At 40.5% G+C, this 128188-nt stretch overlaps 1 protein-coding gene and 1 pseudogene across 1 annotated transcript; both read right to left on the minus strand.

Moving 5' to 3' along the window:
- Positions 1 to 5723: 5723 nt before the first annotated feature.
- Positions 5724 to 106943, minus strand: SNCAIP (synuclein alpha interacting protein). The gene is made up of 11 exons (XM_067569363.1): positions 106500 to 106943; positions 66942 to 67044; positions 52456 to 52528; positions 42370 to 43235; positions 41079 to 41258; positions 38290 to 38403; positions 29844 to 29969; positions 27258 to 27427; positions 15101 to 15193; positions 13343 to 14414; positions 5724 to 6491 (listed from the first exon to the last, which is right to left on the minus strand). Exons 2-11 carry the CDS (start codon positions 66996 to 66998, stop codon positions 6486 to 6488), a joined length of 2757 nt encoding a protein of 918 aa, XP_067425464.1. The 5' UTR covers positions 66999 to 67044; positions 106500 to 106943; the 3' UTR covers positions 5724 to 6485.
- LOC137166785 (uncharacterized) lies at positions 75882 to 76621 on the minus strand (annotated as a pseudogene).
- Positions 106944 to 128188: the final 21245 nt, after the last annotated feature.

Genomic DNA, 128188 nt, shown 5'->3' on the forward strand with positions numbered 1-128188 from the left:
TACCCTGAGTTCCAACAAATTGATATGGCGACTGATTTCTTGAGATGACCATCTGCCTTGAGGTGAGAGTGTGTTGAGGTGCACTCCCCACCCTAACAATGATGTGCACATTGTCACAGTTATTGTTGAAACTGGGTGGATGAAAGGGACGCCCCAGCAGACATTGTGTTGATCTTTCCACCAATCCAGAGAGACCTTCGTATGCAGGGGAATTGTAATATGTTTGTCCAAGCTATCCCTGGTTGAGGAATAGGTCCTCCTGAACCAGCCCCGAAAGCAGCAGAGGAGGAATTTTGCATGCTCGGTCACAAAAGTGCAAGCTGCCCTATAACCCAGGAGCAGCAAATGGTTCCTTACTGGAGTAGGGGGCTTCTTTGAATTGTCCCAATCAGATTCGAAAAAATTATGAATCTGTCTATGGAAAGGAAGGCCCTGGCTGCCAGTAAATCTAAATATGCTCCAGTGAATTGTGTTCTTTTTACAGGGGCCAACTTGGACTTCTTTATGTTTAACTGGAGACCGAAGAAGAAGGGGGGAGCTGTCTGGGTGGAAGTTGTTATTTCTTTGTAAGATTGACTGGCTAGTCAAGGCTTACTGAGATACAAGAAGACTAAAATTCCTCTTGCTAAAGGTAAGCCAACACTACTGCTAAAGCCTTCGAGAACACCCATGGGGCCGAAGAGAGGCTGAAGGGAAGTACTTGGTATTGAAAATGATCCTGGCCCATGATGAAGCACAGGTATTTCCTGTGTGCAGGATGTATGCTATATGGAAATAGGCATCCTGTCAAGGGCCAAAAACCAATATCCTGCATTCAGAGAAGGGATTATAGCTGCCAGAATCACCATCTGAAACTTCTGAGACTTAACAAATTTGTTCAGTTGTCTGAGATCTAAGATCTGTCTCCACTCTCTGTCCTTCTTTGGCATGAGAAAATACTCTGAGTAAAAACCCTTCCCCTTGTGAGAGGATGGGACCAGTTATATTGCTCCTAAACAAAGGAGAGAGTGTACTTCTTGACTCACTAAAGTCTTGTGAGAGGGTCCCTAAAGAGGGATGGGGAAGAAGGGTGGAGGGAGGGATTTAAAGTGGATGGTGTAGCCCAATGTTACCACTTCCTTGACCCACTTGTTGTTGTATTATGCCTGTTGGAAATGGGAAAGGTGCTCTCCAAAGTGTGGAGGAAAGCAAAAGGTTGCAACTGGCAAACTAGAGGTGAGGAAGAAGTTGAGGCCTTGACCAATCCATCAGAATTGTTGTTTTGATGCCTGGATATTAGCTGAAGGAGGGTGGCTCTTTTCCTCTGGAATCTGTCTTTTTCTAGTTGGTTTGATGGTTCTGTGAAAACCAGGGAACTGAGCTAGGCGTGATCAGGGCTGGGCAGTCTGAGACCTGCTAAATGTCCTCTTGTTCATAGATGTATATATACCCAGGGACCTCAGTGCAGTCCTGGAGTCCTTCATCCTAACAACTGGAGCCACGATGACCTGTTCATGAAAACGGCTGTGGGGATGGATATAGCAGCAGTGTCTGCACCATCCAAGGTATGGGTGCCTGTAATGATGTAGATGAAAACACCGCATTGATAAGGAGACAACTGATTGAATGTCTCCATCCTCCTTGATGTCTTCCAGTGGGGGTCCAATAGAAAAGGATGGAGAATCACGCAGTACCGGGAAGCATTAGTAATCTGGAGACTGGGGTCTCAGCACCAAGAGTTGTTCAGTACCCATAAGCGGTGCGGTCTCCAGGTCAGTAAGAACTTTCTTGACCCTGTGGTTCTGGAAACCAAAGAGGCCATTCTGTCTGCGGCTTTAGCACCCAGACGGGCCAACTTTATGGGTGAATGATGTAGATGGGACGGGAGGGGAGGATGGATAGTTGAAAACCAGACCATCAGTTCCCTTCCTTTCTGGCCCCATTACTGATGTATGATGGGGTCGGGTAAATTGTTTCCTCCTTCTCCAACCCTTCTGCCAGCTAGGAAGACAGAAATGACTTGCGAGATGTAGAGCTTGCATAGGATCAAAAGGATGGGGCTGCTTTGTGTAAGCTTAATGGTGACTCAGCTTACTGATTTCTGGCAGCTACACGATGCCAAGTGAGGCACTGTATGGTAGCCCTGTTACTCCAACCCATGCCACGCATAGCAGATCAGCTATTTGTTCGCATAACGTCCCCAATAATGGGCAGGCTCATCCACGACTGAGTGAATGTCAGTCTGTTAGGGAAGTATCTGAAAGAATCTGTAGCCTGAAGTAGCTGTGCCTGCATGATTCCTCTGTTTCAAAAAGTTCAAACGATGATGGGGCAGTCTGCTCTGATCCGCTTCTGCCTGCTCCACCCCAAGGTGACATTTGTAGGGGGAACCTCTCAAAACATATCCAGCTGCAGGCAAGAGAGCCTCACTTAGCAGATTGGCAACCAAGGCCAAACCTACATGCTTTGCAGAATCCTAATAACTGGAAGCAGAGGGGGCACAAACTCTATCTCTGCTATCTTGGATAACTATATTAAACACTGATGCTTGATCATTCAGAGGCCTGGCTTGGATCCAGGCCACCTATCCAAAGGGACTTATCTGGAGAATGATATACCACACAAATGAGTTATGGTGCCTAGAGAAGGATACAAAAATGGTAACAGTCTGCTATTCGCAGGCTACATTTCAGCTAACTGGAGGTCACAGAACCAGTGCATTTCTCCACTGAGGACAACATAAGATAGTTACCATCTGCAGGCTCCGGAGCCCTGGGTAGGAAACTGTAAATGACTTCTACTCATCCCTGAGTGCCCTCTTGGCTGGGTACTTTATAGTTACCACCCCACTTCCTCTCTTGGTCCCTAAAGACTCTATGACAGACTCTTGCCTCAATAATACTCTCCTTGGGATGAGTTTGGTACAAAAACATAGTGCACCTAGCCATAATAAAAGTCCCAAGCCACAATCCATTCCTCACTCCCAGTGCATATAGCCCTTACACACTCACACCGAGGCCATGGACATAGTGCATACCACACTCTGACCTCTTCCATCAGACACACATGCTTCTTCAGGCCTGTCCTCTCTTTCTGCCAGGAAAGTCACCCACACCTTTTCAGCTGGAATGCAACCCCACACTTCCCAGCAGGAATCCCCACAGCATCTGCTGGGAGTGTCCACCATTCTCCCTCTCAGTTAACCTCTCATCTCAGACGGGCCAGTGGATGAACCCCTCCATTGCTCCCCTACCTTCAGTCCTCTCCAGCTTGGATGTCAGCAGGAAACTCCCACTGCTGCCTTCAGCCCACTCCAGCAATAGTTCAGGGAGGTCAACTGGCAAACCCTCTTCAGCCTTCCCCCAGGGAACTCCTCTCTCTGATTCTCTTGGCTCATTAGCCCCAGGTGTTGCCTCACCTTCTTAATTAGCCAAACTGTACCCACTAAGGGGTCGCTGGACTTGCTTCATTTAAAGGGGACAGCCACACTGTGACGGAGACCAATTGCTCTGAGACTTGGGTATAGTGGCATGAGAAACTTATTTACATGAGCTCACTTCCCCCAGATGTAAAGCCTTGCAAGGGATTTTTTTTGATGTTTATAGCAGGCTGTCCTTTTGGCAGGATTACCCTGCCAGAGCCAGTATCCATGGCTTTCCACAGCTGAAGATCATCAGCACGTTGTGACTGGCTTGCTGCATTATAGTTTGGACAGATACTGTACAAGATGAGTTAGGAACATGGAATAACATGTATCATGCATGTGTGAGGGTGTCAACCACAACATCCAGCTCTTTCCTACCATGCTCTATAATCCAATTATCTCAGAGACTTTTTAGACTCAACTTCAGCCAGAACTATCCATAGAACCCCGTTAATCATAAATCCTGAACATTTTCTCAAATCCCAGTCCTATGTAATTTAGCAATCTCACGTGGTTTTATAGTGCTTGGATAATTCAATTAACCATGTGCTGCACCTCCTTTCTCTAAGATATGGAAAGCAAATACCCTCAGCATAAACTGGAAGCTAATTGACAGTAGGTGTCCTCTACAGCCATAGTGTCCAGAATATGTAATTCCCTTCTTCAGAACCCGACAATATTTACACCTTAATCTACTACAATTCCTTCACCAAGGCTGTTTGTCTCCTGCTGCCACAAAGATGTTATAGATAGCTGCAGTCTCCTTCACATGCATCAAATCAGTCAAGGGAGTTGTACACATTTTAATCACTTTGTGGACTCAGTGTCCCATAGGGCTCAAACTGTCCTTCAGATCTCTGTCCATCACATACTCACGCAAGGCATTCTGCCTCTAGAATTTCAGACCTATCATCTTTAAGTGGTGCAGCCATTGTTGAGGGCTAAACATTTTTAACATACTGCATGATGAATTTTTTTCTGAATAGATTGTCCACTTATCCTTCATAAATCATGTTATATTTGTGTGCTTTTTCACATTCACAAGATTGTTCACACACTTCACGCTCTCACAACCACAAATCTTAAAGTTGTCTCAAGAAATCCATGCATCAGACATGGGAACTTTGCTTACCCTCTTACTCTGACAGTGTCTTTCATCACTCAGACAACTGGCACGCATGTGTTTCTTTTCTCTTTGCATTTTTATTTCTCATGGACACATGGAGGATGGAGGCCCAGTTAGAGGTATTGCTGTTCCTGGCTCTCAGATATTTTGGAGGTTTTGTTGTTTTCTTAAAAATCACAGTTCAGGTCAGCTGCAGTGCTAAGTTTGTTACTTCTATTGGAAAACCAAGGCATTGCCAAGTGGAAGATAAGAACTAGCGATGTTGACACAAAATCGGAATTTCACTTCTAAGTGTGCTTGCCTTTTATTATTTCAGTTTTATTTTTCTGATCTCTTCAGCAGCTACCTTTTAATTGATAGAATTGCTGTGTAAAGCCTGTAAGCAATGCACAATGGGTTTTGCCACATATCTCCTCTGAAGTCAGTAAAAGTTGCACAGTTAAACACATTCAGAAAACTGACCCAAAGTGACTCCATTAAGCCACATCCTGATCTCTCACATTATCTTATCTGTAAATCACATAATAGCTAGGAAGTTAGTTTGTGTAATTTCAGTGTTGTAGCTCATCTTCTTTGAAATGCAAAATGCCACAAGTAAACTTGCTATTGACTAATGCTCTCTTTATTTTATTATGCTGTTTGGAAGCCTATTGTCATAGTAGGATCAGTCTGACCACGTCCATGTAGCGCAGTTGATGAGAAATGGGGAAGAAATGCATCATTTAATAATTGCCTGTTATTCTGCTTTAGAACTATATACTGTAGGGAGTGCCAAATGGAATGTTTTGACTATAAGAAATCTAGAAGAGAATTGAATGAGGAATTAAAAACTCACTTATTCCATGCGGCTGCAAAACACTAACCCGCTAAAAAAAGCCACTATATACGAGGCAGAGAGATTAAAACAACATTATTTTCTGGATCTCCCCGTATGTCTTGTATTACTAATGTTTGTCTTTCAAAGCCTGAACTAGCTTTCACCGAATTTAATGGAAAGTTTGTGCGCTTCAAAGGGATATGAACTGGGCCTTAATAGACTGTAGGGTCCTCAGAGAAGGGACTCTGCGGCTAGCACAGCACCAAGCATGTTGCCTCTTCTTGACAAACATAACAAAAAATGTTCATTCTGAAACTTATTTATGGGTTTCCTGATCTCTTTGCATTTTCTTTAAAGCTAGAAAAGTGCATTTAAAATTTCAAAGCAATTTTTAATACAACTGACTTTGCACATTTGACCCTTTGTGAGGAAGTCTAGGTGGCTGTTAACTGCATCAATACTTCACCATTCAATACTTAAATCATTCTAAAAACTAAAAAGCCACTAAACGTCAGAAAGCAAAAACAGTGAAATGAAAGGTATCTGGGCACACTCAGATGGCATATTGTTATTAACACTGTTTTTATTTCCTTTATACAAAAAATAGAAATAACAGACAAAACATACTTGACAAAAAACAATGCTATTGCCTTGGTCTCATTGAGGAGCTGAGCAGGCAGAGTCCTGGCTGAAATTTTTACAGTATATGTCACCGAGAAAGGGAAATACAGACATAATACAGTATATCCATGCAATAGATGAAATACAAAACGTGTTCAGTGGCCAGATGAACATTCTGGAGGTTGCCTGCGTCACTGCAATTTCCAAACCAATACTTTTGCTCACCCATGCCTTTGAACAGCATATCTTACAAACAAGTTACAGACACACATATAGCATAAAAACATTTTGTATATGGTCTAACTGCTACAAATTTAAGGCATCCTAACAGTCTTGTTTTGCTGGTGAGAGTTATGTCTCATATTAGTGTTTTTAAAAGAAGGTATTTCAGGCATTTCAAACCATGTTTGAAGGCAGATGACACACCGTGAGATGTGAATTAGAGGAAGAATTTCTGCAGCTCTGGCTCTTCAATATTTTTTTGGCTGTAAAATTTCGGATTTTTCCTATTGATGTCATTATGCCTGGGGAGAAGAAGAAGAAAATTATCCATGACCATACTAATGACACAGAGTATTTGGTCTTGTGCTTGTTGTTTTATTGAGAATGCAAGTTTTGGTTGATGAATGCAACTTTATCTATAAGCTTGATTTTCCAAACATTGACTACTGAATGGAAGGCTGAATACTGCATGTAGTCCCACCAACTTCCCTATGGCTCTTATCCAGGTATCAGATTCGCATGGGCAGATACCCAAGGCCAACTGTAGAACTGGGGCCTTTGTTTGTAAATCAGTGTAAATTAAGGCATTATTAATATGTTTAATGATAATGGGCAGAATTTTCAAAAATTCCTAAGTCCCATGGGGCATCTCACGGGGACAGAGATGCTTTTAAAAATTTTATCCCAATCACACTTTCAGAAAATCATTGTCAGCAGACACAAATTCAAACAGAAAGTAAACAAAAGGATGGCAATAATTATATGGTAAGCTCATTATGGCAAAGACCATAGCTTATTTGTAGAGCACCAAATATATTGTAGCTTTTACAATTCTTCCAGTTTTATTAATTAAGATATTATAAACATTGGTAAGTATCTCTTCTCGATAATATATATATTTTAAACTCCAGAATGCCCCCATTCAAATAGTTTTTTAAAGGGGTGTACTACGTGCTCAGACTGTTATCCTTTCAACTAAAAGCAGGGAAACGAGAAAGAAAAACATTTAAGACTACAAACTATTCTATAAAATATAAATTCAATTCAGAACACTCCAATTCTTTTGATTTACCTGTGGTCTGAATCACCCAAGAGCATAATGTGATCCCAGTGCTATTCTTATTCTCTTCAATGAAATTTTTAAATTTGGGGGTGGGATTTTTAAAAGTGCCTAAGGAAGCTAGGCATCCAAATTTTCCCATTTTCACGGTGACTTTCTGACAGACACTCTTAAAATTCCCACCTTCCATTATTTGTCCTTAGCTGTAATACTCCTACAGTTGTAATCACAATATAACTTGGTCCTTATAAGGGCCCGATTCTAGTGTGTTGTTAAACTTCACAGAGCACAGGTCAGTGATGCGTGTCTGAAAAGGTGGCTTCAAGCTCATCTTTGCACAGTCCTGGATCTGCTGCAGCTCTGTGCAAGCCAGACAGCTGCTTTAATTTATCCCAGGCTACAGTGGCCACAAAGGGTTGAATAAATGCAGAGTCAGGCATCAGCTTGGTGCAGGGGTATTTTAGCCACACTCTCCTTGTGGTAGGTTTCATTGTCACCTGGAGTTTATGGAAGGTGCCAGCTGAAGATGATGGGAACAGGGTATCAAAGGTTTTTCTATTTTAAAAGCCTCTTCCTCCCCTGCTTGAATGCTGCTGGCCAGTTCCTCCTCATTCCCATGCTGGCTGCACCAGACATATCAACAGAAAAATACAGTCTAAATAGGCAAAACAGGAGACATCTGTCTGCTGCAGACTGTCCTTCAGTTTCTTCTCCCAGCACCTATCAAGCGTCACTGACATCAACAGTTTGCACGGTGTTCATAGAGTGCATCATAAATATGAATGAAGACATTCTGGATGATTTACTACTCCGTTATTCCAGTTTAATGAAGTTTGGCGCCCCTGAAATCCACTGCTGGGTGAATCCCTCATCCTTCCTCATGTGGAAGGCCATGCAGAGCTCAAAACAAGACACAGGACTCGAGCACCCTCCATGTGGCAGCTCTACAATGGCTCCATGGTCTGTGGGAGTAATGCAGCTTTCCTAGGGGAACATGTCATTTAGAGAAGCTGATCCTTGACGCCATCAGGGAAACACCATAAGGCTAGTGGCAAAACACTGCTCATCACTACCTCTCCTCAGCATGCTACCCAATGCGGCATTTTCTCTGTTTTTGTAATCCTCCATGCTGAGCTATAGGAGGGAGTGGGTGGGATCTTATTGCACTGTTTTTACACTGTTCCCAGTTCCCGCCAGCTTGAGGGAGAAGATTTTCATACCAGGTTTCTAACTTGGGTCTCCTGTTTTGTAGTGAAGATGCCTGGACCAGTGCACCATAGAGTCCCCTTACACAGAAGGCAGTGATGGCTGACTATAACTGTATATAATCTGTTATGCACTCACTTGCACTCAGGAAATACAACTCTCAGTGATATCAGTTACTGGGTACTAAACTCACATTGATAATGTCTATTGCCTTAATAGGCATTTATAATCATAAAAGGGTATACTATTTATTAACTACCTGGGGGCACTATGATGGTGGATTCCCCTAATGCACTAGTACATCCAAACAAAGAGAGCACTTCTAATTGCTGATGACTAGCGGCTAATACAGAGCTTCTTACTGATAAAGATTAATCAGCGTTCACTTTAATGTATTACAGATTTCAAATGAAAAACCGTAGGAACTGAACATTTCATTGGCCTCTAAGACACAAGTAATTGCAAACATTTGTTTGGACTTGTAATAAATAAAAAGCTAACCAGTCCTTTCAAAAAGAAAAAAATCACCCTCCACGATGAAATCTTTTCTCCGATGTTCAGAGAAATAGAGTGAATCTAATTTTACAAGGGCCCTGGAAATTTTAATAATTTATTCGCTATCAAGCTCTGATCAACTAGGAAAAGTAAATAACAAGCTGAACCCCTGCTTCAGATGAGATTTTTAAATTAAAAAAAATAGTTGGGATTGGAGGGGATGTTGGTTGATTCCAGATTGAGCTCAAGAAATTCCATATGTAAAGTAAAGGTTAGAGTAGAATGAGTTTGAGGCTGTCCAGATAGATAACCCGCAAGCCTAAGCACCTGCAAAAAAGGATATAACTGCAAAGGGTGCACCCTATTTGAAGCAGAAACTTCTTTTTTTGGAAGCAGCTGGGTAATGTTTTAATCAGAATTACAGTCTTCCAACCCATTCCAGGGGAAAAGTCAGACTGCCCAGAATGATTGGTAATGGAACTGATGCTGATACTTTGCCTAACATATTAAGCTGCACAGGGGTTGAGAGTGAATGGAGAAATGACAGGTAGGTGGAGTCTTGCAAACCCTGAATGTTCCAAAATCAAGAGACAGACCAAAAAAAATAAAAGTTTGGCTTAAACATGAGAGCCTTAAAAAAACCACAAAAAACCCACTACTTTTTAGTCTGTTTTCTGACTCGTAGGGAGAACTGCCCCTTTTTGTATTCAGGAAACATCCTCAGTGCACAAAAACTACACACGCCAACTGGGGGATCTCCTCTCTTTAACTCATGGGTGACAGAGGGACATTTCCCCAAAACCATCCCTTCCCCAAGCACCTACCAAAGATCCCTCCTCTGTGCCGTACCCTCTACAGCCTCCTCCCTTAAAACAGACACCATCATCCACCTCACTCTATCTACGTCGGCTGGGCCCTGCCTCTGTCCAGCTCCCATCCCTGGATACTCTCCCCTGCTCTGCTCTTTCTCCCCTTCTCTGGATGCTGCCCCGTGTGAACGTTCTGGGAGAGTGCAGCCAAGCTGGGGCTGGCTCCCGGCAGGCTGGAGAGGAAGGGGGAAACACCTACCCACACTCTCCTTGGATCCTTTTTCTACTGTCACACACCCCTCACCTTTGCTTCTCTCACCCCTACTCAATGCTGGAAGGAAGGAGGGGATAGTTTAAACTGTCCGTAAACTGGTTCTCTGTTTCTCTATCTGCCCTGTGGCCCAGGAAGCATGGCCCCGGGATCAGATTCATTGTGCGGGACACAGCAAGGAGAGCACCAGCCTCTGGGGTGACTTGAATTGCAGTCCAAAGTTTGCAGCTCATGCTCCCAGCAGAAGCCTGTATAGGTGCAGTCAGAACTAGAGCATCTGCTACATCTCCAACAGAAACCCTGTGCTGCCAGGAACTTTTCATGAAAGGCCAATTTTAATGATGCAAAATTGTGGCACTTGTGAAAATACGGCGAGGGTTGGCTGCCCTGTGAGATAGTTCTAGCGTAGGGGGATGATTAGTGGCCTAGTATGTCACCATACTCCAGGGTCTGGGATATTTTGGTTGGAGAGCGTCCAATGACATTGCAAGAGACTGTTAATACTACAGGCATTTTTTCCTATCTTAAAATAGGTCAGAAGCAAATCTCTCCAATATTCTCCAGGGAAGAGGAAAACCTTTATAAGCTAGAGCTGTGTCCTGGTGCTGATTTCACTGCCACCGATGTAAGTGAGATCATAGTCAGACTCCTGTTTGTCTGAACTATTAATATCAAGTTAGGTATATGTGAGAAGGGTCTGGATGGTGAGGGACAGACACCTTCCCCCCAGCCCTACATTTAAAAAAACTCTTGAACTACTAAAATTGCTAGTCATTCCAACCTCCTAAACTGCTAAAAGATTAATTTCAATAACAAAGTTGCTAGCACTGAGTCAAAATAACAGGGCCGTTTAAGGAATATTTTCTTTTAAAACAAACATACATCTTACCAAATGCTGCACCCTGCAGCATACATTTATAGCTACTGAGAGACTGATCTGTCTGCCTGACAATCTCATAACACAATGTATTTAAATTAGACAGATTAAACAAATGGTCAAAATCATGAGACTTTGTTTTAACATATTTAATTTCTTCTGAAGTCCAAGGCCAGGTGAGAAGAACACAAAAGGGAGAACACTGTACTTTCTGGTCAGATTAGGATTGGAAGTTGTTTTGCCCTACTCATGAGAGGTAATTTAATTTCCATTCTCATCTGGTACTTGACTTTCATTCAACAGAGACTGAGTGCTATGCCAAACAGAACTAAACTATATGGTGGATTTATGAGTATGACTGCTTTAATACATGCTCAGAGCTGAAGCTTTCACCTGTGACATTAGTAGAAGTCCCTCACAAGTGTGGGGTTTTTTTTGTTTTTTTTGTTTTTTTGCTTAAGGAAATCAAATATTAGTCCTGTTTTTATCTCTGGCATCAATCATTTAATTGATCTCAGCTGTGAGTGATTTTAACAAGCACATGCAATTAGGAAAAAATAGCAACAACAGTGAAGCCAAACATTTCACTCTGCATCAGCACATATCATGCATAGTTACACAGACGTTCTTCAGTCAGCATGCTAGAGGAAAGATCGGTGTAGCTGGAGTAAGGCCCCTGGGGAAGTGCAATATATAAGTCAGTTGAAAACATGCAATGAGCTGATCACATGCACAATACACACAGAATACTTTTTAAAGTAATTGTGCAGTAGGAAGGCTAGAGGAGCATTTTTAAGAGTGAAAACTTTAAAAAAGTTATTTAAAAACATAATTCATCTGTTATTTTTCTTTGAGGTAAGGAAATCCCATTGCTGTGAGGTATCTCTGAGCAGCTGTGAAACAACAATATTCCCCAGTGAATTTGGCATTTGACAAAGATGACGTCAAATTTGGCACCTTGACATTTAACAAGCATTTCATATAGAGCGAGTGTCAATACCGCAAGCAATGACTGATAGCGCCAGAATTTCCTCTCCAACTGTTTAATCTTCCTGAGTGAGTTACATAAACTATTTATGACATTCTTTTCAGTTTGCAGTGTTTTAGCTGTCTTGGTCCCAGGATATTGGAAAGACGAGGTGAGTGAGGTAATATCTTTTATTGGAGCAACTTCTGTTGGTGAAAGAGAAGAGCTATGTGTAAGATCAAAAGCTTGTCTCTTTCACCAGTCGGTCCAGTAAAAGATATTACCTCACCCACACCCTCATTTTCTGCCAGAACATGTGTGAAAACAGTCAGTTTTCACTCTCTCTCTCTCAAATATTTGAATCCATCTTTTTGAAAAATTTCACTCTTACAGTCTCAAGTTACTTCTGTATTTCAATGACATTTCAGCTAAACAATTTTGAGCTATTAAAACTATTTTGAGCTATTTTACGGCCCAAATCTGTAACCCTTAGTCTGGCTATGTAATTTTATGTAAATATTAAGTGTAGCTTTTTCTGTCCATCTAAGCTACCCCAACGACTTTACATTTTTAATTTTCATTTAATGTTTTGGCATTATATGGTGTATTAATAATACAGTAAAATGTAATCCATCTTTTATGAGATTGCTCTTCTGTTTGCCTTTTTTCTTTCATTCATTCACTTCTTCTTTTCTCTGGCTGAAAATTTGGATGGTACCTTTTCTTCCTCTTTTTCCATTTAACACTAAATCATTTTTTTCTTTAGTACTTAATTCCTCCATTTCTCTCTCCTTTAGTCTGTTTTCTGTTCTTTTGGTGTCTCTCCTTCCTTTCCTTGTCATCTATTCATATCTCCCCTCTTGTCCATCTCACTCCAAGATACCAGGATTTGTCAGTCACATTCAATGCTCCCCCACATCCTGTCAGTCACACTCATGGGGAGCACTAGCTGGGATGGTGGCAGAGAGGGGCAGCAGCAGAAGGAAGAGGGTATGTTTACATTATTTTCTGCCACCCACTCAATTCTGCCACTCTAGGTGACCAGGTCAATAGGATAAGGGTGGCCCTGAATTTATTTATTCCTTAGAAAGCCAAAGGTTTTAAAATTAATGTTCTCTCTATGAAATTCATTCTAGGTGAAATTCCCCCCTGTGCAAAACACAGAGCCAATGCATCAATTAAGGGCACTTGTGGACTTAAGTGGTTCCTGGCTTTTGTATTGACTCTCTGCACAGGGGGGAATTTTACCCCTCAGTGATGCCCCCTCCTTCCATAAATCTTCAAATAAAAGCAAAATATGACCTGCAGTCTATGGTTTTACCAGTCAAGCAGAGCATATTGTTTTTTTTGTGAGTGCATGGTTATGGGAAGGGAAGAACTGAGGTTGTCATTCTTAATCAGAAACAAACTGGTCATTACTTAAAAAGGAAAAGAAATGAGAAGAAAAAAAAAGACTTCCTCCCCTCACCTTGAGAGCACTCACTGTCTTATTTTTTCCTTTAGCTGGAGCAGCTGGATTTCCCTTGCTATCTGCAGCCTTTCTTCCTAATGAGGTAAAGGGCAATGTTGATGAGGGTTTCATCAGGTTTGCTGTTTGACAGTTGTTGTTGTTGTTCTGATTCCCGCTCAAAGTCTCCATTATGGATCTAAATGTTCCAAATGGCCGTTTCAGCTGATCCCCAGATTCAGTGCTGGCTGGAGCCCGCTGAGGTGCTTTGCCCCGGTCTTTGTCCTTTTCCTCATTTAGTTCCATCTCTGTTTGCTCCACCTGCACCACGGGCTCCTCAAAGGTTACTCTGAGTTTTAAATTCTGGGAGGTTCTGCGCTTTGAAGATGGAGACTTGAGGGCGCTTTTAGGACTCGTAGCAACCTTTTGAACAGTGGCACTGTCAGTGTTGGACTGAGAGGTATCTCCAGAAACCTGGCTCTGAGATGCAGTCCCAGACTGATACTGGGACTCGTTATCAGGATCGCTGCTCTCTGAAGAAGGAGATGGGCTGTGGCCATCCACAGATTTGGAAGCTCTAATGCCAAAAGGAAACCGGCGCCCTGCTGCCAAAGTGTGTTTCTTAATCATCAGGTGCAAACTCTCAGTGCTTTCAACACTTTCTACTATGGGTTGTGGCCTTGGTTTGTCAGTTCTTTTCACAGGAGTATTCTTCAGATCCTCAGAATTATTTGAGTCTGTATCAGACTCGCTGAGGGATCTCTGCATAAGCTGCCTCAGTCTGGCTAACTTCAGCTCCCTTTTCTCTGGTAGAATCTTCTTCACATTCTTGGAGGAAGCATGGGCATCCTGAAATTCCAATGTCAGCTTCTCTTGCATATAGACGTTCTCAGAGATTTCTTTCCCCAACAATTGGCGCAGGATTTTATCTGAGTCCTCATCTTTAGTCTTGGACTGAGTACGGCTGGAGGTTCCCATGCTGCCAAGAATCTGAATCCCATCTTGGGTGTTCAATTTACTTTTTGGTAGAGACAAATCATCTGCATCAGATGATTTCCACTGGGGTTTGCCAGAAGCAGGAGACAATGGTGAACTTAAAGGAAAAAAAACACAAGAGAAAAGGTTTTCAGTACAGGATACCGTGGTCAAATATGTACAAATATAAAATTCAGTGCTTCCATTTCCAGTGCACAAGTCTGTCTAAGCATACTGCTACTCTTATCCCCTTGACCTTTGTCCACATAGAATGTATTATTATGGAGACACTGTAGTGACTCCACCATGAAGGCCATCATTCAGTTTCCATTCTAAACTAGATTTTGATTCTCTTTCTCTTCCAACTTTCACAAAGAAAACCCTCTTTACAGCCTGAAATAGTGTATGGCTACTTGAATACCAAACAAGAGTTTTAGAGGAAAATTTAAAAGAAACAGCTGTTTTTTCAGTTATAAGCCTTACACATTTTTCAAAAAGGTAAAAAGCCACTCCTTTTTCTAACTATTTTTGTCCACTCGTTCTACAAAGGTAGCTTGGCCTAATTACCACAAATATGCCTTATGCTAGAATGTCCAATATTTACACATCATTATAAACTGACAATTTAAAAGATGTGAACTTCAAATCAGCAGTGAAAAAGAAATGTACTGAGTTTTAGCAGATGTTTTACTATTTTTAATAGTAAATTATTAGATAGTCCATGATCTCTCCTGAGAATAGTTATATAATAAAAAGGCTCCGAGTTACACTACTTTAGAATTCCACTCCTGTAAACTCTGTTACCTTGGGGATGTTGGCAGCGATTTGCCCTCTGATCGCTGGGCTTCTAAAAGCTGCTGGAGTTGGTTCTGTAATGTCACACGTTCTACTGTTTGCCTGTAAAGAAATATTAAACTGTTAAACCCATTATTAAACAGCTATCAGCCTTACTGTACAAGAGGATAAATGATGCCACTCATTCAATGTCGCTTTCAGAAGAAAGGCTCTCGTCATCTATAATTGAAGATGCAAGTGTAGAGTATACAAATATTAACATGCACAAAGAGGGTTTGTACTCCTGTAAATTGCCTCTAATCCCTGTGGAAATCCTGTAATCATTGTATAGCACCTTCCAAAAGCTGCCTAGTTAATATAAATTATTTATTACGGGCAGTGACTTTGGTGTAAGTTGCAAGTTTAGAATTGTAAGCAGCAGTTTGCTGGAGCTGAATGGTGCACAAAGACTAATCCATCTGTAGAGCCCGGCAAATCAGCAGATATCTGCTTTATATCCGCAGAGCATTTTTGCGGATCGTGGCTCGCATACAAATTTTGTATCTGAGCAGGGCTCGGCAGCACACACTCACCTGAATGGAGCAGCTGTCACTCAGCCGTCAAGCTCCAGCTCGGCTCGGCTCTCTGAATCACGCAGCAGTGGACTGCAATACGTGGCAATAGCCCGCTGGGCATTCTGGGAGTTGTACTGCCCAGCTTGCTTGGACAGAGGAGGTAAACTACAGCTCCCAGAAGGGAGCGTGCCCGTGTGCTCCTGCGCAATGAGCCAAATGCCATTTTGAAAGAGGTGTCTTTACTTTAAACTAGTGGGCAGCAACGATGGGCCATGTGAGCAGAGCAGTTGTCACCGCTGTCTCTCCTGGCCATGTCTGTGTGCATTAGAGCCACTAGACTGCGGAGGGGTGACCGAGCCCCCCTGGGGAGGGGGCCATTGCACTCGAGGGCCCAGGATGTAGCCTTTCTGCTTGGGGCAGGAAAGGAGGTACGGTGGGGGGCAGAGCAATCGGCAGGACAGAAGGTCTCTGGGGAGAAGTGAAGAGTGGTTGGGAATCAGGGGCTTGGCACAGCCCTGAGTCACTGGTGCGTGGTGACCTGCGGAGCCCTTCAAATGGGTGGAATCTGCAGATCGTGGATATCTGTGGACAAATTTTGTGGATCGCGGATTGGATGCAGAGACAAATTTTGTATCTGCACAAGGCTCTATCCATCTGATGCCAACTTAAGACCCCAAAACGTCAAGTCAAAGCAAACTTTAGGTCAGATCACGATGGCTCTTGCTCAACTGTGCATTGGAAGGGAGAAGGGAAGGGATGCCCCTTGCAGGAGGCCCTCAGTCTGGGGAGTACAGGTATTGTACACTCCTATACCCTCTGCAGAACAAACCACAGGAAGGTCAAGAGGAGGGGGCAACGCCATTGTCACAGAACAGGACCAGTGCATAGGCAGAGCACTACTTCGTCCTGAAGGACTGAGTAGACTGTGTCCCTGCTGTGTGGCAAGAGCAGTATGGGCTAGACTGTGTCTGTCTGAGACACCATCTCTCCAGTGCTCCTGTTGGCACTCTGCAGCACTCCCACACAGGACAGTGGTGAATACACCCACAGAATACACAACTGTAGCCCAGACACAGCCTCTGCATTTTCTGTTCTACTCTGTATGTGCTTTGTAAATAGGGTGCACACACATCCAGAGTTTAGGAGAAGCACAATTAAATAAACATACAGTATCACAGGGGTCTGGGAAAATCCCCCGCCTAGAGCCTCATCCCGAGGCCACCCCTGCCTCTCCTATAGGTCCTCATCTGGGCTAAACATCCAGTATTTCTATCTGGGACCAGTGAATGTAGATGTGCACCCTCTGTCAGCAGCAAGGCAAATGGCTAGGGCTTAAGTGGCAGAAGAATCCTAACATGGATCAATGGCCATCAAGCCACAGACACCTGGCCGAGTTAGTAGGCACTGCAGGGCAGACACAGCACCCTCCAGCCATTAAGTCTCGGCTCCCAGAGTAAAGGTGTCCCAGAGCATGCATCCTGCTACTATTCACTGCAGGGTGCACATTAAACTATTCTGCATGTACCATCTACTGGTACCAACAGTTTCCACCCTCCCAGTACCTTACCATTATCATTCATCAACCTCTTACCAAAAGACTTGTGGTGTGAGTTTCCTAGGTGGTGCTGACAGGCCTGAGAACATGGAAGCTGGTAGCCAACAATCTCCACATGAGAGGCATAGGTGTGAGGGTCACATGATTCTTGCTTGGCTACGGGAACACAATGTCCGACTTAGGCGACCAAGTGGCCCTATTCAGGTAGGCCCTGCCTGCCTCAATCTGAGGAGGCCCCTATAAAAGTTGGGGTAAAAAAGGCTCGCCTTTCATTGACTCCTGGCTGGTTTCCCACGACCAGTGGGATCTCCATTTCAGTGGGAGAAACAATCACAAAAATGGACAGAAACTGACAATTGGATGCTGGAATGTTCCCACACTACTTGACTCAAAGGAAAATCGAGCATGTAGAAGAACTATGTTGGTAGCGAAAGAGCTAAACAGGCATCAAATAGATATCGCTGCCTTATCCAAGACTAGACTACATGACAATGGTGCACTTAGAGAAAAAGAATACACTTTCTATTGGTCAAGCTACAAGACAGATCAAAACATCAGCCTACACAAGGTAGGTCTCGGCAGCAAACTCCATCACTAATAAACTACCACAGCAACCTGTGTCAATATCCAAGCATGTAATGACACTGCAGATACTACTATCCTACAACAACTTTGTGACAATAAACAACATCTATGCCTCAACACTACTTCCTCTCGAAGAAATGAAGACTCATTTCTATAGCCAGTTGAGTGACATTCTAAGAAACATACCCAGTAATGACAAAATCTTATTACTGGGTGACTTCGATGCTCGCACTGGAGATGTTGGAACTTGGAACAGAGTCATGGGGAAATTCGGATGTGGGTTGCTAAACACAAATGGAAAACTACTCCTAGCACTCTTCACAGAGTTTGACCTTGCTGTTATCAACACCTTTTTCAGCATGCCTGAGCAGTGGTTCTATTCTTGGCAGCGCTCTCAGTCAAAACAATGGCACCTTCTAGACTACATCATTACTTGTCCTAATGACCTAAGGGATGTTTACATTAACAGGGCTATGTGAAGTGCAGAATGCTTTACCGATCACCTGCTTATCCATACTAACGGAACATCAGGATTCACAGTCCTAGATTGAAAACTGCCCTAAAACCGAACCAACGTGTCGATGTCTCGAAACTTTGCACAGAAGAGGGGAGAACCCAGTTTGCAACTTCCATTCATGATGCAACATTAAATGGTGCCAATGAAAGAGTAAGTGGAAATGTCGACAAAAGGTGGGGTGCCTTTCGAACTGCAGTCCTTAGTGTCCCAACTTGACAAAATGTGAACTGGTTTGATGCAAATGACCGAAATTCAAGTACTCCTTATGGCCCATTGAACCATGCACCAAGCTAAATTAAAAAACTCCTTCTCTCCCGTGGCTGCACAAGCCTTCAGGAAATCAAAATCTGAAGTGCAGAAAAGACTGCGGGAGACGGAGGACACTTAGTGGAGAAATATAGCAATAGCACTACAAGTTCTTGCTGATACTAATAACACCTGAGGTTTTTTTCAAGGATTAAAATCCATTTATGGACCATGAAGAGTCAATAACTGTCCAATTCTGTCCACTGATGGCATTACTCTCTTGCCTAAGAACAATATGATACCAGAAAGATGGAAAGAACATTTTGTGACTCCCCTCAATTGTGAGCCGAGCGCAAATGGTCAAATAGTAGACTCAATCGAGCAAAGACCAGTTAGATTTGAACTTGAAGATCCACCAACTTTGGAGGAGACTAAGAACACACTTATGGAAATGACAAATGGAAAGGCAGCTAGAGCTGATGAAATTCCAGCTGAAGTGCTGAAACACAGTGGTCCTATACTTCACAAAGCTTTATTAGATCTATTTACTTTCTGCTGGGAAATCAAGGTTTTACCCCGGGATTTCAAAGATGCCAAAATAGTTACAATCTACTAGCGTAAAAGTGACAGACATGATGGCTGCAATTATCATGGTATTTCACTCCTCTCCATCACTGGTAAGATCCTTAGTAGGCTGTTGCTGAAAGGGCTTCAAGTTATTGCAGCTGATGTCCTCCCTGAATCCCAGTGTGGTTTTTGTTTATCACGCAGCACTGCCAACATGGTATTTACTCTATGCCTGGTACAGGAGAAAGCTGCTAAACAACAAATGCCCCTGTACATAGCCTTTGTCGAACTTAGTAAGGCATTCGACTCCGTTGGATGCCCTGCTCTCTGATGCCTTCTTGCAAAGTTTGGCTGCCTAATTGACCTTATATAAGCTTTCGTGACAACATGCAGGCCCATTTATCAGTGGATGTCGACTCATCTGATCCCTTTCCTGTAGTCCATGGGGTTAAACAGGGCTGTGTGCTTGCCCCTATATTATTTACTTTGTTCCTGGCTGGAGTGCTAGAAGTCTCCGCATATATTACCACTACAGGCGTCACTTTAACAACACGATTCGACGGCAGACTTCTAAACCTCCACCAATTCAAGGCTAAAAGTAAATCCCAGCAAAGTGAAATAAAGGATCTACTATATGCCAACAACTCAGCGTTTGTAGCCATTTCCGAGAATGATCTGCAACCCTTGTTGAATTCCTTTGCCTATGCTGCATTCCTTTTTGGCCTTTGTATTAATATAAAGAAAACAGAAATTCTGTATCAACCCTATCTCCTGGCAGAAACCTATTTCCACCACCACCAGAAATAAAATTGAATAGCTGCCAATTAAACAATGTCAAGTCCTTCTTCTACCTAGATAGCACAGTTTCCAATGATACCAGCATTGATAAAGAACTTTCAGCACACTTAAAAGTCAGCTACCTCAGTTTTCGGTCATCTACAAAAAAGACTTCAGACAAGACGGGGGTGTATGTGGGTAAAAGTGTCCACAAAATGCAAGTTTACAGTGCTCTTGTGCTTCCTTGTCTTTTATACTTGTTAGAGACCTGCCCCCTTTATTGTTGCCATATCCAAAAACTTAACTTGCCTGCAACGCAGCATAATGGGAATCAAACGGTCTGACAAAATCACCAGCAATGAAGTACAACGGCTGGCAGCCATGCTAAGCATGGAAACCATGCCAGCGCAGAGGCAAATGACCTGGGTCGGCCGTGTCATATGTATGGATCAGCTGCCTAAGAAGGTTCTGTACAGTGAATTTAAAAAAGGTAGTAGGAAGACTGGCTGTCCCAAACTCCACTACATGGATTGCATCAAGCGGCACATACAGTCTGCCGGACTGGACTTAATGACCTAGGACAGTGTTTCTCAACCTTTTAAGTAGCAAGTATCCCCTAACTTCTGAAAATTTTAATAAGTACCCCAACACTCAATTTTCCATGGGATTTTATATTTACAGATAAATGGGAGCCATATGTTGGAAGAAGGGCTGAATATATAAGGCTGTGATACGACAGGTGTCAGATCTAGTGTGGGTAGGATTACCACCTTTACATCAGGGGCGCGCAACTCAAGTATGTACCTGGGCTAGAGGTGATGTTGGCCAAAGCTAGGAGGCTTCAAACGGCATGCCAATGCTGGGGAATATAAAGCACCGCACCAAATTTTATGCCATAGATTTGAGAGGAGGAAGGGGTGAGAGAGAGAAAGGGAAGGAGGGTGAGAGAGAGAGAGAGAGAGAAAGACAGGAAAAGAGGCAATTGGTGAAATCTGGGGCTGTCATAGTTGTCAGTTTCACAGCTCAGCTAGAGTCGTGAAATTGACAAGTTTTCTGGGCACTGGGCTTTGAGCCAGGGCCGGGGGCTGCCACCTGGACAAGTTGCAGGTGGCTGCTGCCTGGTTGCCAGCCCAGGAGGTGGGCGACTGCCACCCAATCTGAGCTGGGGCAGAGGAGGCTTCTGTGCCGGCTGGGACCCAGGGATGTGGGCAGGTGGCTGCTGCCCGTCTTCAAGCCGGGGCGCTGGAGGCTGTCCCTTGGTTTGGAGCCAGGGCACGGGTGGCTGCCACTCAGCTGCGAAGCCAGCTCGCGAGATGCAGTGGCAGCCACCGGGCTCCCACCTGGGAGCTGGGACCCAGTGGGAAGTGGGGGGCTGCTGCCCGCCTTCCCCAGAAGCTAGCGGCTGCTGCCTGCCTCCCAGCTGGGAGCTGTGACCGGGTGGGAAGTGGGGGGCTGCTGCTCGCTTCCCATCTGGGAGCTGTGACAGGGTGGGAAGCGGGGAGCTGCCGCCCGCCTCCCCTTCACTCTGCATTTCCCCGAGTACCTCCTGACTGTGTCTCGCGTAGCCCCAGGGGTACACGTACCATAGATTGAGAAACTATGACCTAGGAGGATACGTGCCATGATGGATGAACTTGGCATTATGCTACGAATGAAGCAGAACATGCAACAGAATACTGTCACACCACCTTGGCCAACAGTAGGAGGGAATGTAGACACCAATGTGCCCAGTCACATCTCCTGAATCCTACACGTGGAAACTGATTGCCAGTCGCAGTCATACTTGAATACGAGTGGGAGTGACAGTCATATATATTTTGCATGTATATATGCATATATGAACACATGCATTCATTACAGGTACAGAGAGCTCTATATAAACAAAATTATGAAAATGATATCCATATAATAAATTGCATTTATCTGGTACCTCAGAGAACCTCCTCACATCTCTTCTCACCTAGCTATCTCCATAGGATTCAATCTAAAACTGTAAACTTCTCCGACACTTCAAACAGCTACATTAAAAGTAAAATCACCTTGCCAAAAAAATACTTCCTTCTTTCCCTTAAGGTTTCCAATCTCCACCACCAAAATATTACTTTAGCTTGTGGCTTAAGACAGACAACATTTAGTCTTGTACCAGTGACAGATTTAAATTCCAGTATCTCAAAATTTTGCAGAGCTAGAAATTGAGGCTTCATAACTATAGGAAAAGAGAGACTCCCAGCTTTCCAATAGCAGACATAGCACTTCCTTCTGCCCTGATACGTTCCCAAGTACAACATTTTACCGGCATGATGTTTTTATGTATACGTAAGGGTTTTAAGGCTTTTTTAAGTGGTGTTTTAAGTTTAATAGTTTTAATTTTTCCCTCCTTCCACAGTTTGTACAGTTGGACTCATGGTAACTAAGACAAAGGTAGAACACTATAAACACTAATCCCAATACGTTTTTTTTTAAATTCGCTAAAAGATTTCCAGAATAGCTTTTCTGTAAAATGTGTCAAAGAATACATAGTGGGGTGAGGTGGTATAACAGGTTTTACTGCACATATCCTTTTAAAAAGTTTTCAAATGTACGTGCAGAAGTTGTGTCAACCAAAATGCATACACAAATGTTGCTTGTATGTGTGTGTCTTTCTGGGAATCTACTTTGCGTGCTCACATGTGACATTTTCCCCGGAAACATTTTATTACTTCATTTAAAAAAAAGAAAACTCTCTAGAACAGGAGTATATGAAGTTTGTGCCCAACTGAAGCCTTCACTGACACTGCTAGGAAGCTTGACACTATTTGATTCAGCAATGTTGGCCACAAAGGTTATGTGTACAGTGCAATGAAAAACCCATGGTTGGCCTGTGCCAGCTGACTCAGGCTCACGTGTAGGGTTGACAATTTTGGTTGGACATATGCAAGCGCGCACACAGCCTTGTGAATTACAGGAGCATAGATTCCTGAGCAGTACTTTCATCACGACATAATCTTTAATGAAAGATTAATCTCTAATTTCTGGAGACTCCAGAACAGTCCTGGAAGGTTGGCAATCCTCTTGTGGCTTCCTGATTCAGGGCTAGCCAACCTGGGTGCAAATTAGGGCATCATAGGAGCAGTCCAAATTTAACGCTAGCGTAGGATTAGGTGTAGCCGAACTCTGCTCTATTGTGTTCCTTCCTCTCCTTCCCCTTATGCTGAGAGGTGGGGATGGTTAGTGAGGCAGCTGGCTCAGGAGGAGGTGGAGTTACTTCTGCCAGCTTTCTGCTGGCTGGAAGTTCTTCTTGCTCATGAGGACTTCACCACCGGCTCTTCCAGGCTGGTTACATGGCACAAAGTGGCCCTAAGCAGACTGCAGACCTAAGTTTCCTGGGATGCAAGCTTTGACTCTATCTATTCACAAGGCTATCCCCTGACATGGCCATGAATACACTAAATTAGGGTACCATGTTAACTAAAATACCCATATTTGTGGGTCTTGCTATTTCAACTAGCGCAGATAAGCTTCACATAAAACAAAAAACTAGAAAGATTTAATTAAAAATGTGCAAGACAGGTGGTGTAAAGTCCTGTTTACCTGAAATGCTATCAGCACATTTGATTTTATTTCCTAGCCCTTTGAGTATTGGTATTTATATATGAAAAGTGAGGCTCTCGTTAGAAAAGTGAGCATGCACAAACAGCACCTTTTTATCTGCTTTATGTTTTGGTCTTATCTGTTTCCTTTACTGAAATAGAAATATAATTTTAGTATTTTAGTATTTTTTTAATCTTGTTAGTTATGCAGAACTAACACAGCTCTGTGGAATGAGCTGGATTATTTCCTAGCTCAAATACCATCAACAGAATAGTTAACTAAGTTCAAAATACAGCGAGCCTTTACAGTTGGAAATGTCAGAGCCAGAAAGAATCCAGATGACTTCTCAGATCACAGGTTGTATTTACAGGACTGACGGAAAATAAATGTTTTTTCTTCTAAAGTACCAAGTGGATCTGGAAGCACTAAAGAAGGGATCCCAACATGCCATTTTACAGTTACTTCTCAGAGCATAACCACACTAATTTATATATATCTTCTCTTCCTTTAATTTCACCTCTTCCTTCCCTTCGCCTACATAGTTCTGTGTACTATTTTAAAATCACTCCCTCCATCTGTCAACACTGGCTTACACTGTAAACTCCCAAGACACTCTCTTGAAGGGTTAGGCAAATTGTTTTTGTTTGCGATTACTCTCTGATATCTATATATCTATTTCATTCACCTCTTGCCCTTTTTTCAACTTCCATTTAAACTATTTATTAAAATAAGAAACATAAATCACATACAGTGAGAACTAATCTGAAAGAATACAAACTGTTTCATAGGTGTAACTAAAAATGTAATATACTTGTAACTCTTCTTACAGTTACTCCTGCCCAACTTCAGTTATTTTTTGAAAGGCATTATACAAAAAAAAATTAGTTCTATTTATAGATATTATACTAAAAACTATTAAAGCTTACTCCATTCCCATATTTTCTTCATTTTATTACATAATAAATATTATGCAATAGACACACTTACATCCCACTATCCCTGCACATGTGTGCACACACAGATAGCCTTTTGAATTACAGGATCATAAATTCTTGAGCAGTACTTTGTAATGCAACATCATGAGCTTTACTATTAAAATATATAATTACAGATCACCCTGACTGCTTTGTGTATAGTTTTAATTTACTTCTAAACATCTAAAGGCCAAATACTGAGGTTCTTACTCAGCTTTTACTTAGTCAAAATTCCCACTAAAGTCACTGAAAATTTTTCCTGTGTAAGAAATGAATAAGGCCCTCAAGGTCCTAACCCAATGTCCCTAACCATGGGCCCTACCTTGGTCCTAATCAAGTTACAGAGTTTAGTCACTGATGACAGTGAGAACAAGCTAAGGCCCCAGACTATCAAAATATTTCAATGTATCCAGATCTATTGTTTTATTTAAAAAACCCAGACAATTTATACAGTAGAAAATAAAACACATAAGTAAGTAAATGATGGATAATTATTTTAAAGTTTATACTAGATATCTGAATATACTTTTATACTTTATAACATAGTGCCACACACAAAACCAACAGAACGTACTACAAGGCTTCATTTTATCCTATAATCATTTTCATTTGTTTGGCTTCAACTGCACAAAATTCCAGCTAAATCATAGAGTTTTGTCTGCAGAATGTAGAAGAACAAGGATAACAAAAGGACAGACTGCTTTTTGATGCCACTAACACGAGGGTCTTTTTGTCTGTATCTTTGTATTCTAGGGTTGCTTTATTATTGCTTTGACAAAGAGCTTGCCCCTAGAGTATTTCAAGGAGGCTTGGCTTGGGTCTATGATTCTCACCCCCCAGCTCCACCAATGTCATCTAGCGACAGTATTATGTGCAGTACATCTTGCTGCAAACCCGAGGGAGTCCACAGAGGAGTCTGCCATGGAAGGATTCTGTCAAAGAGATCTTGGGGAGGGGCTGATTTTATGTCTTTGGGCCTGACAGAACTGTTCAGGCCAAGATAGCTCAAGCAACATTTAGGTCAAGCATGCTAATGCCATTTGATTCTCAAACTGCAGCACGCTTGCAGCCCAATCAGCACAGAGCTGCGGCACATGTGATTTCCTCAGGGTCCATACAGGTAGTATATATATTGTGTGCATTCGCCCACATAACACATAGAGAGCTGCACATGAGCTTATAATGGTAAATAGGTTGAGAACCACTGCATTAGAGGGTCAAAAGTTGACTCAGGTCTGTTCTACACTGGCGACGGAGGTCGACGTAACGTCACTTATGTTTTTACGTCTCTGAAAGCCTGCGTCTACACTGGCACGGCAGTTCCATCGACTTAACACGCGGCAAAAGTCGACGTAATAAAACCACCTCCACAAGTGGCGTAGCACCTAATTCGATTTTATTGGTTTGATTTTGCGTCAGTGTAGACAGAGCGTAATGTAATTCGATGTTCATGGCCTCTGGGAGGTATCCCACAATGCCTTGTTGTGACTGTTCTGGACGTTCGCCCTCTGCTGTTACGTGGTCACGCTCACCGGAAATGACCCCTCCCTTCGTGCTCCAGGAAAATTTCAATGTTCATTTCCTGTCCGGCCAGCGTGGAGGGAGCTTGTAGCTGAACTCCTCATGGCTACTGCAAGGCCCAAACGTGCTCCAGCATGGAGTCGGCCAGAAGTCTTAGATCTCATCAGTCTTTGGGGTAAGGAGTCCGTTATGGCTCAGCTCAGAGCCAGCAAAAGAGATTTGGACATTTATGGGAAGATATCCCAGGGTATGTTGGAGAAGGGGCAGAACAGGGACGCACAGCAGTGCCGCGTGAAGATCAAGGAACTACAGTAGGCATATCAAAAGGCCAGGGAAGCCAACAGCCATTCTGGCTCCTCACCCAAAAAACGCTGCTTCTATGAGGAGCTGCATGCCATTCTCAGTGGGGACCCCACCATGGTGCCGCCACACAGCATCGCTACCTCTGCTCCATCCCATTCCAGGGACAATGAAGAGGACTCCGTGGATGAGGAGAGCCGGGTGCAGGAGAGTGGGGTGTCCCTTCTCCCAGACAGTCAGGACCTATTCCTGAGCCCAGAGGAGTACAGCAGCACGCAGGACAGCACTAATGATCCCGGGGAAGGAACATCTGGTGAGGTTTTTTTTTCTTCTTAGCAGTTAAGTTCTTCTTTAAGAGTGGGTGGGGGGAAGGAAAGGGGATTTCAAGGGTTTGGCGTACTGTCTTGGGTGGCTACTCCCAGAACAGATTATTTATGTGCTCCGAGTGTGGCTTGGTCATATACAGAAAAAAATAGAACACAGAGCATTTCCAAAGTAGCTGCTATGGATGTTGAGAGTCTTCCAAGACTCAAAGATTTTCCAACTACTATTTTTCCATTGTTCCTCACAAAATCAACACCTAATATTGTAATTGCAAATAACCATTTTAATGCATCTAAATGCATGCTAAGTGAATAGAAAAATAAGATTAGCAATCATGTCCTAAGTCCTAAGGCTTTTAAGGGGACAAGCGTAAGCTGATTATTTACATACGTTTAAATACACAGGTATTGCCACACATACCCACACATATACAAAAACAGCAAACTCTGACCAAGAGTAGTTGAAGAGCTAAGCAACTAAAGATGAAGAAGCAACTTGATTAGAGTTTGAAAGGGTATGGTGGTGAATGGAGAAAGAAGGGGAAAGTATTAATTCACTAATGTTAATGTACAGGAAGCAGAGGGACCTAGTTAATAAACTGAAAACCAGGGACAGACTTGTTTTGAGAATAATCCCCGTGTAGCGACTATCCCACTCTTATGAATTAGACACTTACTCCTTTAGTTGTTTAGTTAACTTCACAACCTGAGATGCCAATGACATGCATGTCTCCACAACCACTAAGTAACGGGAACACATAGTGTGCCCATGTCGCTCAGCACTCTGTGAAGGTTTCTCTCCAGCACGGTTTTGCATAGTGACGTTTGCTCCGTATTCAACCAAAGTCTGCAAAGATGTAGAAAGAACGTGAGTAGCTGAAAGTGTCTTCAAAACCTCTACTATAATCTAAGGCCAAGTCAAGTCAGTGGGAACTGCTGGGTGCTCAGCACCATTGAAAGTATGGCCAATTATTTAGGTTCCTAAAACTGAATTTAGAAGCCTGATTTTAGGCACTCACTTTTGAAAACTTTGATCTAAATCATTTTTAAGACTCAGCCACACTAATAACTCTGCAGTAAGTCAGAGCTCCTAACTTGACTTCAAAGTTAACAATGGGGAAAAGGAGTAATTTAGAAAACTTTTTGATGATTATAAAGACCAGATGATGTATTTCCCCCTTTTGTTTTTCTTGTCCAGTTGTTAACTTGATTTTACACTTTTTGTTACTTCATTTGTGTAATGTAATTTTGATAACGGGTTTTAAACCTACAGTATACACTGGGGTTGGGACTAGTGAATGAAAAGAGAGAGCTTACATTTAGAGACTTGCCAAATGTTGCTTGTGACAATACAATAAGCCTCTTTCAGATGCACTTGTATAAAGTCTGTTCTTTTCTGTGAATGACCAACTACCCGGATTTTAAGAATGCTTTACTATGAAATTATTGATCCCCTTCCCACCTCAGCTGGGTTTTCCCTGGCACAGGGAATCCCTGAGCATAGTAAGATCAGCATAGCCAGCTCTATATCCTGGTCTCCGGGCATAGAGGCAGGTTGGGGATGGAAGGTGTGACAGACTCAGAGGGTGACAGAGACACACGAAGAACTATAGTAGATGGGATTGGCACAACTTTCCTTTACAGAAGCTGTTTTTTTAAAAAAAATAATCTATTTAATTATTATTTCAATCAGTTTTCCTGGTACTGAAATAAAGCTTACTGGTCTGTAATTGCCAGGTTTTCCCCTACTGGTTTATCTATCAAAGAAAAAATATTTTAAAAAATTCATGACAATTTATTCAAGTTAATTCTTCAGAAGGGAAACAGGACTAGTCTTGCTCCCATTTCAATTTATTTACCAGAATAGACTGGAATTGTTGCCCTTCCATTCAAAGTCATTTGCTAATCACTGCTCTTTCGCAATTTATCGTGCAGCTCTAAGGGACACTGTCAAAGTTGGCATCCTTAAACATTGACCTACCATGACAGTGCTCCCATCTGGTAGGTCCTACACCTTTCGCATTCCTTCCATCTATTTCTTTTCCAACTGATCGTTGCAACTATCTGAAAAATAACAACAGAAACACTAAGATAGGGATTGCGCATGTGCGCTGATTCGTTTAATGTGACTCTCACAATAAACTTTGCAGGGTCCACTCCTGATGTCTTTCAAAGCAGGACAGCATCTCACTAAAAAGAAAATTTAGGGCTCAAAGTTTTGTAATGGTCATGTCTCCAAATTTGTTTGATTGATTTCTTACCTCAAGGTCTGCTTGTCAATTTTCCCCCATTCCCTTCTTACAAATGCCTGAAATGACTCTCCTGAAATTAACACTCCTTGTCTATGACTCACCAAAAATACTACTACTGGTCAGATACATTTTTTTCTGTCTCTCTCTTCCTCTTGTCCCTGTATCTTTTTTTCCCCCCATCTTGGCTTCTGGCTTCTTGTCTTCCATCCATGTAGTGGATCCTCTCTTTTCCTTGTCTCTCTATTCTCCTTCCTTTCTGACCAATATCTTTTCTCAGATACTCTTCTTTTCGGCACAACAACTTTGCCATCCATTTAGACTAATTCTTTCCCCCTTCATTATTCTTCCTGTAAACTATTTTGGCAGCCTAACACAAGAAGTGCTAACAGCATTGAACACTAGAAACTATTCTTGTGCACAATGCTCCCAGTGATCCCCAGGAATTAAGACGGTGCAATGTTGGACTGGGCGGCTTGCTCAGCATGCAGTCTTTCAACATAGTGCACCCTGGCTGTTTAGGGCTTTTCTCCCCGTCTAGACAGTTGCAGTAGTTTGCTTGAAAGAGAAATAGATGGCAAGCACAGAAAGGTAAGCGCGTTCAGAGGAGGTCACTGCCAGAGTATGCCTATCAATCCTGACAGAGTCCCTTTTCAGCTCTTTCGAAGTTCATTAACTAATTAAGGGGTGGTCTCATCATAATTCACCTGGAGTCATGTTATCTTTCTATGTAACATTTTTTTAAAAACCCTATATGAATTCAGGCCTTAATTCTTGTCTCATTATAACAGAATTACTTTGGATTTACACAGAAGTAACAGAATGGAATTTAGCATGTAAGGTACATAGGTTTTTAGAAGTTTCACTTTAAGGCTTTTTTATGGTTTTAGGGTTTTTTATTGTAAGGATTTATTTCTTACCTATAAGATTTTCCATTTTGACACTAAAGGCTTTTAATCTGCAGATTTTTAAATGTAAAGTAGCTCTCTGACATAAATGCAGTTAGTACTCTACCTGTATACATCCTAAATAGCCATGTTGGGCAGCTATGTGTACTGCACTGTTACCATCCTGGTCAAGTTCATCCAAAGAAATCCCTTGTTCTTGCATAAACTGGAGAAGCCACAGAAGTATTTTCTCCTAGGGAAAAAAATTAAGGAAGAAAATAAAGCAAAATGTATTGGAGACAGAGCTGGTAGCATAGTCTATTATTAAAGTTACTTGACATGTCTCATAAGATCCTGTTTTCAGTTCATGTATCCCCTTTAAAATTCTTCCTCTGAACAATCTCGGGGGAAGCCTGTGGCATTGGCCAACAATGGTCAAGGACTATCCTTCTACTGTGTAGTGCCCATAGGTTTTAATGATCAGAAAATGAAAGCACAATAAGTATTTTAGACAGATGCTATATATAGGATTAAAATCAACTATAGTTTAGAAATGTTTTTATATAAACATATATATATAAATTAACTGAATGTTTGAGTAATAAAGATGAAAAATGAATTCTTGAACATGAAAAGGCTGTTTCAGTGCCCAAGAAATTATTTAGTGTATTTTGAAGATGAAGATTCTTGGAAATACACAAAAGGAGTATTCTTCAACTAAATTCATTGAAAGAAAATGAAGGATGATAACAGGCAAAATCTAGTTATAAGATTTGGATATCGTAAAATGATCATAAATGTGATTCACATCTGTAACAGACCACAGATATTGATCAGTTATAGCTGATGTTTTCAAGGCTTATGACTATCATCCACTTGCAACTGTTATTAAGGTTAACCTATGCTTGTAGAGTACTAGAACTAATTGCTTAAAAAAACAATAATAAAAGTTCCCCAAAACAAAAAGTCTTAAGCAGATGTCAGTCATGATACACATCCTTCCATGACATGTGAGGCTGCAGATTTGGTCTCAGACAGCTAATCTTTCGAGCAGAAAGGATGCCTGACCACCTAGTAGAGGTTAGCAGTGTTGTTATAACTGTGTCATCAGAGGATATTAGAGAGAAAAGGTGGGTGAGATAATAGCTTTTAGTGGACCAATTTCTGTTGGTGAAAGATTCAAGCTTTCGAGCGTCTGTCTTTGTCCAATAAAAGCTACTACCTCACACACTTTGCCCACTTAGGAGAGGAAAATTTTTATTACTAATTGGATTAGAAATCGAAAGATTCACAGTGTTGTGAAGCTTTCAGTTTGCATCTCTACTTGACTCCGTTACTCAGTACTGACTAATTTGACTGTCTTGCCCAGTTTCTGTTCAAGGTGGATACTGGATTTCCCACCTTGGAGTGGGGGAACAGGACACAGTCTATATAATACCTTAGAATGCTGTAAGAGTGACCCAGAAACTTTGACGTAAATGGACTAATTATTGCATTGACCAGCAAAATAAGCAATATTTATTGAAGAAACATCCTGCAAACAGCTGCAGCAAACAGGAGAGTTTTGTGAGGGAGTTCTCCAGGTGGAGGAACAACTACATGATTGTTGGGGTAAGCTTACAGTCTCTCAGTTTGTTTGTTGTGTGCCTGCTTGATTGAAGTTTATAGTGTGATCTGTTTTGGGGGCTATGTGCTAGGCCTAGCAGCCTGCTAGGCAAGGCTGAGAGCTTCCTAATGAGGTTCTGGCCTGCTATCCTTTGATCCATAATCCCTTTAGAATCCCTTGGCAAGGGGGCAGGCTAACTCAGTGAGAACAGGGAGTCTAAAAAGCCTAAGTGACCAGAGAAACTAGTGAATAAGAGCGTTTTGTGAGGGAGATCAGAGTGGGAGCATGATAGACAAATATAACTAATAAACATACTGTAAATTTAGGCCAATAAACTCCCCTCAAAAACAAAGAACAAACAAACAAAAAGAGTAGAAATAAAGCAGGCAGAAGTCCAGCAATAGAGTGGGGGCTATCCAGTTTATTGGACTGAATGCAGCATGTATCTCAGGGGCAGGTGATGTATATGTGCATTAGGTGCAAGTAACTCATGACCACAGAGACCAAATACAGGCTCTTGAGACCAGAATGGCTGAAATGGAGGAACTAAGGCAGACAGAGAGACACAAAAGACAAGACTTTCAGGGACACTGTAGATCGATCTCATTCTCCAGTCTGACAGCCTCGGTGCTGTTGAGGAGGATGAAAGTCTTATGAAGGAGAACATCAAGTTGGAGTGGAGGGAAACTATCCCATAGTTGGGACTCTCCTTCCAGATGATGTCATGGTATCCTCTTGCACTGAGGATTCCCCTCCAGGATAGAGGACCTCTGTTATAGGAGGACACAGGTAACAGTAATGGAGGATTAGATTATTAGAAATATAGATAGTTTGGTTTCTAATGATCGAGAGAACTGCATGGTGAATTGCCTGCAGTGCAAAGGTTGCAGACCTCTTGAGACATCTAGATAGACTTATGTGCAGTGCTGAGCAGGATCTAGTGGTTGTGGTATATGTAGGTACCGATGACAAGGAAAAGTAGGAGAAAGGTCCTGAAGGATAAATTTAAGCTGCTAGGAAATAGATTGAAGTCCAGGACCTCCATGGTCGCATTCTCTGAAATGCTTCCAGTTCCACACACAGGGCCACTTAGACAGGCAGAAATGCAGTGTCTCAATGCGTGGATGAGATGATGGTGTTCAGAAAATGGATTAAACTTGATTAGGAACTGGGGAACTTTTTGGGAAAGGAGGCACCTATACAAGAAATATGAGCTCCACCTAAACCAAAATAGAACCAGATTTACTGGCATGTAAAATTAAAAAGGTCATACAGTAAACTAATGGGGGGGAAAGCTGAAAGTTGCAGAGTTTCATACCGTTCAGACAGAGATATCCCTAACTAAAAAGAAAAAGTCAAACAAAAAAGAGTCCCATTCCAATACATCACATGAAGGCAGACAACTAAATATTGACACATTTTATAGGTGTTGTATACAAATGCTAATTTAATACAAATAGTATTAAATGAGGATATTGAATTAATAGGCACCATAGAAACTTGGTGAAACGATGACAATCAATGGGACAGAGTAATACCAGGGTACAAAATATGTAGGAATGACAGAGTACGTCTCAATGGTGGGTGAGTGGCATTATATGTGAAAGAAAGCATAACGTCAAATATAGTAAAATTCTTAAATCAAATCATACTCTATCATAAAATCTCTATGTATAGAAATTCCATGCTTGAATAATATAGCAGTAGAAATATACTACTGACCACCTGACCAAGATGGTGATGGTGACTGTGAAATGGTCAGGAAGATTGGAGAAGCTACCAAAAACCCCCCAGAAAAACACAATAATAATGAGGGATTTTAACTATTCCCATACTGACTGGGTACATGTTACCTCAGAATGGGATACAGAGATAAAATTTCTAGACATTATAAATGACTACTTCTTGAAGTAGTAACTTCTGTAGTAACGACCCTAATATATTAAATTTAACATCTCTGTAGCGGGGAAAACACTAAAAACAAACAAACAAACAAACAAAAAAACAACAACCCACCACAGTGGGATTTAACTTCAAAAAGGGGGACCACATAAAAATGAGAAGCTAGTTAAACAGAAATTAAAAGGAACAGTCACATCAGTGAAATGCCTGCAAGCTGCATGGAAACTATTTAAAAATACCATAACAGAGGTTCAAACTACTTGTATACTCCAAATAAAAAAAAAAAGAAAGAGGATCAAGAAAATACCACCATGGCTAAACAATATAGTAAAAGAGGCAGGGAAAGGCAAAAAGGTATCCTTTAAAAACTGGAAGTCAAATCCTACTGAGGAAAACAGAAAGGAGCAGAAACTCTGGCAAGTCAAATCTAAAAGTAAAATCAGGTAGGCCAAACAAGAATTTGAAGAACAACTACCTAAAGACAGAAAAGCTAACAGCAAAAATATTTTTAAGTACATCAGAAGAAAGAAACCTGCCAAACAACCAATGGGGCCCCTGGACAATTGACATGCTAAAGGAGCACTCAAGGAAGACAAAGCTGTTGCGAAGAAGTTAAATGAATTCTTTGCATCATTCTTCACTATAGAGGCTGTGAGGGAGATTCCTACACCTGAGCCATTCCTTTTAGGTGACACATCTGAGGAACTGTCAGTAGAGGAGGTTTCAGAAAAAAACTGATAAATTAAACAGTATAAGTCACCAGGATCACATTGTTCTCACCCAAGAGTTCTGAAGGAATTCACATATGAAATTGCAAACCATGAACAGTGGTATGTAACTGTAGTAAGGTGGAGCACCCTCCCACGGAGCCAGAGGGGGAGAAACCACTCTGCTCCGTGGTGGGCGGAGCCAGACCAGGCCCACCCCTCATGCCAGAAGCTGAGAGGCAGGACAGGCAGTATAAGAGGCAGGGCTTTCGGTTAAGATGGGCCAGAGCCAGGGAAGGAGACAGATGTCTCTAGCCTGCTACAGGCTTCTGGCTCTGCTACCGAGGTGGGTAGTGCCTTGACCCTAGAAGATTGTGGAGAGGAACTGCTGGGATTGCCTGCTGCTGAATACCCCGAGGAAATAGAGGACCCTTGGACTTCAGAGCCTGATCCCCACACTGTGATAGGAAGTAGCCTAGTAAACCAGATTTGAATTAGGTTTTGCTGTCAGAGTATGAGTCACCATGTCTTGGTGGGATTCCCGCTGACCCAATGGCAGAGCCCTCCGCCACTATCAGGGCTAGGGGCTGGGACCCGGTGGAATAGGGTGGGCCTTTCCCCTTCTTCCAAACCCACCCCTGAAGTGGCAGCTTTCCCACCTGAGACCAAATGGCTTGTGTTTGCCTGCGGTCTGCCCTGCCCAGAGGGCCAGCACTCCATGGACTGCTTATTGGTCTGCTGGGCCAGAGCCCCCTAAAACTGTGCAGGTCCCTCACTCCAAGCCGTGGGTGGGGGGGATGACCACCAACCTACTACAGTACCCTATAGCTTAAATCAGCCTATGTACCAGATGAGTGGAAAGTAGCTAATATAATGCCTATTTATAAAAAGACTCCAGAGGCAATCCTGCCAATTACACAGGCAAATTGGCTGAAATGTCTGTGAATAACAGAATTATCAGACACACAGAAAAACACAATATGTGGGGGAAGAGGTAACATGGCTTTCATAAAGGGAAATCATGCCTCACCAATCTATTAGAATTCTTTGAGGGAGTCAACAAGAAACTAGTTACCAGGACCAAATGGTATTCAGCCAAGAGTTCTGAAGGGACATGTGGACAAAAAGGTGATCCCGTTTACATAATGTATCTGGACTTTCAGAAAGCCTTTGAAAAGGTTCTTCACCAAAAGCACGTAAGCAAAGTAAGCAATCATGGGATAAGAGGGAAGGTCCTCATCGATCAGTAACTGGTTAAAAGACAGGAAAGAAAATGGAGGAATAAATGGTCATTTTTCACAATGAAGGGAGGTAAATAGTGGGGTCCTCCCAAGGATCTGTACTGTGACCTGTGCTGCTCCACATATTCATAAATGATCTGGAAAAAGGGTGAACAGTGAGGTGGCAAAATTTGCAGATGATACAAAATTACTCAAGATAATTAAGTCCAAAGCTGCCTATGAAGAGTTATAAAGTAATCTCACAAAACTGAATAACAGGGCAATAAAATGGCAGGTGAAATTCAATATTGATAAGTGCAAAGTAATGCATATTAGAAAAAATAATCCCAACTATACATACACAATGAGGGGGTTTAAATTAACTATTACCACTCAAGAAAAAGATCTTGAAGTCATCGTGGTTAGTTCTCTGAAAACATCCACTCAATGTGCAGCAGTCATCAAAAAAGCTAACATATAGTTAGGAACCAATAGAAAAGGGACAGATAATATGACAGAAAATATCTTAATACCACTGTATCAAACCATGGTATGCCTACACCCCGAATACTGCATGCAGTTATGGTCACCTCATCTCAAAGAAGACATCTTAGAACTGGAAAAGGTACAGAGAAGGGCAATGAAAATGATTAGGGAATGGAACAGCTTCCACATGAGAAGAGATTAAAAAGATTGGGACTATTCAGTTTAGAAAAGAGAAGACTAGAGAGGGATATGACAGAGGTCTATAAAATCATGAATGGCATGGAGAAAGTGAATAGTGAAGTGTTATTTACCCCTTCACGTAACACAAGAGCTATGGGTCACCCAATGAAATTAATGGACAACATGTTTAAAAAAAACAAACATAAGGAAGTACTCCTTCACATACTGAAGCACTCCTTCTTGTTATCATAAGAATAGCCACATTGGGTCAGACCAATGGTCCACTAAGCATATAGTATCCTGTCTTCTGACAGTGGCCCATGCCAGATGCTTCACAGGGAATGAACAGAACAGGACAATTTATGGAGTGATCCATCCACCAGATCCAGTCCCAGATTCCACCAGCCAGAGTTTTAGGGATACCCAGAGCATGGGGTTTCATCCCTGACCATTCTGATTGATGGACCTATCCTCCATGAACTACTCTAATTCTTTTTTGAACTAAGTTATATTTTTGGCCTTCACAGCATCCTCTGGCAACAAAGTTCCACAGGTGGATGGTGCATTGCATGAAGAAGTTCTTCCTTATGTTTGTTTTAAACCTGCTGCCTATTAATTTCATTCCTGTGTTACATGAAGGGATAAATAGCACTTCCTTATTTACTTTCTCCACACCATGATTTTACAGATCTCTATCATATCTCCTCTTAGCTATCTCTTTTCTAAGATGACTAGTCCCAGTCTTTTTAATCTTTCCTCATATAAGTTGTTACATCCTCCTAATAATTTTTGTTGTCCTTCTCAATATATTCCTACAGCTATACTCTTATTATTCAAGCATGGAATTTCTATCCATAGCGATTTTATAGTATTGTTCAATTCATGTAATACTTTTACTTTATTTGAGTCTGCTTTCCTTCATATTTGGTGCCACTTCCCAACCAGCACGATCTACTCTGATATTCCTATATATTTTGCACCCTGGTATTACTTTATCCTATTGATCATCCTCATTCTACCAAGTTTTCAATATCCTCATTTAGTGCCAGGAAGTCTAGTTCACCCATCTTAGTATTTAGACTTCTAGCATTTGTATATAAGCACTTGTATATTTTGTCTATATTCACTTGGTTGCCTTCATGTGTTATTTTTAAATGAGACTCTTTTACATTAGACTGTTCTTCACTAGCTCATATTTTTGTTATCCTTCCTATCTTCTGTACTAGGAGAGTTCACCCCAGGAGGTATAGTGTGAGAGGATGCCATGACATCATCTGGAAAGAGGGTCCTAACTATGGGATTGTTTCCTTCCACTCTAGTTTGATGTTCTCCTTCCTCAAGACTTTCATTCTCCTGAATAGCACTCAGGCTTTCAGACTGTGGGTGAGACTGTTCTTTCAGGGTGCCCCTGAAAGTCTCCTCCATGTACTTCTCTGTCTTTGCTTCTCCAGTTCAATCACTCTGATTGAGGAGGAATGAGTCATTTTCTCAGAAGCAGTCACTTCCTTTTTTGTGTTGTCTCTCAGCCAATGAGAGAAAAGAAAGCAGTGGTGGCCAAATCAGTAACTGGTTCTATGCTGTTCCCTGTTATATGAGGTAAGATGAGGGCGGCTTGTGCACTTCCCTGTGAAGGCCATCAGGCTTTGAATGGCCCCTGAAGAAACTAGGGGGAAAACAGCTTATCCACCAGAGAGGCCGGAGAGAAATAGCATATTTGTTCTTTCCCACAGGAGACACTGCAGAGCTAGTGGGTGTTGGGAGTCCTTTGGGGAGGGTTCACTGAAGGGCTTATTTGGGGAAAGGGACCGTATAGTCACAGAGGGCCATGTAACCTAGCGGTGTATGTTCCCCCAAACCCCTTACAGATCAGTATAACTGGCATAAGCATCTAAACACTAAACCTTTTAAGGTTACCCATCACTAGATTTATATGTAGATTAGGTGCAGTATAAGGTTCATTTACAACATGCTTTTAGATAAAGCTCAATAAAAATGGCCAGAGCTAGGCAGATGCTGTTCAAGTTTCCCCACATCTTGCATCACTGCCAATGGATCTAATTCCTAAATTGTCACACTTCTGCAGATTATTTCAGGCTTGTTGTCTCCTGGAAAGAGCATGTAAACAGTGGTTTCCTGATATAGCCAAAAGTCCATTAGGACTATGATGAGATGACTACTCTCTTCTACCAGAGGTTATGTGTCACTTAACCCTACCTACAACCAATAATTTATACCTTGATGGGCGGAACTAGGAAGAGAAATCATTTAAAAACACAATTAAAATGTGCAGTTTTATGGGGACTTGTTAACATTCTAACTAATTAAGAATGTTTGTATTTAATAACGGAGAGATTGCATTTAACAGTGAACGTAAGTTCCATTACAAAACATTTGACTTGAAGAACAGTATAAAAGGGTACTTTAGTGCAAACACTGAATCAGTTTCTTTTAAAAAGTAAAATTGAACCATACCTGACCATAGCAACCTGCATAGTGAATAAGGCTTGGGTGATCTTTTGAGCAACTTAATTCAGCAATTGCTTCTGTTTCGCTCACCATCCACCGTACACACTCCAGTTGACCATTCTAAATAGAGAAAGAGTAGGATTTAAAAGTTACAGCTGTTTCAGATTCCAAACCACATCTACTACATAGGGAAATGTTTAACAGAATCATATATGCATTCTGATGTTCACATAAATCATCCTAATTTGTTTGCAAGGTTGTGTTTATATCTACTGATAACATATGTGTTAACCCAGATGCCCTACTATAATTATAATATGGCTACTGGTAATATGTTGCCTACTTATTTTCACCCTGGATAATTATTCCTCCCTTTCCCTTCTAAACGCCTGTTGTACAGAGTTGTTGACATAGAGTGGCTGCTGAATGCACCACAGATGCAGCTGCATTTCAAGAGTGAGTGAAGTGATACTTAAATATACAAGCTGTACAATATTTTGGGATCTTTCAGAATGGAACCCTGCTTGTGTTACTCACAAGTCTAGACCCCAATGATTTAGAAGTCAAATCAATGGGACTACTACTTGTGTGAATAGAGAGAGTATGATTTGGCCATATATATTAATCTTTTGCTGTCAAACAGTTAAATGAATACTCTCTAGGTTAAGAGATATGAAATGTGACCTGCCTTTACCTGCCATTTCTTATTTATCTTTTTGTAAAACCCTTGAAATTCTTTATCTAAAATGTTTCAAGTTACTCACTCTCTTATATTTCTCTCAATTTATTTAAAATAATTAAAGCTGTGAAAAATATTTGAATGTATACTTTTAAATCAGTCCTTTAAAAGAAATCATATATCTCAGATTTTGGCTCTAATGCAGCCAAACATAACTATCTTGACAAAACAGTATCCCTTTCACTACCCCTAAACTACCCCACTAAACTCTTCTATTCTGAGACTTTTAAAATCAAGTAATGGATTAATAAAGGATAGTGCTTGCTCAACTACTAAAGTCATCAAAGAAACCCTTTGTAATTTGCAGGGGGTTTTTACACAAGTTAAAACAAACTATCTATATGGCAGTGTGACTTGTCTGATACAGCACTTACTCCAGTTCCACTCTCCAGCTCATAAAAGAATCAGAATGAAGTCCTAGATTACATGGCTTGGTTGAAATTAACTCGGTCCTTAATGGAAAATGATGTGCATCACACAAACATTTTCTTCTAAAGTATGTGGTACTGGTCATTGTCAGAGATGAGACACTGAGCCATTAGAATGATCTGGTATGGGACTTCCTGCTCCTATACACAGACATTGGGTCTGTACACTGGTATAAATCAGGATTAACTCCATTGGAGTTACACTGGTGTAAAACAAGTGCAAGCAGAATAAAGCCTATTATAAATTATATCAATGCCTATAGAGTTGCACGGATAGGGACTGAAGACTGTAAAATTTAGTTATGCCAGAACAATTTTACAACTGAAGGACAACATAAGCACAACATAGTATCATTAATGGAACTTGTGCCTGAGTCTCCTCCAAGATGCAGTACCCATGTTTTCATTATATTCATCAACCACTGAAAAACAGCCACCTACTCTGGGAAGGAAGACAACAGATGTTAACAGAGTACAGCAACACTATCTGACAGGTTAGGATAAGAAGTGAAGAATACTATACCCACCTTAAACTGTACAAGGATTTTAGGTAGACAAAATGTAGCTACCCAGATTTAAATTTGGCCAGAACTGTGAATCTAAAATCCCTACATCTCTGAAAAGCAATTCACTTGCCAAGACTATTTAGACATTGATTTAATTCTTTATTTGAAATACAATGATTTTCTAATGTTATATCGGGGCACTAATTCACTAGAAAGACTTTTCGCCCACTGAATCCTTAAAATCAGTCCTGAAGTACAGAATTGGCCAAGCCTGAATCAATTTCCAAACCTTTTCCAGGAAGAAAATAAAAAATTTGAAGAACCAGAAACTCTTGTATTACATTTCCCTTTTCCTTGTTTCTTATTGCAGTACTTAGCAAAAGAGTGACTGAATTTAACCCTATTTGCTGAAGACGCTGAGAGCAGTTTAGTTTAACTGTCAAACTTCCTGCACACCACTGTATTTTACTACAGCACAACAGTACTATAAAGTTTCATGTTTTCCTGTATAGTAGATTTTTCCCGTAAGCTTTAACTGTTTCCCAGATGACATTAATTTTTGTAGTTTCTGACAGGCTACATACTGTGCTCTGCAAGAAGTAAATTTTAACTTTGGTCTGATATTCCAAACTGCTCTTGATATCTAAGAAGTTTCAGCTTCAGATGTGGCACCATTGAAAAAAAGCAGCATTAGAAACCACCAAAAGTGCTGTCATGCTTTACGAACGCACATTTCCCATACTTGTCTTTAATGCTATATTCATCTGAGTGAAAAACAAGACAGTTATAGCCAGTAAAGGAATATTAATCTGAATTTATGATGAATAAAAGTTCCTTGAAATATAAAACAAATGATTCTTATTAATACCAGCTAACTGATTTAAAGTTAGGTTAATGTATATGTGAAAAAACCAGCAACAACCCATTAAATGACACCGTGGTTTATGGCTAACATTAACTCTTTAAAAGAAACACATTTTTATTTGCTTATGTGACATCAATCAACCACAGAAATATCTTTTCCACACCCCCTTTTTGCCCCAATTTAGCAAAAAAGGTTGAAAATAACATCTTGGTATAAGCATTATTTATAGCCATCACAGATCATTAAGACCAAGTCACCTTTATTGCTAACCCAGCTGGAGTTAGTTGTTCACTGTTCCGCTCATTCAAACAGTCTTCTCCCATTAAAGAAGTGAGATGTTGCAAGCACTCTGCATGTCCCTGTGATGCTGCTATGTGCAAGAGATTGTTCTCACTTTCATCATGAATTTTGTCCAGATTGTCTGCTGCTAGGTGTGGCTGTGCAAAAAGGAACAGTGGAAAAATCAGTATATCACTTATGCAATTTAGGATAAAAATTTAAACAGGATATCAAGTCTCATGGCTCAGGATATAAGTCAAACACTTAATAACATGGGGCTACAAAGAATCATTCTCCATGTGCATGTTATTGTCTATTTCTCCATAATTTGTCCACTTTCCTCTAAAACATCTAGTGCTGGTGTAGTCAAGGCCTATTGATCTGATTCAGCAGTTTCTAATAGAATTCCAATACACAGGGAAAGGTTACGTTGTGTGGTCTGGACTCACTGTATTTGTCTGTCAGATAAAGCAAGCAGCAACACAATCATATTCTACAATATGACTTTTTAAAAAAAGATTTGACCCTTTTCTTCTTTGCCACTATCTCCAGGAGTAATGTGGCATCATAAAGTGTCCATGATTCCCCTTAGCAAATTTGCCAATGCTCTGTGCAAAATAGTACATGCACTGCTGCTCTGACAGCCTTTCTGAGTCTTGCTTTCTCTGCATCATGTTGTTAATTTGCAACTAGTTACTTTGGAAACACCTATTCACGGTTTCTGATCAAAGAACTGGAACTAACCAAAACTTCATATGGGTCAGAGGGCAATCAAGCTTTAGTGTGAGCACCCATCTGTGAATGCTGCTGCAACAAACTGGCATAAACACTCCTGAATAATAATCAGAATACAACAGAAGCCTCTCTGTTCCCATGGTCAGCATCTGAGTAGAAAGTGATGTAATCCATAAATAACTGAACAAAGTGAATTGCAAACATTTTGCAAGGCAGAACTTCATAACTAAATAAATTTTAATTTAGTATACAAGTGGATTTTAAGATGAAAAGTATCTGCATTTTATATTATTTCAATTTATTACATAAATTACTAAGCTTGTCCATCATGACTACCTAAGATTAATATTATAGTTTAGAATATTGTAAATAAATTCCACAAGTTTCATTTGGAAACCCATGCATTCAGTTTCTAATTAAAGAGGATCAAATGGAGTTGCAATGTATGATATGAATCTAATCAACTGTTGACTTAAGGTATTGTCTTACAGATTTATTTTATTATAAATGCCTTATGAAAAGGATTACACTTACCAGTAGTGATATCTGCCCTTCTTTCACAATGTTTAAGATGCTTTTAATTTTTTTCACGTCTTCACCCTTTTCTTCTGGGCCTCCTGAGCCGCTCCAGTTCATATTACTGTTCAGTACATCAAGTTTGTTTTCTGTGACTGCTGTCTGCAGAGGAAAAGTCCTCTGTTGGCAGTTTGGCATTGTCTTCTCAGTTTTATGAGCTTGGAGATCGGCAACTGCCCTGTTGAGGAAGCACTTGCTCTGGGCTTCAGTTTCATGGACTGAGCTACATTTAACTAGAGGCTGGGAAAGCTCTAATTCTTCAGCTAAATGCTTGTGCTCATTAAGGACAATGGACTGCGCTTTTCTCATCTGAGAGCTTTTCACAGGGGACAGAACACAAAACTGTGTTGTGCTGGCTGACAAGTTCTCACTGTTTCCTGCAGAGCAGGTCTTGCCACTAAGACCATTCACTGTTGAATATACACCCAAAATCCTTTTCTCTGGAGCCGCCTTGGTAAAAGAAGCAAGTTGCTGGCTTGATTTAATGTAAGGCACATCCAAAATTTCATCCATGTCCAGGTCATAGTGCTCCAGCTCCCCAAGTAAAACCCCAGACTCAATACTTTTACTTTTAAGGCCCTCTCCATCTCCTGGACACTGATCAACATTCTGAGATGCAGGATGAGAATCACTACCTTTCTGATACTCCACCTTCTGGTTCTTTTGGTCATCACTTTCATTGTTCTCCGAGCTCTCTGGCTGGTGCTTTAGTGGGGAAACCCTCTTCACTGGTCTGAACTTACTGTACATGTCTGCAATTCCTGTTGGTTTTTGTGCATTTCCAATAAGAGTTGAAACTCCACAGCTCCAGCTAGTGCTGGAAACTACAGAAACAAAGGAATGAAGAACAGAATATTAGTATCGGGTGTGTACATTTATCATGTTGTATACTTTGAAGATGTGATATTTCAGACCAAGCACAAGGATCAGAAATTTACCTGAAAACATGTTCCATTCACACCTAAGAAGATTTGCAGTTAACCATACTTCTGCTACAGTAACACCAACATTTAACAGTCTGCAAAGAAACTTCTTTCAAATCAGACATATATCCTGAACCAACAGAACTGAACCAAATTTAATGAGAAAAATATAAATCCCAACTACATGATGCATGTAACATCATCAGTTGGTAAAGGCCCATTGGCATCCATATTAATCCTGTCATAAAACCATGCTAAGCTATGCTCTGCCATTTTTATCTCATTGAGCTTCATTGGAGGAGTGGGATATTCTTCTGGGTGTTCAGCAGTAGGACTGTTTGGAAATTTCCCATCATAACTGGTTTCCACTGAAAATTTGGTTTTTTGACTAAAAGCTTTTCACAAAAACTGTTTTCTGCAGAAAAATTTTATTCTTCATCAAAGAACTGAAAGTTCTTGGGCTCTGGCTGAAAATGATATATATATCTATTTGGATATGCCACCATGGTGCCTCCAGGGAGTTGTGATTCAGTGCCTCATGACTCCATTCATCTCTATGGGCTTGACTTTATGCTCCATAATACATTGCAAACAGGGGACTGCCAGGATGCACCACCTCCTCTCACCAAGAGGGAAGACTGTGACACATGGGAAACATACTCTGACTAGGCAGCTTGACTTGGAGAGGAGGGTAGGAGCATAAGGCACCTGTATTGCAACTCCCATGAGGCACTATGCCAGAATTTCCCAATCTCAATATCTGGCTTTTTGGTGGAAATATTTCAGTTCTCTATTTTTCATGGAAAATTTCAAGAGACTATTAGTTTTCTTCCCATTTTGACTGAAATTTTGTGCAACCTCTCCCTCCGATTTTTCAACCAGTTCTAATCAGTAGAAAAATCTTCCACCCTTCCATAGCTACAAAAAGTACAGTCCCAATTAATAATATCCACAGTGCCCTGAATCAGTGGAACCCCAGAACAAAGCTTCCTTTATATTATTAGTTTTAGTAGGGGGACTGGGGACTCACCAAATTTCTTTCACTAAACCAACTTTGATGTTTTCCTTTTAAAGTGACCTTTAATGTATATAAAGAACTAGCACACTCTAAAGTTCAAGAGGCACATTTTAAACATGGTAGATTTATTACACATCCTAACTGTAGTGTATCAGTGAGGTCTAGTCTGTGATCACTTACATAATCTGTAACAAACAACTTTCTTAAGAAGCAATAACATACAATTTTCAATACATTACTGAAGGTCTGAATGAAAAGGATAGAACTGCTCAGTAACTGGAGTTGTCTGACTATCACCTTGATATCTTTGGAAACTCTTGTGAATATACATCACAGGAAATAATAAAAATAATAATAAAGAGGCAAGTAATTTAGTGGGCCAATACACAGAATGCATTGTACTGATTTATTTATGCATTATATAAGATTCTAGGTTCAAAGGGCTACACTTTTATGTTGGTTTTATTTACATGTGAAATTTTTTCCAAGTGATACAGGGAAATGGATACCATATGTTTTCCAGCTGTTTTGTTCTGACAGGAGCCGTTAAGGACTTTGAATGGAAATGAATTCTGCCTGAGTCTTATGAAAACATTTCTTTCAACAGAAGGGTCTAGACAGAGAAAATGGCATAAACTTTTTGTTTGTCTTCACTTTCCTTATGCTTAGATCCATTATTCTGTTGCTAGGCTGAAACGAGTTACCTCTTTGCCACTTTCTAATCTCAAAAATTGCAATCTACACAGAACTGTGACAGTAAAATTTTAAACCTGATGTTAAGAGAAAGCAAAAGCTGATTTCTGCAGATCTTCCTCGATTCACCACATGTTCATTTAATTCTCTTTTCCTGCATTACATTCACAGTAAAAGTTTTCTCATCACTCATTTCTCCTTCTCTTTTGTCCACTACATAAGTGGGACATTTCTTTATTCTTACTACTACAGAAAAGCAGACTTAAAACAGAAAACAATTATCTATGTTTTCTCCAACTCATGGATATACTACTTATTTAAACAGAAAGATGGATTTACATTGCACATAATAAAGGGATAGATTGTGGCATTTAGCCACAGGTCCCCATCAAGGGTGGTGCTGATCAGATAGTCAGGCACAATCTCTCCAGATGCTGCTTCCTGTGCAGAGGGGTTGCATATTTTGCACGAGCCATTACACTGACAGAGCGCTGCTCCCCATGCACACTGGCCCCATTCTACAGACCAGTGCAGAGGGGAGCAGAACCATGACCATGTCTCCTTCCCACCCCTGGTCAAGGACTTCTTCCCTGAGAGATCAGATGTGAGTAGGTGCTGTGATTTCCAGAGTGCTGAGGGCTCAGGGATTGCTACTGTGAGTAGCCTTTACACAGTTGCTCTAGTGGGAGAAGGCTCTTGCTCATCCCTCCACTCTCATGAGGTCATGCAGAAGCCACTGACAATCCAGGTAAAATAAATGCTATTTGCTTTACTCCTCTATAAACCATGTCACAGGCACTGAACTGGAACTCAGGAGATCTTATTCAATTCCGAGATCTGCCACACACTTGTGTAACCTTCGATATGTCACTTATGCTGCGTGTCTCAGTTTCCCAACTATGACAAGGAGATCATTCTTCTCTACTTCACAGGGTTGATATAAGAATACACTCATTAAAGATTTGACCAGTGTTAGACTCACTGGGGCCCAGGGCAGAAATTAAGACGTGCCCACGAAAGGTGCATGCGACGGTCTCTGGGACCAGAGCCAGCCATTAACGCTAACCCACAGGCTGAGATGACACTCAGTGGCTGGAGGTGGCACTCCCTCTCCGAGTCCTGTTGCCCGGGGCTGACAGCCTGTAATTTAGCTTTGCAGGGCCCCCCTGTGGCATGGGGCTCCGGGCAATTGCCTTGGTTGCCATCCCCTAACGCTGCCCCTGAATACGGATCATGAGGTGCTCAGGCACAACAGCAGTGGATGCCACGTTAGTACAAAAAGAGAGGGACAGGATAAACCATTTCATTGACATAAATTAAGTATGATGCCGTTTGATATGTCAAAGTTGTAAAACCATTTCCTGGATATTTGAAGTGAAATTTAAACTGTTAGCACCAAATTTGCAGAAGTAATTGCTGACCATAAGTTGTGCCCAAAAAACATGTGCACTCTTGAACAGGTAATATATTGACTTTCAGGCCATTCTGCAAGTCTCATCTATTTACCCAAAGTGTTGAGGAGGGAGGGGTATGGTAAGGGCTGGTACATGTTGTAAAGGGGTATTTTATTTGTATTTTGACCAGACCTCTGAGAAGCAGCTGTTTCCTGCACAGATGAACTTCATTCTTGTGGTGGACAGTTCTATTGTACGTGGACAGTGGAACTGTCTACCAGGTTTCTCACTCCAGAGCTTTAGTAATCTCTCAAATACTCCGCACCAAGGTCATTGAGTACCATGAAGATAAGCACTGAGACTTTTAATTTTACTTAGTATTTGACAGGAAACCAGCAGAGAGCAGAGGATAGGTTTGATGTGCTTGCAGGATCCCATGTTGCTGAGGAGATGTGCTGCAGCGTTCTGAACTAGCTGGAGTTTCCTAAGCTTAATGCTCAGGTACATCAAAATGTTGTAGTCCAGATGGAAGATGATAAAGCCTTGTACATCCGAGGCCATGTCACCTCAGCCAAAATGGGATGAACTTTCTTCAACCAGAGCCAACCGAGATGGAAGAAAGTATTACTTGTGGATGCTTCTCTCGGGACAGTGCTCTCCTTTAATGAACATTTCATGGTTTGTAAATGAGCACACCATCTATGTTAGGTTGGTTTTAGTTGGCTCTCATTTCTATTGTCAGACGAATGAATTCAGATTACTTTGTCTTACCTGAGACACCTCTTCTCTGCCCCTGCAAGACTTGAAAACAGGTTCGAATTTCATATTATCTACAAATTCCCTTATTGTGGTGTTTACTCCCTTTCCATGATCAGTAATGAAGACTTGGCCTAGAACTGTTATCTGCGGTACCCCACTAGAAACCTGCACAACATTTTTAAAAAAATCTCTCTCTTGGTTTTAAAGTTAGCATTTATATACTGTATAACCACTGGAGAGACAAGAGTAAATATATGGATGATTTTACATTTGGAATTCTACTGCCATCTGAAAGAAATGCCTTACCTTTCCTCTTGTGGTTCGTTACTTCATCAGAGCCCCTTGAATGAATTAAGACTTGTATTCATTCCAGGTCCATTTACAATATTCTGTCTCTGACTTTGTATACAGACATTGAGGCGCTGTCTACACTAAGGAATTTTTAGAAAATTCCTCACAGTTGTTAACACTGATTCATCTCCACCAGTGTTAGCAAAGCTGGGGCTTGAAGAGACAAAGGGATGCTATATATAACAATGGGATAATAAGAACCAGTTCTGAATGTATTTCTATTTACGTATTAATTAACAACATCAGTGAAATATATTAAAAATTTTAACTGAAGGTGGTGCTGTTTTACAGTTTTAATATACTGACAGCTTCAAAGAGCACAATTTGTGCTCTGGCATGAGAAACTTGATTTGTGAATGACCCTATGTGTGTGAGGGTGAGTGTTCTCAATTTCCTATTTCAGTTCCACTTATCCACTCTGACAGGGCAAGGTTTGGGGTTAGGATATGGCAGAAACAGGCCTTAATATTAGCCCATTCTACATCTCTTTCTAGATGATCCATACAGCAATAACCTCAGTAAAGGAGTCACTTGTCTTATCTTGGCTAGAGGAAGAGCATTGCAAATGCTGTCAACTATAATGGATAGGATATAGAGGAGGGAGGAAAGGAGAAGGTAATTCTCCAAATGAATTGGGATCTTCCAGACCCTGTCTGGACTGATTGTAGGATGTGACCAGATGATGTGAGTGAAAATCCACACTCAGATGTCTGGAAGGGAATTACAGGATTAGTGCTGATACAAAATATGTAAGGGGGAAATGAAGTAAGAAGAACAGATTTTAGACTGAATAGCTATCACAAGTATAACTGAATTACTATAGACAATTAGAATAATGGGTGTATCTGAACAGAATCTTGTATCTCTCACAATGCTAACCCTTTTTTCAGGGTCTGACATTATCCAAACAATCATTTTTTCTAGTAGTTTCAAACATATTTAGTTGCGGCACACTTACGAAGCATGATAAACACCAGAACTTATAAATACAACTGCCACTAAATCACAATTTTAATTTAATACAAGTCACATATTGGTAAACTACCAAATAGCTTCCTTCATAAATCGTGTGGTGCACCAAATCTCGAGGAATAGAAAATGTCAGTCTTTACGGATAATTTCCCCAATCGGACAGCAATCCCCTGGATATTCTTGTGAACCATGCTAAATTTAGTTCATTTAGAGGGTTACTGAGCTAGCTTTTCACTTCTGGGGACCAGAGGTCAATTGGCTTACATCAGTAAGTGAATAAAGATCTCAAAGTAAGATGCCGTTCTCATTCCAGGTACCAATTTAATGACATCAAAGTCATCTTAGCTAACAGAATACATCTTAGAGCAATCAGCTAGCTCGGTGAAGCTGGTTGAGAACAGATGTCATGAATGGTTAGCTCCAACGGCCTTATGAAACCTAACTGTCTCCCCAGTGTTTGCTTATTATGAGAAAAAAAGCTACTAATTTCATACTTAAAGGCAAGAAGAGCCGATTTCTGCTCAGGTAAATCATTTTTGCTTAGAAAAACAGCGGAAATCAAGTTACCTACTGGCTAGCAACACCATGTCAGAAAGTGGGCTAGCTGGAATCACATTTAAACTGATTTCTTTAACTCTGGTTGGCCCCTGCATAGATAGGGCCATAAAGGTCTTTGGGCCTAATTAAGGCCACAAACAGGACAGACAACCCTCACAGGATATGTCTATACTGCAGCTGGCAGCGAGCCTCCCACCTTGGGTAGGCAGACTCGTGCTAGCTCAAGCTGAGCTACCGCACTAAAATTGTGTTGTGAACATTGCAGCTTTGGTGGAGACTCCTACTAGCCACTGGAGCCCAAGCCCACCCAAGCCACAATATCCACCCCGCTATTTTTAGCAATCTAGTTTGAGCCCCGCTAGCATGAGATTGTCTACTCATGCTGGGAAGCTCACACTCAGTAGCAGTATAGACATACCGATAGTTTTACCTGAATCATTTTGTATTGTAAAGGGGAGTTGGATGGGCCAGAAATTGCCTCGAAGCCTTTCCCCCGAAATGGGATGTGGTTTCCCTCTTAAAACCAGCGGGCACCAAAGGATCTGGGGCCCCTGACTGACTGTGGGGCCCCTGCAGCTTTAGTTGACTCCACAGTCCCAGTGATGTGCTTAAATGGTAACTTCCTGCTGCTAAGAGGGTCACAGAATAGATAATACCCTCACTTTACATTAACTCTGTTAATTTGTGCAGGGTGTGGGAGAAGGTGAGAGATTGAAGAATGCATTTCCCCTTAGGCACAGATTCTTGACCTTTGGAAAACAACAGGGAAAGAAGTTGCCATGGAAGTGACTGACCAACCCTTTCACACGAGAGGGAAGATCCACTAGGAGGGGCTTCTTCTCTCAGATCCTCAGGCCCCTTGTTGACCAAAAGAATGGCCAGTGAGGAAAAAAAGATGCATATTGGATTTTTGAAAATAAGTGAAATCCAGTTGACCCTGGATCCTAAAGGAGCAACAGTGAGACAGGAAAGTTAAACAAAATCTGTTGAAAAGTTTGGATGGCAGAAAGCATGCTGATTGCCGAATACTGTTATGTTTTTATAGGATTAAAGGTATTTAGATCAATTTAAAACCATTATAACCAAACACTTTCTTGTATTACCACCACGTTGTTCAAACATTTAGATCAGTGTTTCTTAACCTGGGGGTTTAGAGAGGTCGCAAGTGCAGATCTGGTATTGGGGGTGGCAAGAAAGGCAATTGCCTGGAGCCGCAGGGGCGCCATGAAACTAAGTTATATGCCTCAGCCCCGTGGGGGTGGGACTCAGGCTTCAGGGGTACAGTAGTTTGGAAAGGTTAAGAACCACTGATTTAGATGAACTGGGTGAAGAAAATGGTATTGACTAAACCCCACTCTTACAGATTAGCGATGATGTAATACGAGATTTTAGTCTCATCAAGAGGTTCTGGTGATACAGTTCAATTCAGATTGTCTTGTAGTGACATTGTTACACACATTTTTGTTTTTTTTTTTAAATACAGAATAAAAATGTATTTATATTTTTCTGGATTCATGACCCCTTGGATTCAGCTTGCTAAACTAAAATAGAAAAGAAAAAAACAACCAAAAACCTGATTCAAACCCAGAGCTGGTGGTAAAAAAAGTAGCAACTTGTTTTTCTACGGTACACCAACTCCAGAGCAACAATACCAAGGTAGAGGAAAAGTCTGGAATGCAAAGTGGCTATTATTTTGCTAGCCTAGTAAAGCCTCCACATTTAGAGTCCTATTATTTGGATATGTTTCACTTTTAGTTCATTCAGAAAACAATTCTGGGCAACATTGGAAGACAACTGACAGCAAAAGGGACCCTACAAATGGAATTCAGTTAACAATTCAGCTACATAGCAGGCTGTGAGTATCCCAGGATTTCTAAGAAGAATCAGGCATAACTAATATTTCAGCCTTGTTATTGGTTTATGTAAGTTTACATTTGCAAGGCTCTCTCTGCAAATAAAAATAAATATTATTTCTTAAAAGAGAGCTGAGCAGACCATTCTGGCTGGGAGGCTTCCGAGAGCAGACTAGAGAATGAATTCTGACTTTAGTTGCAATTCCTGTCCTGCTCTCTCTTGCTTTATCCTTTTTTGTGGAGCGGTTTATGTAGCTATATGTTTATGTAAGATTATAATTTAGAGACACTCCCTCATAAGGGACAGTATTATGAATATAGGAGTTTAGAGAGATGCCCTGGAAGCTGGGATTGAGAACACAGTGTAGCTATGTATAGCAGTTCATCATAGAAGCTCTCTAGTTTGTTTTATTAAAAGTTTTATTCCTTTCTCATTTATTGGTTTGTTGTTTAATGAACCCCAAGATCATTACAGTTTACATCTCATTCCCTGCCCCTTCCCCACCCACTTGCTTGCAGCAGGAAGTATTGTCTGAGTAGCCCCTGCCCTCCCCTCTGCAGACAGCCACAATCTGAGCAGAGAAATAAGCAAGGCTTTACCTCTCTTTATTTTCAAGCCCAGCTGCGTAAGGGCTGTGACAATCTAGCCCTTAATGATTCTGGCAGGAAAAGAAGCTATTAGAAAGCTTTAATTTATCTACAAAGCTTGATAATTTACAACTATGTGAAGGAAATACAGAAATAAGGGTCGCCAAAGTCTGGCATAATCTATCTTCCCATGAATTTCAGGTCTCAGGTTTCTGCTGTAAAAGTTTTAGATTCAACAGTATTAATGAAAGCACAATTAAAACATCAGATGAAAGCACAGAAAACTTTTCATAGCTCCATACTAAAGTATTACACTCATCAATTCATTTTTGTCCATCACAAAAAGAAAAACAAAAGAGGCTTAATCTGATTTAGAAAGTGAAAAACAACACCGCATGCACTTTTTGTCAGTGGGGGGAAAAGGTCTCCAGCTGGTTCTCATCTATATGCCATGATTCTTCATTTAGTTTACACTATTAAACTCAAAAACTCTGCTTTAATCTTAACTGTTACAGTATGTCTTAGAGTAGAATATATCTTGTAGCATCCCTGATAGGATTTCAGACCCTGGCAAAATATCATTCCTCAAACTGGTCATGTCAGAGGGGTAGTAAATGCATCCAACATTCTTTCATTGGCGCCGACATCATTATGTCTTGTCACCAATGGCTTCTTCGGTTTTCAAGTAAATTGTTGCATATATTGTGGTTTGGAGCTGCTCAAATGAAGCCTTACGTTTATACAGCCAAATCCTTTTTTGAAACTTTTTTTTTTGCTAATGACCTAACATCTGTTGAAAAAAATCCATGTTTCCAGAAAGCAGTACAAAAACAACAGAAAACAAGAACACTGCCAAGAAGCAAAGGCTGTCAAGTCCTGCACTTTAAAAAGCAGTCTAAAAGAGGATGGGAGAACAAAAGTAGGCAGCAGCATACCTGATCTGTCTTCATTTTGTGAATCACACCTTCTACATAATTCTGGGATGGTCTTCAGAGAAGTTACAGAATACTGAAATAGAGAGAGGGAAAAAATGCACATAAAATAAAAATTTGTTCATTCCCAAAACTGTATAAAAGAAAATCACATTAGTAGTCACGACTCTCTCATTCCAAGTGTCCTATGTAGCGGAGTCCTGTGGGCAATCTCAGGGCTTCCCCAAATCTGTACAAAATAGAGCAGCTGGCAGCTGCTTAATAAAGCAACTGTATCCCAGCATCCAATGCACCATCAGATATCAAGCTACAGCATTTCCTGCTGGGACTTGTCATCCTTGTGGAGCAGAGCTACTTGGGTCAGGATGACATATCACATATATTCATCATTTCCACAATTTGCACCTGTGAAAAATTGAACCCAACTGGAAGGGGATTTAAAAACCCAGGAGCTACTTTGGTCACCTGTGCTATATATTAGCGATTGATTTTGCAAGAAACAGCATACCTCTCTTTAACAGAATTTGCTTTATAACGGGTAAAATTCAGATTTCCACAATGCTATATGAAAAAATATGCTAGCATACCAGAGATCTAATCTCAGATCTAGATCTCCACCTGCAACACACACATGCAAACAAGAACATAAAAGTCTACTTATCCAAGAATAGATTTTATTAAAACAAACATGTATTAGCACTTTGATGTGAAGGGATACACCTGATGTTGATCAGCAAGTTATTCTTTGGATTCAACTTTAAAAGGAGAAAAAAAGTAAGGATGACATATGCATCGGACTAAGCTGCAATGGTTTCCTTATAATCTTGTGGAATGCCTTCAATCAGCCATATGATCCAACACCATAAAAATACAATTTCCCACAAACAGAAATCTAGTTACTCAGTATCAAGACACCCTTAATCTAATGCTAGAGTGTCACAAGAGTTTCCTTTCAAACCAACATGTATCTGAAAATCATTATGTCTTTGAAAAATATCAATGGCTTTTGCACAGTTAAAAGAACTAATAAAAACAGTTAAAAGTAAAGTAAAGAAGTATTTAGGATTAATTTAGCACAAAATTTTGAGGAATGTATAATAACCATATGTTCTTAAAGGAAAGCATATTTTTAGCTAGTCTGGTATTGACAGATGAAACGGAACAACAACATACAAAAACATGGCAACTTTCCACACAAAACAGGAACTGTCATACCAGTTTTGTTTTTTTGTTGACAGTTTGACAGCTGCATGTTACAAGCAAATTAAAGTTCAAGTGACAGTATGCCTCTGAATGATACAAAGTAAATCTCAGTGACCAATTACAGAAATAACTAATTCATCTCTCTCAAGTGAACTCAACTAAAACTGTCACTCCATGGATTGTGACTACTTCATTACCACCTTCCATACTTTACTTTTCTCCTTTAGGGCCTGAGAGATATTGAGCACCTACAACTACGGCTATAGGAACTGCAGATGCTAAGCATTCTCAGGATCAGAACTTTAAATTTATTAATATTTATACTGTAGTGCTACTCAAAGTACCCAACTAGGAGAGAAGTTCTATTATACTAAAGGGCAGTACAAACACATACAAACACTTGGTCCCTGCTCACAATCTAAGGGTATTTCTACACTGCAATTAGACACCAGCAGCTGGCCTGTGCCAGCAAAGTGCAGCTTGCAGGGCTTGGGCTAAGGGGATGTTTAACTGTGGTGTAGATATTTGGGCACAGGGACCCTTCCTCCACACTGAGCTCTGGGACCCTTCCTCCACACTGTATTTGGGCATTTTTATTTTATTTTGCTGTTGCTGTTGTTTAATGAAAAGTCAATCATTGATCTATACATTTTGGCATTTTACCATCCAGATACAAAAGATAATGTTGAACTGGCATAGTAGGATTCTTAAGAGAAGCATATTGTCTCCAAGAAATATGGTAGCTCTGTAAAACCAGCTGGTGCAGGTTAAATTATTACACAGTCTGTAATTCAATTAGAATTAGGATTTTTGTTCTCCATTGTTATGTGTTTTGTCAGGCATCCTCAAAATTGGAGACCCCATTCCTTCTCTGTCTTTTTTCTCCACTCCTGGAAGTAAAACTTTCTTGTCAGTTCTACATTGTATTAAAAGCTATTCAGTTACCAACAAAAAAGTCAATTAAATGTTATTATTCTGATGATGATGTTTAACAATATATGCTTGATTTCATTAACAGATTTCCTCCCACCTTCCTCTGTTCTCAGAAATTCTTCTGCACTTTTACATTTCTGCTATCTGCATTTGTGGTAAATACAGAAAAGTGGCTTTCCGTTGAGAAACTGCAGGGCTGCCAGGAGGTAATAGTGCTTGCTCTCTGTAGCAGACCTTTCCCAGCCATACAAGCATAAACCACTGCCAGCTCCTCCCTCTGCAACTTCTTTCTCTCATTCTCTAACTCCAATCCTGGTCCACCAATGGTGGCTAACCTTTCTTCCAGACAAAATTTCAAAGTTATTCAATGGATCAAACTGTGAAGCTAATAGACATGGGGCTCCCATTCTTTATCCAGAATGCCATGTTTCCTATATATAATTCAGTGATGTTATTTTCCACTTTTCATTCAAGGACCTTAAAATGCTTTACACACATTAATTAAGCCTCACTGCACCTCTGTAAAATAAGTGTTATTAAGCCCCATCAAAGAAAGAGAAACTGAGGCAAGAAGCAGTTAAGTGATATGCCCCTGGGCACAAAGTGAGTAATAGAGGATTTTCCTTCTTTAAACATCAGACACACTCTATCCTGATCTTCACCAACTCAGAAGAGGAGTTCCCTTGTGGCTTACTCTAACGTCCAGTTGCAAAACCAAAGCATGTTACAAGGCTAGAGTGTTTTGTAGTATTCTTTTTTATTTCAACCCTGATACCCAGAGATGACCCAGATACTCAGAAGTGCTGAGTGCCCTCAAGCCCCACTGAAAAAGATGGCATTCAGCAAATCACATGATCAGGTCCATAATCTGCAATCTTTATCTCTCTATTGTGGAAAAAAATGGCACTACTAACGAGCAGGACATTAATAACAGCAGGCAAGAGATTTCTAAGAATTCAATGGGAATTCAGACAAGCTCAGTTTTTCTGCTGGTAGAAGCTGTAAATCTGCAGACACACATGACTGAAAATGAACATGGCTAGTTAAATAATCAGTCATTATTCAAACAGCAATGGACCCCAAAATCTTAAGGAATAAAAATTCTGAAGTCTTTGCACATAACCTTGTTTTAAAGTTTTAATACAATGCCTTTTAAATATACACACCCACAAAAAGGAAAAGGCAAACCTTCAGAGTATCTAGCAGGGACATTCTATGCAGTATCATTCAAGCTCAAAAATCATTCACTTCCAGTCCAACAATAATAGAAAGAAAATTAATGGAAGAAAAATTAAATGTAGCAGCACAGAGATAGAGAAACAGTTTTAAAAATAAAATTAAGTGAAATGTATAGTAGCAGTAATGGCTATTTGTTAATCTTTCACTTGTCTTATGGAGCACCCTTAACTTTCCACTACAGTGGAATTGAGATGCTCAGCACTTTCCAAGAGACACTCGGCAGGCACCTCAATGGCGACATTGAAAACCTCATAGTATCAGTTCCATAGTGACCTCTAAAAAGCATCAATAATCTTGTCCTGCTCCCAGAGAAGTCAATGGCAAAATTGTCACTGATTTCACTGGCACCAGATCAGGTCTCCAGTGCCTTTGTCTTGATCTTAAACTTCTAACCCCTCTGTTTTTAGCTACATGATAAAGACAGCTTCCTGTCAACCTTACAATTAAGTTTTTTCCAGTTGTTATTAACATTGTAAAACTCTTTCTAGAACAAACCGTTATTGTTTAAATTCTATTCTGGAAAATGCAGCAATTCAGCAGTCTTCCATTCAGATCAAATCAACAAAGGAAAACTAAATTTTAGTTCCAAATTCTGACTACCATTCAAAATTCTAGACTGATATTAAATTCTTCAACTGGAATATTGGATTATAACTCTGGATAATAAACACCTCTCAAAAAGATTCGAGTTAACTACCAGAGTTAAGATTACAGTTGTGTCATTATATTAATAAGTTTAAAAATTTTAAGTAAATTATAAAACATTTTTAAATTCACTACTTCATGATTTAAAACTGTGCAGTACAGTCCTCTTTCATGACACTTTTCAAGGATTGCTACTTAGACAGAACTAGTAAAGCAATATACAAAAAGCATCACCACATACAGCGCTTCTGTAGAAAAATAAAAAGCACTAGATTTTCCCCTCTAGAGACAAGACTACAAACCCTAGCTCAGGCTGCAACTGAAAATGAGTAAGGCGGTCAACTCTTAATTATTCCCTACATGATTTTTGTGTGCCTTACAGAAATTACACAAAATTCAGCAAATTCACAATCTGTGTCCAGGACACATTGTGGGTGCTGCGGATCAGGAACAAGATTCTGAATTAGTAGAGCAGCCTTACAACATATTTTATTAATTCATTTGTTTATATAGCATCTGTGATCCAAATGGCTTCATAAGCATAACAGATGAATACTTATTGACTTTAAAAATGCAAACAAAAAGCTTACACAAAAACTTTGTGTACACTATGTCAGTGCTCTCGATCTCTTCCTTTAATGAATACAAAATTCACTTATCTAAACATTAAACAACAAAACACAAAGAATAGCATCCATAACTGAAAAGAAAATAAAAGACTGGTGGTTTGACTATAAGAAAATCATCTACTTCCCAAGAGGATAAACTTCAGACCCACTGGTTATGATTAACACATTAACAACACTATTCTGATTCTTTATGCTTATGTATACTGTCTGCACCATTTGATATACACGTACACTCTGTATTTTATTCGTCACTTTTAACAACAGGACTTGTCTTTCTATTGACTTTATATATTATAAGCGATACAACTCTTTTGTTTGAATCCAAAAAAGTTTGTAAAGTCTTCTGCCTTTTGTCTCATTGTGTAAAAATTAGAGAATGATAATTGGTTCTGCCTACCGTGCAAGATGTCAGTCAATCAATGTATGGGAGGACAGCCAATTTTATTAACAAAAGACAAAAGGCTTTCAAATTATTTCAAATTCATCATGGAGTGCAATAGCTAATTTATGTAACTATAAAATCTTATTACTATATTTAATTACCCCTTACTCTTAGTTAAGCTCACAGGTAGCATCTTCTTTCAAATTATGCTCCAGCACTGGCACTATGTAGGCAGATCCCTGTACCCACTCACAGCTCTTTGGGGAACATACTGTCTTCCTGTGTGCCTGTACAATACCTAACACATTGTGGCCCCTATCCGAACTGGGGTATTTGGTACTACTGCTGTATTGCAACAGTAAGTAGTAATAATAATTTTAAAATGCATGACATGAGAGTGAAGTAAACAGCCTGTATTTTAATTAAAGTACTAAGAAACCATAAAGTCCCACTAGAATGGTATACAACTTACTAACAGGGCTAATTTTATCTGTCCCCATAGGAGTGACTGGGAAAGGGAGGAATGTTAAACTTGTGCAAAATGACTTTTTAAAGGTATATCTGAGATAAAATGCAACTTGCAAGTTACATATTGGTCCCCCTTTTATTTATTTCCTGCTCTTCTTGTGGACTATAAGCCCATTTCACTTGCTCTTTCATAATAATAATAAGTGAATAAGTGCTAGTTGGCGACCTAATGTCATTTTGCACAAAATTATATTTCTGTATAATGTAAACAAGAGTCACATTACCCTACTCTCTTAAATAAACTACACCCAAATAAATCTGATTTGTGTCAGAAATGATGATAGCGTAAAAGTCTCAAAAATGGGCATCTTATAGGCGAGAAAGTTATAGTTTCTCTTTACTCAGACACGCATGTAACATGAAGACTTACAAAAATATTTATTTTGTATTTAAAACAGCGCTAGTGTTCCAAAGGTAGACTCTGTGGCCATTCAGATCTGGATCTCTTGGCCAAGATGACTTAAAGGAGCTCAGCTGGGATCTTGGATTTCTGGTGTGGACACCTCCACGCTAAGAAATAGATTGAGACCATTATATCACTTCACATAAGCCACAGAACAGCCATTGATTGTAACAATTTCCAGTCACTACTTATCTGCTTTGGATCCGAACAGGAAGTCTAGCAGGAAAGATGAAAACAGTTAACAAAAGTGCTCCAGAGCTGCTTTCTCCACAGCAGCATGAAGGTGAAATCTGAAGTTTCAGAAAGGCAAGAGAAGTTTGGTGGTGGCTGGTGAGCCCAACCCAGAGGAATTAGCTACTGCTGGTCACATGCACATGAGTAACTAGGGATTAGAGGGGCAGCAGTATTAGTGATCTGTGTATTGACAAAAAAGAGAATTCTGCCCCCCGTCCTCATTCCTGCACATATTCCTTGTGCAAAGCCTGTTTATTCATGCATTTGACTACACAAGAGATGAGCAGAGTAATAGGAAAGCCAATACCTCTCAAGTTAATCTTGCCTCTGACATAAACCCCTTCAGTCTCCTACCTGGGGATGGAGATAATATTTCTAGTTCTATAATCTGTGCCATTAGCTCAAAGGTTCAGCAGGAGGTCAGAGTACTTCCTACTAACATGGGCAATCTAAGCTGTATGACAGTGAAACTGATAGTTAAATCCACCATTCAATAGCATTAGGCACAACGGGGAAGGCAAGAAGAGAGGCTATTCTGCTTTATGTTTTTGTAAAACTGGCTTAGAAATAGACTACAAGACATAATCTAACATGGAACAACGATAACAAGACAGTTCCTCAAAATAAACTATCCTCTCAAGATTGAATCATTGTCTTGTAATGTCTCAGCACCTGCTCTACCACCCTTTAAATAAAAGTCAATGTAAAAATAGATAAAAATCAAATCCATTTTAAAAGGAAGCTGCATGTGAGTATAACATCTGGAGCTTTTTTAAAAGGAACCATCTTCCCAATGCTAGTAGGAAAATAAAATCCTTTGCAAGAGTTTATAATGTTGTCTGACAAAAGAGTTTAGGGACTGCACTTTCTCTATGATAGTAAAGGTGACCTGCAATCAAATTAATAAATTCCACTTACAACAGAAATATTTGTGTGTTAAAGCACCCTCACTAACCAGACAGTCAGCATATAAACAATTTTTCTTTGCTATTCATAAAAGAGAAATATTTGTAGCAGAAATATGATTAGGGAGAGAGAAATGATCTGCATTAGTGCTTCCTGTAAGAACTGCAAAGTGTGTACTTTATAAGAACAGTTTTTTTGCTTACAATAATTACAGCTGCAATTATTTCAAGAACAACACCTGGACTGAGAAATTTCTTACCTGATCATTTCCTTTATGTTAGCAGCTTCTCAGAATTCATTACTCATGCATTAATGCCCCACTCCCCATGGAATTCGGAAATTCGGAATCAGTCCACTGAGTTGCTGGATGGTCCAGGATTAAGCTCCGCCTTTCAGCTCAGGCCACCAGAAAAGTTATTCCACAAGTGTAGAAACATTCCAGCAACCAGTTATTAGCATGAAGACAACCTTATATAAAATGTATTAAATTAACCCTAAAACAATATATATGTCTAAGGGCCTGTCTCCACAAACAATTAAACTGTGGAAAGCTGGGGTGTGAACCTACCCTGTACTAGCATGTCACAGTCTACCTGTCTATGTGGATCCTGCTCCCATGGGTTAGCAATTCATTAGAGCTAGTCCTGTTTCAAAGAGGTCTAGATCAAAGTGCGCTAATGAATGGTTAATGTGCATCAGTACGGTCCACATGGAACAATTAGACTGCAGAAGGCTAGTGCAGGGTGGATTCAGACCACATCTTGCATAGTCTACTCTAATTGTTGTTGTAGACAAGCCCATAGCCTCCCTTTAAAGAAAAAATTAAATTTATATTTTGGTCATTTACGAGACTACGAGGGTGGATTGAATTAAAAGAGAAGCTGCTAACACAAAGAAAATTATCAGATAAGAAATTTCTCATTCAGTTTTACAACCTCTCTCCTCACTCATTACCCATGGGAAGAAGCAAGCAGTGAATCCCAGAAGGAGGGAGGGATAAGCAGAGTTTATTACAGTAGAATAACACGCAGGAATGGACGTCCCCCATACAAAACAACAACTTTATAAACTAACAAGTTATGTGGGAACCAACCCAGTAGCACCTTCCTACCAAAGAATGCCTCTGCAGAGGAATGGAAACTAACTTTGCAAACCTTCTTCAATGAGACCCATACACTTTTTCCCCAGTGCCTCTAAGGACTTCTGTGACTAGTTTCCTGTATACCTAGCATGCCAACTGGTGCAGAATTTTTGTGTCTTGTCTGCAGCAGCTTTGAGGCAATAAGGCCTTTGCATTTTGGATGGAATGAGATGAATAGGTACAACGGGTGTATGTATACTATACGCTTGAGATACGTGTTTGGCACTTTATGCAAGTCCATATATGCCACAACCTTTCAAGGATTACAACAAAGTGATAGTAGGACTTCCCAAGAATTGTGAAAAGAGGAACTTTCCTTGAACAGAAAGAGTTTCTGAAACTGTAACACATGACAACAGCAGCGTGGTTTTTGTATGGATACCGGAACTCATTCCAAAACTTGCCTTTCAATGGCAACTAGAAAGGCTAGCCACAAGCTTGTCTAGTTTGTCACTGAGATTAAATGTGGTGTCTGATATTCAAATGGAGGATCCCATATGCCTGGCTGCAAAATGCTGCTAAGTCTAGTACCCATGTTTTTAAGGTGCTTGGTTGTAGGGCTCCAACCAAATCTCATGGAGAAACTCTAGTGTATCTGAGATCAGTAGAACTTTGGGATTATTATACTATTTGTACCACAATAGCATCTAGGGGTCAGTGCCCCTTTGTGCCCCTGGGCACTGCACAAAGAGGCAGCCCCTGCCTCAAAGAGCTTTGCCCTCACACCTGAAATATAGATTTGACCAGATCAATGAATGAAACATCCTGGTTGAGTTCTGTCTGTACACCAAACTTTATCAGAGGTTTATGGAGAATCCATGATCAACTACACTTCTCTTCCAACACTCAGGGTGTTAATTATATGTGTTCCCAGTCTGAATGAAGGAATCACTGCATCAAGTGCATGGTTCTGTGTCTCAGAAGAAATTTCTGCAGATACATTTTGATAAATCTACTCGGGATGAAGCTGATGCATGGAACCAGCACTCCTAGACACTGGAGATAACTGGATACTGATAGCTTCTCAAGAAATGACTGATGCAATGAAGTTTTGGATTTTTTGCAAATCTTTGCCATTATGGTAACATTACAGCCAGAGCAATTGTTTATCTGACCTCTAGGTGTGCAATTGTCTGCACTGGGGTAAAAAGCTCTTCCTGATTTTGAAGGATTGATAGCTATGAATCCTTTCCAACTGCTCTCCAGTTATGAATGGTTCTGTTTCTCCATGTTGTCTATGCATTTGTATAAGTGCGTAATGTCTACCAGTCACTTAAGACTCTGGGTGCAGAGGGTTGATCAGAAAGAAGAGTCCTGTGCAGAAATTATAAGCACTTGTACACAAATGCTCTTTTGTCTTTGTCATGCTGAGAATTTTGTTTTATTTTTTTTTGTGATGCATGAATGGTACTTCTTCCCCTAGCTGTTTACTGGTGGGAGGTAGAACACTCTCCATCCTGGCATGGTGACCGCACAATAGAGGAGGAGTACTGGTACACATACCTTGACTCTGGAAGTAGCTTTCTAGAGGTATGCCTACACTGCACTGTAAACCTGGGCTCAGACCTAAGTCTGAGCGCAATCCCACCTAGCATCCACACATAATTCTTTCTGATTCAGGTTAGCAAACCTCAGGACTCAGGTCCTAGAAGCCACATGGACCTGGGAGTATGGGTGGCTCTGAGCCCACCATTGGGACTTGGGTCCAAGCCCTGTCATTTTGCAGTGTGGACACAGCTCAAACCTGTGTTCCCTGGCTCATGTGATTCCACCAATGCTATTTCACAATCCCTTGGCCCTGTATTTCTCAGTCCTTCTACACCAAAACTTCCCACTCAATTTCCACAAATGGAAGTAACCCCACTTTGGTTAAAATACAGTTCAAATGCAGCTACTCAGCATTTACCTCATCCTTTCCATGCTGACCACTCGTTTAGAAATATATTTCAGTCTCCTGTGTTATGGTCACCGATAGGCAGAAGCCCTACACCAAGCACACTGCTACCTGGCCAGAGGAACATTCTGTTAAATTCTGGTGAATTCTGGTAAAACTCTGGTCTGAGGCAAGAAAGACATTTGACGTGAGTAAGAGTGCAAGAAATTATCACATGTACAAAGAAATCTAGAAGACGCTTGTGGCATTGGGGATTCATTGGGTGGCCTTTCAGTACAGAGAGTGAGTCAAGTGGCTTAAAACCAACCACAGCAAAATCAGGGATAGGAGCAGCACATCTGGAAACTAGCCTTCTACCTTTCTCTTCTATGAGCAATTTGACTGGGCTCTGGGAGCTTCAGTGAGTACTGAACTGTGACATTGTCAGACTAGATGCTACCAGAGGGTGCTAGAAGGCCAATATATCAGCCCCAGGCTCAGCAAGTCCCTCTCCCCCTGGTAGCTGAGCAGGGGTTACTCCAGGTTAATTAACACACCTGGAGCCAATCAAGGCCCCGCCCAGGACTTGTTAAAAGCCTCCTCTCCAGAGAAAGGGTGTGGCTAGAGTTGTGAGAATGAGGTGAGCTACCAGAAAGTGTGTGAGCAGGCAAGATGCTGTCAGAAACCAGGAGGGTTTAGGAGAAGGAGCAGAACGCTGGCAGAAGAGAACTCTGCAGGTACAAAGACTAGGGGAGGGAAAAATTCTGCCCGAAGAAGGCAAAGGACCTTTCCCAGGCCTGGAGGCATGAGGGAAAAGACCCTGCCAGAAGGGGAAGATAGAACTGGACATTTGGTTCAGCACTACCATGCCCAGTGGGGCTGTCAGAAGTCAAGAGCCTTCCCTGGAAAGGAGACCAGGAAGGGCCCCTGTCCGGTCAGGGTCCAGACATTAAGTCAAGGGGAAGTAACCCAGGGAAGCTAGCAGCTTTCCTGAAGCCACAGCATGAGGCTGATACTTGTAAGGTCCCTGGGTTGGGGCCCGGAGTCGAGGGTGGGACAGGACTGTCCCTCCCCCCCCACCAGCCATTCACTGGAGGGGCAAGAGCCCCAGCAAAGAGGCAAGGGCCTCAGAACCAGAGACAGTACTGGGACCCAGCAGGGAGCAGCCATCTTAGAGAGGCTGTATTTCCCTCCCCCACCACTAGAGGGTGGAAGAACACCAAGGGGTGAAGCAGTTCCCTGACCTACCACTAGAAGGAAGAACTGGACCCACCAAGGTAGAGGAAAAGCTTTGTCACAGAACCCACAGTGGTGCATGATAGTCTTCTATGCAGGAATGACACCCTCATAACTCCTGAGTCACAAGAACTGCCAAAGGAAAGCCTCTGATTGTCAGAAGCTGGGAGTGGACAACAGGGGACGGATCACTCGATGATTGCCTGTTCTGTTCCTTCTCTCTGAAGCAACTGGCATTGGCTACTGTCAGAAGACAGGATACTGGACTAGATGCACCACTGGTCTGACCCAATATGGCCATTCTTATGTTCTTATGCAAGACAGGTGGAAAGACACAGAGAGGCTGAACAGTGTGAAGAGAGATTGGCAGGGTCGTTTTTGGATAAGGAATGCAGGTTGAGGAAGGAGGACAGTGCACAGCAAAAAACTCTTTGAGAGGATGCTCACACTCATGGCAATGAAACTGCAGTTCCAGCTGCACTTCCTGCTCCAGCCCCACACCCTGAGTTCCCTCTATGCTACCATGTCCTGCAGCCTATGTGACCTTTGGACAATACCGGGGTAGGGAGACTTATGCTACAAAGAGTGAACAGCAGTTGGACTTGCCAAATATACTCTCTGCAGTTTTCCATCATAGTGAATCATAAACGGTGAGGTACAGGACCGGAGTATACAAAAGGGATAATACAAAACTATTTCATTCCTTATTCATTCATAATTTCTGTATGCATATATACATATGTTGTTTCATTCCCCCTCACTCACTGGACCATACAAACACATTATGTGGGCGCACAAAGCATCCCTGATTTCTGTAGTACATGTGGATCCTGCCCCAGTAACGACAGGTGCACATTCTGGCTGTGTACACCAGTAGAGAAGTTCAGCAATGACCTGAGGCTATTCCTGGCAAAATGGCTCATCTTTGTCCTTGCCAACATTATGCAGAGCACGTCAGGCAACAATAATGCAGAGGGCTGGATGACACTGGTATTGAACAGTCCCATAGTCACTGCCACCAGGATTTCAATCTGCCAAATGCACATAACACCATCATTCTACAAATACTGAGTGTAGCTGAATTTTCTTTTGCCAGGTGCTCTGAAATCAGGGTACAGTTTCATAAACCATGGCAAAAGGAGGCAAACAGGGTTCCCTAGAATAACAATGGGGACACTGACTCCATTTATAACATTTTCATTTGGTGGAAATAATGTCCTAGTATGTCTATGAAGGTCCATGAAAACCTGGACATTATGCACCTTACTAGTATATTCTACGTTTGTGTCCATGAACCTGCCTCTGTACTGATCAGGGACACTGTTTACGCCCACCACTTTGGGTAAATCACAGTCCTGATTGCCTCAAAAAAACTCCGCCACCGCTTCTTCATTCAAAAGTTCTGGGGCCACTGCTGCTCATTCCACATCTGCATGATGATGTGATCCCACCAGTCTGTGCTCGTGGCCCTGCTCCAAAAGTGCTGATGTACATAGGGGGAATCTGTAGTTGGACTGGATTATGCCACAGGCATAAGCAACATCAATTGGATGGTATCTGACACTGAGAAGTGCCTTTGATAGGACAAAAAACACTGTCTTTGACTGACTCCAGAAATAGGATTGAAAGCACACCACAAGCTGCACGAGTTTTTCCATCGGTGCTGGACCCATGTTCCTGGCTCCGGTTCCTGGGAGCATGTGTACCCAGAAATGGCCCAGCAGCATGCATTCCTGGGCAAATATGTGTGCTTCCATTCAAGTGCTGCAGGATGGACAGACAAGTTTTCCCACACACACTCTGAACCAAGGCCAAGAGTGGCCACAGATGGTGAGGGCATTGGGAACCCTGGGATACCCCCCTCGAAGCTGAAGTTCTGACTCGAGTCTGCGTAATGCAGTACGAACATGTCAGCATGGAGTGAGACCCAGGTCTAGCAATTGCAAACCCAGATTTTCAGAGCAAAGGCTTGGAAACACCAGTCCACCACCGCAGGTCCCACAGACCCCAGTTTACAGTGCTGTGTAGCCATACCTAAGATGTCCTTTGGAGCCAGAGAGGTTGCCTGCTTGTTCCCAGTGGCTGGCTAGCACCCACGTAAGTGCTGTGGGAGCAACCTAGTACCACCTGGGGCTTTACTCAGTAAATCAGAATTTTGAACATGGGAAGGGATTTCTCACTTATCCCTCTGTAAGCCCATGACGGAACAGCTTCATGAGGAGTGGAATCCACAAGTGTCCCTGATCTGGTCACAGCCTGACTGAAGAGCTCGTAAGGTTTAGGAGCCAGCATGTGGAGTGACGTAGAGGTGGGGAGAGAGACCCTTCCCCACTTTCAGAGTATAAGCCCCTTTTCGTGGCCTAGCAAAGGTTTATGACTAATGATCAGACAGCACAATTCCTATTCCATTGCTGCCTGAAATCTGAGCCCCTTTCCCTGGCAGAGCAAGGAACCTCGGGTTGAAAGCCAGACAGGCACACAGTTCCCATTAGGCTTCATCCTGAGGCAGGGTTCCATGGGAGGAACAGGGTTCTCTGCATGCCCAGACATGCTGCAGGGAGGGGATGGGGCATGAGCATGTCACAGAGCACTAGGAGAGCCTCTATATAGAAAAGCCCCTGCAAACACTCCCTCAGTGGAAGAAGGCAAAGGAGAAGGGGTATAACCCCTAATTTTCATCCCACTTGTTCACTAACCATATTCATTACTGTCTTGCGAAGGACACATTTGCTTTATCTTTTTTGGGTCTCTGGGGTTTGCAGGACTTACCCCTGAGTATCATGAAAATTCCCTGATTCACAGTGGGAGGAAAGGGAGCCGTGTAGGAACCCAGCTTCTTTGATTTGCAAACCATCTTTATTAACGCAGACAAAGTGCAAGCCCCAGGCTCTACTTTCAGAGATCTTTATAAGTTTATCTTGGAAAAAATCTGATTTTCATTCTACCACATGGGGATATTGTTTATTTTTTCTATATATCTGAATTCAGTTAATATATCCTTGAAGTAAAGTAAGTAGCCATTGCATAAGGTAAAAGCCTGCTTTGCCCTCTAATAACAACGAGATATGTGTCTTATGCTAGAATTGAGACACTTAAATCATTTCTCTCTAAACAAACAAAATAATATTTATACTTACAGATATATCATCGCTAAAATCTATTTCATCCAAATCAAGGTATTCAGGGGCTTCCATTATTCTTCTATGCACATTTTGGGTGAGTCAGTACAGCAGTAAAGTCCTATTAAAAAAATACAGAAAATGAGGTACTATATATTGAAGTATCTAAAACCTTTAAAATGTTTTAACATGGTCACCACATTATTGAAAAAGTATTTAATCTGGACTGGAACTGACATATCCTTCCAAATATCTTAAATTGAATTTGTCTGCTTTTGGCTATATATCATGGGATTGTGTGCGCACATGTGCTTGTGTCCATTTCAGCTAATATGGCAGGACAATTGCCTCGTACATGAACAGGATGTGACAGACTCCAATCCTGCAGCTCGCTGCACAGCAGCAGACACCCTCTGCCCATGCGACACCCACTGAAGTCAAAGGGCTGCCCCAACCAGAGTCAGCTGCAGGATTCAGTTTTTAAATAGTAAGAGCCCACTAGATGCTTGGTCCTGTAAGGTGCTGAGCGCCTTAAACTCCCACTGACTAAATGGGAGTCAACGGTACTCAGCACCCTTGATCTAGCTCTGGTAGAGCAGCTCTGCTGGTGCTGTTGCACGCCTGAGAGTGCCGTTACCTTCCAGTCCTGAATGCATTCACCTCTGTGAAGCAAAAAATATACCAGCCCCAGATCATCAATGTGACAAGTGGTAAGCAATGTATTTACAAATAATGGAAATTAAGCTGTGCTGGTCTAAACAGAACCATTGTATGCATCAGTAACATTTGGATACCAATGTTCTAACAAGTTTAAAAAACCCAGAACACCTTACTCTGCAGGTGTTATATTCATTGGCAGTAAAAACTGTAGTCATTAACATTGACCTCCTCAAATTAAAAAGTGATCTTAAAAGAGCTGCTCTTGAAACGTTATTAAAAAGTTGAAATGAGAAATGTATTCAAACCAGTATTTAAGATTGGAAAGCTGAACGTTTGATTCTCATCCAATTACTGCAAATATAGGATCATTCAGTATCACATTCTCTATGGCAATGCAAAGACTTTTTTTTTCCAAACATGGTCAAAATATTAAGATATTTCTCCTTCACAGCAATCTACAGACAACTGTTTTAAAACATACAAATTTACACATTTTCCACTTACACAAAACAGGTTTTTACCTAAACTAAAACTTTTGTGTTCAAGGATCAAAATACAAAATGGAGGCAACTTCTGTGACAGACGCTGGAATAAATTCACTTGTGACTTGGTGGGCTGAGTTACATGGGGATGGGACAATGGCAGGGAGATGGGTGTAAAATAGTAATCTAAAGCAAGCCATATCTTCTTTATATGAAGAAGCAGAAGGTAGTGTATAATAGGAAACTCTTGGACAGAGTAAGTTGCACTCATTTTGTCCACTTGCTGAATACTAAATTGATGCTCAAAGTGCACTCACATAGTAAGATACTAGTCAGTGTGAGTAAGGTTGACATGATCAGATCTTTAGTGTTTTCCACCTGTTTGTTTATTAATGGGCACATAAGATTGCAATATAATTGTTATGGCTGTTACTTTCACATGGTACATTTGGAGGGAAATTATGGTTATTATTAAGTCATGGTAAAATATTTAGGGTGGATATTATCATTAAACTGTAACATTAATAGCCAAACTACTCTTGCAAGCGTAGATCCCTTAACTGAGAAAAATTTCCTGCTCCATTTGAACATCAATTTGACATTTAGTAAACGTGGCAATTTACATGGCCAAAATTATACAAAGCATCCTTGTGCTGGCAACCTGCATTATGGGAAGCTATGCAGGAGCAGAAGCAGGTTCTGCAGAACTGCTATGTACCACATCACACCGGTAGGCAGAACAAGGCAGGAAATGGCAGAGCCTTGTCTTTGCCTTCCACAACGTGCCCAGCGGCACAGTTACAATGGCTCTTTTGTCAGCACACACATCTCTGGGTGCAGACCTAATGCAGTTCACTCCTTCCACAAAACAGTGAGGGAATAGGGATGGAGATTATGACTCTCTTATTCCCAGCCTCCCAGACTGCTCCAAGGACAGTGCAACAATGCACTGTCCTTTATTCTGGGCAGATTGTTCCCTCTGGACATAGGCCATAATGAGAGATGAAAGACAGTGTGTGTTAGAGCAAACACAACTACTAGTCGGGGAGACAGAGAAAAGAGGGAATGTGTTACATGAAGTAAGGTGACCACTTTACATTACTCTACTTCTCTAGACCCATTTTTCATCCCATTGGCACACACCATTACGAACTACAAAAAATGAGACTAAAAATGTAAATTCACTGCTCTTCAGCCTTCCTCCATGACCACATTTCACTGCCATGCAACTGAGTTGATATAACTATGGTTCTACAGATCCGCAGCTTCATAATAGATTCAAGGTCATGAAATCCCCAAGTAGGCCACTGAAGGGTCCGAAACATGGAAGTAGCTGCTACTGTATAAGCGTCCACATCTTTCAATCACCCTCCTGCACTATCTATGACAGTTTCTCAACCTGTGGTACGTGTACCCTTGGGGGGTACGCAAGACACAGGCAGGGGGTACCTGGGTAAAAATAGAATGAAGGGGAGGCGGGCGGCAGCTGCTGACTTCTGGGGAAGCTGGGTGGCAGCAGCCCGCTTCCCACCTGGTCCCAGCTCCCAGATGGGAGGCGTGTGGCAGCCGCCACAGTCCCGGGAAGCCAGGCTGCTGCCTCCCACTTCCTGCCCTGTCAGAGCTCTCAGCTGGAAACAAGCGGCAGCCCCCTGCTTTCCGCCTGGTCACATCTCCTAACTGGGAGGAGGCGGCAGCCGCTAGCTTCTGGAGGAGGTGGGCAGGAGCCCCCCGCTTCCCGCTGGATCCGAGCTCCCAGGTGGGAGCCCGGTGGCAGCCTCCTGCATCTCGTGAGCTGGCCTCGCAGCTGGGTGGCAGCAACCTGTGCCCGGCTCCAAGCCGAGGGACAACCTCCAGCGCCCTGGTTTGAAGACGGGCAGCAGCCGCCTGCTCACATCCCTGGGTCCCAGCCAGCGCGGAAGCCTCCTCTGCCCCAGCTCGGATTGGGTGGCAGTCGCCCACCTCCCAGGCTGGCAGCCAGGTGGCAGCCGCCTTCCCTGGTTCAAAGCCCAGTGCCCAGAAAACTGGTCAATTTCACTGCTCTAGCTGAGCAGTGAAACTGACAACTATGACAGCCCCAGATTTCACCAATTGCCTCTTTTCCTGTCTTTCTCTCTCTCTCTCTCACCCTCCTTCCCTTTCTCTCTCTCACCCCTTCCTCTTCTCAAATCTATGGCATAAAATTTGGCACGGTGCTTTATATTCCCCAGCATTGGCATGCCGCTCAAAGCCTCTTAGCTTTGGCCAACATCACCTCTAGCCCAGATACATACTTGTGTTACGCACCCCTGGTCTAAAGGTGGTAACCCTACCAACACTAGATCTGACATCCGTCATATCAGGGCCTTATATACTCAGCCCTTCTTCCAACATGGCTCACATTAGTCTGTAAATATAAAATCCCGTGGAAAATTGAATGTTGGGGCACTTATTAAAATTTTCAGAAGTTAGGGATTACTTGCTACTTAAAAGGTTGAGAAACACTGATCTATGACACTGCTTAAGTAGTTAACAGTTGCAACCTGCTCAGTGTTGTGTCCAGCCAGGTCAATATTGAGCTGGTTGTCATCTGGAGCTGAAGGCTGCTTGAATGTGGTGGCCAGGGATTAGTTTTAGCCATATGATGATGAGACCAAAGTGCACTGCTTTTTGGCAGACCAGATTGGCTCTCAGTTGCTGTGATTCACCAAACTGAGCCAACAAGACAATGTCACCAGCGTATTCAAAATCTCAAAAAAAGGTGTTGAGCTCAGTGCCACCAACCGATGCCTCCACATAGTTGGTTATCCATCAACCAATCAATGCCAGTATTGAACAATGATGATGACAGAACACAGCCTTGCCTAACGTCCATGGAGATAGGAAACCATGCTCTGTATTTGACATTGACTTAAATTCAATTTTCCATTCTATTCTAGAGCTTTTCTATCAATGACATTATATTTCCAGGGATGCTGAGTTGTCTCATCAGATCCCACAAACTTGCTCAATGCATATAATCAAAGGCCTGATGGAAGTCTATACAAAGTGTGGGGCATGTCTTATTAAATTCAGCCATCTTTTCAAAAAGCTCCCTCAAGGTAAACATTGTCAACAATGGAACGAACTGGTCGAAAGTCACACTGAGTATCCCAGCCTATGTCATAAAGTGGATCGCTGATTTGAGACACTAATTCAGAAGTGAAGACTTTCCCTGGGACCGCTAACAGCATAATGCCTCTATAGTTGCTACACTCAGACATATCACCCTTTTTGAATGGGAGGCAAAATAACACCAGTCATCGGGAATAATATTAGTGTGAAAGATAGTCTGGAAAAGCCTATGCAGCCATGGTTCAACAATGCATGGTTCAGGTGCAATGCCACATCAGACTTAGCTTATGGACTGTGACCTGGATCTCTTTTTGGTTGAAGGAAGGTGGCTCTTCCAGATGTTCTTGCCCCCACTTAAAGTGGAAGAGGGACATTAAGATTCTTGTCTTCATCAGTTGGTCAATATTAAGTGGCAGGACAAGATCAGAAATGAGGATATTCGAAGCCAAATCCAGCAATCACCTCCATTAGCACTGTTAAGATTTCGGTGGCTTTCTTGGTATGGACATATTATTAGGATGGAAGCTCAATGAATTCTGAAATGTGTTTACTAAGGAATGATTCTACCCAGCTGGCAATAAGCTGATTACCAAAAAACTTTGGTGGCCTGGTAAAATTGCCCGTAATGGACAAAAACTGAATAACCAGCCAGACCATCTTCAGGATTAGCTAGGGATCAATCCAAGTAGCATTGAATCTGCAAGGAGGCTATGTCCTTTTGGGATTTACCAAGATGATGATGTAGCTACACAGATAAAGTAACCGATACATTTATCCAAGAGGTGCCCCAGAAACGTGTGTAGATCGTTGAATTTAAATCTATGTCACTAATGGCTACTCAGCTCCAGTAAGAGTGGCAGAATTGGGGCACAAATGACTGGACAGAAGAACAATTTTCAGAAAGTTTAAACTCCTATGCACTGCTTTGAAAATGCAGAGGAAAATACAATACATTGAGAAGAGGAAATGTAAAGAATATGTTTACTTAATAGAAGGAGTAACTTAAAAGTGAACTGAGAGATTTTATATCTCTCCAGATCCAACTACAAATGTTCTGTTTTTTCTAAAATAGGAGGATACTACTATCACCTACAGCTGGACAGAGAGTGGCATTATATTGCTTTACAATGCAACCACCTGTAGCAATGGGAAAACAGAGAACCATGAATTCAGGTCCTGGAAGGCTATTTTATTTTATTTTATAAATTGCATTTATATACCATTTTCAAGTTTATATTTACAGTCTTTTAATAATGTAAGGCCTCTGACAATTTCAAATCCATTGTATTTGTTGGACAGAAGCTTTTCAGTTCATCTTTATACTTACCGTTGCCTGACTTCTAAGAAAGTGAAGATACTGTAGTATTCTAAGATGTTTCAGGCCACTTACACCGTTGGCAAATAACAAGTGTTAGTCAACGGTTAGCCTCACATTAAGTGTCCCATGGAGTTCCCTTGGTCTTTCTGGCACCACTATCACTTTGATAAAGAAACAGAAGGAACGGATCAGGTAAGAACTTATAGATGGGACTCCTTGCAAGGCAGGTGAAGTTTTTTGGTTTACCTGTCTTAGCAAGTGTCATTTTAAAGACGTAATGACTAGTGGTGGGAAAGCTTGAATTAAATACAGCCCCACAAGTCCAAACTCAGAGGTAAAAATAAATGGTGGAAAATCTACATGGCCTTGATCCAGCAGATCTCTTTAGCATGCAAGTAGTGCCATTGACTCAACACATGCTGGTGAACTGGGATCATGTAGATTACACCACTATCTGCACACCAGTAAGACAGTAAATTTAACAAGGTGATAAGGGTGAAGTTGTGGAAAGAAAAGCAAATGGTGGGGATAAGAAGGTGGAAGATGAACTAGGGGGTCCTATTTGCTTTCCCTGATCCTGTTCTTTCCACCAGCTCACACTCATTGAGGCCCCTTGCGTGAGGAGCGATTTTCCCCAAGGAAAACAAGCAAAGGAAAAGGACAGAGTGTCTCCATTGACAGAAAACATGTCTGAAAATTACAGAAAACCAATAGATTTGCAAACAGGGAAAATATGAATAGGTTGGAACCCCTTCCTCTCCTCTTCTTCCCCCCCAGTCTCATAGAGGATTCGGACTGAGGACAATGGAAGGCTTTGTAATTATAGTAAAGCTCTGGAGAGTAAACCTCTCACCTTTTATTTTGGAAATAAACATTCAATCTCAGGGGGAAAAAATGACTTCTTATAGCTTCTTCTGAATCCAGATGTCAAGGTTTGGGTTAAGTCAGGAAATAATTATTTTCTAATTTCCCCACTTAAGGCCCTATCTACCCTAAACAAGGGAAGCTGCAGAACACAAGGCAACCTACAGGCAATAAAACTGGGCTTCACAAGCTATCCAGTACCATTCCAGAAGGTGGCACATTTATTAGGTAAGAATGGGAAGAATGAGTCAGTTTGGGTTTGGAGATAAACACCAAAATGACATACACAAATAGCTTAAAACAAACTACAGCAACTTCACTGAATTTAGAGTGCACGCCACCCCTTAGCGGTAAATAGGCAAACTCCATAGAACCATTCCCCTAGACAGCACAATCTCTGAGATAGCTGCTGGAAGCTCTGCAGCCCATAGGCAATATCTTCACATACTGCTTTTCCTTCAGTGCTATGATGTGATGGCATCAAGGAAGAGTTGGAGTAAGAGGAGACTGATCAGGCTGGAACTGGAATTGTGCAGCTTCTTTCTGCAGATCCTTTCAACAGGCTGTCTTCATCTCCCAGTCCAGAAATTCCCCTCCAAGATGGATGTCAGGAAGTGAAATCACCCTCCCCCCTCCACTCAATTCATATGTCTCCCCTATTAAGGGTCCTCTAATAAAGAGAATCAGGAAGGTCCTTATGAGTGTCCACAAACCTAATACATATAGGCACTACCTGGAGGCTGGGGTAAGGTGACAATCAGAAGAAAACAGGGATACACCTACTCTGAAAAGCTACCAAAAAACCTTCACTGATGCTGCCTGTCAGCTAACCGTTTCCTGGATCCCTCTCAGTCAGGTTTCAGGCCAGGACATGTTACTGAGAGGACTTTTCTTGCTCCAGAGGTTTCTCTCTTCTTGTTGATAGACAAAGGAAGTATGTATTCATCCTGCTGGACCTCTCTGGTAACACTAATCACCAAATCTTCCTGTCCCAACTACAAAAAACTGCCCTCAAGCCTCTCCTCTCAAACTAAGCCTTGTGAGTCATTATGGGCTACCGTTCCTCCATCTCCAAACCTTTACCTGCGGAATCCTATAAGACTTAATTCTCTCCTCCATAGTCATCATCTACACAAAGCCATTGGAAGAGATAGCAAGACAACATGGGCTGAAGTGCCAGCAGTATGCAGATGACAACCAACTTTTCTTTATGACGCAGATAAATAGCACCATCTTCCACTTTCCCAAATCCTTATCTTAAAATCAGTATCTTATAAAAAGCAGTCAGCTAAAGCTAACCCTATGCAAGATGAAGTGATGCTAGTATGAAAAGGGAAATGCTCTAAAGTACTTGCTTCATCTATAACATCCATCCCACTACTAAGAGAATCTGCCCCGTTTATTAAGTTCATCTGCAGACTGGAGTCTGCACCCATTAATGTTCCTGAATGTCCAAATAGCCATAGTGCCAAAAAATTCCCAAATCCATGTGACTGCCTAAAAGACTGTGCCCCATCTGAACCAGACGCAGACCTTCCCCATGGTAAGCAACACTTTTGTGACCTCCAGGCTTGATTGCACTTCATTATATTTAGGAAGCAGCCACTGGCCCTAAAAAAGTTCTGGGTGGTACAAACCACAATATCTTATCTGCTTATTTTAACACAGGTCATTATGAGAACAGCAGCCAGTTTTCCACCCTCTACACTGGCTCCCCACGGAATACAATGTCCAGTTTAAGATCTTTGATCTGATATTCAAAGTCTTCCATGTGACTGTCTCTAGGCATCTGAGAAAACACCTTCCATCATTGTGACTTCTTCCAACATCTATGTTCCACTGGAACAATAGGGGAAGCTAAAGAATGTGGGAGATAGAACTTACACAGGAGTAGGATCTAGGGAAGTTACCTGTGTCTGTGCAATCAGGTTCTTCATGAATTACAAAAATGTTATTGTTCATGATGAAAATACAAAGTAGGGTATTAATCAGATAAGTGTAGCTCTTTATTAATTTTCCATGCAACATTTTTCACTATAAGCACCTGTGTACGCTGCATCAGACTACATTTCTAGTTTAAATAAAACAATTACTGCAACACAAAATGTTGATGTAACATATTACTAAATATACAATAAAGAAATTACAAGATATAAATGTAAGACAGTCACGTAACAGATTGGGTACATACGAAAAGGTATAACAAGTGTCTACAGCTACAATATCCTTATAGTGCAGCTAAGATGTACTACCAAAAGCGTGTCTTATCAGGGTTTTGCTTTAATTATTAACATTATTCCAGTTTTTCTTTATTTTACTTTTAAAATCCATCCCTCTTTAAATTGCAGTATATCCAAGTGTCTTGGAAAGAAGCATTTTACCGTGATGAAAACCATTTGACAATTTTATCGGTCCTCAGAACTAATTAGATTTCTATTATTAAGTGTATGAAGAAGCCACAATAGATTGTGGCACACAGACAGGATTTTTTTTCATTTGGACTGCAGAAAGACAACAGCTTTACCCTCACTTGTAATTAATCAATTAAAGAAGATAAGGACGGATAGAGTTATGAGTAACCTGAAGATAGAACGGCATAAAACAACGGGAATCTAGGTTGTTTTGGTAATAAACTACGATAAAGTGAGAAACCCAGAGTGCAGTACAAGAAACATCAATGATACAACTTTAGATGCTCTGAAGACCTTAATCTCTGAGCATCATTCCTAATCCAAATGCCCCATATATTGCCTTCTGAAGATTCCAAAGCAGATGGACTATTTGAAAACAGAAAAAGAATAAAACTATCAAGGGAAGATGGTCAATAACCACCACAAATATTTTCCCATAAAAAAAAACCTCTACCTTTTTATTTCTGTACTCAACCTTGCATTCTACATAAAGAAAATGGCTGGAACATCAGTATGTTTTGTTTTCTGCACTCAGCTATGAATTCTTTTCCATGTATGCTAAAACTGGGCAGAAAACTGCAACACCAGCAACCCAAATAGCAAAAACTATGACCAAGTAACATTTGCACTGGTCCATGCTTGGAGCGTCATTCAGGGGTAGACTATTTGATACAGTTTAACAGAACAGAGCAATGCCATGTATACCGTGAACCATATGGCAACCGTCATAGTCAGTGCTACTGCAAACATGAGAACTTTGCAGCCAAGTGAATCCAACATACCACCAGAGATGGTAACAATCTTCATAACATTTACCACCAATTTCTTAGCAAGATGGACAAATGCAAGATTGAAAATAAGTGCAAGTGACATTCACTAATGTCCAGTGATGTGTCCCTTGGTGCAACAGATTAACAATACGTTTCCAAACAAGCTCACAGCAATCAGAGTGACAAACGTGATCATCACTGATGTGACAGCAGAAAGTTCCATGTTTTTTAACTGGTCAGTTTTCCCAAAAGTATTTTGCTCCTTAGAAAGGTTTTGGACTTAAGAGTTCCTATAAAAATGTCATCCAAAAAAAGATGTTTTCTGTCTGGTGAGTTGGTCCACATACATATTACTCCAACAGGTGAGATGAACCCATAAAATAATCCAGCCTGTTGATAGAATGCAATATTGAAAAAAACAAAACCCACCAGATTCCATATGTATGTACCCAAGGGGTGTTTTTATCATTTCATGGGACACTGCTATTGTGAGAAAGCTCAAGAATATAATTTAATTAAAGAACATGGAAATATGATATTGGTACAATAAATAATCTCTCACATGCACTGTATTGCAATTAATGCTAAACATCAAATAACTTAGAGATTGTGCAGTTTTGCTAAAACCACCTTCCCCTTTCAGTTCAGATATGAGAAAATAATGCTTGTTGTTTCCCCAAAATATTGGGTTGCTCTTTGCTACCCGTCCTCCCAAATAAACTTGACTGATCAGAACTTAAATCCTGTTACCTATACACACAAAATAAAAAACAAGCTAAGGAGAAAGAGAGAGAAAGTAATTCATGATAAAATGGTAAAAAGAAAAAAGGCGTGGGGAGGAATTCTATTATCTGGTAGCTTTTGCCAACCAAAAATACCAGGGAAATTTAATTATTTATTACCTGCTGGAGAAACAACTGACTATTATTTAAAAATCTTGGATGTACTGCCTGACTAACACATCTTTTCTGAGGCTGAAGATGAAAACTGGAATCCTGCTTCAATTTTCTTTTAAATAACACAAAAAAGCAGAAGAAATGGATGATGTGGCCTCCCTTGTTATATTTCTCTTTTGGTTCTACTTAATCAGGTATCTGTCACTTACTGCTTTTTGGGAAAAGCACAGTAACCGTAACATGGCTACAGTAATGACACCCATATTTTCCTGCTGGAAAAAGAAATTTGATATCCAAGTTGTCCTTGAAGAAGCCATCTTAAAAAAGTCTTCCTTTTGGGAGGGTGAGCTAGAGGGGGATGAAAAATTAAGAAATGAATTTACTTTTTTAAAAAGTAAAACAGAAGTGGTGCTCAGGTAATACTTGCCTGCAGTAACACATTATTATAATAATGCCGAATAAAATAAGCATTAAATCATTCTTTCACTTTACCTTTTTGATATATCAGAAATGGGAAAAGAATGGCAAAAATACGTCTCTTTCAACAGCAAACTCCAAGGTGCCAGAAGTCCCAATCACAGATGTGTAGTGTGACCTTCTACCTCATGCATCTTACTTACTCTTGTTCACACACTGTGTATGTTAGTGCAGGTGGGTGAGTAAGAGAGGGAAGTTGACAGAGTGAAGAAAAAAAGGAGTGGGAGGGAAGGCAGAAAGAAAAGGGCAGCAGATACATCGTTCAGTTTCTTGATCCACATATTGGACAAACTGCAAAAGCCTTGGAGTAAAAATGCTCTGCAACGACCCCTCGTGCTAAGCTTATAGGTGAAATGAGCTGCTTCAGAAAGGATTTTCATCCAGCCTTCCTCAACCTAGAATGGTCTCTAACTGTTCTTTGAGTGAAGAACTAAAACCAAGAGGAGGAGGGGGGGAGGTGGAAGAGGGAAATGTCCTTTGTTGAAGACAAAACAAACCAATAAATCACTGGTAATGAGGGCTGTGTGCTAACGTATTTATTTATGGATACAAGAACAACAATTAAAAAGAGGTTTGATATTACTTCAATATACATTTGGGTTATGATTTTAAGAAATACAGCTGAAGGATAAACAGTAAACTATTTTCCACATCTCAAAACTATTATGCTAAAGTATTTGGGGATTTACTGAAACTTTCAATCAAATATAAAGTAACTAAAATGTAAATACTTTTGGTTGACAAAAGACGAGGCTTCCTTAAGTGCACATGTGCAAAAGCTAATATTAAAGATTTATGCTCTAAATCCCACAGTAATATGATGGTTGGTTTTTAATTAGAGACTAATGTTACTTTACACAATTATAGGTCTGAGGTCAAAAATAAACTTATTGCCCTCTCTTGAGCATTAGATATGTAGTTCTAAGATAAACAAGCTTTACAGGCATAATGGAAAGGTTTTACATCTTTATTTTGGGTATGCAGTACAAATGAATGCCTGTTAGAAAGCAATGCTTGAAACCTGATAAGTATAATACAACTTAATCCCATAATGAACATTAAGGCCTGGTCTACACTACAGAGTTAGATGGACCTAAGGCAGCTTACGTCTACCTAAGTCTGTAAGTGTCTACACTACAACCTTTCTCCTGCTGACATAAGTTGCCCACTACACATCCATGAGAAGCGTAGTGCTTAGGTCCAATGTAGCTAGGATGACGCAGTATCTGTGTAGATACTGCATTACTTAAATTGCATGTTGGCTGATAGTCCCAGAGTGGGGGCCCAGGTGTGAGCCTGGAGCTGGGGAGAGGCGCCAGTTGTCAGTGCCCTACAATGCCTTTCTCAGTTAAGTTGGTGGAAATGCTCCTGGTGAGGAAGTGTACCACCCAACAGAGGGGTCATAGTAATTACTGTTGTGGTTCATATCCCCGCTGTGCTGGCTGTATGTTGACTTAGCTAAGGTTGACTTAATTTAGCCCTTAGAAAGAGCTAACAAAATATAACCAATCTTCTTCAGTTTAAACCCAACAGAATGGTGCGAATTATTCTGTTCAGTCGTTTCTGAATGGACTTTAGACCCCAGAACACAATTAAAAGCATACAGTTCAGGAAGGCAGATTTACAGTAAATTCTGGCAGCAGTCAGAAATTATCAGGGACTCTGGATCAGATTAATCCCTGCTGGAACTCCACTCGCTTCAGAAGAGTACCATGTAGGATAATTTGGCCCTGTAATGGCAATCTCAGCAATCCTGCATCTTGAGCCTAAAGGAAAGCACCGTAACACATTCAAGAGCACTGCTATAGTGGGAGAAGGGTGTGTATACAGTAGAGAATCAAACAGAGGGAACATGGGCAGCACGGTCCTAATCCAAAACCCAGGGAAGTCAACAGAAAGACTCCCAATAAGCTTTGGCTGAGGCTCTGGATACAACTTTGCTTGAAGGAGGTCCACGTATGGCTTTAAGTGCCATACACTGATGTCTTCTTGGAGTTTTGGATGCAGACCATAAAAAGAAGTATATAAATCACAAAAAACTATTTGTACAGTGCCTAGTACAATGAAGTCCCAGTACTGATTAAAGACTCTGGGTGCTACCACGATACAAAATATTAACAACTGATAGCTTGCAGCTCTATTTGTGTGTCAGGTACATGGATTACAGTTTAATTTTCCCATTTGGGATGAATTAAACCACACAGAAAAAAATACAACTTACTTATTTATATTTACATTCTCCTCAATAACTCTAAGGGAAAATAACTGTTTCATCATTAGAGATTTAAATACACCAGCCTGGGAATGAAAACTGAGAAGTTGTTACTCAAATTGACAGCTGATTTGCAGCTAAAGTACTTTATTTCAGCATCACACATTCAAATAACATGACAACCTGACATTCTGTGACACTATTTTGAAAGTAATAATTCTAATGAGGGATCGTAGTACTACAATGCAATCTCTAGTGTACTATTCAACCCATCTTTCTGGGTTTTGGAGCTCTCAGGGTTTTTTCTTGTTTTAAAAAATTATGTTAAATAACATTGTTTCTATTACTTGTCAAGTGCAATGTCTGGGTTTTCTCTCACTGACTAAGAATCTCTCTAGTACTAGCTTGTTTTATTTAATTTTTTTTCTCCCTTTTAAGCAAGCCAAGAAAAATATATAGTACAAGGGGCATTTATCTGCACAGTCAACCTCAAAATACAAAAGAATAAAGGGGTTATTTTAAAGACCTGAGGTGAATTTGAAGGAACAATATATTGTAAGAAAAATGAAAAACTGGGTTGAAAATGACGTAATTTGTTTCACTGGAGAAGTGAATTCTGAGACCAGGATTACCTTATCCCTTATCACATTTATTCAGAAGTTTCCCTGAGTTCAAAAGTTCACATCAGCAATTTATAATGGTATAGTACTTCTGAAGCAAGTCACAGTGAAAGCCCTGCTTTTAATCAGCAGACAACTACAATCATTATACAAATCTTACTGATAGGGAATGGGACAGAGCATACTAATGTTAAAACAATTAAGAGATTCTATTTTAAAAAATAACTTAAAAGACTGAATTATAGACACAAGAGCCTGTAGAAACACCATACTCAGTCCTGGAAAGGGAGAATTGAAAATTCTGGGCCCAACTCTGCTCCTATTGAAATTAATAGAAGTTTAGAAATGCCGAGGGGGGAAATGACAGTTTTATGCTGTAGAGCAGTGACCCCTTCAGCCAAAGTTTATAAACAGTTCCATCCAATCCCTGGCTGGAAAGACAGAAGCTGTGCTAAGGGGGTATCAAAGGAGGCCAAGTGAAAAAAAGCGTGTGTGCACACATGTGTGCACGTAATCCTCAAGACATCCTGAGGTATACAAAGCTTCCACACCATCCATCGTGGAAAATCCTCCACAACCTGATTTATTTTAGTATTAGGCACTTTAAGGGTACATCTAAACTTCACAGTTCTTATAGTGACACAAAGACTACATAAACTGCACACATCCCTAGCACAGGTATAAATAGCAGTGTAGACAGTGAGGCATTGCTTAGCTGAGTAAAGACATGCCTGAACTTTTAGGGTATATACCCTACAGGACTCTCTACATCTCTAAGCTTCCCCTCCTCTACACTGCTATTTTTAGCAGTGTAGTGTCCCACTCCTAGTGTCTTTCCCCGCTGGGAAAGTCTCCAGTAGCAAGGAAAGGCTGGCAGGGGCCAGGCAGCGGAGAAAGGCTCTGGCAGGTCTCTGCTGTTGGAGCCTTTCCCCTCTGCCTCCCCCCACCAGAGCCTTTCACTGCCACGTGTAACTGCACATCAGTGTGGATGCAGCCTGATTTTCACTGAGGTGTGTAGCTACACCCCCCCTACAGGCTGTTGCCAGTAGCGTGCAGTGTAGACATAGCCTTAGTGGTTACCGCGAGGCACAATTTTCAGTCTGTATATAACTTGCATATCTAGAAGCTAGGAATGAGTGTAAAGTATGCTCATCAGGGCAAAATCTTGATACCGTTACTTATGTTGAATAGCATGTTACTCTGAATACTTACTTAGGGCTGGTCTACACTAGGAACTTACATTGGTACTCCTAAATCTCTCAGGAGTGTGAAAAATCCATATCCAAGAGATGTAGTTATACCCTTGGTGTAGAAGCATTAGCTACCACCTCTCGGGGAAGTGCATTACCTACACTGATGGGAGAACCCAGCGTACATCGTGTCTACTCTAAAGTGTGCAGCTGCAGCATTTTAAAGAGTAGATATACCCTGACTCTAGAAGTAAGGTACTATTCAGTGGGTGAAATCCTGGCTCTACAGAGTTGGGAGACTGTAGGAAGACAGATATTTAGCTGGTGTTTCATAGGTCTTCTGGTTTTCATTACTATTCCTGTAAGTTCTCTCATGAACAAGTTTTTACTGCATATTTTAAATATTTAAAAAGAAAATAATTCACCTTTATACCCCCGCTCAAAAATTTTTGAACTACCCATATATTAAAAAAACAAAACCAGTTAATGTTTAGGCAACTGATTGAGCTGAATTGTAACACACTTTTGTAGATAGACCACAAAGTTTGTCAAGTACCAATCTGCATTTGATAGTAATAAATACTTTCCATTTTCAGACATACGTTTGTATCTCCTTAGAGACTTAAGCAAAAGAAAAATCATACTCAAAGCATTAAACCAGAATGCATGCACTTGCACATTTTGGAACAGTGCCTAGAAAAATAAACTTGTTTGTTTTAATTAGTCCTGAAGGAGAAACCAAAGTGATGGAAATTAATATTTGTTATTTTAAAATTGAAACAATATACATGCCTCATGTACTCTGCAAAAGCTAATGCATTGTATGCTAAATCTTTATGAAAGTATCAAAATAAATAAAAGTTCAGCTGATCTGTTTGAACAGAGATATTTGATTTGCTGAATTTGATTAATTTATATTTGTATTCACTTTAAACTACTACACGACCGTTCACTGATAATATGAAATATTCCACAGTCATGTAATGTTAACACTCTTGCTTGGCTGCACAATAGCTCAAAAGACAATTGATTCAGATAGGGTGATTTTCATGTCAATTGCATTTGCAGAAAACTTGTATAAACATTTTCAACCAGCTAATTCTTTCCATAGACTTTGAGCCTCATTGACATGCAGATGATAGCTAAATTAAATGACAAACACTCCCTCTAAATGATACATGTATGTATACATAAATGAAGAGGGAGACCAAACAGAAACTTCATCAGAACACACAAGAATAAACCTCTGTCCTTGGTATTATTACAAGTCACTTTTGTAATACCACTTTTTTCAACAGACTACCAAGCTCTGTCTACACAGGACAGTAGCTGTGTTTGACACCAGATATCATGCAACTCCCCTCCTAAATGATGGTGGAACATAGTTTTGTCTCAGACATAAGCCAAAGTTAATCTGTGCTCAATACCAAATAAAGAAAGTATTATTGGCTCCAAGTTTTAACTAGGGCTATTCAAACTTTCTGCACTGGTGCTTAATATAATTTGTCTTGTTTTCTGTTCATCCCATCCATCAACCCATGCCAGAGGAAAAACAGTGTTTGCAATGGGCTATCAAACAGAGCTATACCTTCTAGTGCTTCCTTATTACATAAATATCCTTGTCATAGCAACACTTCCTTCAGCAACATTTCTTTATATTATGCACACATGGGGTTCCAAAGTTGTGGTTAGTGATAAATATGGAGTGTGCATTCTTTGGTTTATAATTCTCTGTGTAAAAAAAGGGGAGTGTTGCCTCAAGAGGACAAGAAAGTGAATCCAAACATTGTACATTTCTCTCGTTCATTTTTCTGTTGAGGGGAGATATGTAATGTATCTGAAGTTGGAAAATATTTCAGAGTAGAAACCCTCCTTTTTCCCTAAAACACTGCATTCTGTCCCCCCTCCGAGGACAGAACATGGTAAGGGAATACCCCACAACATATGTTTAGGAAAGAGTTCTTTAAATGACAAAAAATTTCCCTTGTTCCATAACCAGGTATGTAGCTATATACTCACCTACCTACTATATTATCTAGACTAGAATTGTCACATGTTCTCAAGAAGAATTTCTTCAATCTGCACATTAAAGAGATTTTGTCAAGTGTGACTCTTAAACAAGGAGGTAAGTGGAGTTATTCCATACGGAGGAGTTTACAACTTCTCAAATATTGCTGCCATTACAGGGATATTAACTTCTCTTTGAAATCATCTACTTGTACATTTAAACTAGATGTATATGAAATATTCACAATCAAACCTACTTATAGTATGAGGTTTTTTCATTCTATTACAAACAAACAAAATAGGCCCATTTTTCATTCATAAATGGACCTTTTTTCTAATGAAAACAGGCTTGCTTTACTTACATGAATAGTTCCATTGGCACCAATTAAACTATTTGCATTATGTGATTAAGACAGGCCCCCCAAAATGAAAATGAGCTTATTTCAAAGAGAATTAGCTTCAAAGACTGCATTTTTTATATTTTTTCCTAGTCATTAAAAATCTATTTTCAGAAAAGTGAATTGGAGGATTGCAATATCCTTTCAAAGGAAATGGCAAAAAATTCCTTAAAAAATTATCAAAAAAGTTTTCACCAACTTCACACAGCTCTAGAAATAACTTACATGTAGATCAACTTTTCCCCAAAATAAACAATGACCAAGTTAAAAATATGTGAAAGGTATTAAGTATCAGGGAGGGAGATACATTAATTAGGATGGCACAAGAGCAGGCTGCTTTTTCTCTCCAAGAACAATGGGCTGAAATTAAAAACAGAAAAACAAACAAACAAACAAACAAAAACCCTTACTATTAGGAAAAACATCCCAAGGATGACATCTATTAGACTGTAGAGTTGTCCCCCTAAGGAAATAGTGGAAATCCCATAGTTTGACACATTGAAAATTAGAGTAGGTAAAGTACTTCTGGACTAAGTGAACATAGAAACATATATTAAAGACATGGTGGTGTAACCACTGTTTAAACAAGCTGCAATTAGGATATGCCTATCATTTCAGTATGCTCTGCATTACTACTGATATCCTTTTAGAATAGTCTGTCAAATCAATCAATAAATCAATAAATTACCATTCATTAAAGCAACTATTAGAGTCTTTCAAAAGGAAGTTGGTATTGGTGAACAGATAGCTACAAAACATAAGGTATAACTAGATATAATGGGCTGGAAGCTGAAGCTAGACAAATTCAGACTAGAAATAAGGCACACATTTTTAACAGTGAGTGTAATTAATCATTAGAGCAACTTATCAATGGTCTTGTTGGATTCACCACCACTGCCAATTTGTAAATCAAGACTGAATGTTTTTCTACAAGATATGGTCTAGTCCAAACAGGAATTATTTTGGAGAAGTTCCATGGCCTGTGTTATACAGGAGGTCAGACTAGAAGATGATCATAGTGATCCCTTTTGGTCTTATAATCTTGAATTTATACACATGACGACTGAGATTGTGTAATATGTCCTTTGAAGCATTTTGCTAGTTCATGATTATTTTAATTTCTTTTACATTCCCCCTCAAACCTTTGTCTTTTGTTACAGGTACATTGCAATACTGGCTTTCTGGCCTATCTGCACAGCTTCATCACTTTATAAATCTGTATATGCTTTCTTGAAAACCTTCCTTGAAGAAGCTAAATGTAGCTCTTCTTGGCTGGGATGGCCATCAAGATACAGGAACATTGGTGACAACAATAGGAGAAACAATGGAGGAATAAGAGGAACTTTTCAAGCTGAGAAGAGTTATATCAAATGTCTCCTGTTTGAACACAAGGAGCAACTGGCATGACTTAAAGGATTATTCTCAATGTAGATAAGATTTCTGAGAGGAGGCCTCAGAGTTTTAAAGGTGATTGATAAAGAGGTAAGAAACTGTTTGCAGAACTGAGCATTTTAAAATCTAGAGAGATGCCATCTAATAATTTTTAATGAGAATTGAGATAGTTATTTCACTAAAATATCCCTGACAAGTAATAATTCACCAAGTAAGACCATTAAACTAAATGATAACAAGAAGCATATGACTGCTAGAATTTTTAATGGTGAAAGAGAAACCACAAGATAGACCAAAGTGTAACAAATCTGTCCCTTCGTAATTGCTTTCGAACCACCCTGCTCTGCTTTGTCACCGAACATCCTTTCGTACACCAGTAGTTTTATTCTTGTTCTATACCTATTTATTTCTGCTTTCTGCAGAACAAAATCTCCATGTGGATAAAGGTGATTCTGGTCAGACAGGTATTCAGTTGAGGTCAGAGTGTGGCATTTAGTCATTGATCTGCATGGGAAAAAGCACAGAGCCACACTGACTAAGAAGCACTCCTGTGCATCAGGAGACAATTCCTATCTGAGCTGCTTGGCATACAGAGGGAGAGCACACACTGAACCAACCCTTAGGGTGGTACAGCCTGCTGCCATCTGACCAGCTCCAACTCCACCTATTCCCCTGCCTCCACTGGGGTGGTTAACGCCAGTGTTAAGAGGGAGCAGTCCCTGCACTCTCAAGGATAGGGACTGCTATCGTACCCATCAGGGAGCGCTACTGTGAAGGCAAATATTGGAAGTAAAATGTGTCCCAGCTCCCTAGTCTCCATTTCTCCCATGAAAAAAATAGCAAGTAGTATGTCTATTTTCTAACCACAGAAAAGCCTAACTAGTGAACAGAGGTTGGGAATACTTCTATTTACTGGGGAAAAATGCTAACAGAAGATGTTTAGCAGACAGCAGCTTAGCTTCAAAAGCAAATATTTAGTTTTCCACAACGGACAAGTAAGCAAAAACTGTGATTGGTTAGATTTAGCACATAATCTGGTTTTAACTTTATAATGTTTTGCAAACAACAGTGTCATAGGAAAGCTTTTTTGGGTGTACAGTAGTATTATCATTTTTAGTTTTATAAAACACACCATCAGTCTTGGCACATGACCAAAATACAAGTGTAATCACAACTTTACTGGAAATAAATACAGCACTAGGTCATGCTCAAGTTTTCCAACATACTAGGTTCAGTTTACCCCTAGGGAGGGTAGAGAGAGATTTTTTAACCCAGACAAACAGTTACTCTGAAGCTGGAATTCACCCTATGTTCCATTGGAAGAAGCAGATTACAATTCCAGCCACAAGTGGCAGGGAATTGCATGGTGGCAGCTGCCTGAGAGGTGTGCTAGCTCAACCCGTCTGATAGACATTTTAGTCCCACCTCCTTCCATTCACTTTGTGGGAAGTGTTGGCCTGCTCCCTCTCATTCAGAGCAGAGACCAGGGGCAGTTTGTGTCACTGAGGCCCTAGTCTGGAAGAATTTTCTGCTGTCAGAGGTGGAATGGGCCCACCATCTCTGAGAAAACAAACACTTAAAAAAAGATAACACCCCTCCAACCCCAAAAACAACTACAAAAACCCTGATAAATAGTATACCTCATTAGACTAGTGATAATAAGCCCAGTTCTCCTCACCACGTACTTGGCAGAAGAAGATGGAACTGAGACAGAGAACATAAAGGGGAGTGGAGGAGGAGCAGTTTGCAGCATGACCCCTTCTTCTGCTGAACCCATGAAAGACTTTCCACAGATGTAACTTATGGATAGGAATCCCCAGGTGGGGAAGGAAAGCAGGATCTAGACACAGAGCTGGCGAGACTAAGTGGCATTCTAAATGGCATACATCCCCTCAGGAAAGAATGATTACACTATATACTAACTGTGGTTCTTTGAGATGTAGTCAGTGTACAGATCCACTGTAAGCATGCATGCACTTTATGTACATGAGATCAGAGTATTTTGAATAGTTGTATTCATCGGGGCCGTATATGTGACCTGTGCCTCTTCACACTCCCATACAGCCATGACCCTCCCTCAGTTCCCTCACTATTAGAAGACTGCATGGCTGAGGACTCTGAAAAGCAGGGATTGGGGGGAGGGGGGAGCAATAGGATCCATACTATCTACAACAATGGCTCTCCACCTTTCCTGACTATTGTACCCCTTTCAGGAGTCTGATTTGTCTTGCATGCCCCAAGTTTCACCTCACTTAAAAGCTACGTGCTTATTAAATTGGACATAAAAATACAAAAAAGTGTCACAGCACAGTATCACAGAAAAATTGCTTACTTTCTCATTTTTACCATATAATTATATATCGATTGGAATATAAATATTGTATTTACATTTCAATGTATAGTATAAAGAACAGTATAAACAAGTCATTGTCTATAGGAAATTTTAGTTTGTATTGATTTCACTAGTGCTTTTTATGTAGCCTGTTGTAAAACTAGGCAAATATCTAGATGAGTTGATGTATCCCCTGGAAGACTTCTGTGTACCCCAGGGATACATGTACGCTTGGCTGAGAACCACTGGTCTACAACATCTCTAAGAATCACTGTTAGTGTACAGTAAGTAACTTGCTTCTTCTCTGAGTGTGTCACTGTGGAGCCCACCGTAGGTGACAGGCAAGCAGTATTCTTGTCCCATCTGACCTGGGATATTACCTTGGGGATCAGGGGAAATTGGTGAAAAGGCAAGAAGTGGCTTGGAGGACAAGTAGCAGGAAGGCACATGGCAAGGAAATGAGGCCCATGTGTCCTCTGGAGCAGCGCATACTCAGCATCTTGGAAAGATTTGTACTTGGGCAGCTAGGCCCTCTCACCACTTGTCTCACAGAAGCTATGCTTCTATTTTTAGAATGCTAGCTTGATTAGAGCTAGCATGGATCTCTCTCCTGAAGTTGGAAATTAAACCTCCAGCTCCAGTCTAGGGCATAGCCTTAGTGGCTTTCTCCTTGCAGGCCTCATGTGATCTTTCTGTATGAGAAGACACTGAACTCCATCTGGAGGCTCTGCCCTTATTCTCAGGGTTGCTTCTCTCAGTGCCAGACTTGGGTACCAGAGGTGAAAGTGCTAGCTTCCATGCTGATGGTGTCAACATCAGTGCTGGGTCTTTGATTACTGCTGGGGTCATCTCCACACTGATTTTAGGCACAACAAATCTGTGGGATGGGGTGCTCGCAGGTTTCTTTTTTTCTGATACTGCTATGTTCTTGTAACTATTTTGAGGTCTGAAGAGACAGTCATTTATTAATCCAGGAAATGCAGTTTCAGTTGAGTATTCCACAACTTGCAAGTTCTCAAAGAGAATGACTGGTACACTGAGCATCTATCCAATAAATTACTCTTGTCCAAGCAGAAGAGACGTCTGGTATGCCCATCTTTTAACGAGATCAGCCCATCACAACAAGAAGGGCAGGGATTGAAGCCCGAAGACTTAGAGTCTGCTATGTTGAGATGCTCTTTATGGAGTGGGGTGTAAAAGTGAGTCTAACCATCAAAAATCAGGACAAATGGGTTAAGTTCATTCACAGCAGTCCATCACATGTGAAGTAGAAGAGTTCTAAAGAATTGGATTGGAATAGTTGGAGCTACAGACTAGCAGATGGGACATCCACAAGGTCCTGTCTTGCTCCCATACGTGAGAAGAGGTGGAGCCACCCCACCCTTTATGCCCTCATACAGGAACACAAGAAGGAATAAGATACACATGCCACTCTGACGAACACTGCTATTCAAAAATGGCTGATCTCACATGCATAAGGGGCACGAGCACCCATTAATATACTGAAACATAATCAAAGAATCAGCATATTTTTAGTTCCTGCAGAATTAATTCCCTACTCTGTGCTTTTTAACTGTGTCAAGGGTAAGGCAGAACGCTCCATACAGGAAAGCATGTGGCTACATATATCTCTCTCTCTGTGGTGCCTGCTGGTGAGAGAAGACCCAGAGAGCTATTTGGAAGGACTAGCTCCTTATGTAACTGCCCTCAGGATGGCAGATAGAACCTAATATCCCACCATGGAGCCTAGAACTGCATAAGGATTGCAAGGCATGTCTTTTCCCCCCTGTGCATGCTCAAGAATCCTCCCTTGAAGGGAGAACTGGAGGCTACTCTGTGAAGTTTGCTTTCCAGGGTCGGTTGTGCACACTATTCCACTATAGATTCACACACAGAACTCCCATTACTAATAACAGAAGTTATAGGTGAGCTTCAGTAGGAGACTAGGCACAGCCACAGTATTTCCAATGTTACAGACACTGACATTCACGTGTAAGGACCTGTCCCTCTAATCAATTGTTTCAAACTGTGATAGAGCACAACACTGAATTACTAAATAAACCATAATCTATTTTGTAAAGTGATATTTTCCAATCTCTCAGTTGTCTAAACATTACTCATAGTCTGTAAAACTTCTGTAAGAATGTATCAGGACCATTTACATCGTTACTTCCAATAGGACAACCCTGAAGCTGTATACAGGGACCTTTTGATTTATTACAATCAGCTGATAGGCCTACCTGGCGGGAAAATAGATTGTCCATATTTGTAAGGGAAATCTAGACATGCACAGAATAAGCAAAACTACTAAGAAATACCATACATGAGTTTATATGCTACAGAGCTTGAACGTCAGATGATGTAACTGAACGGCTAAGAATGATTGGTTGCTAATGCAGCTGAGACTCACTTAACAGACTGCAGGGCACTGTGTTGCCAACTCACAGAGTCAAGTTCAATAAACTAAGTTGAGAGCCAGAGAATTCAGAATTGTACAAGTCAAGACATCTGCGTAGATCCCAGTTCAACACTTTGAAGATCAACCCAAATTTACAGGAGACAAGGTACTGACTGTCTTGCATATTAGCCAAAGACTGAAGTAGTAGTTCTGGGATTAGCTACGCCGGCTCCAAATCACCATCTCCCCCAGACAGAGCCAGGCACTGAAGAGCAGTCCATACTCTGTTGAATGGAATATGCAATAAAAAGACCAACTACATTTTATTAACTATCCCCTAAATTCAGTTTGAAAAGCTATAAAGAGAACTACACTCTTTCTTCCCTCTTAAGAGTTATGGCAAAAGGCAAATACAATATTTGTTATTTTGTTGTCTTAGTTTTATGGCGGTATTTTCCCTCAAGGAGCAGTCATGTTGCTTTCCAGGGGTCCGATGTCCATAGCAAAATTGGGATTTGCATATATTTTGAATTGATTTTTGTAAATGCTTTAGTTTTTCAGCATCCTGACTGGCTTAAAAGATCTCTCGTTAAGGGGAAAAGGGTTTTTTCCCCTTATTATTGCTTACAAAACTTACATTTTCACACTACCATTGAAAATCTAAATTAAATTTAATAAACCGTGTCTTATAGTATCACGATATAATATTGTTCTCTCTCTCCTCCCCCTGCTACATCAATCAACTCAAATATATGTTTAAAACTAAAAAGGAAGGATAAAACTTGTATGAATTTTTAACTTTTGTGCTTGAATCCCAACCTTCAGTTGTAGGAGCCAAATCCAAGCCAATGGGTTGATACTGAAACCTTTACTTATGGAAGTGACCTCATTGGAATGAATGGGACCACTTAAAGAAGAAAGGATTACTCATATTGCAATCCCTGAACTCACAAAAGGCCCTCAACAATCCACATGCTCTTTTAAGAAAGCATACATTTTCTGTTTAAAATGTTAGAAAAACATCCAGGACATGAGACAGAAATGACCAGTCTGAAATTAAGGACAAAGCACTGAAGAATTACAGTACCTACCAAGATATGAATGGGAAATAAGTTAGAAGCAAAATCTAGACCAATCAATAATAAAATAAAGCATGCATAATGCAGTGGGAACCATGCCACTGATATATTTTTGAGCAATTAATGTACAATGCTTCATATTTAAATTTGACAGCTAGTAAGTGGTTCATTGTAATTTTTACAGTCTACAAAAATATTTTCTTAAACAAACCTACCAAAAATGTTGCTGAATACATTTCTTTTGAATACTGGTAATTTCATTTTAATTCTAAACCCAGGTTAAAATAACACATCCATGTACAAATCAGAACACTGTGTTTGACAAAGTTCTCCCTAGAAATTTGAGTGTGCAAAATTTGAGTGAAAAAGTCTACATACTTTTGTCATTTTTGAGATCTGGAAATTGACTTGAAGATAGTGCTTAAAACAGGCTTAAAAGTCACACGCTTTCTTTCATTTGCTATGAAATTTTAGTGCAACAGTTATTCCAAGTGAAAACTGCAACTCTTAAAATGACACCTGTGATTCATGGAGGCAAACACATTTCAGACTGAATTTATGACTTTACAAGTAAAACACAACAGCTGCATTCACAAAGTGATATTCTCAAACTGATATTCTCAAATCAAAGGCCTGTAATTTTACTTTCCATCCTTCATAAACCTCTATGTCAGTAAGTCTTAATAATATATATTAGACTATGTCTACACTGACGGCAGCAAAGTCGCTGCCGTCAGATCGACTTTTCTGGATTGACTGAGCGGTCAGTGAACACCTGCTCAGTCGATCAGGAAGTTGACACTCTTAAACCACCCCAACAAGTGGCGTAGCACTGCGTCTATGTGAACGTGGTTCCTGTCGGTACAGTGCAGTGAAGACAGTGCACAGAAGAGAAGCACAGAAGTCGACGGGAGTTACGCAAGTTCTTTGCGTACTTTGCATAACTGCTGTCTGCTGCTGAATCACCAAGGTAAGTGTAGACCAAGCCTTAGTAACGTATCTATCTTTTCTAGGCTACTTTAAATATCAGTGATAACGCAGCAAATTCCCAAACCAGAATTCTCAGGAGCTTCTAAAGCATCACTGAGAATAACAAAATTAATGGGTAAATATCTGCCGCTTGCATTTAGAGATGAATATTAACAAATTGTGAATGTCCATTTTTCAGATTATTGTACTGATTATTTTCCAATGACTCATGGCCGTTCACAGGAATGAACGATAACACATTTTGGAATATTGTGAGGATGCTCAGCATTCACAAACACACATGCATATATATGCATATACAGTGGATGTCGCTTAATAGCAAACCTGATATTAACAACTTGTGATTAACAGGAACATTTTGCCAGGAACCAATCCCCTCCCATTGACATGAATGTTAATGGGATCCTGATATTGGCAACAGGCTTGCCCTTATGAACACCTCTTTGGCCTCTGTGACCTGGCTGTATCCCCACAAACCTGCCTATATCTGGGAGGGGAGACTGCAGTCAGGACAGCCACAGGAAAGGCTGGGATTTTCCACCACAAGCAGGCCTGGGGGCTTGCAGGGCTTCATGGTACCTCTGTGCTGAACCTTACCCTGGCACCAGTGGTCTAGGCAAACCTGCCTTCCACTTACTGGCAACCTTTGGATAATAGCAACTTTTTTCTGAGAACAGAGAGGTTGCTAAATAAGTGGAATTTACTGAATCTATCTCCTGTGCATATATGATAATGCTAAAGCTATATGTTGTCATCTGTTTTTAATATTAGAACACCAAATAATTTATCATGCAGAATTATACGATATATACAGAACACTGTATCAATCATACACAAATACTTGTGCTATCCAACATTTCTGTAAATCCTCCATTAAACTCAGATTTGAGAGTGAACCAAAGACTTATATGGATCAAGTCATGGTTACTTGGAACACTGAGAGACATAAAATGCTGCACTATTTCATGACAAGATTATCTGTAGTTCACTTCATTATTTCAAAGAATACTAGCAACTGAAATGCAGTGAACTCCACAAAAAAAAATCCATTGCTTATTCATTTTCCTTAATACGGAAGGCAAACTACTAGATGACAATCAGGAGATCAACTTGCAGTGCTCCTAAATTATCTGACACAAACTATATCCTGCTAAATGTAAGCAATGAAACAAGAGAACCTTGTGCAGCTATTTAAATGTACAGGCAAAAAACACAGAGGAAATTAACTGTTTAAATGCTAAAGAATTCTTGCTTCACGTTTATAATTTTCACCCCAATAAACAAAATTAGTGTGATTCTGCCATAAGCCATTACTCCTTACATCAAACATTACTTGTTCTGGATGAAAACAACATACTGTAAAGTGTCAGTTATATTATGCATCCTGAAAGTATGCATATGCATATGAAAGTACATAATCCATGCCCAGGCCTTTGGAACAGGAGCCACCACTGCAGGATGAGTGCAGGGTGGGCTTGCTCTCCAATTCCCTAACCCTGGCCTCACCTTTCAACACTCCCTCTATGCTTTTGTGTATTCTGATGTAGTGAAAACAACATTGTTGGTGACCTTTCTGTGACTTAGTGTTTTTTCCCCTGCACCTCTTTCATGAAATTTACTAAAAATTTCCATGCCAAAATTGTGGCCTTACCAATGCAAATAGTTTAGGTCAATACTGAAATTATATATTATAACATGCGTGTTTTGAAATGGTGATTTAACTAATCAAATATCTGTTTCTGTCTGTCTTCCCAATATCTGGCAATGTCCTTATCCAGCAATTCTCTTAAGGGTGTACTCACCATAGTCAGATCTGGAATTAATTTTGTAAAAAAGTTAATCACACCCAAAAGTCTCCTTCAATATACCTTCTACATTGTGGAATGGATATTTGAACTAGAAATTTTATTTTAACTGATTCAACAATTAAAATATCTTTGCTCTATTCATGACAAATACAGATAGCTACTGTTGGGCATAGATTTTTTTTTTTTTTTTTTTAAAGTTCACAGAGAAGTAGCTCTGCAATATTTCCCTAAATCTTTCATTGTGTTCTTTAAGTTCCCTGATCCAAATTAAATAATCATCCATTAGAATTTCAATGCCTTGTAATCCCTCAATGGTTTGTATGATTACTTTTTAAAATATCTTGGGAACAGAATTAATGCCAATTAGCATTCACTTAAAATTGTAACATTAAAACAGTGTATTTAAAGTTATTAATTTAGACCTTAACTCATCTAAGTTTGCTTGCCAAACTGCATGTCCTATATCTAATACTGATATGATTTTTGCTTCACATGACCCTTAATTATTAATTTAAAATAAAGTCTCTCCTAAGTCACATTATCTCTAGGTGTTACAGTATCTCCCAAATTTATCCATAATTTGTATGAAGTCCTCTGTATCTCCTTGCTCCCATGTAAATGCGCTGTATGTCTGCAACAATGCTGGGACTAGGTCTCTTTCCATATTGTCCCATCTGTTGCCTCATCCTTCTTTCCCTGTCCTGCCATGCTGTTATTATCAATTCGTCTCCTTTGCATATTCCTTTTTCTGACTTGAACAACCAACAGTCCATTATAGTCTGGCAGCTCTGCCATCTGCAAAATGAAAATTACTGGCATCATCTGTAAGTTTCATTTGGCAAACTCTAATAAACAAAGAAAAAAAAAGAAACAAACCATTGCATTGCAATTTGCAAGTGAAACTTACCAAGTATGCTTGTACAACCTACTTGAAGTCTGGTCAAGAGCATTTGTGAGAAGCTAGCAGTATACAAGAATGGAGCAACAGACATGAGGCAATAGACATCACGGTCATCAACCAAAAAAAAAAACAAACAAAAAACCACACATGACTTTTAGGTCTTTTTAAAATTCTTGTCACTTAGACCTGCCCACTATCCAGTGAGATTGCTCCATTAATTTTTACAAATTTGGCTGTATATTTGTCTAAAGTAATTAAATATTATTAAAAAGTATTAAACAAATTTATTTCAAAGTAAAATATATCTAAAATGTCTCATAATTTCCCCCAAACAATTTAATATGTTGTGACTTTTTCTTCATTTTAGTATAATTAAAATCATGACTGTCATTTTTTGGCATGACAAAGAAACGACCAGCCTTATACAATCACTTTCTACAAGAGGGCTGTGTATGATAGTTTGCTGGAGTATTTAAAAGTTAAATACTGTTTATTTTCAGTTAATTTTAAGACATCATCAAAAATAATAAAGATAATGACACAGTTTCTGATCTCAGTAAGAGCCTGGAATAATTCCACTGATCTCCCTGGAATTACTCCAAATTTACACCTATATAACTGAAATCAGAATGTAGCCTTCTGGAATTACATCTTATTTGAATTTTTTTAAATTATATGAATGATAAAGAGAATGCAGCTTGTACTTCTGCAGCTACAGTATATTGCTTTACTATTATAGTGCTGCTAGTGTTAACAAAACAAACTTGTTTTGAGCAGGCAGCAGATGTGACTTAAATAAAATAATAATAGTTTATACTTTCTGCCTTCCATTAAGAGAATCTCAAAGCACTTTAAAACCTAGATAAAGTTCTTTTAACAAAGTTAAAAAAAATATAATTTAATATTTTTAAAGTTAAACACTAGAAAGTTAGGAAATTTGGCTGAATTCATGTAGCCCATGCTTCATTAATTCAGCCCCTTGTGCATATACATTATAATACAGTCTTTAATTACACATTCACATACTATTTTTTCCAGAAGAACCTGCATCATTCTGTGCACAAGCAGCCCAGTACTCAGGGAATAAGGCCACTGTTCAGAAATGTTTCTCCTCATCCTTCAAGTAGTAGCCCCTGCCTTATTTACTGAATCCCATCCATCTGCAGCAATAAATGCAAAATGATTCACTTCCTTTTTGCCTTTATTAGTGTCCTCACAATAATATCTGAGTACCACTCAAGCATTAACGAATTTATCTCCACTACAAAATAGAGGGGCGTTATTACTCGCATTTTATCCAGGGGGAAACAGACAAAGAGACCTGCCTGAAGCCATGCAAAGAAACCATCAGATACAGATCAGAAGTCAGGACATTATGATTCCCAACATTCTGCCCATACTTCTAGACCCACACTTAACCACTGCCAGAGATACTGGGCAGCCACTGACTTTAGCTGCATGCTCAGACTTCAGTATATTAGGTCCCAAATGACTCAACTCAGGCACTCAGAAAATGAAGGACACACAATTTAGTAGCCACCTGACAAAATTCTGGCTTCAGTTACTTGCTCACCATCATATAGGAAGACTGTAAGAGAGGCAGGGATAGAACTGAACTGTCCCATGTGGTATTTACCGTCTTAACCACTGCATCTCTTCTTACAGCCCTATGCCTTGCAATCCAAACACTTCCTAATTTAGAGAACAAATGAGGCAAGGATCCTACAAACAATGTTGTCCACTACCCAATCCAGATTCATCATATGAGCATTGTGCATCCTGTGAACCGGAAGAGGCAGACTGAAGACTGCATGTGCACAAGGGGTCTGAATCATGGTACCACAGGCTTAATTCTGGCATTTCCTATCCTTCAAGTGCTTGACTTTGTAACCTAAATGACATCGCTTTTAAAAATTCTGCATGTGATTTCCTAGTTTAAAAAAGGAAAAGATTTTTTTTTTAAATTTCAGCTGTAACAACTGCTCCATGTATAAGGTCTGATCCTTTAACCTTAGCACAATTTGAGAAAGAGGATTAACTACATTAACTGGCCGGGTGGGGCGGGGGGAATGAGTTGCTAGGTGCTAGGGTGACGTGCTGATTCGGGGGAGGAGGGAGCTTGGCCTGGCCCTCTCTTTTCCCTTGATCTAGGAAGTGGGGAAGCTTTTTCCTCACCTGACACCTCCGTTATATGATCCCCATTACTGTAGTAAGTCAGCATCTCACAATCTTTAATGCATTTATTCTCACAACACTCCTACGAGGAAGGGAAATGTTATATCTTTATTTTACAGATGGGGAACTGAGGTACAGAGAGGCTGAGGGCCAGATTTAGGCACCTAAACATGCAGATAGATGTTCAGTTGCCTAACCTACTTAGGCACTGTCGAAAATCCCACTAGATGCCTATATACACCTTTATATATCTAAATATCTTTGTAAATCTGGTCCAAGAGATTTGCCCAAGATCACAACGGAAATCTGTGGCAGAACAGGAAACTGAATGTAGGACCCCAAAGTTCCAGGCTGGTGCCCTAACTATGGACCATCTCCAATTCTGTACATCTTATTCCTGGGGAGACTGTCTTGCTTCCAGGGATCTCAGTGCCGTGTGTGCTGCCACTGTAACCATGGGCCTGGACTTTCATTATAATGTTCATATTCAGCTATTGTTTTGACACTCTGCCAAAACATTGCTGACAATGCAAGTGACAGAAAGAAAATAGATATTTTCAAAAGTTTATACATCAGTCAAACCTGAATGGAATTTCATGGGACAAAGAAAGGTTTTGCTCATGGGATATAAGTCATGGGAAAAAGAAAGCCCTCAGGGCTTTGTTCCTATTGAATTTCAATAATCTACTACTATAAACAATGCAGGTGTTAGAGCTTCTCAGGATAAGGTTGCAAGAATCATTTATAAGGGAAAGAGTTAGCCAACTAAGTATTAGGTTGTAAGGCCATGTCTACACTACCACTTATGTTGGCAAAACTTTTATCACTCAGAGATGTGAAAAAACACACCCCTGAGCAACATAAATTTCACCAGCATAAGTGGCAGTGTGCACAGCGCTATGTCGGCAAGAGGGCTTCTCCCGCCAACATGGCTAGAGCCGCTCATTGAGGTGATTTTATTATGTCGATGGGAGAGCTCTCTCCCATCGGCATAGGGCAACTACACAAGCGATCTTACAGCAGCTCAGCAGCATCGATACAGCTGTGCCGCTGTAAACTCATTAACGTAGAGATGGCTTAAGTGTCAGCTCCCCACTTTAGAAACAGATGTTCCTATCAGCACCCTTTATAATGTATAAACTCAGTACCCTGCAGAGGTTTTCTCAATTTTACTAATGGGTAAACTGAGGCAGAAAGATTTACTTAAAATCAAAGAGTCAGAGCCAGGATTAGGAATTCCTTGCTCCTAGTTAATCCACTAAACAGGGCTGCTATTTTTCCTGGAGCAGCAGATAAGGAAAGTAATAAGGTGACATTTTTAGAATCACTTTTTTTACCACAACTGCAATTTGAGGATGAACTGGCAAAAAGATAACACAAAAATACAATCCCTTTCAATATAGTCGAAGTCACTGCTTTATTCAAGACCACGTGTTTATATCCTGTCATAAATAGCCATATAATTGCCCTTTTTTTAATTGCTGCATAATTGTATTCCAGATTCTAAGCTTTTATTTAAAAAACAGTACGTCTCTAGCCCTTATGGTTCTGAAGAAAAACTTCCATATAGGAACCAAACGTACACTGACAAAGCTTTCAAAGGCTGCAGACAGCCTGAAGCAATAATACTAAGAGAAGTGTGAATTGTTCCAATTCAGCTTCATGGGGTGTTAACTCAGGAGCCTAGATGATAATGTAAGCAGCCACACTAGCACCAACTATTGCAATACCGATAATTTTAGCAGAAACATCAAACTACCAGTAACATACTTATCCATTGCTTTTGCATGTAGTGGCTGAATCTGGGATGGTATGGTGTGGGGCAGCTAGTTGCTGGCAAAGGCTGCTGAATTCAAGACCACTCCAAACTTGTCTTTGCATTGTCCTAAAACTGGGAAGGAAAAAGAGCTCCCAAAACCACTCCTGCCTCCTGGGTACCAAAACCCATCTCTCATGCCTCCTTGGATGCCAAAAGCCTCAACAGCTGCGACAATCTCCAATTCCTCCCCCCACATTCAAAGCTTCTAGAATGCAGTTATGAATTATCAATATAAAAGTCTGCAGCACACAAAGAACTTGGGAGCAATGTAAAATAACAATGTCATATAAAAATAAACTCCATAAGGGATACCATATTAATCATACTATTTATTTTCATATTTTATAACTAATACCAACTATTTTTAATTTACCTGAATTTGCCACAGACTTTTTTAGTTTCCCCCACCAAAGAACCTCATAATCCAGAGACCATTGCTGCAGATGTTAAATCCACCTTCCTACAAACTACATGAAGCCATGACTTTATGGTGCTGAGGAATGGGACGACTATCCTGTGGACTGAGGATGTCAGCAGATTTAGAGGACAGAAAGCCCCATTTTCTTACATCTTATGTCAGTTTGGAAAACATGTGACTAAGGAATTTACGCATGTTTAAAATTAAGCACATGCCTAAATGCTTTACTGAATAGAGACTGTGTGTTTAAGTGCTTTGCTGAATCACAGCCAAAACACACACCAAAGGTGCAGTGCTCAAGCATCCTTGTCTAACTTAGATGCATGTTCAAAAGTGAACTGCAAATGCACAGAAGTGCTTGCTTCGGTCATACTCCCTGGTAAAGGGATAGGGGAGAGCTCCCAGGGCAATACTAAGATCCACAGAAGTGGCTAGGAGAAGAGAAACCATGGGAGCCTGGAAGATGATGGTTTGGAGGGGCCCTAGAATAAGAGAAGCCACTGAAACTGGTAACCAGTTCACATAAAAAGATGTCATGTGACCTCCCAGCATATGAAGTTTTCCACGCACATTATGGGAGCTCTTCACTAATGAAAATATTATGAACCCACTGCATAATATTGTTGTGGAAGGCTTTGTGTGTAGGTCACAAAAGGTTTGCCATCCAAATCTGAGTTCAGTTTCAGTGATTCCCTCGGCTCCCAAGAGCCTCATGGCCCACCCCACCCCAGAGCTCCCCCCGCTGGCCATGTGTCTCTATAGCTGTGGAATTACAGAGGTGCACGAGGCAATGGGGGCACAGGCAAGTCTGTTTCTGTGCACCTTCACAGGTCTGAAAATGGAGGCGATGACTGTCCTGTGTGGCTCACAAATACAGCAGAAGAAGTGGCTCTACTCTGATGGGGTTAAGGACAGTGAGATTTGGTGCTCCTCGGCTGCTAAGATTTCCAGAAAAGAACTCTCCTGTGAACGTTACAGGAGAGTATGAGTAGCCATTCAAATTCCAGATGATGGAATTTTTTTCCTATGCTTTTTCTTCAAAAGAAGACAAAAACCCCTTTAAAAATTCCATTATAATATGTGATTGATCATTAAGGATACAGAGCTAAGCACTCTAAGATTAGGAAATGCCAAAGTTAAGATTGCATATTAGAGCTTGTAAAGCATTTTAAATTCCTTTTGAGGAAAGTTCATTATCAGAATGCCTCTAAAATATTTATTTCTTGAGTTCAAAGAATGCTTACACTGTACTTCAGGCAAGAAAAGATTGACTACACTGGCCTAAACTGGAACCCCTGTTTTTTTTCTTTACTGTTTCTTTTTAAGATTTTTAAATCAATGTAGAGATCAGAGATGTAGAGAGACTGCAGATCAATTTATCCACAAATTGGGTACAACATGGGAAATCACAGTACAAGTCTCATTATACCATTTGCTTATGTGCTAAGACCCTTGGTGGTGAATTGGTAGCTCATTATTTATGTCCATGCAATCTTTGATTTAGTCTAATCAGAATACCAGTTAAACGTGCCAATTGTGTGAATGAAAATCTATCCACTTAGAATTAAACTGACACCCTGAATGCTTTTCACAATGGCTACTGAATGGTTTATGAGACAACTACTGCTTTTCGTCATAATTGAAAAAAGCCAGATTTATACTGATGACCAACAGATATAAGGCTTAGGAGCCTCATCCTAATCCGTGAGATGGTCAGATCCCTGAAGATCTTATTTTCATTTCATTTAAATTATTGTAAACAGAGCCATGTTGCTTCCAGAAATTAAAAAACAATATCAACAAATTATCAGAAGTACAGCTTGATAGACTAATATTAAACTAACTGAAGCATATGCACAGCCTCCTATCCTATAATGTGTGAATTGCTCCATTTACTTTTACTTTTTTTAACAATATATCATACGTGTAATTATCTTTTAGACTTCTGGATGCAGCAAGCAAAAACTGGTTTGCAAAATAAATGGATGTAGAGCTTCCTGAAGATAAGACTATAATATGGGGCTTATAATATGGCTTACAAAGGTAGACCAATTAGTGCGGCTAGCCACTTTGCCGGTGTCTCTCTAATAGACAGAATGTTAAATCATTAATTACCCTCATCATATTTATATTTTAAAAGGCAGTTCCCCTTAACATGCTGTGCACAGATAACAAAAGTACTCATGAGAAAAAAAATAATAAATCTAACCTTCATGAAGCTTACGCCAAACATTTTATCATAATACTACATAACACAAGTCCTATACAATAGGATACTGAATAGCTGATTCTCTCTTCCCTCTTCTTCTAATGAACTGCCAGCATGTTTCCCTCTTATACTGCTTCTGTTGATTGACAGAATTCAAATTCATTAATTCAAACATATTGAGCACTAACCAAGAAGTCCAAATAATCGCGATTCTACTGTAGCTCGGTGAAAAACACGCACTATGTTCAAAGTTTTAAGTAAAAATAAATCAAATAATTAATGATGTTACACATACACCCATTTCCTGGTCATTCCTTTCTGTAACTCAAGAACAGTTTTTGCCTATGTCCTAGCAACAAGCACAAAGATTATACTGTAACCAGTGCTCAAAACCGGAGTATCCAAAACAATATGTTAGTACTCAGCTTAATTAAAGAGTATGCTTTAAAAACAATATCTGAATGTACAACAGCAGCAACAGTAGCGTTTCATTATAGTTAGTCTGAACGTGTGTAGAACAACAATGTTCTCCCCTTTATGAGAAAAGACCAACATTCTAGCATGGACAAGAAAACAATCTGAACCTATGCTAGATGGCAGGGGGAGAGAGGGGAATATTGATAAAGAAACAGTTTAGAATAATCTTTTTACAGCTTAAAATTAAATATAGAAAAATACAATACAAAAAGCTGTTAAAATACAATAGGGTTGTTTACAAATTATTTTGAACACAAATTTGATGCATTTACAAACTTCTTAAACAGCTCTTTAAAAAACAAGAATAAGACTTGTGCATAGCAAAGGATGATCTCAGTACTAACCAACCTGTGAAAGGTGAAATGCATATTAGCTATCTTTGGTAACTAAAGCTTCTTCATATTGTACATCACTGATAACTTTATACTTGAAGATTAAATTACAAGACAGGTAAACAGCTAACGGAATTTCTACCAGAAAATCTATGTGCTTGTTTCTCCTTACCAGCAAAGAACTCTTCTGTGACTCTGGATCAATAATGTATCTGGTGCATGTATCCTATTTTATTGCAGGACTGTTGTTGCAGGACTATTCCCTTGTGTTTATAATGATGCACCTGCTCCATGTGAACCGTCCCTCACCCCTTTGACAAAGAAATATCTTATATCTGGCAAAACACCACCACCGCCACCCTGCTCCAAGCTCCCTCTCCTATGTCAGTCTGTTTGTTTTCATTAGCTGTGTTTTTATTTATTTTCTCAACAGACAAAAAGAATGAATACAAGTCCTTTCAAGATACAACACTGCTCAAAGATTTTTGACATATTTTTCATCTTGACGGTGAAAATGAGTATTTAACACAGTATAAAGCAATCAAATATTCTAAATTATATACAGCAAAATGCTGGTAAGTGGTTCATTATAAAGACTATTAAAATAACCGAATGCCAGCAAGCCTGACTATTTCAGGTCATAGTTAAAATCTAAGGGCTAGATTGTGCTTAGCCCTAATGCAGTCACAGAGAGAATCAAGGTTCTTCCCTCCCTGTATGCCACTGTGTTAGTGCTTCCTGAATCACTGCTCCTGACACTCAGTAGATGACCCAAAATGTTCCTCCTGAGAGCAAGTGGGCATGAAGGGGTGGGCAAGCAGGCAGTGCCATGGCTCCACTACACTACACCCTCCTTATACTGACCAGAAGATCTGTTTAGATAGAAACATGAAGGGGTAGCTGTACCTCATAAAGGTGTGTTGCAAATTAGTTCTCACAGCACACCAGCAAGCACTGTCCCACTAAACGGTGCCTCTCTCAGACACACTGCCTCCCACTGGTCCCTCCCACAGTGCACCTACATGCCACCTCTTACACAAAGCTTTACCTTAACAGCAAAATCTAGCCAGGTTATACTCATGTTATTTTCCCCCATTACAGGAGAATCACTGATATTAAAAAGAGCAGACTCTGTTGCACAATTATTTCCAATGAGAGCATTACCTAGCATCTGACTTACTCAGAGGAACAACTTGCCACAAAGCCACAGCTGAGATCAGCAGAGGTGCCCATGCTGGAACCCACTCAGATAAAAAGGCATCTAGCAGGGTATTATCTGTGATGGCCCCTCAGCTCCAGATCTCTCTCTCTCCACCATTCCCTCATTCTGAACAGTTTGACTTTATAAACCTTCAGGGCATGCTGCAAGATACATTTGCTTTCTCTAGCTCAAGGAGGCAGGGGAAGACTTAGGTGGCAATTCATAAAGATCTGAAATAAGTTTTTAGTTGCTGGGCTATGAGTGAGCAAAGAGAATAGCCTATTAGTACAGCTCTGTTACAAATGGCATTTTTCTAACTAAAAAGGCTAATGATGAAAAAAGCTATTTTTTCTATACATTGAGTTAGATACTACTCACCCTATTTACTCCTACTGACTGATTTAGATCCTTCAAAGGTTTGCTACTGGGCCTCGTGCCATGGGACTGATCAGAATTGTACATGTTTGCAGGATCATCCCTAACTGCACCAAGTGGAATTATTTTTATTTTCCAATTTGAGGATCTAATCCCGCTCCCACTGGCTTCAAAGCAACAACAGAGAGTACTGCCAACCCTAAGTGTTCAACAATCAAGAGTCAGGCCCTCCAAAAAATCATGAGGTTGGCTTAAAAATCATGAGATTTTAAAGACTAATAAAATGTGGATTCTTTTTGTTTGCCTTCTGGTTTTTGGAATCTTTAAAATGCACTGGGATCATATTTTCAATTCTTCTTTGCAACCATAAGGCTAGAAACTTAGGGCTTGTTTACATGGTGGGATAATATGCACAACAGGGGTGTGATTTCTACAGTGCACTAACGTGATGCACAGTAACTGATCTGTGTAGACCCTGTTTGTGTGCACTAAAGGTTCCCTCATAGTGTGCATTGCCCCTTCTGTTGACAAGCCTTTACAATTCTTTTAAAAAAGAATTAAAGCTCACAATCAATTGTCTGCATGTGCTGAGGCTCAAACATCAAATATTATAAGCTAGCAACACTCAAGCCTTACCATACTTCAGAGTCAATTTATATGTTAAGAGCCTGACTGTGCAACTCTTACTCAGATAAATTGTTTTTACTCAAACAAGTACCTGTATTTCCACTGCTATCAGCTTGAATAAACTGCAGGATCCAACAATTTGTAGGATTCAACCCTATGTTACCATAATAGCCTTGGATCAATTTAACCATAACCTAAGATCCAGTCCCTTCTATCAGCTAGACCAATACTTAAATGTTCTTAGAGCTAAATAAATGCTGTTTCCGTTAACATTTCCTTAAGATATAAAAACAACAAACATTTCTTCAATTTTCTTTTAAATATCAATAGGTACCAGTGGACTACATACCACTGTGTGTATATATATATATGGCTCAAAACAGAACACAAATAAATTTGCATTGGCTTCAAATTTCATAGAGAAGCTGTATGAAAATTATTTTTACTGTGGCACTTTGTAATATATGTGCTTTATCTCTAATTAAATCCCTCACATAAAACCCTAATTTAATCTGGAAAATACTACCCTGGGCTGTCCCCAGTAGAGAAGAGGCTCTTTTTTCTGCTGTCATTCTCTTTCTGTACAAAGCTGGGTGCTCTTCTCCTTTGATGGATACCTGTCAATCATATGCTGGTAAGAAACACACAGCTCTATTGCTTATTTTAAGAAGGAAACAACAGGAGTACAGCACCTTCTCCACCAGTGACTCCGAGGCAAAAATGCAACAGGAACAGACAACTATATTTCAGGATTTAGTTCAAGGAACATTGAAAATTGTCAACAAGAGTTATTTCTGAAGCCTATTTCTTCTCTGCAAGCAGAGTTCAGCAAAGAATGCTAGCATTTCCTGTGGAAATTGTGTGGTTGCCAGTAATGTTCTACTAATTTTTCTTCTCCTGTTTTATTGTTTTGTTTTGTATTTAAAATAAACACAACCTGGCTTTTCGACAACAGCCACAATAACCCTTCCCCCCCCTCCCAACTTACCACCTGCAGATGATGAAAGTCAGCAAGAGAGGAAAGCAAAAGAGACATATTTCAGCAAGCAGTAAAACCAAAGCACCCCGTAACCTAGCAAGAGAGGTGGCTGAGGATGTCCAAGATCTGAGTGCTGGATTTGGAGTGGGGGGTAGCAGGCACTTCCCACACTATCCTATTGTGCATTCGTTTCACACACCCACCCCGGGCCACCTTCCCCTGTATGTGATGGTGCTTTTCTTCTGTGTCCCTATTTTGCACGAACTGGCCCATTAAAAGGGCTGCAATGAGCTGCAATACAAGACAGGATGCGGGGGGAGAGGAGGGGCAAGGGAGAACATCGATGCCCTATAAAATACCAGTGGAAGCTGCTGCCTGTTGTGTGTCAACCATCTCCCTGTTAAAACAATCCCTTGGCTGCAGCGTTACTATAGAGACACCGGCTCCGTCCTAACCCCTTCCCGGCGACTCACTCCTTCCCCGGGACTAACAGCGCCGTCTGCCCTACAGGAAGAGATGCGATGAATGGAATCCCCCCCACCCCGTGCACCGCGGCGAGGGAAGAGGGTGGGGGCCCCCAATGCAAACTTGGAGCCGCGGCCTGGGCTGTGCCCCCGTCCCCACCGGGCTCTGCCTGGTCCAGGCTCGAGGGAACTTTCGCTCACTCACCCCGAGGCTCGCTCTGCCGGTCAAAGTGCTGCTGCTGCTCCGCGGGGACGGGGCTCGCGCCGCTCCCCCAGCCGCCGCTCGGACTCTCCGGCAGAACGCGGCGACCGCCCGCTGCCTGCGTCACAATCACGTCGCGGCCATTCCCCACGCCGGGAATTCGGGGGGCTGGGGGGAGCCGCCACGTGATGAGCAGGCGAGGCGCCGCCGCCGCCGCCGGGCGGGGAGGGGGGAAGCGGGCAGGGCGGAGGCACTGCAGGCTGCCCGCCCGCCGCGAGCCTGAATGACAGCTTCCCACCCCCTGCCCCGGCCCCTGCCGCCCGCAGCCCCACCAGCTGCCCATCCCGCACGCGCTCGGCCCCGTCCTCCCAGCCGGCTTCCCCCCCTGCACAAGCTCGTGCCTCTTTCACTTTCTCCTGCACTCCCCTTGTACATTCTCCCCCTTCCTCTCCGTCAACCCCCCGTGACAGACAAAGACCTCGGGTGCAGCTCGGTTCTCTCCCTGCTGGGCGCCCCTTTCCTGCTCCGGCCCCGCCGGTTCTGGGGCGGGGGAGGGGACTGAAACCGGACAAAGCCAGGAGGGGTTTGCGCGCCTTGTGTCCTCTCTCCGCCCCCCCGGGAATCGCTCCTTAAACACACGCCGTCATGGTACAAGCGCAGTTATCTGGGGGGGGGGGGTGCAGGGGTGACCTGCTGGGGTGTTTGTTTGTCTACGAGGGCTTGGCGCCCCTCTCCTCAGGGTGGGCAATAATCACTACTTTAGAGGGGTCAGTGCAGGTGAGGAGTGAAGGAAGGGATGATCCGAAAAGCCTGCCCCTGGAGCGGGCTGGCACGAGCCCTTGGGCGCGGCAAGCGAGGGAAAGGCCACGAGCGCGCCCTTGGCGGGCTCACAGAATTCCCTCGCGCCCTTCTGCTGTCCTACCACACGACGCCACTCCAGAAGTGGGTCATTTGTAAAACGCCCCCACCACACACACACACGTGCTAAAAGTAGCAATGCAGGGTGCAGTGTTGTAATTTGCTGGCGACATCAGGCACAGTTTTTAATAGATGTATCACAAGCTCTCCATAAGGGGAAAACACACATTATCCCATTGTATAACATGTTAATCACATGGCATCATATTGCACTAAAATACCTGCACATATTGGGTTTAATTCATTCACATCTGTTTAAAATAAAACCTGGGGTTTTGGCTTAGTATAAAACCTGGAAAGCACACGTCATGTTTCCTTCCAGTAGATACAGAGGGAGTTGGTGGCACCCTTGCAATGTATGGAACACGTTTCCATTAAACTAATTTTAACTCCCTCTGTTAGAAAACAGTATTTTGTTTCATGTCATTGATGGTTAGTGGAGTTACAAGCTGCGCCTTTGCTTCCCAATGTATAGTATGTTTGTCAGAGATGGGCCAGGTGGTCACTCAAACATTACTGTGATTGTTATAAGGTTCTCAAGTGGTAACTTACTAGGCTAAACCATTGTGATTTCAATGGGATGTAACAGGAAAACACTACTTATATGCTAAGTCAGTGTTTCTCAATTTTTTGGATACCAGGGACCTGCTTCCTATACAGTGTTAGAGAGATCTCAGGCTTCCTACACTGTGCCAGGGAGATCTCAAGGACCAGTGCCTGGATGGGTCATTGAGAAACACTGCACTAAGTAAAAGCAACGAGAGTTCTGTAGCACTTTAAAGACTAACAAATTTAATTTCTGCAGGCATAAGCTTTCGTGGGCTGCAACCCACTTTGTCAGATGCAAGAAATAGAAATCTGATAGGGGGTATATACAACATCCAAGGGTAAGGAACAACAATGGGGAGGGTAGGTGTTAGCAAAGTCCATTCAGTTAGAGTAGATGAGACCCCCCTATCTGATTTCTATTTCTTGCAACTGATGAAGTGGGTTGCAGCCCACGAAAACTTATGTCTGCAGAAATTAAATTTGTTAGTCTTTAAAGTGCTACAAAACTCTCGTTGTTTTTGCTGTATACAGACTAACACGGCTACCCCTCTGGAACTGCACTAAGTGCTGGTTTGGCTGCAGTGAAAGTTCCTTTAAATGCATTTTCCCTTCTTTTTCATAATATTATTCTCTTCTGCCATGTTTTCTTGGTAGTGATAGGGCTTTTTTTTTTAATCACTATTCACACACATTTCCTAGCCTGCCTTTTAAACTCATCCTACTATATATCTTTCTCACTGCCCTCTTTCCCCCCATGCTTTTACATTTCAAACATAAATCAGAACTTGGATTTTCTGTCTCAGATGAGACAACACTGCAAAAGGCCCAAAGATGTGCAGAGTAAATTAAAGTGAATTTCATGCCTGTAAAAGAGCCTGGTTTGACATTAGTGGTAACTGTTATTCACAGAACAAATATAGCACAGACAGCAGCAGCAGTGCAAGCTTCCCCGCACTGCGCCACTAATGTTCCTAAACCCCATTCTGGATTGAACATCTCTAGGAATTGAGAAGGGTAGTTCAGTCTGCATGTTCATTTACTCCTTGGCCTTCATACTGACACTTCCAATGAAGTCTGTGTACTATCTGAAGAGTGAACTGATTCAGGGAGAGGAAGAGAAAGGTTTTAGTCTGGAAACACGGACTATTGCAGCGTTCTTAGGAAATGGCATATTTGGACACTGCACATTTTACACGCATACTTATATGGAGATTAAATAACTGTTTTGGGCATTTGAGATGCATTTGATTAGATGGTTTTTATAAAGGAATGCTGGTCAGCTGTGTGTGATTAAATGGTTTTAAAAGGAATGCAGGTCAGCTTCAGAACACAATGTCACATATAACTGGTGCCTGGTTGAAGAACACAATGTCTATGAGGAAAAAAAGCAGCATATTTTGTAATTTAGGGGCTGTAAATACACTCTATATTTAAATGCAGCCTATTAGCCTGCCAAGTATCTTTTTTATCTGTTACATGTGATAATATCTTACAGAGCTGATATTTCTGTTTATGGACCTGCTCCTGCACTGCTCATTGGGAGTTTTGCTTGCGTAAGGAGTGCTGATCATGCCCTATATGTCTGTACAAGCACTAACTGTTGATATACAAAGATCAGTTCTTATAAGGATTGCAGGATGTACTATGTTTATACAGTATATTACACAGCACTGTTATTACTCTGTTTAAAAAATATCACAGGAAATTATTTGTATTTTTATAGCATAGGAACAGATACAAGGCTTTGCTGAAATGTAAAATTCGTCCCACTTAGCACCATATCTCCAGACATAAGGCTTATTGGAAAACAGGCAATAGTATTTATTTAAATAAAAGTTCACCAGAGATCAGCTCAATAGTGCATGAAAATTCACTAATCCTACTTCATGAGGCAGACTGGTATTCACATGATAAGGGTAAAGTGTATCTTTTATGTGTATACGTAAGTAAGAGCCCAATCCTGCTCCCACAGCAGACAGTGGGAGTTGAAGGTACTCAGCAGTTTGCAGGATTGGATTCTTGGGGCCTGAGTTAGCCCCCACTGAAATAACTGGGAATCATTCCATAGACTTCAGTGGACATTGGATCAGGACCCGTGTTTTTAACTCCCAGTAAAAGTCAAGTGTTTTGGTCTAGAGCTACAGTATTTTTCAATTTAGTAATATTTGTATCTTCTATCTCATATTTTATAAAATAAAAAAATTACAAAGTTTTACAAGCTGTAAATAAAGGAATGTACAGTACTTTATATCTGTAGTCAGCCTGCAGGCTCCAGTACGGTGACTTATGATTGATGGTGAGTGTGATATCACCAGAGAGTATTGCCAGGAGCGTCACATTAAGTGAGAGCTGGTGATTACAGAGAAACTGCATCCACATCTGCTGAAATAACAAAGGGCAACTTGTAATATAATGAATACTCCCTGTGTGTGTTATTTAAGGGCAATCAAGAGCTAAATGTTTGATTGTTTTGTTTTTTAATTTTGCCATTCAGCTTTAAGGCTTGGTGAAAAATATTCCTGGCTTACTTCAGACAGGTGAACCAAAACTAGACGTATTGTTCCCATAATTTTGAAAGTTTGAGATAAACAGGACAGATCCAAATTAACCCTGATTTTAGTTTTCCAAACCCATTCTGAGTTTTCCCTACCTCCAATATTTCATACTGAACACTACATACATTACTCAATTAAAAACACTTAGGGTCTCTCTGTATGAGAGATTTAATCCAAAAATTTTTGATGCATATGAGGTAACTCAGAGAATACAAGTCGCACCAGTAGTGTGTGCACAGAATGCATTATAAAAACCACATGGCAGCAGTGGGCTGCAAACTGAGTGCATAGCAGTCTCTGATGGTATCCCATAGTCCTTTGCTTCACTGTTGAGCAGTGTGCATCCTGGAATTGTTTTCACTGTGAATTGTGCAGAACCAGGCAGCTCCAATTTTTTTTTTTTTTAAATCCCATGTTTTTGGTGTTGCCACACCATACTTTCTGGGCTGACTTGTGCCATTTTCAAATTGCTGTTGGCCAGTATAGACCCACAATGCTCTATGCTACAATAGTAGTTGTTGGGGTGCAGACATGTGAGCACTTGCGTATTGTGTATGGGATAGTTGAAGTTTTAGGTTCCCTACGTGCTTTTGTAAAACTCTTTGACTTATTTCAGCTTTATTTTTAAAGATTTTTTTATGTTAAATGCAATGAATACTCATAATGGATGTGTTGTAAATGGTTTTATTATGAGCAAACAATACAAACCAATAATAAAGTTTTAATGAAACCAATGGAACAATATCTTTGTATTTGGAACTACATTTAACTAATGAATCTTCTTACATAACCAAATATACACAAACCCTTCATTACTGCAACAGCGCACACAAAACTTGAAGTACAACAGTAAGAATATTTCAAGTACAACTTTTTTTGTGGCGGATGCATAAACAAAAGTGAGTATACACCTTGCCATTGGCTCTCCTTGTATGCATGACCTCACTGACAGGAAGGGTGCCTGGGTTCTGGGGCTGAGTGCCTTGGCTTAAAATTCTCAGGAGGTGTTGCAAAGCTCAAAAAGAGCTAGACTCTGAGGTGAAAGTGTTATTGCCCAGAGGTTGGATTTGAGAGGTGAATGGGAGCTGCTGGGAGCACTGCAGTGGAGATGCAGAGGTTAGAAGTTGCTGCTGGTCCCAGTAGCCAGCACTGTCGAGGACTGAAGGATATGGCTAGGTCCCAAATTAAAGGATTGCATGGCCTGCTGGCCTAGCAGAAGCATGTTTTCCAGGTGGGCATTCTGACTCAGGATGGAGTCCATGAATTGACTTTGTATCTCTGTCTTTTTCCATGTTCTCCTTGTCGATCAGCAGGGCAGTGCTGTCCTTGGTCACAGTGACACTTTCCCTGGCCACTGCAAAATTGTTTTTGGCCATTGTGAGAGTCTCCTGGGAGATCTCAGACAACTCGTGATATTTTTAATATTCATGTGACCTCTCACCTCCCTGAGACTCTTCTCATTCTCGGGGGAAGCTTAGTAAGTGGTTTCCGTGTGCCAAGGGTGCTGGGTGCATTTGGATTTCAAGCTACTATATCTGCTTTCATGTTGTTAAGGTGGGGTGCTTGGAGCTATGTTCCAGACTTGTTTTTGCAGTTTTGTTTGCATGCTGGAGGTGCTTCTATGGTATTGGAGGTCTAAAGGCGATTTGGGGGGGGAGGGGTTAGAGAGGAATTGGGGACAAGCTGGATTGTAATCTCCTCTACATCCCTTTTAGGCTGTCCTCACTCTTGAGGATGTTACGCTGAAGCAGGTGACTAGGAAGCAGAGATTGGCCTTACTCAAAAAGGCCAAGGAAAAACCTGCGAGATATGCTGTGAAGTTATTCACCAGAATGGTCCCCCCAGAAGCACTACAGGAGTAGAAGGGGCTTGCAAGCTATACCAAGGGGCATGGGTGTGTAGCTATTCTCTGTAATGTATAAAACAAAATTGAGCTATTTCTCGGTCTTAAATTCTTCTATACCTCCTATGCAGACATGGAGAAAGTGCACAGAAAAATAGAAGGGGTCCTACAATGACTGTCAGCTACAAGGGCAGTGGGGAATGGTATTGTTTACCCTTGATCAGGTATGCAATGTGCACTTATACCCCATGTAAATCACAAAAACTAACCACAGTTCTCTTCCTTAAGCACGGTCTCAATAAACAGGATTCATTTGTGCCAAATTCAACATTCGTTATTCAAATCTACCACAGGAAGGGGGAGCCGGGGTACAGACTGCAACTGTGCCATGCTAGTGGGCACATTTTGAAGCATCACAAGGGACAGCGAGGGTGGTGGAGTTCGTATTTCACCTCTGCCAACAATAATAAATTGTGAGCCTAGGTTCTTACATGCTGAAGTTCCCTCCAGAGGATCTGACTCTTCAGTCCTGGCCTGGGGTTTCTGGCTGGAACTTGGGCTCAGCCAATGCAGGGCAGGAATCGACATCTGTTGTAGCAGGGCAGGACTAGGGCTAGCATTTCAGCTGGCGGTCATCAGGTTCCTCTGTCCCAAAAAAATCCTGGCTCTCAGGGGGCACAACCTCTCCAGCATCCTACCGCTCCTCCTCCATGAGTCTAGCCAGTCATCCCCAGTGTCCGGGAGAGTACAGGCAGCAGCCTCTGACTAACCTGAACCTGATCCTGTAGTCATTATTCAGTCAATGATTTCAAGGGAGCTAAAGGTTGTCTGAGTAAGAAATGCAGGATCATATCTTTCAGGATTAGGAGAGGTGACATTAAGAACACTTGAATACTTAGCCTGAAGTCTGCATAAACTGTATACAGTTTTGTATCTGGGATATTTTCAGCAATATCAAGAGGTAGTGGTGTCTGATTGTCTTGGCCTTCATCCTGGACTCCACTGATTTGGTCTGTGTCTTTGGGCATATCAATTAGGGAGTTATTTTCACCAACAGAGACCCAAATTTCATGGACATTTGTATGCCTTTTTTTGCCCATGAAGATACCATAACTGTGCAATCAAATTGAACATAATACATAAAGCTGGAATTCTTATACAGAAGGTTAATAGTTATTAAAGCCAGAAGGGATCCCTATGATCATGTAGTCTGACCTCTGGTATAACACAGGACATAGAATTTCATTCAGCAATTCTTGCATCAGGCTCATAACTTGTGGTTGAATTAGAACGTATCTTTAAGAAAACACATCTGATCTTAAGTTAAAGACTTCAAATGACAGACAGATTAACCACTGGAACAATTTAGGGATGTGGTGGGTTATTACCCTAATTGTTAAAATTGTGCACCTAATTTCTAGTCTTAATTTGTCAAAACTTCATATTCCAGCCCTTGGATATTGTTATGCCTTTGTCTACTATGTAGACTATCCATTATAGTACATCTCATCATCTAGGGACTTATAGTCCATGATCAAGTCACATCTTAACCTTCTCTTGCATAGATAAATAAATACGTTGAAATTGTTTATACCCTCACTTTAAGGCAGGTTTTGCAATCCTTGAGTTATTCTTGTAGTTTTCTTAGCCTTTTCCAGTTTGTCAACATCCACTTTAAAGTGTTGATACCAACACTGGACAAACTATTCCAGTAACGGTCTCCCTAATGCCATGTACAGTAATATTGCAATATCACCTCCCTTCTTCTATGCAACATTTCCCTGTTTATACATCCAAGAATCATATTTGCTGTCTTAGCTATCACATTGCACTGGGAGCTCATGTTCAGTCAGTTATCCATTGTGACCTCTGTGTCCCTTTCACAGTCACTGTTTTCCAAAATACAGTCTTCTATCCTGTGTGACCTATAATCTGTCATATGACCTGTTTAGGAAGAGGGACGGAGCAAAAGAAAGTAACTGTTATCTTATACAGAGAGAATATATATACATGCTCAGTGGTGCCAATCAAAATGCCAGATAAAAAAGTCTTTGAGTTAAGTTAAATGTCAATTTACACATATCCTTTTCAATTCAGCCAGGTTATGAATGAGTCACTTTAGGAAATCCTGACCATACAATGTGTTTAATTGGATTAAGACCATTGAACAGTAAATGGTAAATTTCATTTGAGCATTAAGCAAAAAGAAATATAATCTGAAATTTATAATAAAGGCTACAGATGAATTCTATTCAAAGAAATCCTATGATTTAACAAGGAATTTTTCCAACTATTGTCAATAAATTAATTAAGCCCTCTGCTGTGCTTTTTAAGAAGATATGCCAATGAATAACAGGATTCTAAGAAATTTTAAATTAACACCTACTGTGAATCACTTAGAATACAGAAGGCAGAAGAATCCACTTCTTGGGTTAATTCAGAGCAACACATTTTAGATACTCATTAAATAATTGTAAAAAACCCATGCAAATATAGCTGGAAGGAATCTCTGAGAACCAGGGTCTCTTGTACTAAAAGAAAGGCAAAGTGAAACTTCTGGATTACTTCATAATGACCTTCCACTAAGAAAAGAGTGACTTAGATATAAATAAGTAGTAAAATCAGAGAAGCTTAGAATTCAGTAAGAGTTATTAGATACTAAAATCATAGTATCCCTGCACCACTGAAGCAAGGGAAGTTTTGCTATTGACTGCAATATGAGCAGGATTGAGGCCCCAGAGACCTGGGGAAATGGTTCTAAAAGAATTTGATAGTTGGCTGGCCTTCCTTTTCTGCTCCAGCTGGCTTTGAGATAGTATATTTACAGGAGGAACCATTCATGCTGCTCACTAAGCAAGAATACTGCATACCCCTTGGAAGTCAATTCTGAACAATTTTGTATGCTTTTTCCATTGTCTGGTTTGGGCCTTATAAGATGTAAGTTGAGAATGATGAGGCTGTGCCTTAGGAAACCCACAGTTCTTCAAGATCTGACAGAAGTAACAAACATTTATTTGAGGGTGTGTCTACACTGCAATTAGGAGGAGTGAATGGAGCACCTGTAGACGAGCTACCTATGCTAAGCTATCTCGAATAAAAATAGCAGAGGAGCCACGTTATGTATTTAAGAATGTACTCAGGGTCCTGGGTGGGTGGAGCTAGCCTGTGAAGCCACCCATACTATCTCAGCTTCACTGCTACTGTTACTTAAGCTAGCTTTAATCTAATTTAGATATGTCCTCACTTGCTGCAATCACACCTCCCAAAATCAGCATAGACATATCCCAGAGCAGCTTGGGCAGAAGGAAAGAATACAGGCCAAAGAGATCAGAGTGCATACTGGTAAGGAACTTTCCCCTTACGTCTTAAAATTAGACAGCCTGTCCAAGTGATCCCTATTTAGTTCTCCTAAATAGAAACAACAAATCATCCTCACTGTGATCTTTCCTCAAAAAGAAAAAAAATTCTTCCTGTCAAAACCAATAATGTTACTTTTGGTAAAAATAATAAGAAACTTTCAGTATACCAAAATGGACAGTAGCAGATGGACTGACAGTTGCATAATGCTAAAACAGAATAGACAGCTCACTGAAATTTGTCAACAGGAGACTATAAATGTGTTCACTGGACAAATCATTTTGTCCCAAACAAGGAGGTAGTTTGCCTGTAGCAAAAACAAGGAAAAAAAAAAGTCAGTTTCATTTTGATGATCAGTTGCTGAGGGATTTCACCTTCTTTTACTGCTCAGGTCTATCAAGATTTTTCTGAACTGAATAAGAGCCCATGTTAAAATCCTTTGTGAGGAAAAATAGGAACACTTTAGAGTCAAAAGTTTATTTATCAAATCTGCATTCAGCAAAGGTTTCATAAAAAGCCTCCCAACATCAATTTGCACATGAGGAATTTCTCAGTAGTAATATGAACAGTGCAGGAAAATCATATCACCATTCACCATAATTGACTAACTAACCTTTAGTTTGCAATGTTAGACCCATCAATGTTGATAAACTAGGTTATTTATCTTCAAACTAACCTAACATAGCTAATCAATAGTTGTCTTTGTTAATACTATTCATTCAATATGTCAGTTTCTTACACTGGGGTGGAAGTGGTAGGAAAGGAATTAATTTCAGCATGTGTTTTCCTCTGGCTATGTAATATTAGACTGCTGTTTTCTTTGTCTTCTCTGCCATCTCTCATATCTGCAACACTAATTATTTAGACTGTGGCTAAAGGGAAAGTTGTTAACTTTGCAATTTAACCATTGCTACTGAGTAGTGTGCACTCCTGTCTGATTGAAATAGATTATGTGATGCTGTGTGGAACATGAGTGATCAGTCACGATACTATTGATATCAATATTGCAAAATTATAAAAATTCAGATGAGATATGCCATGTCAGCTACCATTGGAAAGGTTGTAATTTGCTAAATATGCTGATTTTGTTTATGCACATGTAACATCTTGGTACTGTAAGTTATGGATGGGTGTAATATATCTGTATCCAAAAACTTGTGCTGCGTTTTTGGGTGACACCCCAGACAGGATGGCAGAAGCACTAAGCCTGCTTAATGACCCATCAAGTGAACTCAAAGGTACTATGAATCCAGTGAAAGAACCCAGGGCTACACCTAATGAATCACTAGGACATGTAAGAACATGCCCAGGGATAGGAAACTCTGAGGCTTTTCCATGCCATGTGCTGTGCGTCTGTGTTTGGGGCAAGCCACATGGTGACGGGATATAAAAGCAGCTGCACCATCCCCATATTGTCTTCATTCCTGCTTCTTACCTCTGGATCAACTCATCTGCAACTGAAGCTGTGAAAGAAAGGATCCAGGTACTGGATGTACACTGGAGAGACTGCACAAGCCTGCAAACTCCACAATTCTACTGAGAATCTGATATGTATGGACTCTACAGTCATTTGTATGTATCTGATTGCTTTGATCATTTAACATTTCTCTTCTTATTTGTTTCCTTTGATAATAAACCTTTCCAAATCCACCTATACAAATCCACTATGGAACTATGAATCACAAAAAAAATCCCAAACATATTGTTATTTTAAGTGTTGTTCCAACACCAGCTAAGTTTACTTCCAAAGACATTATATTTTTTTATTAATTAGTCACATAGCACTGCATATGTACACAGCCCTATGAAAGACAAATAAGATGAGATCCCTGCCCCAATGAGCTACAATCTATCTCATCTATCCCTCTATCCCACACAGACTATAGTATCTGAATGGTTCAAAAATTTAAAGCCAGCAAAGTTTAAAACAATTTGGACCATATACTCAACTGGCATAGATTGGCAATGGAGCTATGCTGCATTTATAGCAGCCAAGGTTCTGGTCAAGATCTTTTGTTTTCTCTTCCCCCACCTTTCTATCCCAAACGATGTAGATAATGAACATAAATAATAGAAAATAACATTAGACTTTATCTTGTCTATCTAAATTCTTCATCTTTTTCTCCAGAATCATCTATTGTGTCAGAAGGATTTTTTCTTAAGACATGTTTCCTTTTGTCTCTTCTCCCCTTAGGAAGTGTTTAGAATGGTGGAAAATCTCTGGCAAAGGAATGGGTTCAACATTGTGTTGAGAAAGAAACAGAGTCATTATCATTCAAATATCTCAAGGCAGGATGTTCCACAACTCTGGGCCACCATGAAAGTTTTATCCCCAGCTCTCATGAATTTCACTGTTATTGACAATTCCACTGTTTTGATGATTGGAGTTGTGGTGGGTTATAGTGATGGAGAAAATTGGTCTTCAAGAGAGGTTGGGCCCAGTCTATTGAGAGCTTTGAATATCAAGACCTCAGGGCTATATTTTCTCTTCCTTTTTTGGTCTCTTTACCCTTCTGGAGCAACTCAAAGGTACCAGAAACTTGTTAGATCTGGCCAGGTCAGAATTCCCTTGGCATGGGGAGTCTTTAACTGGTGCATACCTGGTGTAAATGTTTTACATGCAATTCTATCTCTCCAACCCAGAACTGGAGAAGCATAGTCAGAATGCTAATGCCCTGTGGATATAATAAACTGACAAATGGCACCTTGGGAGTTATCAGCTTGTGTCATTTAGAACAGCCAATGGACTGCTTTAAACTGCTTTAGAATTGGACCAGTGTGAAAATCAGGGAGATCTAAGAATCTGTTTGATGGTCTCTACTCCTTTGGTATGCCAACTGGAAAGGCGGTGCCACAGAGAATTTGCATTCTGGCCTTTGAGTTTGACCTAGAAATCTCAGGAGAGCAATAGTGGCACCAGAAGCACCATTGTTGTTGCTGTCTTGTGTTGCTGAGATGGGCTGACAGATTCTACACCAGCTAGAGATTCTTGTAGGTTTTCACATTCATTACCAGATACAGCACATTGCAGTAATCAAGCCAGGAGGCCACATATGCATAGATCATAATGATGTCTGTGTTTGTCAAGATAAGCAGTCTCCCGGCTAGCCATAGATGAAAGCAGGCATTGTTGGCAGCTCTTGCTATTGAGGTAACTAGTAGCAGTGAAGCATCTGAAGGTCCAAGTTTTCAAATAGTTTTGATGAACTGAGGATAGTTGGTTTCAATTAAGGATAGTGGTAACAGAAACAAAACACAGGCAACAGTTCAAGCCTGGGAGAGGAGTGTATGGAGGTTAGGAAAGAAAGGATTTGTGGAAAATGTGAGTTTCTGGAGAAGAGCAAGGGTGTTTGGGTCTTGAGTTGTAGTTACTAGACTCCTATATCCCCTTTTGAAGCCATCCCATTAAAGGAAATCATGGGAGTTGCAGGTGCTCAGCACCTAACATGAAAGAGGGCACAAAGCTGAGAGCAAAAAAGAAGAAGGGGCAGTAAATAGAGAGGCTGGGAGGAGTGTAAGGTGTGAAGAGAGAACAGAAAGAACTGATTGCTACCTGTATCTCTGCTGAGAGATTGTGCAGGGCATCAAATGTGTGGACAAAAAACCTGAACATGATGCATTTAAGGACAGGAAGCCTGTGAAGAAAGTCAAAGATGATGGGTCAGAGCAGTGGGAGACTAAATGAAGTTAGCAGTAAAGGTACTTCAAACTATGGGGACAAGCTGTGATGCGCACCCCACAAGTTCCTCTTATCTCCATTGTCTGGGATGAGTAACATATAGATGATGGATTGATGTTTATATGGCATATGAATGACCCTTTAATTACTCTAATCTATCCTGATGACTAAAATCTAAGTTTACTTGCAGCATCAGACTGGTGTTATCTAGGCATTATTTTAAACTTTTCTTGTGCTGCTGGGATGTGTTTTCAATGTCCTAGAGGAGTTATAATCCAACTATGAGTGATTCTGACCCAGCCAGGTACAGGCCTCAAACATTGTTATTTCTCTCTCATTAGTGCCTCTCCCCCACGATGGTGAGCATGCTCCTATTTTTAGGTTTTATGTGAAGTATCCCTGACAGAGATTTTAAGACACCTTTTGCCCTATTCCATCTTCTCTTATTATTTTGTTATTGTTCTTTCCAATAACCTCCCCCCCCCAAAAAAAATTAGACCTATCTAAACCAAGTAACAAATTTATTATCCATTTTGACCATTAAAAAAAGAAAACTTAACAAAGAATCGAAAACTTTATAAACTGGGCATTGCTGATATTAAATGGTAGTGGTATTTTTTCAAATTTTCCATTAAGAGGATAAAGGATTTTCTAATATCTGCAAATGCTTTAGAGAAAAAGGAGTTTAATCTTAATGAGAAAACAGTTACCAAACCCGAATCAGAGGATCTTAATGCTCATAATAGGACATTCGGAACATGCAAACTGGCAATATAAGAATGAGCTAGATCACAAGCAAGATTTTGATGATCAATTCAATGTCTAAAGATTAAAGCCAGTCTAAAGATTAAAAAAAATTGTCTTCTTACAAGCTCCGTAAGACTTATAAGGCTAGCTCCATCAACCTGCAGAACACTGAATGCCTCCTGTGCGGTGCTGGGCGTCAGGAATTCTCATTGATTTCAATCTTGTCTTTGGATTTTATATCTTTTCATTGCAATTACTTCAAATCTTGATCTGTCTTCCTGGAACCAGATCATTAGAATAGATATCTAATGTGTTTGGGGGTGAGGTTGGAAAATAGCTTGCATGTGCTTGTTAGGAAGTTATGCTAAGATATCTGTATGTTATAAGCTATTAAAAATGTCAGATAAGCAGCTGAAAAGAATACATAGAGAGTAGATAACAAATGTTTTCTTTAGGCTCAGAAAAATGCCTGACTTTCAGATGTTTTGTTTTAAACTTTAACTTTAACCTTGAATTTCCAGGCTTTCACAGTTTGTTTTTAATTCATGTAACATTTTAAAAGTGTTTTAATGCCATTGAGCTTTGTTTGTAACACTGTCTTTACAAGGCTTCCTCCCACACCCAGGAATATGTACTAGATATTTCTGAGTAAAACGTCATATCTTTAGTCAACTTTTCAAAATCTGCATGGTTGTTTGCACATGTATATGGGGTTTATCATATATTTGTAAATATTAGCACAAGTAGTTTGGTATATTTTAAAAATTAAAGCAGAGATCCTCCATGCTCTTTGAGCTGCATTTGGCATAGGTCTAAAGAATGGGGAGGCAAAGGGGGGGCATTAATTCACTTTGTGGTTTCCGAATTTGAGGGGCTGGTGGCTGCTGGCCCAATCCCTGGTCATCTGGTCCTAGGTATCTTCATGCTGAGAGTTGAACATTTCAACTCTATTGACTGCCATGAGGAACATGGATTCTATTGTGAATAAGATGCATAGGAGAGTTTTTACATCTTTTGAAACTTGCCGTCTAATTCTTTTAAAACAAACCTCCAAGAAGTGTTTGTCATTAACTTTCTGTCCTTGATTGTTGTTTGCTTTGTTGACTTAACACTGGCAAATAAAATACATATACAGACAACTGCTTAATGCTTTATGATGTTGTTGAAGAGCAGTTGATCAGCTACACCAAAATGCTCCTTTTCCGCCAGCCTATACTTTCTCCTGGAGATCCACTGGGCTCAAAGTGGAGTTATGAAAGCTTTGAAAAGCCCTGTCTGCATCATGAAATCCTGGCTTTGTTGAAAGTCAATGGGAATTTTGACCCACTGATTTCACCCTTGGAGAGACCACATTTCTATATTGCAAGTCAACTCAGATCTCATGGAAGGGTATCTAGCCCTTAGAGTTCAGAACTCCTGGGAAGGACCAAACAAAGCTTAACAATTTCTAATGTAGAAAGGTTTCTAATCAATATAATTCTATAATTTGGATATTGAAAATGTTCCCACTGTTTAAAATAAAGTGCTGGAAATTAGTTATATTTCAACTGTGCCAACAATTACAAGTATAAAGTAAAATACATCAAGCATTGTAAGGATTAATTTAGATTACAGTTTAATCCTTTTCCCACTAGGATCTAAACCATCAATCCTACCAGAAGAGTTTTTAAAAATAAGTTTATTTTAGGAATATGAAATTTAAGCCTACAGTCTTATTTCTTCCTTTGGTTTGAGGCAGAGTGTGATGTGGCAGCACAAAAATAAAGATAGAAACAGATACTTATTCTGTCCATGAAGTTGTTATTTTTATACCATGGAATAAGATCAATTTCATTCTATTTTCTCTTTTAGATGTCTTTGATCTTTTTGTCTATTTTCTGTGCGCATAATGCACTCTACATGCTCATACAACAACAATTATAAATACCTATGTGCCTTCTTTAGTCAAGGGGAATTGTTCAAAGTAAGTAAATCCATGTTCTTATTTTTGAGGGCAGGATGTATGGAGGTTGTTTAAATAGATGTATTTTTAAGAAATGGTGACAGGCCTTTAATACAGCAGTATTAGGAGGCATTGCCATAGTAACATTATAAGCTGTGCTAAGAGAGTCCATAATAGGATCAAGCTGGATAAACCTCTCTCTGTATGCATGAAAGAACACCTTTATAAGTCACTATTTTTTCCTCAGTATAATCCTCAAAGCCCAATTCATGAAAAGTTTATCATATGGGATTTTCACTCAAGGAGAGGAGTGCAGCCTTAAAAGTAGGGCAGGAGTTACATTAAAAATATAGTTGGTACATGTATCATGTTCCAGCCTGTGAGAAAATTTGCTTTAAAAAAAGGTGAGTAGAAGATGATAGATAAAGGATAAACAAGGGCACCTATCACCTGCTATTTATTTGTAATCCTTTATGTGTATATCTTAGAAAGAGAGCAAGAGTTTTTAAGGCTCTGATTGTCCTGTGTGTTGCATTACAGTTGAATTTGAAATGCACTTGAATTTAAAAAAATTGAGAAAAGAAGCACAAAAGCACATGAAAAAGAAAGTGTTATGCTGCTGCTGAGTATACTGAAGTGTTCAAAATGTATCGGAAATTGAGCACTGATCAATAGCAACAAACACAACAAAGTGTTGAGTCTTTCAAAAATGGAGATATGATTATGAAAAGTACACCTGCCTGAATGCATGGGTAAAAAGCACACAATTAAAATATTTGGTAAAGCTGTCCAGAAAGTTTTTAACTGCATCTTGTACTTTACACTCTAGTAGGGTCAGATTCAAAGAGAGATCCATGAAGGACATGGTCACATGTACAAGCTATTAAGATAAAGGGTCTTCCATAGGATAGTTCAGAACCAAGAGATAACCAGCCACAATCCAAATAGCCACTAGGAGGATGAAAAGATGCAGAATGTGAAATGGGGAAATCGTATATGGACATACATATGGCCTGGCCTGAAGGCTCAACCCAGGGTTAGACAATATGTTGTCTGCACTACCGTAAGGATGCCCCCTCCCCCCCCTCGGGGATTCTGAGGGGAGCATGTCCTAGTGGTCACGCAGTAGTCTGTGGCCAGCAAGAGGGTTGTGGGGAGGGGATTCTTAATGTTCAGGACTCACCAGCAGGGGAAGGGGGAGGGAAGATATCCCCCTGCTTCTGGTTGTCCCAGCAATGGGGCCTCCCTTCCATCAGGGAGTGCTCTTTGGGGAGGGGGGCACAGTGGTGCAGGACTCAGGACCTGCTTCAGCTCTGCTGGAGCTGTGGGTTGCAGGTCAGTTTCCTTCCAGCTCTGCCACCCAAATGAGCCTCTCCTCTCTCTTTTAAGTGCTCCACCTGATGGAGCATTTGTGGCAGGTGTGTCGGGACGAGGCTGACTGGGCCCTGAATGAGCCCTTAACCCCTTGTTTCCCAGTGTGGGGTTTGTAAACTCCAACACAACTATCCATTGGAAATAATAGGTAAGAAAAATTCTAGGGTAGGTGCAACCACAGAGTGCTTTTGGACAGGGATTCTGAGATTGGCTGCACTCTCTATTTCCATTGCATAACATTTCTCCCTACGTGCAACTGGGATAATTAGAACTACTATATTTCAGAATATATAGCTCTTTATCACTAAAAATTTGAATTCAATGACATTTAACTAGTTTTGTAACTAAAAATTCTAGTTTTGCCAATGAAAAAAAGTGAGACTTCCCTGTACTACTCTGTCAGCTAATATTAGAGTTTTAACATCAACCAAAGAAATATATTTGACAATTGTCACTGTGGTGCATTTACTGCCACACAGGAAAATGGGTTATGGGAAATAGAGGGTGAGCTGGTTATAGCTGTTGCTCGGTGGCATTATAAAAGTGGCTACCCAGGAGGTTGGACCATATTAGAGAGAGGTAGCAGGAGATAACAGACCAAAGAAATTATAGGACATTTTTTTTTCCTTTGCTGTTTTCCACAAGAACATTATATTCTATGTGCATGGATATCAGCTTTTTAAACATTTATCTTCTTCTTGTCTGAGGGAGAGAGAAAGACAAACCACTGAAAGCAAGATTTTTAACTATTTATAGCAGATTATTAATTCAAATTTCTCTTCTCACAATCACACAAACTGTTTGCATGTGTTCAGTCATGCTTGTGATCCATACCTATCTCATTTGATTAATTTCTTCAGTGCCAGGCCTCTGACCGGGGGTTTTGAGAACATTATTCTAAGGCTCTGTTGATAAGCACACAGCTGCTTGGTGACCATTCTTCCCCTTCCTTTTTAAAAAAAAATTATTTATGAATTAGCTGCCCGGCGGGGGGGCTCTCCCAGAAGTTGTGCAGCCTCAAAAACCCATCTTGTGAGACCTTCTAAAAAACCTGAATAACATCTAATTATCCCTTTTTATTTCCCTGGGAAAGTGTATCACAGAGAAGTGGTTACTTCCCAAGGCTATAAAGCAAATCAATAGCAGATTGGATAGAATTCTGGACTCCTGACTCTTAGTTCCTTGGTTTAAACACTGGCATGCACATCTTCTGTTGCCAGTTGCTGTCTTCAGCCTACAAAAGCATGACTTTTTAACCCTACATAATTATTTATTATAATTAACAAGCCATGCACTTTTAAACATCCTTTTTAATTATTAATATAATTTAATTTAAATATCAAATGTAATATAATTAATACTCGCTAATAACTAAGTTTGGTTTCCTTAGGCCAGGTCTGTCAGCATAGCTATGTTGGTCAAGGGTGTGAAGAGATGTGATCCCTGTCGGACGTAGCTGTGCCAACACAAGCCCATAGGGTACATTCAGTTATATCAATACAATTGCACTTAACCAAGTGTTTGGGTTTTGTTTTGTTTGGAGCAGGGAGTGGAATGAGCCATAAAGTATAGCTTTATCGCTATAAGCTGCGGCCACACTGGAACCACACTTTGTTGGTATTATATGCTACTATAACTAGAGTGTAGACATGGCCCCAGTCAATAAGAAAAACAGAGAAAATCATCTAAAGACACCCCTTTTTATTTGGTTAAATACCATGTTGTAGAAGCTGAGGAGAGGCTGATGGGTTGGATCACTTGATGATTACCTGTTCTATTCATTCCCTCTGAAGCACCTGGCATTGGCCAACTGGAAGACAGGACACTGGGCTAGATGGACCATTGGTCTGATCCAGTATGGCTGTTCTTATGTGAGACACCATAGTAGTTGATCCAGCTAGTACTCATCTCTTCCAATATGCAGCCCAGAGACTGAGAATTGTGGTGTCACTCCTGAAGCTGAGACTCCCAAATGATGCCACTAGCATGCCTTGTCAGCTGTATTTTCTGCCACAGTTATGCTATTTAATGTACTAATTCTCATAGATTCCAGCTCTGAATATGTCATCAGTTCATCTGTGGCCAAAAAGAGAAGTTTCTCCATGGTCATATTTGATTTTTATATGCAACTGCATGTTAACCACATTCGCCCACAATGCAGTTATTTTGGATATTCATTGTTCAGTTTGTATCTAAACTTGGTCAACAGCTGAAAGGAAAATAGCAGTTTATAAACTGGCTTCTTCCTAGAACAGATGGCTGATTCTTTCTTTCTTTCTTTCTTCTTTCTTTCTTTCCTTCTTTCCTTCTTTCTTCAGCACAGTTAAATTACAAAAACTCATCTCATTTGAGTAATGTTAAATGTATTATGCAATTGTAATCATACAAGTCACTTCGTAACATCTAATTTTCCTGAATTTTATGTTAGTTTTGTTTTACATTGTATTATCTGTAAAAGAAACCCAAGCAGTCTTCAGAATACCGTGTTTAGTATGATAATTTCAGGTTTAATTAATTTAAAAATTCTAGGTGAATTGTAAATTCTATAATCCTACAACAACAAACGTGGTCACTGATTTATTCATGGAGGGCGAAATTCATCCCTCTTCAAAAAGTCAATAAAACTTCTTTATACTACCCAGTTCTCTTTCAAACCCAACATTGAGGGCTTAAGAGGGACTAAAGTCATGCTCAGAACTCATGCTGGCCCTCTGCACATAGATAAGTATTTCTGCTCCTTTCATATGCTGGGGCTGAGCATGTCCTCAAATGTAGAGTAAAGAAAGAACATGGCCTTGATTCTCCACTCTGTCAGAGCTCTGCACAGATGGCATGGAGAGACGGGTCCAATAGTTGTGGCTCCTTGATTAACAAGAAGATGGCAGACACAGGAGACAGCAGGACCATCTCTATCAGCTTTCCACCCAGAAAGAGTTCTCCCATACAGGGAAAATTTCTACTGGCTATCTCTAGCCAGCTCAAGGCCACTTTGTGATGCTTCTGCAGAATTAAGTGGTCTTAGTCGACCAGAGAATCCAGTCTATAATATTTGCTGGCAGTCGAGTTGATAAGCAGAGATACTCCTGCCAACTAGAGACTAAGACCAAAAACCACTCAATACAAACTTCAGTTTGGAACAGACAGAGGTAAGGACACAAACTAGGGCATTACATAATCCTGCTGCATTTTGGTATCATTGCTGGGATTCATCAAAGAGTTATGAAGAATGAGAAAACTGTATCAGATACAGACTGAATTTAAGCATAACATATCCTTGTTAGATATCCTGGGGAAAAAAAGACTCTGTTCTGCCTGCTTTTACCTAACCCAGATTCAGACTATAAAAAGGAATGAAATAGTCAGCATTTCAGGAGCTTACAAAATAAATTACTAGTGCCATGCCCAGTAGCACTGCTGTGATTATGGGTCAGTTCTTAATACCATTATAAACCACATGTTCCAGGGCTTTGCAAGCACTTAAAAGCGTATTTTACTCTCATTGCATAAAAGGAACGACCCATGGCAACAGCAAAAGAAATGAGGACTATGTCCCTTAGTCCTTAGCGTTAACTGCTGCCTTTCATTACTCTTAAATAAAAACCACAATCTGCATGCACTCACATACCAGCATCCCAAGTCATTTCTTGTGATATTTTCAACTACATTGATAAAAAAATTCAGCGATGTTTTACAGTAATATGGTATCACAACACTCTACTGACATAGTATCACATCTGGAGGACCTGACACTAAAGCCAGAGGAAATTTCTCATAAAATGTATGAGTTGTAATGGCTCCACCAACATACCACATCCAAAGAAGCTGCAGGCAGAATACAGCGTCAATAGTAGGGTTTTGTTTTCAATGGCTATGTCTCATATTCCTAGATTTTGGAAGTGGTACAGTGTCAATAGGAGTTGATTTTGTTTTATTTTGGATATGATGTTCAAAAAGAAAGGAAAAAATACATTAAAATAACAGTAAGACTCTGGGTTAAACCCAGAAGTGCAAACTTTGACCTTAATTAACCCTGCTCTATTTAGATATTTCAGCACATGTATTATATAAAATCACACTTTTCACTGAGATGCCTTTAATACCAATCACTGCAGTATCTGGACATGGAATTCCTACAGTGCGTATGCACAACAGGGTGAATTAAAGTAGTCTTAACTCACACTTCCTTGTGTGATTTTCTGTTGCTAATTATTATTAATATTATTTATGTATTTATATATTCATTTGTATTTTAGAAATACCTATGAGCCGCTGTCATGGATTATGACTTTATTGTGCAGGCACAGTACAAACACAGAACAAAAAAAGATGGCCTCTGGTCCAAAGAACTTACAATTTAAATGTTTAGTAATTTTATTTTTATTTACTAATCTAAAGGTAAAACATAAAAGCTGGATCCTCAGCTGCAGTACAAAAATACTCAACACATCTCAGGAGGGGATTGCAAAAGCAGCTTCAGTCCACCTTTCTGCTCCCCATCTCTAGGGCTGGCTGTGTGCCAGGCCAATACTCCATCATTAGTAGTAAGAACAGCCTGACCCTTTGTACCAGTTGCCAGCATCCCCAAGCTGGAGATATATCAGCCAGGGAATGCCAAGGTCACAGCAGCTCATGCCTCTTAAGCTTGCTGCTGAGGGTGGGAGGGAGTTAAAACTTGTACTCCAGCTATACACGACCTGAGGAGCCACATACACTGGGATGATCCTTCTG

The sequence above is a fragment of the Emydura macquarii genome, unplaced genomic scaffold (genome assembly GCF_026122565.2).
Source record: "Emydura macquarii macquarii isolate MOO-44397 ecotype Brisbane River unplaced genomic scaffold, CSIRO-AGI_Emac_v2 contig_2897, whole genome shotgun sequence".
Taxonomy (NCBI): Eukaryota; Metazoa; Chordata; order Testudines; family Chelidae; genus Emydura; species Emydura macquarii.

Coding starts and splice junctions, on each gene's coding strand:
- SNCAIP (XM_067569363.1), bottom strand. CDS start 66,998: ATGGAAGCCCCTGAATACCTTGATTTGGATGAAATAGATTTTAGCGAT. Junction 52,529..66,941: donor ATTTTAGCGATGATATATCT/GTAAGTATAAAT, acceptor TCTCTATTTCAG/TATTCTGTAACTTCTCTGAA. Junction 27,428..29,843: donor GCTATTTAGGATGTATACAG/GTAGAGTACTAA, acceptor ACATCTTTGCAG/ACTTTGGTTGAATACGGAGC.